This window comes from Phyllobates terribilis, unplaced genomic scaffold (assembly GCF_046119375.1).
Source record: "Phyllobates terribilis strain yellow unplaced genomic scaffold, ASM4611937v1 Scaffold_207__1_contigs__length_3498100, whole genome shotgun sequence".
NCBI lineage: Eukaryota > Metazoa > Chordata > Amphibia > Anura > Dendrobatidae > Phyllobates > Phyllobates terribilis.
Genome location: NW_027362967.1, coordinates 787,489 through 931,667, shown reverse-complemented (window position 1 = coordinate 931,667; position 144,179 = coordinate 787,489).

Genomic DNA, 144,179 nt, shown 5'->3' with positions numbered 1-144,179 from the left:
TCCCCATTCTTACAATTCTAGGACAAGGGAGCCCCTGCTGCACCAGTATCTGCACCCAAAAGGGCTGTCTAGGTCTCAGGGAAATCTAGAAGAAGTGCTCTCTGCAGTATAAAATTGCCTGGGAAACAGCTATGTGAGAGGTGGACCTCTAAAATCATCAGAGATGAACAGTCTACTTTTCTATCTGACATGAGGTCCATGATTAGAGAGGAGGTGCAAACTTCAATCTCTAATTTCGTTCCCCCACAGACATCTCAGCCAGGTCCCCGTGCTAAGATGGGAGATGGAGCTAAGCTCAGAAGAGGACATACAATCCCTTGATTCTGATCAGGATGAGGAAGGCAAGATCTGCTCAGAATCCCCAGAAGAAGGGAAAAAATATATTGTTTCTCCTCTGACAACACAGACACGATCCTACTGGACTGGGGTGTCTGGGGCCCACCAGGGAAATTAACTCCAGGGGCCCACCCACCCGGGCCCACCCTTCAACTATTTGCAAATACCTGTTAGCCGTTATACCCATTATATTGGCGGCTCCTGCCCATCACTGTGCGCTCACCAGAACTGCGATGTACAATTACTGTAGTTTGCATTAAAGGGTTTTTATTGGTGAAAACAAGTTCTCAGCGATGCACAGGTTGGGAAGGTGATCTCTTATTTATTGGTGGAATCCGCACTGTCAGAAGATTGTGGCACTTTGAGTATTTGGTGAGATTTTTACCTCAGTATTTGTAAGACAAAACCAGGAGTGGAGCAATCCGAGGTCATGTTTTATGCATTTCTCACCCACTCCAGAAGTGGGCTGGAAGCAAGTGTAACTAGAAGGAAGCCCCACATGACCGGGATGTGCCAGGAGGGTGTAATTTTAATCCCAATATCCGGATTGGTTATAAGCCTGGAGGGGCGGGCATTGGAAGGGGCTGGGGAGATATAATAAGGAAAAGTGCGGGAAAACGGTCAGTCCAGGAAGGAAGTCAGCGGGGAAAGTTGCAGAACTCAAAAAAAAAAAAAAAAAAAACTACAACTTTCCCATTGTTTGAGTACACTTACCAATCTTATGGAAACCGTTGATTCCCTGATCACCAAGCTGAGGGAGGCTGCCAGATCCAGGCGTGGAGGGTGGCTTGAGTCCCAGCTGTCTGGATTGCTGGGGAATGCCGGAGCAGAAGATTCTCCGTTGGGATCCGGAAGAAGCGGCAGGAGGACGCAGCCCCCCCCCCCGAGAGGCTTTCCCCGGAGATGGTTAGTACGGGCAGCAGGCGCAGGCTGCGGAGCCCCTCATGGGACCCTGCGTCCGGTGAGCATGCTGGCGGAACCCCCTGCCAGCGCGCCCGCCGCGGCAGGAATCCGCCCAGCCGGCCTGCGGGCTCCTCCAGCATCGGGTCGCGGTCCGCGACTGAAGTGCCCCGCTCAGCTGTAGTGCGGCCTGCTCCAGCGGCGCTCTTCAATACCAGAGCCCGGGCCGCGCTGCAGCCGCGTCATCATCCGGGGGGCGGGGCTTCACCGGCGTCATGTGACAGGGGCGTTCAGGAAGTGAACAGTGGGCGCATGGACACACCCCCCGCAGCAGGAGTCGGCGATTCACGACGCCGCTTGCCCATAAGAAAACGGAGTGCCAGAGCGGATGAGGGGACCAGAGGGACCACCAGCACGGCAGGCGCACCTGGCGATGTACCAGTCGGGGTGCCTGCCAGAAACATCAGCCGAGGGATACAGCAGCGCAGGTGCACGGGCAGGCAGCAGTAATTCGAGGACCTGCTGCCAGGCTCGAGTCGGCACATCCAGGGCGGTGGAGCGGCGGGAAGCAGCATGGGGCTGCCTGGAAGTCACCCACGGACCACCACGGATCGGGCTAGGGAGTCCGGGTCTGGAAGTCGCGGAGTGCCACGGATGGCGGGGAGGACCGGAGCCGGGACTGACGGGGGACGATCGGCGGGGACATCGGCACGCGCTCAGGTCCCCCCTGGTGACGAGGAGGCCAGGGGCGCGGGCCTTGAGCAGCAGCAGGAGTCTGGCGAATCGGAGTGTGGCGAGGATCAAAGCGAATCCAAGATTCATCAGGACTCGGGACGTTCGGCTGGCAGGGACACAGCACCTGCGCAGCTTGGTGAGCATGCGTCCATGTATTGTTTGTCGCCCGCTGGGTCATTAGTGGATGGGGGAGGTGATAGGCAGTTGGCTGGGCCCAGCGGGGAAAATACTAGGGGAGGTCGTGGGTCAGATGTAGTGGGTCTTAGGGACATTTTGTTTAGCATGTCGCAAATTTTGGCTAGAATAGACGGTGGTGGAGTTAATCAAGGAGGTTTGTTACCTGCGGCGGCGTGGGTACCTAGTCAACCGGTGTTGTTGCAGGTGGGGAGCGAGTCGGCCAGGTCGGCGGTGAATGCAGCCGGGACACCTTCTGGGGCATCGGTTTGCGTACAGACAGAGAAGGACAAAGCGGATACCGTAAAGCTGGATGATAGGGCAAAAGGGGAGGTATATGTGTGCTTTGAGGGGCCGTTGGGGGCACACTTAAAAAAAAAAAAAAAAAAAAAAAAGAGAGGTAAAGGAAAAGTTTGGCGGGATGACTAAGTTGAAATTTTTTCCCTTCCGCTGGAAAAGTTTAATCTGGATAAGGGTAAAAAGGACGATAGTAAAAAAGAGGAAGAAGAGAAACGTAGGTGGAGGTTGATTCCTCAGACGTTTGTTAATTGGTTACAGGCTTTTGCAATATTGGCTAGCGTTATTGGGGAAAAAGCTCCGGATAATTGCTCAGGTTTATTTTGCTACCTTGATTCTATTGGGGAGGCTCATCGTACTTATGGGGGTCAGGTGTGGTTACGATATGACGAGCAATTTAGGCAGAGGAAAGCTGTCCGCCCGGAGATCAGATGGGATCAAAAGGACATTGGGTTGTGGTTGAAGGTTATGGCCCCACTGAGGTATGGGCAGTCCTTTCACGGGAGCAACAGTAGCGGGAATCAGTCAGCAGGACACGGGGGAAGTAGTCAAGGGGCACACAGCACAAAAAAAGGAAGCGGGAACTTGCTGGCAATTTAATGACGGCCAATGCAAGTTCGGGACCTCCTGTAAATTTAAACATGTGTGCTCCCATTGTAACGGAAGTTCGCACGGAGCATCAAAATGCTTTAAGAAGGGTAAGGGATAGCCGACAGTGGGTACCGGTCAAAGGGGTGACTCCGGTGAGGGTTCACGCGATGGCCCCCTTTGTAAGTAGGTATCCGGATCAGTTGAAGGCTAAGGTCATTGCGGATGTTTTTTTTTTTTTTTGGAAGGGTTTAGAATCCCTCCTCCTGATCATGAGGTCCCCTTTTTCAGTTAAAAATTTGACGTCGGCTTCCCTTCATCCGGAAGTGGTTAGTGTGAAGTTGGCTAAGGAGGTGGAATTGGGCAGGATGGCTGGACCGTTTCAGGAATTGCCTATTAGCAAGGTGATTATCTTGCCGTTGGGGGTTGTGCCCAAGAAAGAGCTGAATAAGTTTCGTTTAATTCAGCATTTGTCGTACCCGAAGGGGCTTTCGGTTAATGATGGTATTGTGCAGGAGTTGTATTCGGTTGAATATACATCATTCGACGCGGCGGTGCATTGGGTACGGAGATACGGGCCAGGCTCGTTGCTAGCTAAGACTGATATCGAGTCAGCCTTTAGGTTGTTGCCAGTTCACCCGGATAGCATCTCGTTGTTAGGTTCTTTTTGGGAAGGGGAGTACTATGTGGATAGGTGTTTGCCAATGGGTTGTGCGATTTTGTGTTCTTTGTTTGAAACGTTTAGCTCCTTTTTGGAATGGGTAGTGAAGGGCCTGGCTTCTGTTAAGTCAGTCATTCATTATTTGGATGACTTCTTGTTTATAGGCCCCCCGCAATCGTTGTTGTGTAGGAATTTGTTAGGTACTATGGTGTGGGTAGCGGAGCATTTTGGCGTGCCGTTAGCAGAAGAAAAAACGGAAGGACCTGGCACCATTTTAAGTTTTTTGGGCATTGTAATTGATACCGAAAGAATGGAGTGTCGGTTACCGGATAATAAATTGAGTTTGCTTAAGCAGGAGGTTGATAGGATCAGGAAGTTGCGCAAGGTTACCCTGAGGGAGCTACAGTCGCTGGTAGGGCGTTTGAATTTTGCTTGCAGGATTATGCCAATGGGCAGATTATTTTGTCGCAGATTGTCAGGAGCGACAGCAGGAGTGCGCGCGCCGCATCATTTCATTCGCCTTAATAAGGACCACAAGGAGGATCTAAAAGTTTAGAAATTGTTTTGGAAAGTTATAAAGGCAGGTCAGTAATCCAGCAGGAGTTCTTGAACAGTTTTGATTGTGAGATATTTACGGATGCGGCAGGAGGTGCTGGTTACGGGGCCTACTGGAAAGGGCGGTGGAGCGTTGGCGAGTGGCCGAAGGTGTGGAAAGAGAGGGGTCTTACGAGGAACTTGGCATTTTTGGAATTGTTTCCTATTGTTGTTGCGGTTACTATTTGGGGAGAGTGTTTCGCCAACAGGAGAATTCGGTTTCACTGCGATAACATGGGAGTGGTGTCTGTCATCAACAGTTTGTCGGCCTCGTCTCCGCCTGTGATTAGGCTGCTGAGGGAACTAGTACTTTGTTGTCTTAAGCTGAACGCTTGGATTACAGCGGTACATGTTCCAGGTGTACAAAATTCCATAGCAGATGCCTTGTCTCGTTTTCAGTGGGATCGTTTTCGGACGCTAGCTCCAGAGGCAGAGGACGTGGGACAGGAATGCCCTTCGCGTTTGTGGCAGCTGGTTATGGAAGAGCGGGACGGTTAATACGGGAGTCCATCACAAGGCAGACCTGGGCATCATACGAGGCATCGTGGCGAGTATGGCAAAGTTGGATTATGCAGTGGGGTGTGATGGAGAGTGATGGAGATAGAGAGATTGTGGTGTTGTTTCTCGTGGGAAGGGCAGCGGAGAGCGGTTGGTCGGTTTCAAAAGTTGGGAAGTTTGTTGCAGGTTTAGCGTTTGGTTTTAAATTGCAGGGGATGAAGGATGTTATGAAGTCCTTTTTAGTGAAGCAAGCTCTCAAGGGCTTTAGGACAAGAGGTAAAGAGTTGGATAAACGGAGACCGGTAACCTTTAGTATTTTGGAACGTTTGGGTTTTGTATTGGATAAGATTTGTTGTTCAGTTTTTGAAGCCACACTATTTAGGTTGGCTTTTTCATTGGCGTTTTTTGGCGCGCTGAGAGTAGGTGAATTGGTGGCACCAAGCAGGAATAAGGTTGGGGGTTTGTTTGGATATGAGTGGTCGAGATGGGGGTATTGAATTTTGGATTAGGGGGGGAAAAGACGGATCAATTGGGCAAAGGTAAACGAGTAATATTGGGTGAGGTTATGGGATCTTTTCTTTGTCCTAGGAGATGTTTATTGGCTTATTGGCAGGTTTGGTCAGGGTGGAAGGGCCCATTATTGTGTCATGAAAATGGAGACTTTTTGTCACGTTTTCAATTCATAGCGGTGTTTAAAAAGGGGATTGCTGAGCTGGGCCTTAGCCCTGAGGTATACGGGTCACATTCATTCATAATTGGTGCGGCATCAGAAGCGGATGGCTTGGGGTTAGGCAAGGATGTGATAAAACGTATTGGGAGGTGGAGTTCTGATCGTTACCTGTCTTATGTAAGGCATTAGGTATGCGGTCTTAGGTAATTTGCCTTTTGAGATTCAAATACCTTTTGGTTGTCTTGTTGCTGGTGGCATCCCGTTGTTAGTTTGGATGCTAGGACACTCTTTCGTCCATTGGGAGCGGTGAGGGCGGACTTGAGGCCGGACGGTAGGCAATTGTTTTTTTAGCAGGGAGCAAGCGGTGGTTCGGTGGTTGGGTTTTCGAGGGATGGTTTGGAGAAGGGTGCTGACAGAATTCCATAAAGCAGCTCGTTTGGATCGGGCGCCGGATATTTTGGTGGTGCATATGGGGGGAAATGATTTGGAGGGCTCGGCCGGTCAGGGAATTGATGAGGGACATTCGAATCGATCTGTTAAGGTTATGGACATCTTTTCCTGAGGTGTTGACAGTGTGGTCTGACATTGTGCCCAGAGGAAAATGGAGGGAGGCCAGATCATTGAAGGGAATTAATAGGGCACGTATAAAGTTGAACAGAGCTATATCAGCATTTGTTACCAGGAACGGGGGAGTAAGCGTGCGGCATCTTGATCTGGAAGCGGGAGTTGGAGATTTTTGGGAAAAAGACGGCATACATTTGAATGATATTGGCATTGATTTATGGGCATTGGCCATAGAGGAGGGGATCGAAAGGGCTTTTGCGGTGTTGGGGCGCTCACGAGCCTGAAGTGGTCAGGGCTGTTCGTTGGTGGCGGGGGGTGGGGTTCTTGGAGTTGGCACAGAAGTGTCGGTGGAAAGAATATTGGATAATCACAGGCAGTGCCTTGATTAACTGGGGTGATCTGGCATTTGGTTTTGGGCTCTGGACGGGGTTTTACCCTGGGAGCTTTTGGTGCCCTTGAGCTGGTGATGGACGGCTGAGGGTAATATGGTGGTTCGAGTTCGGTTTAATTTATGCCAGATCTAATTTTAACTCCAAGAACCCTCCCTTCTTATTTATTTTATAACACTGTTAATATGTTAATGTTGTTTGTTAATAAAATGGCCGCTGTGGCCAAATTTATCCAAAGAAATACAGGTGCAGTGTTTTTATTTGGTGGGGGAAGGTGAGTGCTGGAAGGTGGGGGCATGTTGATCCATGGAACCCGTGTTGGCAGTACACGGTCATGGTTTTGTCTTATAAATACAGAGGTGAAAATCACACCAAATGCCAACTTGCTTTCTCTGGTGAACCTCTATAACTGCATCTCTGCTGCTGTGTAATAGTCACAGGGCAGGGAGGGGTTAAACATCCAAGTATTTAATATCTATTGGAAATAAAGAGGTTTCCCCTTATTGATATCAGATAAAACAAATGACCAACCACAATCCACTCTACCAAGACCAATATTACCAGATAGAAGGCAGAAATACCACCACACCGTGACCAGATCACATATTACCACCACATAGTGCCCAAATAATGCCACATGCAAGGCACAAATACCGCCGCACCATGACCAAAGCACATAATACCACCACATAGTGATCAAATGCTACCAGATACAAGGTATAAATACTGACACACCATGAGACCACATATTACCACCACATAGTGACTGAATAATACCACATACAAGGGACAAATATCGTCATGTCATGACCAAAGCACATAATGGCACCACATAGTGACAAATAATACTAAAATAATAAAAATGTAAAAAAAGCTCTGTATATAGTGTCAGTGTACAGGTTATACAGTGATCACCAGTGACATTATACACAGGAGCTCTGTATATAGTGTCAGTGTATAGGTAATACAATGATCACCATTGATATTATACACAGGAGCTCTGTATATAGTGTCAGTGTATAGGTAATACAATGATCACCAGTGACATTATACACAGGAGCTCTGTATATAGTGTCAGTGTACAGGTAATACAATGATCACCATTGATATTATACACAGGAGCTCTGTATATAGTGTCAGTGTGAATGTATAGGTAACACATACTCACAAGTTCTTTATCTGCAGACCGATATATCACATCTTCTATGCAGGACTTATCTCTGCAGAAAATAACATAGTTAGCTATAACTGATCACTTCCAGAGCACAATCCACACTTTTCCCAAGATTTCTACACTGCATGAAATGACAAAAAAAGAAACATAGCACTGCACTACACAGTAACAGTGCTCCAGTGTCATTCTGTGCCTGCTCATCTGTCAGCAGACATATTTGTCTGATGGCAAAGATCTAGCAGAGCTGAAGACAGAAGACCCATGGATGATGTCGGAGCGAGGATTTTTTTTTAAATTAAAGATGGAGTCTCTTAGGCTTAGTTTCCCACGCAGGATAATAGCCGCATATTCCTGCTTTTATGCGGCGCTCCTGTCATCAGGATTTTGATAATTTTGAGTATTTGTTCAACAGAGGTTGATTTTGAAAGGAGAGCGGAGGAATTGAAGCACAGGTTCTTAGATCGCGGATATAGTCGAAGAAGTATTAAGCATGCCTATAATCGAGCCAAAACCAGTAATCGTCAACAATTAATGTATTCTAATCGAGCTCACAAACAAGAGAAGTGTGTCAGGATGGTGACACGGTACCATTCACAATGGCGCAAAATGTGTGATGTGCTTAGGAAACACTGGCCCATTTTACTTGCGGATCAGACGTTGCACCAGTATTTGCCAATGTATCCGTCAGTCACAGCCCGTCGATCTCCGAGCCTCCGAGATCACTTGGTAAGGAGCTACCTTACACCTAATACTCAGAAGAAAATTGGCGAAATAGGACTGGCTGAAATAAGACAAACGTGGGGTTGTACCCCATGTGGTTCATGTATTTCGTGTCCAAACATCGAACATACTAAAAAGTTTCTTTCATCTAGTGGGAAAGAATTGACTATCCTACACTCCATTACGTGTACAGCACGTAATGTCATTTATCACGCTACATGGCCTTGATCTTTGGTATACATAGGTCTGACCACTAGGATGTTAAAGACCAGAGCGAGGGAACATGGACGTGATATTATGGCAGCAGCCACTGAGGATAATTTGGAGTTGTTGAAAACAATCCCTAGACACTTTAAAAACTATCATGCCTGTGATCCATCAGGTCTTCAAGTTAAAGGCATCGATGATGTTTATAGTACGTTGCGTGGAGGTAGTGCTAGTCGCCTACTTGCACAGAAAGAATCCAGATGGATTTGGCTATTGCAAACCTTACATCCTCAGGGCCTCAACGAGTCCTTAAGCTTTTCACCATTCCTCTGATTGCCTCTATCTCTCCCCCACCCCTGCACCTGCTAGATTTATCGGTATTTTAATGATGTTTATAATCCCCCCCCCTTGTTTTATCCTCTGTTGTCTAATTAATGTTCATTTTTTCCTTAGTACATACTCTTTTGTCCTTGATTGCGGCTGCCTTCCGTGTCTCTTTCTGCTGGTTACTCCTATTGATGGATGGCTGTGGACGATTTATACATCTTGATTAATCAATGATTCTCCTGGACTACTGACTAGTGTTGAGCCACCCCCGTAGTGTTCGAGTTCGGTTCGGTTCGTCGAACACCCGTGTGTTCGCCGAACTGTTCGTCGAACACCTTCGAACACCGTTAAAACCAATGGCAGGCAAACAAAAACACATAGAAACACATAGAAAACACCTTCAAAGGTGTCCAAAAGCTGACAAACTGCTCAGAAGACATAACTAACACATGGAAAAGTGACAAGTACATATAGTCATGCGAAAATAAAAGAGGTGGAGGAGTAAAAGGAGGGGGAGACACAGATATAGGCATGTCATGCCCTTCTAAAATCCAAAAAGTGAGAAGTCTACACGGCCAGTCCGCTCCTGCCCGTGCCACCTCCGTGTCGCCGGGTTTGTGCCAGAGCCGCGGTGAACCCTGACGGCCAGCCCCCCTCTCCCAATACTGGTGCCTGTCCGCTGGTGGGTCGAGCGAGCCCCCCTGTGGTGGAGGCAGCTCTAAGCTTTTTAATTTAAATTGTCTCTCTAATTTGAATGAATACACTTTAAATCCATTTACAAGGATCTATTGGAGGGCAAGTCTCATGCCAGCAGCCGCGGTAATTCCAGCTCCAGTAGCGTCCACTAAAGCTGCTGCAGTTAAAAAGCTTTTATAAGGATCGAGCTCGGCTGTCCACCGCAAGGCATCCTACTGCCAGTCCCAGCCCCTATGCCTTGGGGTGCCTCCTGATGCTCTTCACTAAGTATCCCATGGTCCCGAAGCATTTCCTTTGAAAAAATTAAGTGTCTAAACTACAGGTGGTGTAGCTTGCTTAACAGCCGGGATAATCCGCTGACTAGCAGACACTGCTACTAGGCACAAAGTATTTCCTGGGCTAGATGCAGTTAAAAATTTGTAATTAGATACTCTCGTTGGATGCTGAGAAAGCATTCCATAGAGTCTCCTGGCACGCCATATATGATTCTCTTAAAGAGCTTGGGGTAGGGGTCTAGGGGACCCTTTTATAGCCAAAATCACGGCCCTGTATCGCAATACGTCACCTAGGCTGAAGATAAATGGAACTGTAGCACCCTGAGGGCTCGGTTGCTACAGACGTATTGCACCTCACCCAGAGGTGTGATATCTCACTCTCAGGTAAGGATGGAGTGTGGATCAGGACCCGACACCTGCATGCATTACACCACATTGCCGTGGGGCAGGGCGACCAATATGCCCCTGAGATGGGCACGACAGTCCCTGTCCCTGGCTGGAGTGGGGGGAGGGAACACTGAGGAAGGGGAACCCTGTAGTGCAGGAGCAGGGAGGAAGCAGTTCCTGGGTGCATTGAGAAGGGAGTATAAAAGGTGGGCACCATCTTAGTTCAGTGCAGAGAAGTCTGAGCAGAAGTGGCAGGGAGCAGGGGCTCTGCATGAGCTCTGCTCCGGAGGCGGGCCTAGTAACAGAGGCCCAGGCCTGCAAGAGGGAGAAGGAAGGAAGAGGAGCGGAGAAGGCTCCAGGAACGAGGAATGAAGGGATCCCAGGGGTGCGGACGGGCGAGTCGCCACCGCACGCCCGAATCCACCTGCGTGGAGGGGTCAGGCCAAAGGGGGAGACCGGTCCCCGAACTAGTGGAGGCAGGAAACGACCCTCAGCTAGAAACCGGAGGCTCTGACATTTTATGTGGCGCAGCCCCTTGCTCCACCCGCTAGGAAGGCACCACATAGGGTCAGGGAAACTGGCGCCAAGTTTACCAAGAGGAGGCCCGAGGCAGCCGGACAGAAGTGTTGGTAAGAAAGGCCAGACAAAGGACACACAAAGGGGGTCCTGTGAAGCGCTCCAAAGTTATCTGGGAGTTGTCTGAGCCCCTCACCTGGTGAGCACAGTACGACGTGGGCAGCCGTTACCTGCAGACGTGGTCTGGATAATAAGAACTGTGAGTAAAGGCCCTGAACTGCATCACTGACTCCGTGTCGTTACTGCTGCTGCCCTGCACCATCACCCCCATCCTCCGCATACACTGCCCTGAGGCTATACTCCTCCCGTGGGGAGTTATGCTACGCTCTGCTGCACCCACAACACCAGCCTTAGCGGTCTGCCCTGTAGCGGCGGTTCACTCTGACCGCAATCCACGGGTGGCGTAGTCGGACATTTAAACATCAAAACCACATAAATAGTTCCGCCACTGGTTTGACCGCCCTGAGCCACGGAACCGGATCGCCGCCACGAAGACTACAACCACCAGCATCCACCAAAAAGGGTCCGGCTCCGGGTGTCCCAAGGCCCAGGGGGTGCGTCAGAACATTTTCATCACCTTTCACAATCACCAATGGGACAAGGCAGGGATGTCCTCTGTCCCCTCTCTTATACATCCTAGTGACGGAGCACCTGCTCTCATCAATTCGCCATAACCCCAATATTAGGTGGATTGAGGTGGGAGGCACCGAGTACAAGTGCTCTCTATTTGCTGATGATGTCCTAGTATATATCACTCAATCACATATATCCATCCCTGCTGTTATGGCTGAAATAGATCACTTTGTTACATGGTCAAATTTTAAAATCAATGCAGCGAAGTCTGAGGCCCTCGATGTCTCCCTCCCTAAATCCATATAGGATTCCATCCAGTCCAACTTTCCCTTTGCCTGGCCCTCACAGGGTATCAAATACTTAGGAATTCCTATTCATAGAGACCTCTCCCATATATGTTATCTTAATTTTGGGCCCTTTATTGAACAACTCCATACAGACCACGGATGGCAAGTTAGAACTGTAAGATTCACTACGTGAACCACTGGTGTTTTGTGGAAAAGCACATGTACACCGCGTTCCAAATTATTATGCAAAAAGTGTTTAGGAGTGATAAGGGAAGAATTTGTTTGTTTGTCAGTTAAACTCATTGATGGTGATGTGTGTCAGGGCTCTTTATATCACTGTAAGCAATTGCAGACACCTGTGCTAATTAGTTTGGCAGGTGTGTCCAATGAAAGGCAAGACTACTTAAGAAGGCTCTCTCACATTATTAAGCAGCCTACATTTTCTGCCAAAATGGGAAAGAAAAAGGATGTGTCGGCTGCTGAGAAGCAACAAATTGTGGAGTGTTTAGGTCAAGGCATGACTACAATCAACATTGTGCGATGATCAGGATGAAGTGTCTTGGCAATCAAGAAGTATGTAGCTGATTCACAGTACACACGTGTGCGTGCTGATAAGGGCAAATTGAGGACTCTTTCCTACAGGCAATTACGTCAGGTTGAAAGAGCAGCGGCAAAAAAGCCTTGTCATAGCAGCAGACAAGTTTTTGAAGCTGCTTGTGCCTCCAACGTCCCCCGAACAACAAGATGCAGGGTCCTTCAGAGGTTTGCAGCTGTGCATACGCCATCCTGTCGACCTCCTCTATCCACTTCACACAAGCAGAAACGGCTCCAGTGGGCCAAACATTACATGAAGACTGATTTCAAAACTGTTTTGTTCACGGATGAGTGCCGTGCAGCGCTCGATGGTCCAGATGAATGGAGTGGAGGATGGCTGGTTGATGGACACCCCACGCAAACACGGCTACAGCGCCAACAAGGAGGAGGTGGAGTAATGTTTTGGGCTGGAATCATGGGGAGAGAGATTGTCGGCCCCTTTAGGATCCCTGAAGGCGCTAAAGATGAACTCCATAATGTATGTGGATTTTCTCAAACAGCACTTCCTGCCATGGTTCAAGAAGAAGAACCGTGTATTTCACAGCAAGATCATTTTTCTGCATGATAATGCACCATCTCATGCTGCACATAAAACATCTGCATCTCTGGCTGATATGGGCATAAAAGGGGACAAACTTATGGTGTGACCCCCATGCTCCCCTGACCTCTACCCCATTCAGAACCTTTGGAGCATCATTAAAAGGAGTGTCTATGATGGCGGGAGGCAGTTCACATCTAAGCAACAGCTCTGGGAGGGTATTCTGTCCTCATGCAAAACAATTGAAGCAGAAACCATCCAAAACCTGACAAATTCAATGGACGAGAGAGTTCAGAAGCTCCTTTCGAACAAGGGGTCCTATGTGAAAATGTAACATCACCTAGAATAAAGTTTTGAGTTGAAAACTGTTTGATTTCAGTTTCTAACAACCTGCTAATGCTTATAATTTCAAAAATGACCATTTTTTTGGTCTTTATTAAAATGAAAAGGTTGATTGAAAAGTTTGGGGGATCTAAGAGTGTGGCAACCCAGTAGTCATGATTACTTCGAATTCTGACAATATGAGGGTCATGCTGCAGGTAGTGCAGCAAGAAGGCACTTATGTGTCTTGCGCATCTCGGAGCCCCAAAATTATTTTCCAGGCTAGATGCAGCTAAAAATTATTTTTAATTTTAAATCTGGTGAAGCTTATTATAGATGGCCTAATAGGATCAGTGCTGCACACTGCTACAAAGCCCAAATTATTTTCCAGTCAAGATACAGATAAACATGATTAGTAATTTGAAAGCTTAAAACGGTTGGTAGGGTGATTTTAACCAATCATCAAGCTTTTACTCTCCCCAGGATGACACAGGGGTAGAAAAGTCGTTTCGGATCCATGATTTGTTCATCTTTATGAACGTAAGTCTGTCTACATTATCAGTGGAGAGCCGCGTGCGCTTATCTGTCAGCACACCACCAGCAGCGCTGAAGACACGTTCAGACAGAACGCTGGCTGCGGGGCATGACAAGATCTCCAAGGCGTAAGTGGCTAGCTCCGGCCATTTATCCAGATTGGAAGCCCAAAAAGAGCAAGGGTCCAGTGACACAGTCGTGGCTTCAATGTTTACTTGGAGATACTCCTGTACCATCGTCTCTAGGCGTTGACTATGTGTCAGACTTCTTGTCTCCTGTGGCCTTGCAAAGGATGGGCTAAAAAAGTGGTGAAATGATTCCGCAAAATTGATGTTACCAGCAGATACTGTGGTTCTGTTACGGTTTGAGTGCTGAACACTTGACGGTCCCACGGTTGGCAAGTTGGAACTGTGAGATTCACTACGTGCACCACTGGTATTTTGTGGAAAAGCACATGTAAGATTCTGCAACAGTCTCTGCTGATACTCCTGCATGCGTGCATCCCTTTCTATGGCAGGAATAATTTCTGCAAATTTACTTTTGTACCGGGGATCTAACAGTGTGGCAACCCAGTAGTCAGGATTATTTCTAATTCTCACAATTCGAGGGTCATGTTGCAGGTAGTGCAGCAAGAAGGCACTCATGTGTGTTGCGCATCCAGGAGCACCAAGTCCCTGTTGTGTTGGTGGCGAGGTAACAATCATGCTTCCTTCCTCTGTCCTCTCCCCCCAACCTCGCACAACAGAAATGTGATCAAGGTCTCCCTCATCTGATGAGTCTTCCATCAGTTCGTCCTCCACTTCTTCCTGGGCTCCTGCACCTTCCTCACTAGTTTGGCTGCTACCATGCGCCCTGGTAAAATCATCTCCCCCACCCTCACATGCCTGCCGCCTTGGTGCTGCCGACCGTCTGGACCTTGCAGATGTTAGCCCTTCCGCATACAACTCCTCCTCCTCTACTTCCTCCACCTCCTCTTGTGCCACCACCTGACTCCGAATTCTGTTTAACATGTGCTCCAGCATGTAAATCACCGGAATAGTCATGCTGATAATGGCATCGTCAGCACTAAACATCTTCGTCGCCATTTCAAAACTGTGCAGAAGGGTGCATAGGTCCCTGATCTGAGACCACTCCTCCAGCGTGATTTGCCCCACCTCTGAATCTCGTTGGCCCAGGCTATACGTCAGAACGTATTGCACCAGGGCTTGTCGGTGCTGCCACAGTCGCTGCAACATGTGCAGAGTTGAATTCCACCGGGTAGGCACATCGCATTTTAGCCGGTGAAGTGGCAGGCCCAACGACTTCTGTAGAGATGTAAGTCGCTGAGCTGCGGGATGCGAACGGCGGAAGTGAGCACACAGCGACCGTGCCCTCTGCAGAAGGCCATCTAGTCTGGGATAGTGGGCTAAAAATTGCTGGACAACCAGGTTCAACACGTGAGCCATACAAGGCACGTGTGTGACATTGCCCCGGCGAAGGGCCGCACCCAGGTTTGCAGCATTGTCGCACACGGCCTTCCCTGGTTTCAGGTCCAGTGGAGACAACCATTCATGAAATTGGTTCTCCAGAGCTGACCACAACTCCTCAGCTGTGTGACTCACATTTCCCAGACATTTCAATGTAAAAACCGCCTGATGACGTTGAGCCCTACTGCCAGCATAGTAAGGAGGTGTGCAGGATCCCTTCTGCGCAGTTAGAAAGCTTGTGGCATGACCAGACAGGCTTTGGGTGCAGGTGGAAGACCGAGAGGAGGTTGAGGAGGCAGAAGCAGTGGAGGAACTTTGACATAAAGAGGATTGACGCACAACTCGTGGGGACGGCAAGACTTGGACAGCAGCCCCTTGTCCTGCTGTCACCATAGTTACCCAGTGCCCAGTCAGCGACATGTAACGCCCCTGTCCATGCCTACTCGTCCAAGTGTCTGTGGTGAAATGCACCCTGTCACACACAGAGTTTCTCAAAGAAGCGGTGATGTTGTGTGCGACATGCTGGTGGAGCGCAGGCACACCTTTCTTTGAGAAGTAGTGCCGACTGGGCATCTGGTACTGGGGCACTGCGACGGACATAAGGTCTCGAAAATCCTCTGTGTCCACCAGGCGGAAAGGCAGCATTTCTGTAGCCAAGAGCTTGCAGATGGTGAAATTCAACCTCTTAGCTTTCTCATGGCTAGGAGGAAATGGTCTTTTACTTGTCCACATCTGAGGGACCGAGGGCTGGCTATTGTGCTTAGACGGGGTTGATAAGGGTGTCCCCGGCAAACTGCCGGTCTGTGAGGAAGATGCAGGCGGACATGTTAGGTTGCCTTGATCCAAAGGTGGTGCTATCGATGTCGGACAGCGCTCAAGACCAGCTGGTGTTACCACCTCCAAAGAAAATGATGACCTGCCAATCACGCTGGCTGTTGCGGGTAAAGAGGTGGCAGGTCTGCGCCCCAAAACAGGTGTGACTGCTGTCCCCCCAGTCACAGAGGATGAAGAGGCCGCGGATGCACAAGATATGGCAGACGGTGGTTGGCCCGGCCGACTAGGCCGCATTGTAGCACACTGAGCTTCCCACTGCAACTTATGCTTCATGTCCATGTGCCGGTTCATGCATGAAGTACTCAAACTATGTATTTTTTGGCCTCTACTTAGCTTTTGCTGACAAATGTTACAGATAACACGAGTTGGGTCATCTTTATCGATCTGAAAAAATGCCCAGGCTATGCAAGGCTTAGCACCCATGCGACCTGAAGAGCCACCACGACTTGTGGTGAGAGGCAGAGTTGTGTTTGAGGATGCAGTTGTTGACGTGCTTCCAGTACTACGTCTCTGTCCAGGAAGGCGCAACCTGACCTCGTCGTCACTAGCATCTTCCTCCACCTCCTCTGCTGACCTCATCTCTTGGCTGACTGTGGGTTGACAGTAAGTGGGATCTCCGACCTCATCATCATCACCCTGTGCGTTATCACACCCGTCGTCCTCAGAGCCAACCTGTTCCTGCCCTGACAAAAAACTAAAGTTGTCGCTCCAATCAGGTATTTGAGTCTTATCATCGTCTTCCTCATTGTCTCCACCAACAGGAGTTACAGTTTGGGAATGAGGGTCTACATTATGGTCAGAACCTTCTGCGTCTGGTCCTGGATCCGACTCATAAAGATTCTGGGCATCAGTGCAGATCATTTCCTCGTCTGGATTCACAGAAGCGCTGGAGTCGACCTCTGATTCCCAGGCTATAGTATGAGTAAACAGCTCTGCAGACTCAACCATCTGTTCTACCTCATACTCAGACGGGCAGCTGGAGATTTGGGAGCTGTGAGGAAGCAAGTGCGATTTGGGTGACACCTTTGAGGACTGGAGTATTTGTGATGTTGAAGTTGATGTGGAGGAGAGCCCACTTAAAGGAGCACTTGATATCCGTTGAAGCACCTGCTGTTTTTGTGCCTCATCTGGAATTTGTAGCGATTGGCGTGGCCGTAAGAAAGGGATCTTATCACATTGTCCGCTAAAAGAAGTAGACATTTTAGTTTGGCTGGAAGATGGTCTTTCTTCTGCACCTACCCCACGGACACAACCTTTTTTCCCCTTCCCAACACGCCTATTCCCCTTTCCACCAGCAGCAGGCCTTTTTCCACTCATTTTGGTGGTTAACTAATTCACAACTCTGGAGTTGTTTGCACAAAAAAACAATGGATGGTAACCGAGCAGAGCTGAGTGGCCAAACTGTGGTATTAGGCCAAAACTATTGGCTGGGTTAGATGCAGAAAAAAAATATTTTAAATTTGCAACCTGATGGAGGTCAGTATAGATGGACTAATAGACCAAGTCCCACACACCGCTAGAAGCCCAAATATTTTTTCAGAGCTAGATGCAGAAAATTTTTTTATTCAATTTGCAACCTGATGGAGGTCAGTATAGATGGACTAATAGACCAAGTCCCACACACTGCTAGAAGCCCAAATATTTTTTCAGAGCTAGATGCAGAAAAAAATTATTTTTAATTTGCAACCTGATGGAGGTCAGTATAGATGGACTAATAGACCAAGTCCCACACACCGCTAGAAGCCCAAATATTTTTTCAGAGCTAGATGCAGAAAATTTTTTTATTCAATTTGCAACCTGATGGAGGTCAGTATAGATGGACTAATAGACCAAGTCCCACACACTGCTAGAAGCCCAAATATTTTTTCAGAGCTAGATGCAGAAAAAAATTATTTTTAATTTGCAACCTGATGGAGGTCAGTATAGATGGACTAATAGACCAAGTCCCACACACTGCTAGAAGCCCAAATATTTTTTCAGAGCTAGATGCAGAAAAAAATTATTTTTAATTTGCAACCTGATGGAGGTCAGTATAGATGGACTAATAGAACAAGTCCCACACGCTGCTAGAAGCCCAAATATTTTTTCAGAGATAAATGAAGAAAAAAATTATTTTTAATTTGCAGCCTGATGGAGGTCAGTATAGATGGACTAATAGACCAAGTCCCACACACTGCTAGAAGCCCAAATATTTTTTCAGAGCTAGATGCAGAAAAAAATTATTTTTAATTTGCAACCTGATGGAGGTCAGTATAGATGGACTAATAGACCAAGTCCCACACACTGCTAGAAGCCCAAATATTTTTTCAGAGCTAGATGCAGAAAAAAATTATTTTTAATTTGCAACCTGATGGAGGTCAGTATAGATGGACTAATAGAACAAGTCCCACACGCTGCTAGAAGCCCAAATATTTTTTCAGAGATAAATGAAGAAAAAAATTATTTTTAATTTGCAACCTGATGGAGGTCAGTATAGATGGACTAATAGACCAAGTCCCACACACTGCTAGAAGCCCAAATATTTTTTCAGAGCTAGATGCAGAAAAAAATTATATTCAGTTTGCAACCTGATGGAGGTCAGTATAGATGGACTAATAGAATGATGCTATGCCCAAAAGATTTTACTTCACTAGGTGTAGTAAAAAAATTGGTATTCTATACACAGGTGGTATATCTTGCAACACAGATAGGCTACTCCACTGACTAACACACTCTGCAATAGGCCAAAAAGGATTAGCTTTGCTAGATTCAGCCAAATGCTGTGAAAAAAACTTGCACAGCACTGGCACAGACCTGCCTGGCAAAAACTGATAGGAACTGATGTAACCTAGTCCTGAAAAGTACTCCAATTACAATTAGTCTTTACTCCCACAACCTATCTATTTAAGAGCACAGACCTCCCTGATAAAAGTCGTAGGAAATGCTGTAACCTAGTCCTTAAAAGGACTGCAATCACAACTATTCCCTACTCCCAAGCTATCTGTATATTTGTGCGAAAATTGGCTTGAAATTAACAAGGTATAGCGCACACAGCAACAGCGGTGCCGTCTAACACGCAGCTGCAGCAGTGAGAAAATGGTGGCGATGGGGAAAATGGCTTGGTCTTATAGGGCAAGGACATGTGACATACACTGCCAATCACACATGCCCTTGCTTGTGTGAAAAAAAGCACTTCGCTCCGTGTGTGCGCTGCTGATAGGCTGACAGATTGCACCTCCCCACTGCAAATGCGGGAAAGAGAAAAAAAAATGGAGATCTTCATTGTTCCTGCAGAGATCCATCCCCTGCCCCTCCCCCCGCCCCGCTGTACACTCAAACTGCGTATTAACATTAATTTTCATCATTACTGAGAAAAAATCCAGTTATGATTTTGGTGCACGAACAGTTATCGAACATAACCTCGAACAGCCGAATTTTTCTCAAATTGTTCGTGTTCGCCGACCGGCTCGAACACCGCCCAAAACAGCTCGAATTTGAGATTGGCGAACAGTTCGAGTAGAACAACGCTCATCTCTACTACTGACAATAGGTCACAGAGATATTATCATCTACTGGGACAAAGAAAAGCTACGCAACGAATGAATTCATCTAATTGCTGGATATACTTGATATTGAGCTGTATTATGCGGTGTATTGTGTTTTTTGTATGTTTATGCTTACAACCTATAGTGTAGGATTTAATTGTTGAATGTTTCTATCATGTTTCTCCATTACACAGTGTACTGTATCTTTTATATGTACATATTACACCGCATTTTTTGTGGTTTTTGACTGGTGCTCTCCGTTGGGGCAATGGCGCCATGCCCCCATGGACAGTATTTTTCGGTAATATTTAGTTACAATATTGGATTAACATTAGCCATACAATTGATATGAAGAATGTCTTTGTCTTTTGATTATAATTGGCTACTGATGGCAATTATATGGGGGAAGGGTCCCACAGCTATGCATCTACTGAGATATATCCTGCTTCTTTTGATCTGCGATTTGTTTCCGTTGTGATATGTTATCTGTTCACACTTATTATTCTGTGATTGGTTCATTATTGCGTTAGTTGGGCACTATTGGGTTAAATAGCTGTGGTTTAGCCACGACTCTTCTCATTAGATCCGATTGTCCACTTCCTATATTCATTTATCTACACTTTTGTTGGGCGTTTTATAATGTATACTTACCACATTATAGCGCTATGTCCCCTGTTATGGGCTTTCCCCGTTGGTCAGATTGTGATGTCACAGCGATTTTCGTCCATGTGACCTGGGGGGTGTGGCTTGTATTTATGTGTGGCGAGGGGCGGATGACTGTGTCCCGACGCGTCATAGCAAGTCCCGCTCATGTGGCCTGGGAGGTGTGGTTTGTTATCACGGGGGGCGAGGGGCAGATGATTGCGTCCTGAAGCGAAGGGGTCCTACTATATACTTCCGGATGTGAGTGGTAATACAGGGGCACACGTGACTCTATATGTATGTATTATGGTGAGCGGTTGGCTATTCTAATAGCTGTGTCCCGTCTTACTTTCACCCATTGGACAATAAGTAATACTTAAGGGATACCAGATCCAGACATACTATAAACCCCAGAAGAAGGCACAGCGCCGAAACGCGCGTAGGGGTGACGATACCTGGACTGACAAACAATACATATGTGGGTAATACTACATTCCCACTTATTTTCAAGTGCTAAATGGATTTACTTTTATATCAACTATTTATGCACTGTGCACCTTAGCATTTGCATTGAAGCTTTGATATTATGCTTACAGCTGGGATAGGGCATGTGGTTTACTTACCCATACCCGTATTTTCTTCAACTATGTAGGTTTAATCTATTTATAATATGATTGTATTGGTTTTGGCATCTCTATTATAGCTCACTACTTATGTATTTATGCCACTTTTTCAATATGGATGTTTTTTTAATTAATGTGTATTAATAAATGTATGAATTTTTTGCAAAATTATGTTCTTATACGTCATTTTTTCTATATGATTTGCTATTATAGACGTTGAACAGAGTCTCATTGTCCTACTATAGAGAACTAATTGTGTATGTGACCTTGGTGGTCAATTAATCTATCTCAGGATTTTGATAAGTAAACTACAGGCAGTGAAAGGTTGGCACTGTTACACTGATTAAACAAGAACCATAAGACAGATTTCTTCAACCCAGGTATCATTTGAATCTGTGTTTGCAGTTAATGAGATGCTTGTGCTCTGGGCTTAAATAACCTTCCATGACCTTCCTCCTATTTTAAATACTGCACATTTAATATTGTGGTCTTAAAAAAAAATTTTGGCTCCAACAAAATGGCGCCGGTGCATGCACAGTAGCATCTATCTGTGCAAGCGCAGTATTTAAAGGTTCAGTGACCTGTCATTTAAGCCCAGAATGATGACAATGAGGCCAGAGAACCAAAAAAAGACCTGCCCACAGGCCGGTCTCGAAGCACAAGCATCTCATTAACTCTAAACTGCAAACAGATTAAACAAGAACCACTAGACAGATTTCTTCAAACCAGATATCATTTTAATCAGTGTAACAGCACCAACCTGACAACGCCTATAGTTTACTTAGCAAAATCCTGATGACAGGTTTCCTTTAACAGTAGGGATAAACCTTCTAACAATCTCCCAATAGCTCCCAAACGCAAACATTAAGCGTTTATGCTACACAGTGTTGAAGCATGGATGTACCTACTTTCAATCGAAGGTGACAGGAGAAGCTTTTCTGTTTTACCAACATCTAACCTGTGGTATCATGTCATTTACTGTTTACCTGTTGGAATGTGGGTGCTGTCTCCAATATGTGAGACGCAACACTCAACAGGTTCACATCAGGTGATGGAGGGGATGTTACACAGATCAGCATTGATAGTGAAGTATACAGACACCGTGTTCCCACCGCCATCACCCTTGTTATAAGATACCACACAGTGGTTTATATAGAAGCTGGACACTGCACCTCTCATTCATGTCTACTACCAACATTTCTGTACACTGAGGAAGGTCTTACACGACCGAAACGTTTGTTTTGTACTACTTTTTCTACTATTAAATTCTCAAAATTCATTGAGTCATCTTGAGTGCCAAGTTTTTCATCTTATTGCAGTCACACAGAGTGACTGCAGACTTATCAATTTGGACCAGACAATTGCTGCAAAGAGTAAAAAGTAGTCTCTGTGCTGCTTGGTATCATGGTGTGTGAACATGGACCAAAGAAAGGTAAGGAGAGAGCTGTCTCAGGAAATTAGAAAGAAAATTATAGACAAACATGTTAAAGGTAGATGCTATAAGACCATCTCCAAACAAATGTTCCTGTTACCACATTTGCACATATTATTCAGAGCTTTAAGGTCTATGAGGCGGCAGCCAATGTCCCTGGATGTGGCCGCAAGAGTAAATTAATGACAAATTGAAGAGATGGATAATTTGAATGGTTACAAAAGAGCCCAGAACAACTTTCAAAGAGATTAAAGGTGAACTCCAAGGTCAGGGTACATTAGTGTCAGATCGCACCATTTGTCGCTGTCTTGACCAAAGTGAAATTCATGGAAGAAGAGGAGGAGGAAACCATTGTTCAAAGCAAATCAGAAAAAAAGCAAGACAGGAATTTTCCAAAGTTTCTGGGAGAATGTCCTTTGGACAGATGAAACAAACCTGTACTTTTTGGCAAGTCACATCAGCTCTATGCTCACAGACAGAAAAATGAGAAAATAAACCAAAAAGAGAAGGCGCGCCATGTGAAGAATGTCACAGCATATAGATGGAGGGGTGAGAGGTATTCCACTCACCTCTGGTAGTTGTGCATGCCAGACACAAAGCTGATACTAAGCGGTAATGACTGCGGTCCTGGAGCACTGCAGCACCTTCTGCCCTCCCCGGCATCATGCTCAGGAGCCATGATACAGCGAAAGATAATGAATAGTGGGTGGTGGAGATCCACAGGTCGCCACGCTCTGAGTTAGGAACCACCAGGTTAGGCAAGAGAAGTCGATTTATTCAACACATAACGCGTTTCAGAGACGATCTGTCCCCTTCATCAGGTGATTCCAGAATGTATACCACGCTGAGTGCTTTAAATAGATAGGCACTGATGTGATTGATAATTGCATACAGGCTTTAGAAATAAATAAATCTACATATAATTTTCATGATTACAAATCATTAAAACCAATAATACACTAAAAATTAACCCCTTTCTGATGTGTGACCTAATAGTACGTCATGGTGACCTGGGCCGATTGGACCAATGACGTACTATTAGGTCATATGGCCATCGCGCCCGCACACAAGCGGTGCGGGGCGATCGCCGCCGGGTGTCAGCTGATAGCACCAGGTATTAGCTGTGACTATGTTCAGGGAGCGGTCCCGCACTGCTCCCGGCACATTAACCCCCTCAATGCTGCGATCGAAGTCGATCGCAACATTGCGGGGGCAAGGGGAGGTGATCGCAATACTCACCTCCTCTCCCGGCCTCCAGCGCTGTTTGCCGCAGCTTCCCGGATGTCATCATGACAACATCCAGGTCATCAGACAGCAGGAAGATATTTTGGTCATGCGCAGTGCATGACCAAAGTATCTTCTGCATCTGCAGCGTTGACAGCCTGTATAGCACAGGGATGGTGCTCCATCCCTGTGCTATACAGGCGATCAGAATAAAAAAAGTGAAAGTCCCATAGTGGGAAACAGAATAAAAGTCCAAAAAGTGTTAAAAAATGGAAAAAAAAAATTGTAAATATATTAAAAAAAATAATCCACCAAAAAAAAAATATATATAATGTACCCATCAATAAATATTATTAGGAAAAAAACAAAAAAAACAATAAAAGAACACATATTTGGTATCGCCGCGTCCGGAATGACCTGACCTATAAAACTGTCCCACTAGTAAACCCCTTTAGTGAACATGGTAAAAAATAAATAAAAAGCGAAGCAAAAAGCAATGCTTTATCATCATACTGCCAAAAAAAAAATGGAATAACACGCGATCAAAAAGACGAATGTAAATAAAAATGGTACCACTGAAAACTGTCATCTTGTCCCTCAAAAAACAAGCCGCCATACAGCTCCATCAGCCAAGAAATAAAAAAGTTATAGCCCTCAGAATAAAGCGATGCAAAAAATTTTTTTTTATATAAAATAACTTTTATTGTGTAAAAACGCCAAAACATAGAAATACGATATAAATGTGGTACCGCTGTAAACGTACTGACCCGAAGAATAAAACTGCCTTATCAATTTCACCACACGCGGAACAGCATAAAAAAAAAACATAATAACAATTCTGGAATTGCTGTTTTTTGTTTATTCTGCCTCCCAAAAATCGGAATAGAAAGCGATCAAAAAATGTCAAGTGCCTGAAAATGGCAACAATAAAAACGTCAACTCGTCCCGCAAAAAACAAGCTGTCACATGGCTCTGCTGGCCAAAATATGGAAAATTATAGCTCTCAAAATATGGCGATGCAAAAACTAGATATTACAAAAAAATGCGTCTTTTAGATTGACAGCTGTCAATCATAAAAACCTGATATGATTCTGGTATCGCTGTAATCGCACCGACCCGAATAATAAAGCCGTCTAAATACTTATACCGCACGAGGAACGGCGTGAAAAATAAACTCTAGGGTTAGGGTTGTGTTAGGGTTGGGCTAGGGTTAGGGTTGGGGTTAGGGTTGGGCTAGGGTTAGAATTGTGTTAGGGTTGGGGTTAGGGCTGGGCTAGGGTTAGGGTTGTATTAGGGCTGGGGTTAGGGTTGGGCTAGGGTTAGGGTTGGGGTTGGGGTTGTATTAGGGTTGGGGTTAGGGTTGTATTAGGTTTGGGATTTTTTTCAAAAGTAAAAAAAAAAAAGATGATGATATGGTGACTAGTGTTCGCTACTTGAGTTTGCATCGGGTGCTCGGGTATGCACCGAGTATCGCGGGTGCTCAAGTGACATGCTCGAGTCTCTGCCCCATATGCTTCGTGGCCAAAAAAAAACTCGCAGGGATTGACTGCCATGTACGAGCGATCCCTGGATGTTTTTTTTGGGGTGTCTAATAACCGTGAAGCATGCGAGCGGGGACTTGAGCATGTCAGTACATGGTGCATACCTGAGTACCCAATGCAAACTCAAGTAGCGAACACTTGCACTCAAGACTAATGACAACTTATTCAATTTGATGAACTAATGTTATCAAATTCTGTGTCGTACCTCTGGGTTCAAAATGTTCAGTATACCCCTTGATAAAATCCTTGAGGGGTCTAGTTTCCAAAATGGGGTCACTTGTGGGGGGTTTCCACTATTTAGGCACATCAGGGGCTCTCCAAACGCGACATGGCGTCCGCTCTCAATTCCAGCCAATTTTGCGTTCAAAAAGTCACACAGTGCTCCTTCCCTTCTGAACTCTGCCGTGCGCCCAAACACTGTATTTTCCCCACATATGGGGTATTGGCGTATTTTTTCCTGTTACCCCTGTGAAAATAAAAAAAATTGTGTCTAAAATAACATTTTTGTGAAAAAAGTTAAATGTTCATTTTTTTCTTCCACATTCCAAAAATTCCTGTGAAGCACCTGAAGGGTTAATAAAGTTCTTGAATGTGGTTTTGAGCACCTTGAGGGGTGCAGTTTTTAGAATGGTGTCACTTTTGGGTATTTTCTGTCATAAAGGCCCCTCAAAGTAACTTCAAATATGATGTGGTCCCTAAAAAAATGGTTTTGTAAATTTTGTTGGAAAAATGAGAAATCGCTGGTCAACTTTTACCCCTTATAAAAAAAAATTTTGGTTCCAAAATTGTGCTGATGTAAAGTAGACATGTGGGAAATGTTATTTATTAACTATTTATTAACCATAGATATTCACTACAACCCATGGGAGTGGGTTGTAGCGAATATTCATGAGCTTTAATACCGGGCACACTGACCACAGAGCGCAGCAGGAGCCGCGCTGTGGCTACAATGTGCCGGCTATTAAGAGAAATGAATATTCATTGCTCTCCACGCCCATGGGTATGGGGAGCAGGGAATATTCATTTTCTTTAGTAGCGGGCACAGCTAGGCTGCAGCAGGCGGCTGCTGCCTCCTGTGCCCCGCTGCGGCTCCCCCACACCCACCACCATGCGGCCATACAATAATATAGTATTCGGACTATAAGACGCACCCCCCACTTTCCTCCAAAATTTTGGAGGAAAAAAGTGCATCTTATAGTCCGAAAAATACGGTAATTATTAAGAATAGGAGATTTTTTTTTTTTTTTTTAAATGTAGGAATGATTCAATTATTCCCAAGATCTCACCCCATGGATGGATCCTTTGTATTTGCAATTGGTGGAGGAAGGGCATTGCTAACAATAGGAATTCCAGAGAATGGAGGACTTAACTACAACTCCCAGTATGTCCTTAGCAATGGTAAGGAGATACTGGGAGTTGTTACCAGTCATCATCAGACTGTGGACCGTATAGGAACCAATGTACTGATTAGATGCAAGCAGTGGAACTATTAAACGTTTAAAAAGTAACTTACATTTTGGGATATATATTACATGATTTAGGTCCTATAATCATGAGACCCTGATCACTCAGAAGATCTCTTAGAAGTGAAGAGGTGAGGAGACATGACTGTGACTTTCTGCTGCATTTGCTCCGCTCAGTGTACTCTCCTATCTACTGAGCTGCGCTCTTCTAGGAGGTCTTTTAAGCAAACACCACACCACACACTCACACTGTATACGCCGTACACACCACACACACACACTGTATATGCTGTACACACCACACACACACTGTATACGCCGTACACACCACACACACTGTATACGCCGTACGCACCACCACACACACGCACTCTGCATACATCGTACGCACCACACACACGCACTCTGTATACACCGTACGCACCACACACACTGTATATGCCGTACACACCACACACACACTGTATACGCCGTACGCACCACACACACTGTATATGCCGTACACACCACACACACACTGTATACGCCGTACGCACCACCACACACACACTCTGCATACACCGTACTCACCACACACACACTGTATATGCCGTACACACCACACACACTGTATGCGCCGTACGCACCACCACACACACACACACACTCTGTATACATCGTACGCACCACACACACGCACTCTGTATACACTGTACGCACCACACACCCACTGTATATTCCGTACACAGTGGCGTACTGCCAATGGCGGCAGACCACGCGACTGCTATGGGGCCCGTGAGCCGGGTGGGCCCCATAGCAGTCCAGGGGTGGACATACCACCGCCGGTGCAGCTGTGCCGGGTCCCCACCATGCAGCTGCACCAAGGGGCCCGCAAGGTGCAGCTGCTCCTTGCACGCGGAGGTCAAGGAGCGATCCCTGCAGCTCCACTGCTGTCAGGAGGAGAATAGCAGGGGAGCTGGAGGGTTCGTCCTCTGCTTCCTCCCTGACCCAGGCGCGCGCAGCTTGATGACGTCATCATGCAGCGCGCGCCTGGGTCAGGAAGAAAGCTGGCGGCAACCAGGAGGATGCTGCTGCAGGGGAGCGAGCTGAGGTAAGTTGTTTTTTTTTTTTACTGAAATGCTGGGGAGGGGATGGGGCTGTGGAGAGGAATGATGGGGCTGGGAAGAGCAATAATGGGGCTGATGGGGCTGGAGAGAGCAATGATGGGGCTGGGGAGAGAAATATTGGGGTTGGAGAGGGGGCTGATGGGGTTGGGGAGAGGGATAATGGGGTTGATGGGGCTGGGGAGAGCAATAATAGGGCTGATGGGGCTGGGGAGAGGAATAATGGGGTTGATGGGGCTGGGGAGAGCAATAATGAGGCTGATGGGGCTGGGGAGAGGAATAATGGGGTTGATGGGGCTGGGGAGAGCAATAATGGGGCTGATGGGGCTGGGGAGAGGAATGATGGGGCTTGGGATAGGAATAATGGGACTAATGGGGCTGGGAAGAGAAATAATGGGGCTGGGGAGAGGAATGATGGGACTGGGGAGAGGAATAATGGGGTTGATGGGGCTGGGGAGAGGAATAATGGGATGGTAGGGCTAGGGAGAGAAATGATGGGGCTGGGGAGAGCAATGATGGGAATGGTGGGGCTGGGGAGAGCAATGATGGGATAGTGGGGCTGGGGTGAGCAATAATGGTGCTGATGGGGCTGGGGAGAGGAATAATGGAGTTGATGGGGCTGGGGAGAGGAATGATGGGATGATGGGGCTGGAGAGAGCAATAATGGGGCTGGGGAGAGGAATGATGGGGCTGGGAAGAGTAATAATGGGGCTGGAAAGAGCAATAATGGGGTTGATGGGGCTGGGGAGAGGAATGATAGGGCTGGGAAGAGCAATAATGGGGCTGATAGAGCTGCGGAGAGCAATAATGGGGATGGTGGGGAAGGGGAGAGCAATGACGTGTTGCTGGGAGAGAGCAATGATGGGGGTGCTGGGACAGAGCAATGGTGGGGGGCTGGGAGAGAGCAATGATGTGGGGCTGGGAGAGAGCAATGATGGAGGTGCTGGGACAGAGTAATGATGGGGGTGCTGGGAGAGCGCAATGATGGAGGGGGCTAGGAGAGAGCAATGATGGGAGTGCTGAGAGAAGTGACGCGCCCAAGGGATGGGGACTTGGCGCCCGGGCCTTGCTGTTTGGTTTTGTGGAGACGCCGTGGTGGCCGGCTCCCGGGCCCGTACCCTGGGGTCACTCTTTAAAAGAAAGAAGGAATGGTGGGGAAAAGGTGTATGAGATAGGAAAGAGTTTGTGACGCCACCCGTGGTGTCTGGTGAGGATCACCAGCGCTGCTACAGTCATCTGAGGCCGGTAATCAGGCAGCTTAGATGGTGCGGCTCCCCACAGGTGGAGCGGGGCCTCAGTGCAGCGTAGGAGAAGGGATGCAGGACAGAGGGGACCCAGCCGGGTCGGAGGAAGAATAGGCACACACACGACAGTTCACTTCAGTACCTTTACTGGTGGTGTTTCAGGCACGATCAAGGGCACTGTCGGGTGAAGGGTGCATTTCAGGACTCTCCCCAGTGAGCGGGTGTGGGGCCTTCTGTTTCTTGCCTTTTCCTGTTAAGTTTATGACCTGCCTGGAGCTAGGCCTAACTTGGTCTCTGTCTTGCACCTGCTGACCTGGTGGTAGGGCCTTCTGTTGGAGATCACACTCCCTGGTCTCTTAGGCCTCAGTGATTCCTGACCCTGGTATTACAGGCAGCTCTTGGTGTTCCTGGGACATGTAGTTTGCCAGGGATCCCGGTTGTTTCTGCAGGTCCTAGAGATCCTTGCAGACGCGGACAAGGTGTCTGGTAAATGCTCGTGGGGTGAGCTGGTTAAGCTCCTCTGCCCTCTACGTAGCTCGCTTACTCCACTTGCCTTCGGCCGCGCTCGGGGCCCTCACTAGACTTCACACTGGCAATAAGCCTCGGTACTCTTCACCGCTCTTATGGCATCGGCACGCCTTAAGCTCACTGACTGAGCTTTATGAGGCTGAACTCTCTCTAGAGGGACTGGAACTACCTCTGTCCCCTGAGGAAACTGTTCTCTAGACTGAGCTCCACTGCAGGCTGACCTCTCTCAGGCTCATCTTCTGCAGGAACTGACTGCCTAGCTCCACCTTCCCTTTTTATATCCCTAACGGGCTCCCTCTGCTGGTCTGAGGTGGAAGGTGGAGGTGTGTGTGTGTGTATGCTACGAGGGCCTCTTGTGGAGGAATCCGTCCATGCACCCCTCTAGGATCTGTGGCACCAATGCGCAGCAGGGGCGCCACATTACCCCCCCTAGCAAACCTCAGTACTCCCGGACTGAAGTACTTTTTATAACAACAATACAATAACTCTTCCCTTTATGGGAGGCACTTTGCTTAAACGTTACATAATAAAACATTATAAATAACAAACATATACATATGTACAATAAGCAACCTCAGAATTCAAGTCTCTTCTGGTGAGGTTCCCTACAGGATGTCCATCTCACAGGGTAGAGTACTTGGTAGCTTGAGGGACCTGTCCCAAATCCTCAACATAGGCCCTGGGGTGGCTGCAGGGCTTGGAGATCCTGAGTCGGACCTCCGTTAGTCCCACACCAGACAGGTTTTTCTTCCGAGGTCACCTAAAGGGGCCCTCCAGGGAGTGCAATTATTTACAAGAAGCAGTTTTTGGGCTGCACATAGTCCTCAGCCACAAAGTTCTTTATGTACCCTGATGGGTAACTAAAGGCAACAAGGAAAAGTGTCCATTTCACTTAAATTGTCCATTATAAGGCAAAAGTACAAGTTAATAAATACATACATGAAAATACACAATATAATACCCCAGGGGCAACTATTTACACTGTCAGAGTTTCCTTCTCTATTCTCTGTATCTGACAGGGGTCTGACCTCGTGTGCTATGAGTCGACCTACGTGGTACTGGGATGTGTGAGGCACTAGTATTTGCACTACCTCCCATTCTGTCAGTTCTAAGTGTTGGGGAACTGCAGGGTTGCCTTAACCTCTCTACAGGACTGGCAAGTATACCATTGGCTGGGCCTTCTTGCTCTGTTCAAACCGGGGATCCTTCTTCCGGGAATTTTTCTTGAGCAGGCTCTTCTGAAGCACTTACAGGCTCTACTTGCTGTGGAGGGTTTTCTGACTGTTGAAAGAAGTGGATCACAGGTATTATTACTGCTCCTCCTAGTTGACGCCAATCTGCCGGGAAATCTCCTAAGTCAGTATGGAGTACTGCTTCTTTAGGCTCCTCCGGTACGGTGAGAGGCACTTCTTGGGGCTTTAGCAGGTCTGGACACAACTTCAGATGGTCTCTAGATACCGTTGCAGTCGTTATACCTCCGTCTCTACTAATTAGGCAGGTCTTCCTATTATCGAATCTTGAATTTAACACAGTGTAGGGTTCTCTCTCCCACTGGTCATCAAGTTTGTGGTTTCTCCTTTTTCTTTTTAACACCACTTCTCCTGGTGTGAAGGGTTCTGCGGGCGCACTTTTATTGTAGTGGGCTTCCTGCTTGTCCCTTACCCGAGTGAGACTGTCTTCGACACAGGCCTGTACTCTTCTGTACTGTTCCTGTCTGGTCGTGTCCCAGTCCTCAGTGGACATATTTGCTTCTGGTTCTACTACACCAAGCTCCAGGTCCATGGGCAGCTTCCTGGGTCTGGCTCGCATGAGATATGCAGGAGTATAATTGGTGGAACTCACAGGTATGTGGTTGTACAGATCTATCACGTCAGGTAGTAGGTCTGGCCACTGATTTCTCTCTAGTGGTAAGGTCTTCAGCAGGTCGATGACGATGTTATTCATCTTTCACAGAGACCGTTGGTTTGGGGGTGGTACGGTGTAGTCCTGCTCTTTTTACACCTGTACAGATGGCAGAACTCCTTGAACAGTTCGGCTTCAAAGGCTGGGCCTTGATCTGTCAGCATCTGCTCCGGGTATCCATGGGGCCTGCAGAAGTACGCCTGAAATATCTTCGCCGCAGTTTCTGCTGTCAGGTCCTTGACGAGGGCGACCACCAGGAACCGGGAGTAGTGATCCACCATGGTCAGGGCATAAGAATATCCTGACCTGCTGGGTGACAGCTTGACATGATCCAGGGCCACGATCTCCAGGGGACGAGTCGTCTTGATGGGTTGCAGGGGTGCCTTCTGGCTGCTGCAGTCTTTTCTTCTGAGGCTACAGGGTCCACAATTCCGGCAGCACCTCTCAATAGAACTGCGCATTCCTACCCAATAAAACCGACACTTCAGCAGGGTCTCTAGCTTCTTCCAGCCGAAGTGCCCCGCCTGATCGTGGTAGGCTTCCAACACCATCTGGATGTCTGTCTTGGGCACCACTGTCTGCCATACCATCTCATGGGTTTTGGGGTTGACGTACCTCCGGCACAGCTTCTCACTATAGATGAACAGCCGGCTCTTCTCATTCCACAGCTGCTTGGCTTGGAGAGACGCTTCCTTCTCCAGGGAGGAACCTTCCTGGGTTATCAGTTCTTTGATACGGCTGACAACTGGGTCGCTGTCCTGAGTCTCCTTCCAGCTGTGGTGAGGCAGGGGGTTTAACGTGTTACCGCGAGGCCTCCTGGAGGCTCATTGCTCGTGGACCATCCCATTCTGATGAAAGGCAGGTAGTTCAATCTCCTCCAGGTCGTCCACTTCTTCTTCAGTGTCTGACTGGTGAGGCATCCTGGACAGGGCATCGGCGTTCTTGCGGCCCGCCCGGTACTTAATAGTGAATTGGTAATTTGACAGCCGAGCCATCCATCGTTGCTCCAAGGCTCCTAGCTTGGCTGTTTCTAGATGAGTCAAGGAGTTGTTATCAGTGAAGGCAGTGAACTTACTGGAGGCTAGATAGTGCTTGAACGGCTCGGTGATGGCCCAGACCAGGGCCAGGAACTCCAACTTGAAGCTGCTATAGTTCTCTGGGTTCCTCTCGGTCGGGCGGAGCTTCCTGCTTGCATAGGCGATCACCTTCTCTTTGCCATTCTGCTTCTGACTCAGTACAGCTCCTAATCCTTCGTTGCTGGCATCAGTGTACAGCAGGAACGGTTGGCTGTAGTCAGGGTAGGCTAGGATCTCTTCGCCGGTCAGGATCTCCTTCATCACCTTAAAGGATTCAGCTTGCTCCTTACCCCACTGGAATGGGGGATTTCTGCCTCTGGGGGACTGTCCTACCAGGAGGTCTTGCAGAGGTGCCGCTTTCTTAGTATAGTCCTTCACAAACCTCCGGTAATACCCGACTAGTCCCAGGAACTGACGTACCTCCTTGAGGCAATTCGGCTCCGGCCTTTTCTGGATGGCAGTGACCTTCTCCGGGTCTGGTGCTACTCCCTCTGAACTGACGATGTGCCCCAGGTACTGTACTTTTCTCTTGAGCAGGTGGCACTTAGAGGGCTTCAACTTCATCCCACACCGGGACAGCGACTCGCATACCTCCGCCAGGTGCTTCAAGTGGTCCTTATACGTTTTGGAGTATACTATCACATCATCCAGGTATAGTAGTACAGTCTCGAAGTTGCAGTGTCCCAGGCAGCACTCCATCAATCTTTGGATCGTTCCGGGGGCGTTGCAGAGTCAAAACAGCATACTATTGAACTCGCAGTGTCCCATCGGGGTGGTGAAGGCCGTCTTCTCCCGATCCTCCTCAGCAACAGCTACTTGCCAGTACCCACTAGTGAGGTCAAGGGTGGAGAAGTAATTTGCAGACTTTAAGGCAGCGTGGTAAAGGGTATGCATCTTTATGTGTAATGCGATTTACTTGTCCGTAATCTACACACATTCTCAAGCTTCCGTCCTTTTTCCTGACTAGAACTAGGGGAGCTGCCCAGGGACTACAACTATCCCTTACTACCCCTGCCTTCTTCATGTCGTGCAACATCTCCTTCACCTTCTGGTAGTGTGCTGGTGGTATAGGCCTGTAACGTTCTTTGATGGGTGGATGGTCACCTGTGGGGATATGGTGTTGAACCCCCTTAATCCTCCCAAAGTCAAGTGGGTGCTTACTGAATACTTGCTCGTATTCCTGAACCACCCGGTGTACACCCTGCTTCTGATGAGCAGTAGTGTTGTCTGTCCCAACATGGAGCTGTTGACACCAATCCTCCACCTGGGTTGCCGGATCATTATCCTCCACTTCGTCTGGTGAGGTTAAGGACTCCACCGTGTGTATGGAGTTGTTATTTACTGTGTACAGTTTGGCAACAGTGGCGTAGCAAGGTAATCTAATCTCGTCCTCCCCATAGTTTAGGAGGCGTACAGCACCCTCCCATTGCGTACATCCACTACCCCTCTGGCAGTCAAGAGTGTAGGCCTAGGCTCGGAGCTAAGGGGCTCTACTACCACCTGGTAGCTCCGTCCTTTGAGACCTATTGCTGCTCTACACCATATCAGCATTTCACTCACCGGGGGAATCACAATGGGTACCGGGTCTGTCACCAGTACATTACCAATTTCACCACCTGTTAGCTTTACCTGTTGCTGGTACATAAGGGCTCGGATCTCTTTCTGGAGAGCCCTTCTCTTCCCTGGTCTGGCAGTGTCAGCTATCTGTTGGAGCAAGAACACCACTTCTCCCAGAAAGTTACTAACAATATTAGTGCCAAGTACCATATACAAATTTGTATCATCAGGATTAGTCTCTACTACAATCAGTCCCTGGTCCTTCAGTTCCACTCTTCCCACCTTTACTGCCACATCCTTAACCCCGACTAGGTTAAGGGGGAGGCCGTTTGAGGCATAAACGGAAAGGTTTGGAGCTGGTGGGCGTAGGTCATCCATGGACCAGAACCTTTTGTAGAGGACGTCAGGCATGATGGTTACCTGAGATCCTGTGTCCAGCAGAGCGGATGTCGCAATGCCGTCCAGCACAACGGACAGGAAAGGTCTTCCTCCCACAAACCTGCTGTACCAGTCTGTTGGGCCTGGGGAGTCTACTCCTGGGTGTCGGCCCTCGGCCCCAGGGTTTTCTCGTTTAAAGGACAGCTCTGGATGGTGTGACCTGACTTGTGGCAGCGGTGGCAGACAGGGTCCTTCGGTGGACGGCGTTGGTCGCTGATCCTCCCAGGGGGTGGCGTTGTCCTCTTCCTCCTTCTCATCCAGGGGACATCCTCAGGGCTGTCGGCTAGCAGGATCCTTCCTTCCTCCTCAGGCTCCGTCCGCAGCTGCAGGGTTCTCAGTACAGTGGTCAGGGTTTTGCTCAACTGACGCACTTCAGAGCGCAGGCTGTCCAGCTCACTAGGGGACGTTGCTTGCACCTTGGCTTCAGCAGCCACTGGGGAAAAGGTGGACGCAGCAGGCACTGGGGTGGCCCCACCCTGGTAACATTGGATAGTAGTTGTTTCCAGGGGCTGCAGTCCTTTTGTAGCCATGTCCTTAAGGATGTCAAAGGTGGCATCTGGATGATCCAGGGACCACCAACGCACAGTCCTGCTCTCCTCTGGAGATAAACTGTTCCTTCAGCATTTTATTTTCATTATTGATGCTGGTTGGACTAACCTGTTTCAGAGCTCGCAGGGCCCCTTGTAAACGCCAGGCATAGTCCCGAACACTGTCCTCTGGTTGCTGAGAGCAGTTGTAGAACCTCATCCGGAGGTCTGTCTCAATGCGATTCTCAAAGACAGTCTGTAACTTTTTAAAGATTGCAGACACTGACTCTTGGTCTGCGGCCGACCAGGTTTCTACTTCTTGCTCCGCAGCACCGGTTAATTGTCCTAATACCACAGCGGCTCTTTGCTTGCCTGTCATAGAGTACGTATCCAGTATACCGCATATTTTCCGCTTAAATCCAGACAGGGTATCTGGTTTGTCGCTGTACTGGGGGAGCCACTTCGCTCCGGGGATGTACAGTAGGGCCATGGGTATGACAGGGGTTACAGGCCCTGCTGGTGGAGCGGCTGCTTCGGCCTGCTCGGCGTCGGGCACAAGTTGAGCATCAGGGCGGTTAACCGGTATTCCGGTGTTGTGCTGTTCTTCGGACATTCTGTCGCCCCCCTAGCTAACTGTGGCCTACCTTCTCTTCTTTTCTTCCGGTAGGCCGCAGCTCGGCAGGTGACATTCTTCTTCAGGACCTTGCGTCGCTTGCGTCCTAAGTCAGAGTGTTCACCGACGCTCCTTCCAGGACCTGGCGCTTCCTGGTTTGACATCGAGGCGTGGGGCGTGTCCGGGGCTTCACGCGCTTTAGCAGGTACGCCTCTCAGTTTCCCGTGGTTACGCCCTTCTTCCCGCTCGGCGGCCCAACAATGGCGGCAATCTTCGCCATAGTTAAATATACAGTTTTTAACTGTATATTTAACAGTTAAAAACTGTATATTACCCGGTGGACATTACCCGGTGGCAACGGACACAACACTCCGTCGTTGCAGCGGGCACAGGATCCTGTTCGTGACGCCAGGAAGAGATGACAAGCCCAAGGGATGGGGACTCGGCGCCCGGGCCTTGCTGTTAGTTTTGGGGGATGCCGCGGTGGCCGGCTCCCGGGGCCGTACCCTGGGGTCACTCTTAAAAAAAAGCAAGGAATTGGGGGAAAGGTGTATGGGAAAAGGGGAAAGTTCGTGACGCCACCTGTGGTGTCTGGTGAGACTCACCAGAGCTGCTACAGTCCTCTGAGGCCGGTGGTCGGGCAGCTTAGTTGGTTCTGCTCCCCACAGGTGGAGCGGGGCCTCAGGGCAGCGTAGGAGAAGGGATGCAGGACAGAGGGGACCCAGCCGGGTCAAAGGAAGAATAGGCACACACACGACAGTTCACTTCAGTACCTTTACTGGTGGTGTTTTCAGGCACGATCCGGGGTACTGTAGTGTGAAGGGTGCATTTCAGGACTCTCCCCAGTGAGCGGGTGTGGGGCCTCCTGTTTCTTGCCTTTTCCTAGTAGTTTATGACCTGCCTGAAGCTAGGCCTAACTTGGTCTCTGTCTTGCACCTGCTGACCTGGTGGTAGGGCCTTCTGTTGGAGTTCACACTCCCTGGTTTCTTGGGCCTCAGTGACTCCTGACCCTGGTATTACGGTCAGCTTTTGGTATTCCTGGAACATGTAGTTTGCCAGGGATCCCAGTTGTTTCTGCTGGTCCTAGAGATCCTTGCAGACGCGGACCCGGTGTCCGGTAAATGCTTGTGGGGTGAGCTGGTTAAGCTCCTCTGCCCCCTACGTAGCTCGCTTACTCCACTTGCCTTCAGCCTGCTCGGGGCCCTCACTAGGCTTCACACTGGCAGTAGGCCTCGCTACTCTTCACCGCTCTTATGGCGTCGGCACGCCTTGGGCTCACTACCTGAGCTCAATGAGTCTGGACTGTGCTCCACAGCAGGATGGCTACTGCAGGAGCTCCTCTCAACAGGCTTCCTTCTACAGACTGGATCCATACAGACTGGAACTAGCTCTGTCCCAGAGGAAACTGTTCTCCAGACTGACTGCCTAGCTCCACCTTCCCTTTTTATATCCCTAACGGGCTCCCTCTGGTGGTCTGAGGTGGAAGGTGGAGGTGTGTGTATGCTATGAGGGCCTCTTGTGGAGGAATCCGTTCATGCACCCCTCTAGGATCTGTGGCACCAATGCATAGCAGGGCGCCACATTTGTATTCAGCCCCCTGTAGTCTACTACCCCTAAATAAAATCCTGAGTGACCAATGAAGTCACATAATGAGTAAACTGGGTCCACCTGCGTACAATTTATTGTCAGTATAACTACAGCTGTTCTGTGAAGATCTCAGAGGTTTATTTGAGAACATTAGGAATCAAACAGCATCATGAAAACCAAGGAATACACCGGGCAGGTCAGAGATAAAGCTATGGAGAAGAGTAAAGCAGGGTTAGGTTATAAAAAAAATAGCCCAAGCTCTGAACAACTCACGGAGCACAGTTCAATCGATAATAAAAAAAACGTAAGTAGTATGGTACAACTGCAAACCTACCAAGACATGGCCGTCCACCTAAACTGACAGTCCTTGTATGGAGAGCACTAATTAGAGAAGCAGCCAAGAGGCTCATGGTCACTCTGGAGGAGCTGCAAATCCACAGCTCAGGTGGGAGAATCTGTCCACAGGACAACTACTAGTCCAGAAATCTGGTCTTTATGGAAGAGTGGCAAAAATAAAGCGTTTTTTGAAAGCAAGCCATAAAAATTCTGTATGGAGGACTATGTGGGGCCCATTTTTCTGTATGGAGGACTATGTGGGGTCCATTATTCTGTATGGAGGACTATGTGGGGCCCATTATACTGTATACCGGTTGACCCGTAATTTTGTTCAAGTTTTTCATTTTGGCCCTCTGAGTTTGAGTTTGGCATCCCTGGTTTAAGTCAAAGGATATCAGAAGAACAATAAGGGTTCACACTGTTTAAAAAAAAATTTTTGTGCTCAGGAGGAAAATAGTCCATTAATATCTTAACTAAACCTCCGGCACTAATAAATGAAAAAACAACTGTATATCATTTCAAGAAATTTTTTTTTAATTCCAAAGAGTGACTGTAACAAGATAATAACCACCGGAACGTTTTGTTTCGGCTAATTGCCTTTATCAAGGTTATCTGTGGCAATGAAAAATATGAATACTACATTTAATATGGTCACACAAATAATAGAGCCATACATATTACATACATATATTTTTTTCCAAACATACATAAAGCTCATATGCAAGGTTGCCAAGTAGTGGGTCACTTATTTTAAGCATAGGCGGTCATATTCAAGCGCAAATTGTACCTATAATATAAAAATAATCAGTAAGAAATCATCCAATGCCATATAATGAAAAAAAGGGGAACTGGCAAACTTAGAATTCCAAAGGTATTCATTTCAGAACAAAGCAGGAGGTAGAATACTTGGAGAAATAGTGAAATATATGAAAAGTCATAAATATGCCCCAAAGGTAAAAAGAAACTGGAGTCCTCAGAGTGCGTATCAGAGAGCATCAAACTGAGTATACAGCTGTGCAACTTACTTATTTGAATCCAGGAGTATCACCAGGGTGCGTCCATGTGGCATAACTAACAGTCAGTGTGCCGGTGTATGCACATGGGAAATGTGTCCCATTTTATATGCGCCAGAACAGGAAGAGGTAAGTATGAATGGTGATGGCTGATAGATGTTACCTGGACCACCGCGGCCGAAAGATGCAGTGCAGTCTGCGTTCCACCGTCGGCCGGATGTGACGCGCCGGTATCATACTGAAAGAGAGGGGTGAGTTGCGTTCCACCGTGCGCATGCGCAGTGAACCCAAGGCGCGCTATGTGAAAATAAGACTTGGAACAGGGGAGACTGAATAAATAGATATATGAGAGAGGTGAGAAAGGTGAAAAGTCAAAGGATATTCATGTGTTTGAATGACCATGTCAACGTCCAGATCTAAATCCCATTGAGAATCTGTGGCAAGACTTGCTGTTCACAAACCATCCTCATCCAATCTCACTGAGCTGGAGCTAAGTTGCAAAGAAGAATTGGCAAACATTTTCAGCCTCCAGATGTGCGAACCTGGTAGAGACATACCCCAAAAGACTTGCAGCAGTAATTGCAGTGAAAGATGGTTCTACAGTGTATTGACTTAGGGGGGCAGGTGACAATTTCCAGATTCATATTTTTAAATTTTTTAGAAAACCATGTATCATTTCCTTTACACTTCACAAATACTTGCTACTTTGTGTTAGTATATCATAAAACATACCAATTATATATATTTAAGTTTGTGGGTATAACGTGAACAAAATATGGAAAAGTTCACGGGGAAAGAATACTTTTTCCAGGCACTGTACTTGTCTGTGTCTGGCAGTTCTCACATGAATTCACCATTTCAGAAAAAAGAATAGAGTAAATAAGTTGGCGCAAGAACGAGTAAGTACCAGCAGTGCACTGTGTTCCATCTCTGGGATCCCATATATTTGCACAATTGGTGGACTCCTTAACTCTAACTAGCACTCCAAAAATATAGATGAGGTGGAGAAGTGGTCATACATGCATATGGATATCTCCACAGAGTTTTGTAAGAAGTAGTGAAAAACTTGGCTGAAACTTTCCCCTCTCCAATCCGTCCTGAACGTAGCAGCCAGGATCATATTCCTCACCAACCGATACACTGATGCCTCTTCCCTGTGCCAGTCATTGCACTGGTTGCCCATTCAATATAAACCTATCACTCTTACCCACAAAGCTATCCACCATTCAGCACAGCCCTACATATCCTCCCTCGTCTCAGTCTACCTCCCTATACATGCCCTCCGTTCCGCTAGTGACTTAAAACTAAAATCCTCCATAATCCGAACCTCTCACTCCCGTCTCCAGGATTTCTCACGTGCTGCGCCAATTCTTTGGAATGCACTACCCAGGACAATTCGATTAATTCCCAATACCCACAGTTTTAAGCATGCCCTAAAAACCCATTTCTTTAGACTGGTTTATCGCCTCAACACACTTATCTACTGTAACTGTCCCAGTTGGCCCATATTAAAATTTTCTTCAAAATCATGCTCATACCATCCATGCACTGATTAGCCTCTGTCTGTACTGTACACATACTGGCTGGTGACCAGTTCATGTAGTGTTATGTACTTACCCTATTTAGCATATTATGGCTGTATTATGCAATATTTGTACATTTAACTTTTGTGTCTCCCCTATTTTCTTATAGACTGTAAGCTTGCGAACAGGACCCTCACTCCTTTTAATATCTGAGTTATGCTTATTCTGTAATGTCTGTATAAGTCCCCCCTAAAATTGTAAAGTGCTGCGGAATATGTTGGTGCTATAAAAATAAAAATTATTATTATTATTATTCAGCACCTCACATTAACTATTTGAACTACAGCAAATATGGGTCCCTATTCTCCCGATAGGTGCTAGGTTGCTCTTCCAGGACTTCTACATATCAAACATTTGTACCATATACGTTCTATGTGCCATTATCTCAGATGATAATACACCTTTAAGTTTTATTGTAGCCCTTGGGATTGGTTCTATCTCTATAGCTAAGCTGTGAACTGTGACATTCTATCACTATCCAGAATGACCCTAAAATAGCTGCTTCATTTCCTGCTTCTGCTTTTATGCAGGCTATGATAGTCCCTTTTTATTTGTTGTGTTATGTAATGTGATGTGATAACTGCAAACCTGCCCCACGTCATTTGATCCTTCGGTCGCTGATGTAATCTTCTACATTGTATAAACTCACAGCAGCCATTTTAGGCAACTTTTGCAAAGCTAATCGTAGATTGTTCGAATTTCCTGAGTTCAGCAACTTTAAGCTTGTGGGCTCCAATGCAAATTCTCCACTAGGGGACTCAACCATCACGAGTCTTTGATAGGATTTGTGTACTCATATGATACAAAGGTACCTTTTGGGTCCACCTGAACTCCAGGTTCGACTGAAGCCCTACACCCACTATAGTTACGCCCCTGCTTATAACTATCCCTTTTAGTGCAAATTACTCCCATCTCCTGCATCTACTTTTCTGCAGTACTTAAGTAATTGGCAGTAACTTTCTGAACCATTCAATTCTGGGACAGCTTTTCATGGACCTACTTTCCCAGAACTACTACTACTCCCTCAGGAAATCGACAGGAAAAAATAAAAGTCTCTCATATCTCTGGGAGTACTTGTAGATCACAGACAAAATATCAGCATGCAATGTCAGTAGGTGGCTTCTAAAGCCAGCAGGATATAGTCATGTATTAAAAGAATCATGAACTTGTAGGACAGAGACGTAATATTACCACTTTACAAAGCGTAAGTGCGGCCTCATCTGGAATATGCAGTTTAGTTATCGGTACCAGTTCATGGAAAGGATGTCCTGGACTGCGAAAAAGTAGAAGGAAGAGCAACAAAACTGGTAAGGGGCATGGAGGATCTTTGTTAAGAGGAAAGACTAAGGGAATCTGTCACAAGGTTTTTTTACACCTAATCTGATAGCAGCATAATGTAGAGCCAGAGACCTTGACTCCAGCGATGTGTTACTTACTGGGCTGCTTAGTGTAGTTTTAATAAAATCACTGTTTTATCAGGAGGAGATTATCATTAGAGGATTAGTAAACTTGCTGCTAGGTAGTCCAGCATATTCATGAGCTCTGTGTACACTGTACATGAGCAGAAAGCTGCCAATCAGTGATGGGGGTGGGGTTTTAGAGAGCTCAGCATTCAAAGAACTGCTAGATCTGCAGCAGATAAAACTGTGATTTTATCAAAATTATATTGTAAAGGACATATTGATATTCATGGTATAGCAACTCCATTTTGTCTGCTTGTTTCAAAATCAAGTTATTATCACTCCTTGCATAACATACTTCTTTCCTGCTTTTCTCATGCTTTACATGGAACTTTCTCACACTAACTTTTTATTTCAAGAACATTTTGTCAGACACCCGCTCCTGTTATCTAACTAGTCTAGGCCAGGATTGACCTTGTACATTTCCATCGTGCTTCGAACTAACGATGATAATATGACCATATATGTGTTTCCGTAATAATTGCACTAACATTGGCTCAAGCCTGTAGTACTGTAGTACGGCTGTAGGGGATTGGCTATTGATAAACTCAAAACAATATCAAATGCTAAGCAAAATAAATGCAATCAGAGATTCTTTGAATCCCCCCATACAGAGCATTGCCTCCGTTTGGTTTTCTGTGGATTGCGCAATCAACATAATAATTTGACACTCACTTGGTCAACCGTGAAGGGTTATTGCCCTCCCTCAACAATATCAAGCAGCTCTGTAAGTGATACATCGTTAGAATCAGGGTCCCTGCCTCTATATTATGCTGTTCTCAGATGGGGTAGCAAAAACCTAGTGACAGATTCCCTTTAACTCTTGACCCAGACTTTTTTTTTGTGCTTTCATTTTTCCATCCATTTGTTCCAAGAACCACAGGCTTTTTTTGGAGGACGAGTTGTAGTTTTATATGTCACTACTCATTTTATCATAAAATATATTGAAAAAGCGAAAAAAAAAAGTGGGGTAAAATGGTATTAAAACTGAAATTCCATAATTTGTGTGTATGTGTGGCATTCAGTGTGCAGTAAAAATTACCTGTCAATATGATTTTCCAGGTCAGTATGAATAAGGCAATACTAATCTAAAAGGGGATCTGTCATCATTTTTTTCACCTTGATTCAAGGGATGTGTCACTTACTAGGCCGCTTGCTGTAGTTTTAATATAATCACTATTTTACCAGCAGGAATATATCACTAGTACACCTGCTACCAGGTAGTCCTCCATATTCATGAGCTATGTATATCCCTGTCCCTCACTGATTAGTTGATTTTGCCTTTGCACAGTGTACACAGAAAGCAGCTAATCAGTGGTTTGGCAGGGTTATACAGAGCTCCACATTCAGAGAACTGGTAGATCTGCAGCAGATAAAATAGTATATTTATCAAAACGGCAGCACACAGCCCAGTAAGTGATACAGGTGCATCTCACAAAATTAGAATATTATCAAAAAGTTAATTTATTTCAGTTCTTCAATCCAAAAAGTGAAACTCATATATTATAAAGATTCATTACAAACAGAGTGATCTATTTCAAGTTAATGTTGATGATTATGGCTTACTGCCAATGAAAACACAAAAGTCATTATCTCAGTAAATTAAAATAATTAACAAAAAACACCTGCAAAGGCTACCTAAGCATTTAAAAAGGTCCCTTAGTCTGTTTCAGTAGGCTCCACAATCATGGAGAAGACTGTTGACTTGACAGATGTCCTGAAGGCAGTCATTGACACACTCCACAAGGTCCCAGATTTACAATTTTCATTTGGAAATCAAGGTCCCAGAGTCTGGAGGAAGAGTGGAGACAGGCCCAGCGTCAGCACCCGGGCAAATGCCGGGGACCTGAGCAGGCGGGGCGGGGGCCCACTCACTGTCGGAGGAGTGTGGTGCCAGCGCCCGCGAGTGGGTTCCCCCCGCTTGCTCAGGGCCCCGACACAATACTTACCTCTCCCAGTGCCTCCACAGCTCTGGTCTCTTCCGTCTCTTGACTGTGACATCTTAGGTCAGAGGACGCGATGACGTCTTTCCAGCGCGCCCTGTGCTGAGCAGTCACAGTGCAGACAGCGGGAAGACACCAGCGACGCTGAGGAGTCCGGAGCAGCGGCAGCAGGAGAGGTGAAGTGAGTATTTGATTTTTTTATTTTTTTTATATATGGAGGCATGGGGCATTATATGGGGCCCATACAGGATGGAGCCCATACTGGATGGAGCCCATACAGAATGCAGCAATCTATGGGACCCATACAGGATGGAGCCCATACAGAATGGAGCAATATATGGGGCCCATACAGGATGGAGCAATCTCTGGGGCCCATACAGGATGGAGCAATATATATGGCCCATACAGGATGGAGCATTATACTGTATGGGGCCCATACAGGATGGAGCATTATATGGAGCCCATACAGGATGGAGCATATATGGAGCCCATACAGGATGGAGAATTATATGGGGCCCATACAGAATGGAGCATTATGTGGGGCCCATACAGGATGGAGCATTATATGGGGCCCATACAGGATGGAGCTTTATATGGGGCCCATACAGGATGGAGCATTATATGAAGCCCATACAGGATAGGGCCCATACAGGATGGAGCAATATATGGGGCCCAGCCTGCATGAAGCATTTTATGGGGGCCAGTATACTGTATGGAGCATTATATGGGGGCCAGTATCCCGTATGAAGCATTATATGGGGCCCCTAATACTATATGGAGGACTATACTGTCCGCTCTGCACTGTGCGCTGCGAGGATTCACCATTTTCTGAGATATTGTAGAATTTACGATAGATATCACTCATATAAGAAGTGAGTGAAATCTTTGGCATTGTACTATACCTATATTTCTCTGCCGCATCTGTGCATCATGAATCATGAATTGTGGTATGTGCTAAAGGGGCCCACTGAGACTCTTTCGCCCGGGGCCCATGAAAACCTGGAGCTGGCCCTGAGTGGAGAGGCCACAATCCAAGCTGCTGGAGGTCTAGTGTGAAGTTTCCACAATCAGTGATGGTTTGGGGAGCCATGTCATCTGCTGGTGTAGGTCCACTGTGTTTTATCAAGACCAAACTCAGCGCACCCGTCTACCAGGACATTTTACAGCACTTCATGCTTCCCTCTGCTTTTGGGAGATGGAAATGTCATTCTCCAGCAGGACTTGGCCCCTGTCCACACGGCCAAAAGTACCAATACCTGGTTTACACACAACAGTATCACTGTGCTTGATTGGCAGCAAACTCGCCAGACCTTAACCCCATAGAGAATCTATTATAGAGAATCTATGGGGTATTGTCAAGAGGAAGATGAGAGACACCAGACCCAACAATGCAGACGAGCTGAAGGCTTCTATCAAAGCCACCTGGGCTTCCATAACACCTCAGCAGTGTCACAGGCTGATCGCCTCCATGACACATTGCCGCATTGATGCAGTAATTGATGCAAAAGGAGCCCCGACCAAGTATTGAGGGCATTTACTGAACATTTCGAATTTTAAAATCATTTTTCAAGCTGTTGTTATAAAGTATTCTAATTTACTGAGATAATGAGTTTTGTGTTTTCATTGGCTGTAAGCCATAATCATCAACATTAACAGAAATAAACACTTGAAATAGATCACTCTGTAATGACTCTGTATAATATATGAGTTTCACTTTTTGTATTGAAGAACTGAAATAAATTAACTTTTGATGATATTCTAATTTTGTGAGATGCACCTGTACATAACCAGAATTAGGGTCTCTGCCTCTACATCGTGCTGCTCTCAGATGAGGTAGCAAAATCTGGGTGACAGATTCCCCTTAAGAAAAAAAAATTAGAACAAATGTATCTATATTATATATATATGTATTTATATATATATATATATATATATATATATATATATATACAGTTGAAACCAGAAGTTTACATTCACTATATAAAAAGACACATATGCATGTTTTTCTTAATATCTGACATGAAATCAGAATAAACCTTTCCCATTTTAGGTCAATTAGTATTACCATAATGTTTAATATTTGCAAAATATCAGAATAATGAAAGAGAGAGAGAATGTTTTAAGGCATTTTTATTACTTACTGCAAAGTCAAAAGTTTACATACATTTCATTATTATTTGGTACCATTACCCTTAAACTCAATGACTTGTGTCAAACGTTCGGGATATCCTTCCACAAGCTTCTCACAATAGTTGGTCGGAATTTGGGCCCATTCCTCCTGACAAAACTGGTGTAACTGATCCAGGTTTGTAGGTCGCCTTGCTCACACCTGCATTTTCAATAGGATTGAGATCAGGGCTTTGTGATGGCCACTCCAAAACATTGACTTTATTATCCTTAAGCCACTTTGTTACCATTTTGGCAGTATGCTTTGGGTCATTGTCCATTTGGAAGACCCATTTCTGCCCAAGCTTTAACTTTCTGGCTGATGTCTTGAGATGTTGCTTCAGTATTGCCACATCATCTTCTTTTCTCATGATGCCATCTATTTTGTGACGTGCACCAGTCCCTCCTGCAGCAAAACAATCCCACAACATGATGCTGCTACCCCTGTGTTTCACAGTTGGGATGGTGTTCTTATGCTTCCAAGCTTCTCCCTTTTTCCTCCAAACGTAACGATGGTCATTATCCTCAAAAAGTTAAATTTTAGTTTTATCAGACCACGGGACATGTCTCCAAAAATTAAGGTCTTTGTTCTTGAGTGCATTTGCAAACATTAATCTGTTTTTTTATGTTTCTTTTGGAGTAATGGCTTCATCCTGGCAGAGTGGCCTTTTAGCCCATGTTGATACAGTACTCATTTCACTGTGCATATTGACACAATCTTACCAGCTTCCGCCATCATCTTCACAAGATCTTTTGCTTTTGTCCTTGGGTTGATATGCACATATCGGACCAAAGCACGTTTATCTCTGGGACACAGAACCTGTCTCCTTCCTGAGCGGTATGATGGCTGGACATTCCCATCTTGTTTGTACTTGCGTATAATTGTTTGTACAGATGAACGAGACACCTTCAGGTATCCTGAAAATGTACCCAAGGACGAGCCAGACATATGCAAGTCCAAAATTCTCTTTCTGATATATTGGCTGATTTCTTTAGACTTTCCCATGATGCTACACAATAAAGCAGTGTGTTTCAGTCGTGCATTAAAATACATCCACAGATGTGTCTCTAATTAACTCAGATGTTGCCAAAAAAAGCGTCCAAACACATGACATCATCATATGGGCAGTCCAGAATTGTTTAAAGGCATAGTAATCTTAGTGTATGTAAACTTTTGACTTTGCAGTAAGTAATAAAAATGCCTTAAAACATTCTCTCTCTCCCATTATTCTGGCATTTGGCAAATATTAAAAATTATGGTAATCCTAATTGACCTAAAACAGGAAGGTTTATTCTGATTTCATGTCAGATATTGAGAAAAACATGCATATGTGTCTTTTTATATAGTGTGTGTAAACTTCTGGTTTTAACTGTATATGTATATATATATACAGTACAGACCAAAAGTTTGGACACACCTTCTCATTTAAAGATTTTTCTGTATTTTCATGACTATGAAAATTGTACATTCACACTGAAGGCATCAAAACTATGAATTAACCCATGTGGAATTATATACTTAACAAAAAAGTGTGAAACAACTGAAAATATGTCTTATATTCTAGGTTCTTCAAAGTAGCCACCTTTTGCTTTGATGACTGCTTTGCACACTCTTGGCATTCTCTTGATGAGCTTCAAGAGGTAGTCACCGGAAATGGTTTTCACTTCACAGTTGTGCCCTGTCAGGTTTAATAAGTGGGATTTCTTGCCATATAATTGGGGTTGGGACCATCAGTTGTGCTGTGCAGAAGTCTGGTGGATACACAGCTGATAGTCCTACTGAATAGACTGCTAGAATTTGTATTATGGCAAGAAAAAAGCAGCTAAGTGAAGAAAAACGAGTGGCCATCATTACTTTAAGAAATGAAGGTCAGTAAGTGCGAAAAATTGGGAAAACTTTGAAAGTCCCCAAGTGCAGTTGCAAAAACCATCAAGCGCTACAAAAAACGGGCTCACATGAGGACCGCCCCAGGAAAGGAAGACCAAGAGTCACCTCTGCTTCTGAGGATAAGTTTATCCGAGTCACCAGCCTCAGAAATCGCAGGTTAACAGCAGCTCAGATTAGAGACCAGGTCAATGCCACACAGAGTTCTAGCAGCAGACACATCTCTTCAACAACTGTTAAGAGGAGACTTTGTGCAGCAGGCCTTCATGGTAAAATAGCTGCTAGGAAACCACTGCTAAGAACAGGCAACAAGCAGAAGAGACTTGTTTGGGCTAAATGTATATGTAAAGACGTGTCTAAAGCCTACAATACGGGAGGATGTATGGGAGGGAAATGAGGAGGTCGAGTCCTTATGGGTGGAGATACATGGGGCAAAAAACAATAATAAAATTATCATAGGAGTCTGTTATAAACCACCAAATATAGCAGAAGCCACGGAAAGTCTATTAATGAGACAAATAGACGAAGTAGCAAAAATAACGAGGTGATTATTATGGGGGACTTCAACTACCCCGATATAGACTGGGAAACCGAAAGCTGTAGATCTCAGAAAGGAAACAGGTTTCTGTCAATTATCAAAGACAATTATTTGTCACAACTTGTGCAGGAACCAACTAGAGGGACGGCCCTTTTAGACTTAATATTAACTAACAGGCCAGACAGAATAACTGAGGTGCAGGTCGGGGGGCACCTGGGAAATAGTGACCACAACATTATACAATTCCACATGTGCTTCAGTAGGTGCCCAGCAAGGGAGTCACAAAAACACTGAACTTCAGGAGGGCAAAGTTTGATCAGCTAAGAGATGCCCTTCACCTTATAGACTGGGATAGTATCTTCAGTAATAGGAGCACGAATAGAAAATGGGCAATTTTCAAAACAGTCCTACATAGTCACTGTAGAAGGTACATACCTTATGGGAATAAAAGGGCTAGGAATAGGAGGAAGCCAATGTGGCTAAATAAGGAAGTCAAGAGGGCAATGAAAAACAAAAAAAGGGCTTTCGGTAAACTTAAACAAGAAGGCAGCGAGGAAGCGCTAATATCTTATAGGGAAAAAAACAAAATCTGTAAGAAACAAATAAGAATAGCAAAAGAGGAGACAGAGAGACTAATTGCCAAGGAAAGTAAAATGAGTCCCAAACTGTTCTTTAACTATATAAACAGTAAAAGGATTAAAACTGATGGAGTTGGGCCATTGAAAAATAACCTGGGTAAAATCATAGAGGGCGATGAGGGTAAAGCAAACCTACTCAACAGCTTCTTCTCCACTGTTTTCACAAAAGAAAACAATTTATCGGAGGAAATGCAGAGTGATAAAGTAAACCCTCCGCTAAATATCACCCACCTAACCCAGGAGGAAGTTCAGAAACGCCTAAATAATATCAAAATAGACAAGTCACCAGGCCCAGATGGCATACACCCCCGGGTACTAAAAGAATTAAGTAATGTGATAGACAGGCCGCTGTATCTTATATTCAAGCATTCTTTATGGACAGAGACTGTCCCACTAGACTGGTGCCAAGCAAATGTGGTACCAATATTCAAAAAGGGGTCTAAAAGTGACCCTGGGAACTATAGACCAGTCAGCTTAATGTCTGTTGTGGGTAAATTGTTTGAAGGATTTCTTAGAGATGCTATTGTAGAATATCTTAATGATAATAACTGTCTAACTCCATATCAACATGGATTCATGAGGGATCGCTCCTGCCAAACAAACCTGATGGCCTTCTACGAGGAGATGAGCTCACAGCTGGACCGGGGAGAGTCAGTGGATGTTGTATACCTTGACTTCTCCAAAGCGTTTGATACCGTGCCACACAAAAGGTTGGTATATAAAATGAGAATGCTTGGTCTGGGGGATAATGTGTGCAAGTGGGTAAATAGCTGGCTGAGTGATAGAAAGCAGAGGGTGGTTATCAATGGAGTAAGCTCAGGGTGGGTCAGGGTTACTAGCGGGGGGCCTCAAGGGTCTGTCTTGGGCCCTATATTATTTAATATATTTATTAATGATCTAGTGGAAGGGTTGCATAGTAAAATAGCAATATTTGCAGATGATACTAAACTTTGTAAAGTAGTTAATACAGATGAGGATAGGGCACAGCTACAGGAGGATTTAGATAAATTGGGGAGTTGGGCCAAAAAATGGCAAATGGGGTTCAATGCCGATAAATGTAAGGTCATGCACATGGGAAAGAAAAACAGCAGTCACCCATACATATTAAATGGGAAACCGTTGGGGAAATCTGACATGGAGAAGGACCTGGGCGTCTTGGTTAACAGCAAATTAAATTGGAGTGCCCAGTGTCAGGCAGCAGCTGCGAAGGCAAATAGAGTCATGGCATGCATCAGAAGAGGAATAGGGGCATATGATGAGAATATTGTTCTTCCTCTGTATAAAGCGCTGGTAAGGCCGCACTTAGAATATTGTGCACAGTTCTGTGCTCAGGAAAGACATATTGGAGCTAGAGAGGGTACAAAGGAGGGCGACTAAGGTAATAAAGGGAATGGAGGGACTAGAATACCCAGAGAGGTTGTCAAAATTAGGCCTATTTACGTTGGAAAAGAGAAGGCTTAGGGGAGACCTCATAAACATGTATAAATACATCAGGGGGCAGTACAGAGATCTCTCCCATGACCTGTTTATACCAAGGATGGTGACAAAGACGAGGGGGCACACTATGCGTCTGGAGGAAAGGAGGTTCCTGCACCAGCATAGAAGGGGATTCTTTACGGTCAGAGCCGTGAGACTCTGGAACTCTCTGGGAGAGGAAGTGGTGATGTCCAACTCACTTACTCACTTATATCTTATGCTTAGTTAATTAATCCAGGGATTTAATCTGACTGCCAGATTGGTGTCGGGAAGTGAATTTTTCCTCAATGATGTAAATTGGCCTATACTGCATGGTTTTTTGTTGCCTTCCCCTGGATCAACGCTGCGGAATAGCTGCAGTGCACAAGAAATAGGCTGAACTGGATGGACGCTTGTCTTTTTTCGGCCTTATAAACTATGTAACTATGGAACTATAAGGAATGGACATTAGACCAGTGGAAATCTGTGCTTTGGTCTGATGAGTCCAAATTTGAGATCTTTGGTTCCAACCACCGTGTCTTTGTGCGACGCAGAAAAGGTGAACGGATGGACTCTACATGCCTGGTTCCCACCGTGAAGCATGGAGGAGGAGGTGTGATGGCGTGGGGGTGCTTTGCTGGTGATACTGTTGGGGATTTCACAGTCACCAGACCTGAACCCAATAGAGATGGTTTGGGGTGAGCTGGACCGCAGAGAGAAGGCAAAAGGGCCAACAAGTGCTAAGCATCTCTGGGAACTCTTTCAAGATTGTTGGAAGACCATTTCCGGTGACTACCTCTTGAAGCTCATCAAGAGAATGCCAAGAGTGTGCAAAGCAGTCATCAAAGCAAAAGGTGGCTACTTTGAAGAACTTAGAATATAAGACATATTTTCAGTTGTTTCACACTTTTTTGTTAAGTATATAATTCCACATGTGTTAATTCATAGTTTTGATGCCTTCAGTGTGAATGTACAATTTTCATAGTCATGAAAATACAGAAAAATCTTTAAATGTGAAGGTGTGTCCAAACTTTTGGTCTGTACTGTATATATATATATATACTGTATGTATATATAGTTTGTATCACCCCCTGACGAAGGACTTTGCGTCCGAAACGCGTGTCGGGGAGCGCTCCGCATTCAGTTCCTGGACTGCTTATCAGGTATATTATGCCGCTTTTCTTCCTTTTTCTCCCATTATGAGACCTTTATAACTACTTCCTTTTACATCTGAGGTGGCCCCATATTAGGTGCTTTTACATTCAGCAACATAGCAACATTATTTTTGTGTCCGTTTGGTGTGCATGTTCACTAACATTAGCACATGCTTTATATTATATGTTACTGTTATATTATCTTTTGCATAAACTGGTGGGCACATTGCACTATGGATTGCGCATCTAAATTGGCGCCTCTTTTCATCTACACATAATAATTTTTTTATATTTTTCTTTATGATGTTGTAATATGACAGGTCATCATGTTTTATATGGGCTGGCGGTCCTCGTTTTTATTTTTCTTATCTGTTGTATAGACATTGTTTCTATGCAGATTTGATATTTGATGTATTAGTTCTTGATTCACTATTCTGAATGTGGGCATTCTTGTGCTTGTTGTGCCATTGTAACCATTTCTTTAATAAAGGTTTTTTATTCATGGATTCAAATATGTCATGCTTATAATTGGACCCTACATTCGGTGATTCTCTTGGTTGCTGTGTGTTTTAACCGAATGGTCTGCCATTCATATTTTATGTCCATATAGCACACAATTCGTGATACTATGGGTATTTTACACTGACCAACTGGTCCTTGCTGAAAAACCCCTATATATATGTGGCTATACCCTTGGTGTCTTTTGCCTCCAGTCACCAGACCTGAACCCAATCGAGATGGTTTGGGGTGAGCTGGACCGCAGAGCGAAGGCAAAAGGGCCAACAAGTGCTAAGCATCTCTGGGAACTCCTTCAAGATTGTTGGAAGACCATTTCCGGTGACTACCTCTTGAAACTCATCAAGAGAATGCCAAGAGTGTGCAAAGCAGTCATCAAAGCAAAAAGTGGCTACTTTGAAGAACCTAGAATATAAGACATACTTTCTGTTGTTTCACACTTTTTAGTTAAGTATATAATTCCACATGTGTTAATTCATAGTTTTGATGCCTTCAGTGTGAATGTACAATTTTCATAGTCATGAAAATACAGAAAAATCTTAAAATAAGAAGGTGTGTCCAAACTTTTGGTCTGTACTGTATATATACTGTATGTATATATAGTTTGTATGTGTATATATATATATATATATATATATGTATATATATCTCATATCTATATTAACGAACATCAGTCAAATTGGGCACTTGGTGCAGATTTACTAATATTAGTAACAGTTGCACCTTGTATTCCACAGATCACCTGGCATAATTTTAAATACCCATGTATTAAATCTCAGTGAAAGGCTATGCATCTTATAAATGTCACTGGTCAGTTGCTGATCACATGACCAATGGATTGCTGTGCGCTAGCTGAGATGCTTATGACGCGCCCCTGGGCCTGTGTCGCGCTGCGTTGCGCACGCGGGAGCTTACCCGGAGCCGGATCTGTTGAGGGTTGTAGTCTGGTGGCGGTGATCCGGTCCGTGCCCAGGGAGTCAGACTAAGTGGCGATGTTTTAGCAGTAGATGTTGGATGACTACGCCACCCGTTGAGTGCAGCCAGGGAGCTGCTGCTGCAGGGCAGACCGCTGAGGCCGGTGGTAGGATTGTGCAGCGTGATAGTATAACCCCCAACGGGAGGGGTATGGCCTCAGGGCAGCCGACGTGGATGATGGGGGTAGCAGGAACCACTCGGAGACGGTACTGTGTAGTTCAGGGTCTTTACTGGTGACAAAGATAGACCCTCCCGGAGTACTGGCTAGCGATTGGGGCCTGGTCAGTCCTTGAGCAGATGGGATCTCCCCTGGCCAGGCGGAGTTGTAGGCCTCCCAAACTAACTGTACTCTTCTGGCTACCTTGCTAGAGGCGGGTAAAAGTAGCCCACGTCCCTGAGTGTGCCGTGTGGTGCTCACCCGTATGGCCGGTGACTCGGGGCCTTCTAGTAGCTTCCGCTCCACGATGGCGGTGCTGGTCCCATGCGTGTGACCGTGCCTTCGGGTTTCTTGGCCAGAGGACCTGGAATCCCCTGCCTGACGGATTCTGCTGCTGGGTAGGAGTTAGTCCCCACAGCCTCGGACTCCGGGTCCGGTAAGAAATCTTCTCAGTCAGGGCGAGCTCTGCAGCTGCCAGCCCCTGACTCCTTGTAACACTGCTCCCACAGAGCTCCTGTTGTTTCTTCCCATAGCTGCTTCTCTTCTCTGTCTCTACTTCTGGCATGGCCCAGGAGCTGGGCCCAGCCGGAGCCACAGCTCCCTGTCAGCCCTCCTGGCTGAACTCTCCCTCTGAACTCCCTAACCCTGCCTCAGCCCCAGGTTTATATAGGGGAAGTTCTTCCCCTCCCAGGACTGGGCAGGAGGTGTGGCATGCATAGGATTCCTGACCAAGAGACCTCCCACCTGCTCTTCAGACATAACATTGCTGTTACTGTGGAAACCAGACCCCTGGGGTGCCACACTTACATTTGATCGGCAGTGAGTGACAGTTGGAGGTGACTGGCGACAGTTGAGGAGATGTCTGCTGAGCAGAGCGACAAAATGGAAGCGAAATTTAGGAGAGAAGGAGTGAGCAGACGAAGACCTACCTATGACACATCTGATGATGAGAGGAAGTCTTCAGTCAAGATGACAAAACAACCTGTCCAGAAGAAAGATGGAGAGGAAGAGATGAAGGCACATCTGAAGATGGGAGCCAAGAAGCGAGGAGCCATCTTCAGCTCATTGGGAGATGAAAAGACATCTTCAAAGGAGATCCAAGGTATAAAACGACGAAGGATTTCATCAGGACAGAAAGCCATGGATCTGAAGAAAGAAGAGGATAGCAGTGAAGCCACAGTGTCTGATAACTTCAAAAGGAGATTACTGTAACATCATGTGCTCGGCCGGGGAAGTTTTGGCATGGTCGTGCTGGCTGAGGATACATCTACCCGCAAATATTTTGCTACTAAGATCATCAGCAAAAGAGCCCTGCTTGCTTCCGGTGATGCTTCTGGGATGGTGGAGCGACGCGTTTTACAGCTGGCATCTGGGAGCCCCTTCCTTGTCCGCGCAGACTTCGCATTCCAGACCAAGGTAAGATATCCATTACTTAAGCCCCTTCCCAACACTGACAATTCTCATCTTTACACTTTACTTTTTTCCCTCCCCTTCTTCCAAGAGCCATATCTTTTTTGCTTTCCCATCACCATAGCGTATGAGGGATTGCGTTTTGCAGGATGAGTTGTAATTTCAAATTCCAAATTCATTGAAATGGTGAAAAAAAGAAAGAAGAAAAAAAGCAACTCCACCATTGATTTTTTCCTTTTGTTCATGTGGTATTCATCGTGCAATAAAAATGACTGGGTAAAATGAATCTCCAGGTGTGAACATTTACTAAGACCCCAAACTTGTCTATTTTCTTTTTAAATTTAAGTGATGAAAAAAATGTGAACATTTGTAAATAAAAACCATTGGGTTTGTGCGTCCATTTTCTAAGACCTGCAAATGTTTTATTCTTTTTTTGTGAGGTGGGGAGATGTTTTGATCACATTTTATTGCCTTTTGTTAGGAAAGTGTGTCGGCCAAAAACACACTTAATTGAATATTTTGATAATAATATAATTATTTATTTTTATACTTAATAAAGGAAAAGGGTTGATTCAAATTATTATAAGTTTTTATTTGGTTTATATTTTTGACACGTTTTTATGTATGTTTACTTTATTTTTTCAGTCCTCTTATGGAATTTAAAGGGTTTTTCCCACAAACAAAGTACATTTTAACTAATAGATCTTGGAGTAAAAATAAGTTCTACAATTGGATGTGTTAAAAAAATGTTCCTGTGCTGAGATAATCTTATAAATGTGCCCCTGGTTTGTACTGTGTAATGGATGTGTCTGACCTTACAGGGCCATGGTCTGATCATACCACAGCTCCTGGGCAGGGGAGGACACAAAAGAGTATACAGACATTACAACACGGGATCACAGCTGATTCATTTTGTGAGGTAAAACATTTTGCTGTCTGTTTTTAAGCAATATTTTTCCTGAAAGGAATAATCATTTGTGATCCTGTCTGTATCCTCTTTTGCTTCCTCCTGCCCAGGAGCTGCGGTATGATCAGACCATTGTCCAGCACGGTCAGACACGGCCATTACACAGTACACAGCAGGGGCACATTTATAAGATTATCTCAGCACAGGAACATTTATTTTAAACTCATCCTAGTAGTTCTCATAGTCGGCTGCCATGATAACCCATCCGCAGCCAGTGATCAGTGTAACAGCAGCGATCAGAACAATCTCTGATGGCTGCGGTTACAGATGCCGGCTGTGTACAGGCATCTCCCTGTAGAACCGCGAGCAAAACGCCTGTGGGTGGAGGTCACACAGCCCTACCCCGCTCATGCCATACTGCCTCTGGATTTGGCTAATCCCATCTTTATTTCTTCATTATATCCTGATATTTATTCTTATGTTGGCCAATGACTTTTGCACTATGTACATTATTACGGCCATATATTCAAGTTATGTGTCACAAGAATTATATGAGATTTTTCCTATTTATTATATTAGATGTACTGTTTATCTCTTTGATGTTATTCTGGTATATACATATATATATCTGCACATGCACTTTATGTATTTAATATATCGATGGTGTTAGTTTACTTGTATTCATGTATTTACTGGATGAAATCCAATATATGTGCTGTTAGAACCTTGCTCTTAGTTTTTTTTTCCTTTGCTGGTCACATGACCTTGTTGGCCTATTTAAGCCTGCTCCGCCCTTCTGGCTTTGCTGGACTTCATTGTATATCTACTTTCTAGCTAGCCTGTGCTCTGTGTCTTGCTCTGTTAGTTTGCTTGGTCTACTGACCTCTATGTTCTATATATTTTGTTTGTTCGTCTGTCTGCTACTATTTCTGTTAGGAGGTGTCCCATATTCCTCCCAGTCCTTAGTACTTGTAGGGATTCCTTCCCCACATCTATAGGTCTCCGTACAGACTAGCTTAGGACTTTAGCAGGTCTGATCGCAGGATCAGGTTCCCTGTTACATCGTAGGGATTAAGCTGAGTTCTATCGTAGGGACAGATTTCCTCTCTTTCCTTAGCTCTGGTAGCAGAACATAACAGTAAGTCCAGCCAGCAAATTCTCTAAGGAAAGATTTTTCTGTTCCATCATGGTGTCGGTTCAGGATTTGCTCCGTCAGCATGTGAGTAACTGTCCTGGAGCACATTTCTTGGAGCCTAAGGTATGTTTGCCGGATTTATTTTTTGGTGAACACCGAGAATTTTTTTCATTTAAAAATGCTTGCTTATTGTATTTTCGTTTGAGACCTAAGTCCTCTGGGGATGAATCCCAGCGCGTAGGGTTCATAATGTCACTTTTGCGCAAAGAGCCTCAGGAGTGGGCCTTTTCTTTGCAACCTAGTGATACATGCTTCAGATCAGTGGATAGTTTTTTTTCTGCTTTGGGACTATTATATGATGATCCTGACCGTGTCGCATCAGCTGAGACTGAGTTGAGACGTTTAAAACAGGGATCAGGTAATGTGGAAAAATATTGTACTCATTTCCGTCGTTGGTCTACTCAAACAGGGTGGAACGATTCTGCTCTGAAAAGTCTATTTCTTGCTGGGCTCAGTGAAAGGGTTAAAGACCTGCTAATTGCTTATCCTACACCTGAAGATTTGCAACAGGCTATGCAATTAGCTATACGGGTGGATAGAAGACTGCGTGCAAGGGTTAATGAGAGCAAATCCTCTGCTATGTCAGTTTCTGGTTATGAGAATGTGTGTACTAACAGTGGTGAACCGATGGAGATTGGATCGGTGGCACCTCGCTCTCAAGAAAAAGACCGTCGATTTTCTGAAGGCTTGTGTTTCTATTGTGGAAAATCTGGTCATTTGATTAAAGGCTGTGAGCTTCGTATGAAGAAAGAAAAAAAAATGGTCAGTCACGCCCGTATTGCCTGTTTAAATTCCAAGGGTATATTTTTAGCTGCTTCCACGATTGCTCAGAAAAAATTAATGGAATTTCGGGTGTTTGTTGATTGCGGGTCTACTCTGAATGTAATTGATGGGGGATTCGTGGAAAGACTCAATTTAAAACCTGAACCTTTATCATCCCCCATTGCTGTGGTTTCTGTGGATGGTTCCCCTTTGAAGAATATTACTCTCAAGGTCTGTGAATTTCCTCTCACTATTAATGGTGTTCACCATGAGAAATTGGATTTGGTAGTGTTGAATAACTTGCCTTCTCCAGTAATATTGGGATTGCCCTGGTTAAAATTTCACAATCCTGTACTGGATTGGTCTACCAGTGAAATTAAGTCCTGGAGCCATAAATGTTATGACAAGTGTTGTAACGGGCGTATTGCAGCTTTGGATAGGGGAGAATTGCCTGTTCCTATTCAGGATTTTTGGAGAGTTTTTTCTGAGAAGGAATCGCAGGTTTTGCCTCCCCATAGAGACTATGATTGTTCTATTGAATTTGTCCCTGGAGCGACTCTTCCTAAAAGTCGTTTATTTAACCTTACTATTCCTGAGAGGAAGGCTTTGGAGGAATACATACAGACAAGTTTGGCCGCCGGTCACATTAGGCCCTCTAAGTCTCCTGTGGCGGTTGGATTTTTTTTTGTAAAAAAAAAGGACGGCGGTTTACGTCCTTGTCTGGATTTTCGTGAGATTAACAAAATTACTGTACGCAATCCTTACCCACTGCCATTGATTCCTGATCTGTTTAACCAGTTAATGGGGACCAAGTGGTTCTCTAAAATTGACCTTAAGGGGGCATACAATCTGTTGCGCATGAAGGAGGGTGACGAATGGAAGACTGCTTTTAACACTCCTGTGGGTCATTTTGAGAATCTGGTTATGCCTTTTGGTCTTACTAATGCTCCTGCATTTTTTCAGAATCTGATTAATGACATCCTTAGACCTTTGATCGGTAAAAATGTGGTTGTGTACTTGGATGACATTTTGATTTATTCGCCGGATCTGGAGTCTCATTGGCGGAGCGTGCGTGAGGTATTACAGTTATTAATGGACAATTCGCTTTTTGCTAAGCTGGAGAAATGTGTGTTCGCTGTTGGTGACATGGTTTGGTTGTCCTCTAGGAATCTGCGGTTGAGGATTCCTTCAAAGAAATTGGGTCCCAAGTTTGTAGGGCCCTTTAAGGTGCTTCAGGTTGTCAACCAATCTGCTGTTAGGTTGGAGGTTCCTACCTCCTGGAGAATTAATCCGGTATTTCATGTCTCTCTGTTGAAAAAAGCTGTTGTATCGGATTGTGACGCCTCTGCCTCTGTTCCTCCGGTGGTGGAGGACGGGGAATATGAAATTTCTCGCATCCTTAACTCTAGACGGTATAGAGGTAGTTTGCAGTATCTTGTGGCCTGGAAAGGTTTCGGTCCCGAGGATAACTCTTGGGTGAGGTCGGATGATGTTTCCGCGTCCAGACTTATCAGAGCGTTTCACAGGAGATTTCCTGATAAGCCTGGTCCTAGGGGATCCGGAGGATCCTCTTAGAAGGGGGGGTACTGTTAGAACCTTGCTCTTAGGTTTTTTTTCCTTTGCTGGTCACATGACCTTGTTGGCCTATTTAATCCTGCTCCGCCCTTCTGGCTTTGCTGGACTTCATTGTATATCTACTTTCTAGCTAGCCTGTGCTCTGTGTCTTGCTCTGTTAGTTTGCTTGGTCTACTGACCTCTATGTTCTATATATTTTGTTTGTTCGTCTGTCTGCTACTATTTCTGTTAGGAGGTATCCCATATTCCTCCCAGTCCTTAGTACTTGTAGGGATTCCTTCCCCACATCTATAGGTCTCCGTACAGACTAGCTTAGGACTTTAGCAGGTCTGATCGCAGGATCAGGTTCCCTGTTACATCGTAGGGATTTAGCTGAGTTCTATCGTAGGGACAGATCTCCTCTCTTTCCTTAGCTCTAGTAGCAGAACATAACATGTGCATCCTAGGGAGAACCACTATTCAATACATAGGCTGTGTCTCTACACCCCACGTGTGTTTTAATGTATAGTTGTCAATTACATGTTTTTTAACGTATTTTTCATGTCTGATCACTGATTTATCCAAATAAAGGATTTACTCCATTATGTCTGCTGTATTATTTAATCCTTACTGGATTGTTGTAGGTCATTTCATACTTGAATTGTGGTCCAGTGGACCTTAATGATTATACACATGTATTTTTTTTCCTGAATGTGTAGCTATACCCCATTCATTGTCGGTGTTATGTGTACAGGCATCTGCCAAGTATGATGCGGGCTCAGCTCCTGAACCTGCTCCATACATAGAGACCTGACATTGGAGGAGCTATTACATCATATGTCGGCAAACGCTTTTCTGCCTCCTTTATAAGTTAGCAGTGGGAGAGCATGATAGAAAGGCTTACCTACCCCTGAGACCGACTTTAGCTCTTAGGCCACGGCCCCACTATCAGTATTTGGTCAGTATTCAGTCAGTATTTTTTCTCAGGAGTGGGAGCCAAGACCAGGAGTGGGTGATAAATGCAGAGTTGGTGACTTGTTTCTATTATACCTTTTTCTGATTGTTCCTCCCCTGGTTTTGGCTTTGGGGTGACAGCTAATATTTTAACAATAGTAGGGGTAACATTAGGCCTTATTCAGAAATACTGTCTGATATTAAAATTGGCTTTGTTATCAATAGTAATAAAACCTCAATTTTTTTATTTTTTTTATTTTATTTTTAAAAAGCAGATTTATCGGCCATCACCCCAAGATTCCCATGATTCTTTAGGTCATGGTGCTCTTTGGATGACAGCTAATATGTCTAGAGTTTACAGTAGGATGCACTGGTCCATGTTTATAGACGTCACAATGATTTAGTAACGTGCGGCATTGTACTCATTACACTGAGCTCTGACTTCTTGGGATGGGTAACAAGGACATTTTTGGGGTAAATGAGGCCCAATATACCCCTTACTATAGATTATTACATTTTTCGCAGTGTTCCCTCATCTGTATAATAACATCTTAGGTCCTGATGCTCCTAGGGAAACCACTAATATTAGTATCATTTGGAAAAAAACAGAGAAACTAGGAGTTTCTTATGCAAAGATATGACAAAATCTTTATTAAATACAGATGTATACATAATAGCAAATAGACAATAAAGACAAAAACAGTGTGCATAGGGGTAAGTGTAAGGAAACCCCCCAGGGGAAAACCAATCAGAGATTATATATAGCTCTATGCAAGGTATAGGCTGGGAAAAGCGGGGTGTTTTAGGCTAGTGGTAACAGGTTGACCCAGGTAATCTATATAGGGCAAGTGGTGAGAGTATAAGCACTAAGTGTGCCACTAAAATACCAACTCCCAGGGCCACCATCAGCAAATGTATAAGTATCAGAATAATGGACCAAAGGGCCTGTGACTGCTTACCCTAAATTGTAGTATCCCAAGGACCCTCAGACCGGTGGCTAGGGTGGTTTAGCTTCTTCCCAGGGAAACCACTAATATTAGTATGATTTACAGTATGGGGTAAATTATCACATGAATGTAAGCATCAAATCCATTTAGTAGCCCTTGGACATTGAAGACCATCTCTGAGACCAGCACAGTTGTAATATGTGATATGTCTGTTTACATGTATTTTTCTGTATGTCTTCAAATATGTTTATGTCTGTATGTGTCTTTGTATATGTCTGTATATGTTTCTGCGACCCGTATATGTGCAAGTCTGCATGTGTATACGTGACTCCGTGTGCGTATATGCGTGACTGCATGTGCATGACCGTGTGTGTATGACCATGTGTGCGCATGCCTGCTGGTGTCTGACTGTGTGCATGACCGCGTGAGTGTATGTGACTGCTTGTGTAAAAGACTGCATGTGTGTACAAGACTACGTGTGTGAGTGACTGAGTGTTGACTGCATGTTTGTGTATTTGCAAGACTGCATGCATATGTGCGTGACTGCGTATGTGTGTGTATGTGCGTGACTGCATGTGTGTGTATGTGCATGACTGCGTGTGTGTGTATGTGTGTGACTGCATGTGTGTATGTGCGTGACTGCGTATGTGTGTATGTGCGTGACTGCATGTGTGTGTATGTGCGTGACTGCGTGTGTGTATGTGCGTGACTGCATGTGTGTGTATGTGCGTGACTGCATGTGTGTGTATGTGCGTGACTGCATGTGTGTGTATGTGCGTGACTGCATGTGTGTGTATGTGCGTGACTGCATGTGTGTGTATGTGCGTGACTGCATGTGTGTGTATGTGCGTGACTGCATGTGTGTGTATGTGTGTGACTGCGTGTGTGTGTATGTGTGTGACTGCGTGTGTGTGTATGTGCGTGACTGCGTGTGTGTGTATGTGCGTGACTGCATGTGTGTGTATGTGCGTGACTGCATGTGTGTGTATGTGCGTGACTGCACGTGTGTGTATGTGTGTGACTGCATGTGTGTGTATGTGCGTGACTGCACGTGTGTGTATGTGTGTGACTGCACGTGTGTGTATGTGTGTGACTGCATGTGTGTGTATGTGTGTGACTGCATGTGTGTGTATGTGTGTGACTGCATGTGTGTGTATGTGAGTGACTGCATGTGTGTGTATGTGCGTGACTGCATGTGTGTGTATGTGCGTGACTGCGTGTGTGTATGTGTGTGACTGCATGTGTGTGTATGTGTGTGACTGCATGTGTGTGTATGTGCGTGACTGCATGTGTGTGTATGTGCGTGACTGCATGTGTGTGTATGTGCGTGACTGCATGTGTGTGTATGTGTGTGACTGCATGTGTGTGTATGTGTGTGACTGCATGTGTGTGTATGTGCGTGACTGCATGTGTGTGTATGTGCGTGACTGCATTTGTGTGTATGTGCGTGACTGCATGTGTGTATGTGCGTGACTGCATGTGTGTGTATGTGCGTGACTGCATGTGTGTGTATGTGCGTGACTGCATGTGTGTGTATGTGCGTGACTGCATGTGTGTGTATGTGCGTGACTGCATGTGTGTGTATGTGTGTGACTGCGTGTGTGTGTATGTGCGTGACTGCGTGTGTGTGTATGTGCGTGACTGCATGCGTGTGTATGTGTGTGACTGCATGTGTGTGTATGTGCGTGACTGCACGTGTGTGTATGTGTGTGACTGCATGTGTGTGTATGTGCGTGACTGCACGTGTGTGTATGTGTGTGACTGCACGTGTGTGTATGTGTGTGACTGCATGTGTGTGTATGTGTGTGACTGCATGTGTGTGTATGTGAGTGACTGCATGTGTGTGTATGTGCGTGACTGCATGTGTGTGTATGTGCGTGACTGCGTGTGTGTATGTGTGTGACTGCATGTGTGTGTATGTGTGTGACTGCATGTGTGTGTATGTGCGTGACTGCATGTGTGTGTATGTGCGTGACTGCATGTGTGTGTATGTGCGTGACTGCATGTGTGTGTATGTGTGTGACTGCATGTGTGTGTATGTGTGTGACTGCATGTGTGTGTATGTGCGTGACTGCATGTGTGTGTATGTGCGTGACTGCATTTGTGTGTATGTGCGTGACTGCATGTGTGTATGTGCGTGACTGCATGTGTGTGTATGTGCGTGACTGCATGTGTGTGTATGTGCGTGACTGCATGTGTGTGTATGTGCGTGACTGCATGTGTGTGTATGTGCGTGACTGCACGTGTGTGTATGTGCGTGACTGCACGTGTGTGTATGTGCGTGACTGCATGTGTGTGTATGTGTGTGACTGCATGTGTGTGTATGTGCGTGACTGCATGTGTGTGTATGTGCGTGACTGTGTGTGTGTGTATGTGCGTGACTGCATGTGTGTGTATGTGCGTGACTGCATGTGTGTGTATGTGCGTGACTGCATGTGTGTGTATGTGTGTGACTGCATGTGTGTGTATGTGTGTGACTGCTTGTGTGTGTATGTGTAGCGCCCCGAGGGTTCGGCCGCTACAGGGGTATTGCACCTCTGCCAGAGGTGTGGTATTCCACTCCCGGGTAAGGATGGAGTATGGACCAGGGCTCAGTTAGCTGCATACAGCACACTCACCCCATTTCCGAGGGACAGCTCAACGGTGCTCCCGCTAGACAGAAGTGCAGGCACGACCGACCATGTCCCTGCTGGAGTGGGGAGGGAGGGGTGGAACACCCAGTGCTGTAGGGGCAGATAGGGGGCAGTTCCTGAGCGTAGGTAGGAGCCCATTGGCTGCTGGTCACCTGGGCTCATGGTCAGAGGGAGGTATAAAAGGTGGGCACCATCTTAGATCTAGGTTCGTTCAGCCAGAGGAGAAGAAGACAGGGAGTAGAGGCTCTGTAGGAGCTCTACTCCAGGAGGGCCTAGTGAGAGGCCGAGGAGGAGGTGAAGGGGAGCTGAGATTCTAGCTCATCTCAGCTCCAAGAGAAAGGAACAGAAAGGAACAGAACAGGAAAGAAAGAGAAGAAGAGACAGAGAAACAGAAGGGCTCAGGAACAAGAAGGTGGAAGGGACCCTAAGAACCCACGAGAATCCAGGGTGCAGGGTCAGGCAGATTAAGGGTACCGGATCCCAAGTTGGTGGAGGAGAAACAACCCTCAGCCAAAGACCGGTCGTCGTGATCATCTATTGGTGCGACACCTCATCAAACCTGCTAGGAAGGCACCATATAGGACAGCGGAGGACGGGGCCCACGTTTAACCGCACAAGTCCGCGGCAGCCGGACAAAAGTGGGTCACTGGTGAGGCAGGCCAGAGAAAGGATTAAGGGGGGTCCTGTGCCATGCTCCTGAACTGCCTGGGAGTTGACCGAGCCCCTCACCTGGTGGACGCAGCACGGCTTGGGCGGTCACGGCCGACGGAAGTGACCCGGAACAAACGAACTGTGAGTAAAGACCCTGGACTGTAACTTGTTGTCCGTGTGCTCCTTCGCTCCTCCGGCACTACCGGTACTGGGACATTCACCACCATCACTCCCACCATCCACTACACTGCCCTGGGGCCGCACTCTTCCCGTGGGGAGTCACACCATCCCAGCTGCATTCATCATCAGCCCCAGCGGACTGCCTTGCAGCGGCGGTTCCTAATAACCGCAATCCACGGGTGGCGTAGTCGGACATTATTTGAAGCACGTAGCAGACTACCATTGGCATGACCACCCTGAGCCGCGGGACCGGGCCGCCACTACTACTACCCCCATCGTTCCCCTATCGCCCGGATCCGCGTGCCCCACGGCCCAGGGGGCGAGTCAGCTTTGGCGTAGTCGGCAGGATCGTGACCAACCCGCCACAAACGGGTATTGCGTGCCTGAAGAAAATTGCACATGTACCTTAAAAAGAAGTTTCCCGCCGTCCGGAGTCGTTTCCCGCCATCCGGAGCCGATTCCCGCCATCAGACGCCATGGACCGTTTCCCGCCATCTTCATCCGTCTTTCCCGCCCTGGCAGAGCGGACGCCATTATGTGTGCACCAAAAGACAGCAGGAAGCCACCTCCTATCGTGGGCCAGATCCCAGAATGGCGCCAAAGAAGGAGCCCGCCCCCACCAGCCATGAATGCAGCAGTGGAGATGTCTATCAACATGGGGGGGCTGCCCCTGAAAGTGATTGTCACCAAGTTGCCCCGGGGCCGCCCCCAATGGGGGTGGGAAGAGAAGAAAACTGCGGGGCAGGGGGTGGTCTGGATCAGTCCAGACAGACCGCACCCGGGAATGGACGCCCTGAGCAGCACCAGTCTCCTGGCCCGAAGCCTGCTGCAGGCCGAACCGCTCTGCAGCCTAGCAGAAGTCCTGGCGCAGCTCCCCAGAGATCCGGAGCGTGCGCAAGCTGCACTGGAGGACCTGGAGCGGAGGATGGTCCGGGCGCAGCGAGATGCACTCACAGAGTGGAGAAAAGAACTGGCCCGGCAGGCCGAGACCCACCAGCAACAGACTTCAGCCGCACCCCGCGGTTTGCCTGCCTCGGAGGACGGCGCAAGAGGAGAGAGGACCGCAGGCGACGCCGCGGAGGGAGCCGCGAGGACTGAGGCAAGTGAAGGGGACGTCACCACCCCAAGCCCAGCAACCGCAAGCCTGCCCCAGCCCCCAGTCGCGGCACCCGAAGCCCCACTCACCGCGCCTGTTGCCGTGCCGCCACTACTTCCAGCTAGGCCTCAAGCGGTGAGCGCCGCGGCCACGCCCCGCCCGTCGCCACGCCCCCTGACCCCGGGCGCCGTAAAACGAGAAGCGTCATCGGCCTGGTCGCAAGGCCTGGATGACCCGGGCGCCATCGCTGAGCCTGCGCCCCTGTCCCGGACGGGACTACCACCTAGCGCGACCGAGAGACCCCTGGCCTGGTCGCAAGGCCGAGTGCCCCCGGGCGCTGCTCCCAGATCAAGTCCCTCTACCATACCACGACTGGGTGTGGACTTGATTGCCCATCATACCGGTCCGGATGGACTGCCCCTGGAGTGGCCGGCCGAAGTCATCAGCAATCAGCCATGGAAGACCCAGCCCCCGCGCGAGCCTCTGTTACCGGCTCCAGAACCCGTGGAGGTCCCCCTACCCCCACTGGAGGACATCCAATTTGCGTGGGACCCCACCGGCGAGAACTTGATGGGGTTCTCCCAAGAGACTCGGGCAGACGCGGTCCGACGTCTGGAGGCCTGTCATCAGCAACTGGCGACCTTTGAGCGGGAGCGACGAGAGAGACGCGTCAGGGAGGAACGGCTCCAAGCCCAGAGTGCTGAACAAAAGCGCAAGGCCCGCCAAGACCCCCAAGCAGCCCGTGGTCCCCGAATCACCGGGACCATAGTCAAGTTCCACATGGAGAACGGCTGGGGCTTCATCAGGGGCCCAGAAACAGCAGGCGACGTCTTTGTGACCCGCAGGGACGTCGAAAGTCATCTACCTGAGGGGCATCGTGGCCGTGACTTGTACCCTGGTGATGTGGTCACCTTCACCCGCCACGTAGGTGCAAAAGGACCATATGCCCTACATGTCCACCGGCTCACCGAGGAGGAGCTACAATACCGCGGCTATGAGGAGAGCCAAGAGGACCCGGATGGGTCTGAAGAGCCATATGAGGAGGAAGACGGAGCCTATGGAGGACACCGCTACTAGTAAGTAGCAAAGTACCTGTGTACATAGTTACCCGTCAGGACATCCGAATCGTTTTTGGGACTGTTCCCGTCTTGAAAGTGTGGTCCCCATTGGGACAAGTATCGAACTGTTACCTGTGTGCCCCTATCCCCTACCAGGCTGAGGACTGTGAGCAGCCATTCCCCTATCCCCACCGGCCGCGGACTGGAAACGGCCAATTCCATGTATATAGTTGCGCTTCTTAAAGCGCCCCCTACTGGTTTTATACAAGAACCGCAACGTCTACCTCAAAGTTAAAATGGACTGTTGCACCTTAAAAAAGGAAGAGCACCTGGTTGCAAGTTGCACCGCAGCCAAGAACCCAAGAATGTGCTTTAATTAAAAATGTTTTATATATGAAAAGTTTTTATATGCTGCTAGATATTGATGTGAATGTTTTCTATAGTGTGAAATGTCAAAAGAGTTCCGGAAGTATTGAAAAAGTTTTTCTATAATGCCTAGTGAAAAGAAAAGTGTGTCCCATAAAGGGAGTTGAACCGTAATGTCTGTTTCTAAATGTAAAAAGTTATTGAAAAAGTTTTGCATGTCCTGTAATCAACTGTTTTTGCTCTTTTCCAGCCCGAGGACGTGCTGTGCTTTACCAGGGGGGAATGTAGCGCCCCGAGGGTTCGGCCGCTACAGGGGTATTGCACCTCTGCCAGAGGTGTGATATTCCACTCCCGGGTAAGGATGGAGTATGGACCAGGGCTCAGTTAGCTGCATGCAGCACACACACCCCATTTCCGAGGGACAGCTCAACGGTGCTCCCACTAGACAGAAGTGCAGGCACGACCGACCATGTCCCTGCTGGAGTGGGGAGGGAGGGGTGGAACACCCAGTGCTGTAGGGGCAGATAGGGGGCGGTTCCTGAGCGTAGGTAGGAGCCCATTGGTTGCTGGTCACCTGGGCTCATGGTCAGAGGGAGGTATAAAAGGTGGGCACCATCTTAGATCTAGGTTCGTTCAGCCAGAGGAGAAGAAGACAGGGAGTAGAGGCTCTGTAGGAGCTCTACTCCAGGAGGGCCTAGTGAGAGGCCGAGGAGGAGGTGAAGGGGAGCTGAGATTCTAGCTCATCTCAGCTCCAAGAGAAAGGAACAGAAAGGAACAGAACAGGAAAGAAAGAGAAGAAGAGACAGAGAAACAGAAGGGCTCAGGAACAAGAAGGTGGAAGGGACCCTAAGAACCCACGAGAATCCAGGGTGCAGGGTCAGGCAGATTAAGGGTACCGGATCCCAAGTTGGTGGAGGAGAAACAACCCTCAGCCAAAGACCGGTCGTCGTGATCATCTATTGGTGCGACACCTCATCAAACCTGCTAGGAAGGCACCATATAGGACAGCGGAGGACGGGGCCCACGTTTAACCGCACAAGTCCGCGGCAGCCGGACAAAAGTGGGTCACTGGTGAGGCAGGCCAGAGAAAGGATTAAGGGGGGTCCTGTGCCATGCTCCTGAACTGCCTGGGAGTTGACCGAGCCCCTCACCTGGTGGACGCAGCACGGCTTGGGCGGTCACGGCCGACGGAAGTGACCCGGAACAAACGAACTGTGAGTAAAGACCCTGGACTGTAACTTGTTGTCCGTGTGCTCCTTCGCTCCTCCGGCACTACCGGTACTGGGACATTCACCACCATCACTCCCACCATCCACTACACTGCCCTGGGGCCGCACTCTTCCCGTGGGGAGTCACACCATCCCAGCTGCATTCATCATCAGCCCCAGCGGACTGCCTTGCAGCGGCGGTTCCTAATAACCGCAATCCACGGGTGGCGTAGTCGGACATTATTTGAAGCACGTAGCAGACTACCATTGGCCTGACCACCCTGAGCCGCGGGACCGGGCCGCCACTACATCGTTCCCCTATCGCCCGGATCCGCGTGCCCCACGGCCCAGGGGGCGAGTCATATGTGTGTGACTGCATGTGTGTGTATGTGCGTGACTGCATGAGTGTGTATGTGTGTGACTGCATGTGTGTTTGTGCATGACTGCCTGTGTTTGTGAGTGAGTGTGTGTGTCTACATGTGTGTGTGGACCAGTGTACAAAAAACAGATGTATATCTGAGGATTAGTAATAACTAGCTAACAAATTTATCCATTTAAAAATTAAAAATGTATTCAATTTAGATTAATAGCAAAGAGCTATGCAGGGGCTCATACTGTATCTAGGCGGCTATGCAGGGGCTCATACTGTATCTAGGAGGCTATGTGGGGTCTCATACTGTATCTAGGAGGCTATGCAGGGGCTCATACTGTATCTAGGAGGCTATGCAGGGGCTCATACTGTATCTAGGAGGCTATGCAGGGGCTCATACTGTATCTAGGAGGCTATGTGGGGTCTCATACTGTATCTAGGAGGCTATGTGGGGTCTGATACTCTATCTTGGGAGCTATGCACGGGGCTCATACTGTATCTAGGCGGCTATGCAGGGGCTCATAATGTATCTAGGAGGCTATGTGGGGTCTCATACTGTATCTAGGCGGCTATGCAGGGGCTCATACTGTATCTAGGAGGCTATGTGGGGTCTCATACTGTATCTAGGAGGCTATGCGGGGTGTCATACTGTATCTAGGAGGCTATGTGGAGTCTCATACTGTATCTTGGGAGCTATGCACGGGGCTCATACTGTATCTAGGAGGCTATGTGGAGTCTCATACTGTATCTTGGGAGCTATGCACGGGGCTCATACTGTATCTAGGAGGCTATGCAGGGGCTCATAATGTATCTAGGAGGCTATGTGGGGTCTCATACTGTATCTAGGAGGCTATGCGGGGTGTCATACTGTATCTAGGAGTCTATGCGGGGGCTCATACTGTATCTTGGGAGCTATGCACGGGGCTCATACTGTATCTAGGAGGCTATGTGGGGTCTCATACTGTATCTAGGAGGCTATGCGGGGTGTCATACTGTATCTTGGGAGCTATGCACGGGGCTCATACTGTATCTAGGAGGCTATGTGGGGTCTCATACTGTATCTAGGAGGCTATGCGGGGGCTCATACTGTATCTTGGGAGCTATGCACGGGGCTCATACTGTATCTAGGAGGCTATGCGGGGTCTCATACTGTATCTAGGAGTCTATGCTGGGTCTCATACTGTATCTAGGGAGCTATGCACGGGGCTCATACTGTATCTATGGAGCTATGCGGGGGCTCATACTGTATCTACTGTATCTAGGGAGCTATGCGAGGGTTCATACTGTATCTACTGTGTCTAGGGAGCTATGCGAGGGTTCATACTGTATCTACTGTATCTAGGGAGCTATGCGAGGGTTCATACTGTATCTAGAGAGCTATATGGGGGCTCATACTGTATCTAGGGAGCTAAGCGCAGGCTCATACTGTATATGGGAGGCTATATGGAGGCTCATACTGTATATAGGAGGCTATATGGAGGCTCATACTGTATCTAAGGTGCTATCTGGGGGCTCACACTGTATATAAGGAGCTATGTGGGGCTCTTACTGTATGTAGGGGGCTATGTGGTGGCTCATACTGTATGTAGGGGGTGATGTGGGAGGGCTCATACTGTATATAGGGGGATGTCAGCATACTTAATTGTGCTCAATATTAAGTTATTATTATTTATTATTATTAAATATTATATTATAAAAAATAATTATAATTAATATGTTAATATTAACATTGAGCAGAATTAATTTCAGCCTATTGGTTTGGTCTCCACAACAATCATGGTCTCTCATGTGGCCCCTTGGGAAAATTAATCTCCCACCCCTGCTCTATTTTATATAGCGCCATTTTCTGTATGGTGCTGTACATAAGGGTAAACTTTGCGCTGCGCGCTGTGTGCACCGCTGTCTTTGTCCATCTACAGATGTGTACAAGCGCACCTATGTGTTACTTTTCTTGGTCATGCCCCTCAGCACTCTCTTAAAGGAGTTATTTGAAGAGCCCCACGTGAATGGCGCAGCAGTGCGCATCATCAACCACAGCTCCATTTATCTTTTCACAGTTCCGTTTCTCTGGATCATGGTGGTCCCAGTGGTTAGGTCCGCAGTGATCAGAAAGTCATCCCCTATCCATAAGAAGGGGGATAACTTCCAAACTTGGGATAACCCAATTAAACAGGATTTCAAAATGTATTTTTATTTGTCCATAGGAATGTAGAAAATGATAAACCAATAATGACTCTACCTAACTGTAATACAGTCTCTCCAACAATAGGACAGAGGAAATGGCACTGTGCAGTCTATATGTATACAGAATAATCCAAATACTGAAAATTACACTCCGTATACAGGACAGGAGAAGTGGTACTGTGCAGTCTATATACAGTCTATATACAGTATATACACAGAATAATACAGATACTGAGAATTAAAACCAGTATACAAGACGGGAGAAGTAGTACTGTGCAGTGTATATATACAGATTAATACAGATACTGAGAATATTGCAGTCAATTTATATACACAGAATAATACAGATACTGAGATTTACATCAGTATACAGGGCAGGAGAAGTGGTACTCTGCAGTGTATATATACAGAATAATAAAGATACTGAGAATTACACCCAGTATACAGGGCAGGAGAAGTGGTACTGTGCAGTGTATATACTGTATATACAGAATAATACATACACAGGGAATTACACCCATTATACAGGACAGGAGAATTGGTTCTATCCAGTGTATATACAGTATATACAGAATAATACATACACAGAGAATTACACCCAGTATACAGGACAGGAGAAGTGGTACTGTGCAGTGTATATATACAGAATAATAAAGATACTGAGAATTACACCCAGTATACAGGGCAGGAGAAGTGGCACTGTGCAGTGTATATATACAGAATAATACAGATACTGAGACTTAGGCCACAGCCTCACTATCAGTATTTGGTCAGTATTCGGTCAGTATTATTTCCGCAGTATCTGTATTATTCTGTATATACAGTATACACTGCACAGTACCACTTCTGTCTGTATGCTGGTTGCAATTGTCAGTATCTGTATTATTCTGTATATATACAGTACACTGCAAAGTACCACTTCTCATGTCCTATATATACTGTGTGTAAGGCCACGGCCCCATTATCAGTATTCAGTCAGTATTTTTACTTAGGAGTGGGAGCCAAAACCAGGTGAGGAACAATCAGAGAAAAGGTATAATAGAAACAAGTCACCAATTCTGGATTTATCACCCACTCCTGGTTTTGTCTCCAACTCCTGAGAAAAAATACTGACCGAATACTGACCAAATACTGATAGTGGGGCCGTGGCCATAGGGAGAATTATACACAGCATACATAGCTCCAAAATATATGCTACAAACATCTAAATATATATATATATATATATATATACCCACACAAACACTGGGACCATTGTATATACATGTAGTAAATATTATAGTATATATATTATAGTATGAACCATGAAGCTGTGTATATAGTTATTTAGTGTGGTGCTGTGCCTGAGTACATAACTTTTAGTGGGAAGTCCACACCATATACAGAGCTCCACACTATATACTGGGTTATAAAACATGGTATGGAGCTGTGTGTATACTATATAGTGTAGAGATGTGCCTTTTATATAAAATGTGCAGCCCACACTATATGCTATACGCACATATTATATTCACATCACATCTACACTATATATTACACACAGCACCTCACTACATGCTATATACACAGGTCCACACTAAATACAGTACTTAATTATGCTGTTTACATCAGATAGTATAATCTGGGGCCGATGCATATACATTACATAGGATACACTGGGGATGATATGTATACATTACATAGGATACAATGGGGCCGATGTATATACTTCTGAGGGGATGTGCTGTGGGCGATCTATATACATCACATAGGATACACTGGGGCCGATGTATATACATCAGATGGGATACGCTGGGAACGATGTATATACATCACATGGGATACACTGGGGCTGATGTATATACGGATTATAATGAGGGCAATTTGGGCTACCGCCCGGGGCCCGAGGCTTCAGGGGGACCCATGGCCAGATTGCCCTCATTATAATGTTTTGTGCAGAGGCAGGGGCAGGTTTGGCAGGGGGACCGCACTGTACCTTTTAGACGCCGGCCACATCACAGGGAGGCAGACACGCACCCTGCGCGCTGTGTGCTGCGTCTCCAGGACTGACATCACACAGCAGCGCCTGGAGCTTCTTTATCCTGCGGGAGAGGAGCTGGTGGATCAGGTCAGTGAATGGCGGTAAATATGAGGTCTGGAGAGGATGTCTGGAGTGAGGAGGGGGCTGCAGGATGCTGCTCCCCTCCTGATGAGTTTGCATAAGATTCCATAGTGTCAGTTCAGCGGCCGCTCTGATAGGGCTCTGTATAAGTTATTGCAGGACTTTCATCGTTGCTGCAGATCAGGTCACTCTGGGTCATCGGCTCCAGCATCACCAGATCTGCAGGAAAATTCAGAGTCCTGTAATAAATCCCACTGAGCCCCAGCAGAGCGACCACAGACATTGCATAGAGGATCCTGCACTGACTGATCAACCCTGAACCTGCAGGACATCACATACTGTACTGATCCATATATGATATGTGAGGTCCTGTAGGCAGGTGTGATCAGTACAGTCTATATCCCTGTACAAAATGTCACATCCAGTAAACAGATTAGTGTATATTATACTGTGGTACAGACATCAGATGGGATATAACAATGTGTATAGTATAACATCTAATGTCTGTATCACAGTATATTATACTAGCTATTGAACCCGTTTTACACCCGGGTCACAAGCATTTTTAGTGGTACATTTCTGGCGCCATTTTTTTTTAAGACACTGTGTCTGCGAATTCTCATAAACACTTCAATAAAATGGCGCTGGATAGCGTGGTAAGCGCATGCACTGACTCCGGCACCATTTCATTGAAGTAATGTGCTACAAAATTAAAGGGTTCCTTTCATCGGAAATAACGCTATTAACCTGCGTTCAGGTAAACAGGGTTTTTATACTGCCCAGTAGCTGAATGCAGTGGGGAGAAAATGATCTTTATTCTACTCGCCAGCATTCGGTTTCAGTCATGAGGGCAGTGCCGGTTCGGTCACCACTCTGAGTATACAGAGCTTCCTCTGCAACCGAGCCCCCGGCCCTGACTGACACTGACTCTACATTGAGACCGGCTGTCAGTCAGGGCCAGGATTACAGGGGTTGCTCTGTATACTCAAAGTAATGACTGAACCGGCGCCGGGCCAGACCCCATTACTAAAACCAAATGCTCCCCCATCCTGGTATATGCTCCCTCCCCATCCTGGTATGTGCTCCCTCCCCATCCTTATCCCCCATCCTGGTATATGTTCCCCCATCTTGCCTGCTCTGATGTTCTTCCATCCATACAAAAAAAAACAACACTCCTACTCACCTTTTCCCCTCTCGCTTGCAGCGCATCCTCGAACACCGGCAAGGCTGGAGGAGTGTGGCGCCAGAGTTCGCACCTGCGCATGCATGAACCACAACGCCACACTCCTCCAACCTCGCCGGACATCAAGGTATGTGTCCTAATGGCGCCGAAGATGGCAGTATGACGTGATCTCCGTCATTACAATCCTTTATCCTCGTCCTCCTCCCTGTCACCTGTAACATCTGATGTGTTCTTCTGTCTCCGGCCAGACTGTGCAGGCGCATTGCGTGCACAGTCTATAGAGGCTTCGGACAGACGGACACATCCCTGATTATATTATAGATAGTCATGTATTCTCATATAGACTCTACAGGGCCGTACCTAGGGGAAGAGGAGGGGCATGTGACCTGGGTACAGCCGTCAGGGGGGTGCCTTCGGGCCACCTCATGTGGTGGTCAGAGGTGTCTCCCAGGCAGCTGCAATTTGCCGCCCCCAGAGTGGGAGTCGACCATTCTCTGAGCTTGCTGCGGAACCGACAGTCGATGAGAGAAGGGAGCTATGTGCGGGCTCATACTGTATATAGGGAGCTATGTGCGGGCTCATACTGTATATAGGGAGCTATGTGCGGGCTCATACTGTATATAGGGGCTATGTGCAGACTCATATTGTATCTAAGTAACTATGTAGGGGCTCATACTGTATGTAGGTGGCAGTGTGTGGGCTCATACTATATGTACAAGGCTATGCGGGGGCTCATACTGTATGTAGGGGGGTGTGTGGGGGCTCATACTATATGTACAGGGCTCTGCGGGGGCTCATACTGTATCTAGACCGCTATATGCGAGCTCATACTGTATATAGGGAGCTATGTGCGGGCTCATACTGTATATAGGGAGCTATGTGCGGGCTCATACTGTATATAGGGAGCTATGTGCGGGCTCATATTGTATATAAGGAGCTATGTGCGGGCTCATACTGTATATAGGGGCTATGTGCAGACTCATTTTGTATCTAAATAACTATGTAGGGGCTCATACTGTATGTAGGTGGCAGTGTGTGGGCTCATACTGTATGTACAGGGCTATGTGGGGGCTCATACTGTATGTAGGGGGCTGTGTGGGGGCTCATACTATATGTACAGGGCTCTGCAGGGGCTCATACTGTATCTAGGGAGCTATGCGGGGCTCATACTGTATATAGGAGGCTATGCGGGGGCTCATACTGTATATAGGGAGCTATGTGGGGGCTCATACTGTATGTAGGTGGCAGTGTGAGGGCTCATACTGTATATACAGGGCTATGTGGGGGCTCATACTGTTTGTAGGGGGCTGTGTGGGGGCTCATACTATATGTACAGGGCTCTGCGGGGGCTCATACTGTATCTAGGGAGCTATGCGGGGCTCATACTGTATATAGGAGGCTATGCGGGGGCTCATACTGTATATAGGGAGCTATGTGGGGGCTCATACTGTATGTAGGTGGCAGTGTGAGGGCTCATACTGTATATACAGGGCTATGTGGGGGCTCATACTGTATGTAGGGGGCTGTGTGGGGGCTCATACTATATGTACAGGGCTCTGCGGGGGCTCATACTGTATCTAGGGAGCTATGCGGGGCTCATACTGTATATAGGAGGCTATGTGGGGGCTCATACTGTATATAGAGGGGCTATGCGGGGGCTCATACTGTGTCTAGGGAGCTATGCGGGCGCTCATACTGTATCTAGGGAGCTATGCGGGGGCTCATACTGTATATAGAGGGATGTCAGCATACTTAATTCTGCTCAATATTAAGTCATACAATTAATATAATTTTTTTAAATTATTTTGTTAATATTAATATGGAGCAGAATTAATTTCAGTCTATTGGATCGGCCTCCAAAACAGTCACGATCTCTCATGTGGCCCCTCGGGAAAATTAATCTGCCACCCTGATCTACTATATATAGTGCTATGTTATGGAAATTTTTTTTCCTCATTCTCTGTCTATAGATGTGATCAGAACATCTGTGTGTTGATCACATGACCAATCACATGATCTATCAAAGGGGATCATGTGACATGTCACATGATACATCCGGTACCTGGGTGGGGGGCCACACCTTTTAAACTGCCCGGGGCCCTGGCTACTCTTAATCCACCCCTGTTTATATACATCACATAGGATACGTTGAGGACGATGTATATACATCACATGGGATACACTGGGGCCGATGTATATATAGGTGCATCTCACTAAATTATAATATCATCAAGAAGTTAATTTATTTCAGTTCTTCAATACAAAAAGTGAAACTCATATATTATATAGAGTCATTAATATAATTGTCTTATCCCGTCTGTCAATCTGTCTGTCCTTCTGTCCAGGAAATCCCGCGTCGCTGATTGGTCTGGCGTGGCCAATCAGCGACGCGGCATTTCAGAAAAAGATGGCGGCCGTTAGCGGCTCATCTGCCGCACGGAGGTCAGCGGCGATGCTGACGCGCCCCTGGGCCTGAGTCGTGCGGCATCGCGCGCACGGGGGCTTACCCGGAGCCGGATCCGATGGGGGTTGTAGTCTCCGAGTGGCGGGGACCCGGTCCGTGCCCAGGGTGGTCAAACCAAGTGGCAGTTATTGGTATGATGGTATTAGTGTCCGACTACGCCACCCGTTGAATGCGGCTATGGAGCCGCCGCTGCAGGGCAGACCGCTGAGGCCGGTGATATGGTTGTGCAGCGTAGATGGTATAACCCCCAACGGGAGGGGTATGGCCCCAGGGCAGCAGAAGTGAATGATAGTGGTAGTGATGGTGCAGCAAGGAAGCTCAGAGACGTGTGGTGCAGTTTCAAGGCTTTTACTCACAGGTGTTGCTCCGGTCACTTCGGCCAAGGGTGACCACCCGAGCCGTGCTGCGTCCACCAGGTGCGGGACTCGGCCAACTCCCAGGCAGTTCCAGAGCGTGGTCCTGAGCTCCCCTCTCGTCCTTCCTACAGGCCGTCCTCACCAGGGACCCACCTATGTCCGGCTTCCTCGGGCCTTATGGGGCAAAACCTCTCTCCGGTTTTCCTGACCCTATGTGGCGTGCCTTCCTGGTGGATTTGGCGAGGGGTCGTGCCAAAGCTTGACCACGACCTCCGGTTTCTGGCTAAGGATGATTTGCCTCCACCAGCTTGGGATCCGGTACCCTTCTCTGCCAACCCCTCACCCGTTCTGGTTCACTCGTGGGATCTCAGGGTTCCCTCTGCTTGCGTCCCTGGGCCTTTCCTTGTGTTCCCTTTTCTTCCTCTCTCTGCTTCAGGCCTGGCTCTGGAGCTGGGCCCAGACGGAGCCACAGCTCCCCCTCAGCCCTCTCTGGCTGAGCTCCTCTCTGAACAGACTCTCCTCTGAACAGGACCCTGTCTCAAGATGGTGCCCACCTCTTATACTCCCTCTGACACCCGAGCCCAGGTGACTAGCACCCAATGGGCTCCTTCCTATGCCCAGAGTCCCTCCCCTGACTGCTCCTACACTACTGGGATGTTCCTCCCCCCCTCCCACTCCAGCCAGGGACAGACGCTGTCGTACCTGCACATCTATCTGGTGGGAGTACTGTTGTTCTGTCCCCCGGAAATGGGATGAGTGTAGTGCATGCAACTAGCTGAGCTCAGTTCCACACTCCATCCTTACCCGGGAGTGGAATACCACACCTCTGGATCGAGGTGCAATACCCCTGTAGCAGCCGAGCCCTCGGGGTGCTACAATGCAGCCGGGAGATGCAGCCGGCTGCTCGCAGCATAAGTCCCCTGACCGGAGGCGCCGCTGACCTCCATGCAGCTACCGTCAGGAGATCAGCGACTACGGCCGCTTATCTCCCGACGGCAAGTGTGACGCCCCCCCCTCCCCTCTCCTCTCCTCCCCTCTCCCCTCTCCTCTCCTCCCCTCTCCCCTCCTCTCCCCTCTCCCCCCCCTCCCCTCCCCCGCTTGCTCAGGGCCCCAGCACCTGGCGCCATACTTACCCCTCCCTGTGCCTCTGCAGCAGCTCCTGTGTCTTCCACTGCCGCTCTGTGACGTCTCAGGTCAGAGGGCTCGGTGACGTCTTTACACTGCACTCTCTCCTGAGCGGTCACAGAGCGCAGCGGGAAGATGCCGGCTACGCTGGAGTCAGGAGCAGCAGCTGAGAATTGAGGTGAGTATTGGATTTTTTTTTATTGTATGGGGGCATAGGGCATTAAATGGTGGGGTGGGGGTGTGTGACATCGTGGAGGGGCCATTATAAGCGAGGGGGGGTGTTACATCCTGCATGGGCCACTATGTGGGGGATGTGACATCCTGCATGGGGTATTATATAGGGGGGATGTGACTTCCTGCATGGGGCATTATAAGGGAGGGGGGGATGTGACATCCTGCATGGGGCACTATGGGGGGGATGTGACTTCCTCCATGGGGCATTATATAGGGGGGATGTCACTTCCTGCATGGTGCATTATAAGGTAGGGGGGATGAGATTTCCTCCATGGGGCATTATAAGGGGGGTGGTGACATCCTGCATGGGGCATTTATATGGTGGGGGGGGAGTGACATCCTGCATGGGGCATTATAAGGGTGGGGGGAATGTGACATCCTGCATGGGGCACTATGGAGGGGATGTGACTTCCTCCATGGGGCATTATATAGGGGGGATGTGACATTCTGCATGGGGTATTATATAGGGTGGATGTGACTTCCTGCATGGGGCATTCTATAGGAGGGATGTGACTTCCTGCATGGGGCATTATAAAGAAGGGGGGGATGTGACATCCTGCATGGGGCATTATACAGGGGGGATGTGACATCCTGCAAGGGGCATTATAAGGGATGGGGGATGTGACATCCTGCATGGGGCATTATCCTGCATGGGCCATTATATGGGGGGGATGTGACATCCTTCTTGGGGCATTATAAGGGAGGGGGGATGTGACATCCTGCATGGGGCATTATAAAGGAGGGGGGATGTGACATCCTGCATGGGGCATTATATGGGGGGGAGTGACATCCTGCATGGGGCATTATAAGGGAGGGGGGGTGACATCCTGCATGGGGCATTATAAGGGAGGGGGCGATGTGACATCCTGCATGGGGCATTATATGGGGGAGGGGGAAGTGACAACCTGCATGGGGCATTATAAGGCAGGTGGATTCTCCCCGGTCCTCACTAACACGGTTCGCTGATTGGTCGCAGCCACCGGCCGCGACCAATCAGCTATTTCAGCGCCAAATTTAAACACCGCTCTGCTGATTGCTCGCGGCCGCCCGCGGCGACCAATCTGCGATTGTGGCGCCAAATTTAAACACGGTCTCCGGCCAATTGGCGGCAGATTTAAAATAAGTACGCCACCGTCGGGAGACATATTCTAGAATACCCGATGCGTTAGAATCGGGCCACCATCTAGTATATTATATAGAGTCATTACAAACAGAGTGATCTATTTCACATGTTTATTTCTGTTAATGTTGATGATTATGGCTTACAGCCAATGAAAACACAAAAGCCATTATCTCAGTGAATTAAAATAATTAACAAAAAAACACATGCAAAGGCTTCCTAAGCATTTAAAAGGTCCCTTAGTCTGTTTCAGAAGGCTCCACAATCATAGGGAAGACTGCTGACATGACAGATGTCCAGAAGGCAGTCATTGACACACTCTACAAGGTCCCAGAGTTCCAATTTTCATTTGGAAATCAAGGTCCCAGAGTCTCGAGGAAGAGTGGAGAGGCCACAATCCAAGCCGCTTGAGGTCTAGTGTGAAGTCTCCACAATCGGTGATGGTTTGGGGAGCCATGTCATCTGCTGGTGTAGGTCCACTGTGTTTTATCAAGACCAAGGTCAGCGCAGCCATCTACCAGGACATTTTAGAGCACTTCATGCTTCCCTCTGCCGACAAGCTTTTTGGAGATGGAAATTTCATTCTCCAGCAGGACTTGACACTAGTGTTGAGCGAGTATGTTCTATTAACCCTTTCGCCGACTATGCTCGGGCCGAGCTCCGAGTATTTACAGCTGCTCGGTGATGAGGTTAAATCGCTCCTGTGTGCATGATTTGCAACTGTTTGACGGCTTTATTACATGTGAGGAATGTCTATTTCTTACACATTCCTCACAAGTAATAAAGCAGTCAAACAGTTGCAAATCATGCACACGGGAGCGATTTAACCTCATCACCGAGCAGCTGTAAATACTCGGAGCTCGGCCCGAGCATACTCGGTCAGAACATACTCGCTCAACCCTACTTGGCACCTGTCCACACTGCCAAAAATACCAATACCTGGTTTAAAAACAACAGTATCACTGAGCTTGATTGGCCAGAGAATCTATCGGGTATTGTCAAGAGGAAGATGAGAGACACCAGACCCAACAATGCAGACAAGCTGATGGCTGCTATCAAAGCAACCTGGGCTTCCATAACACCTCAGCAGGGCCACAGGCTGATCGCCTCCATGCCACATTGCCGCACTGATGCAGTAATTGATGCAAAAGGAGCCCCGACCAAGTATTGAGTGCATTTAATGAACATACATTTCAGTAGGCCAACATTTCGGATTTTAAAAACATTTTTCAAGCTGTTGTTGCTGTAAAGTATTCTAATTTACTGAGATAATGACTTTTGTTCATTGGCTGTAAGCTATAATCATCAACATTAACAGAAATAAACACTTGAAATAGATCACTCTGTGTGTAATGACTCTATATAATATATGAATTTCACTTTTTGCATTGAAGAACTGAAATAAATTAACTTTTTGATGACATTCTAATTTAGTGAGATGCACCTGTACATCATATAGGATGCTGGGGCTGATCAGTATACATAATATAAGATACACTGGGGCTGATGTATATACGTCATGTAGGATACACTGGTGATGATGTACATACATTACATAGGAGACTATGTATATACATCATATAGGATACGCTTGTGCCAGTGTATATGCATCATATAGGATACCTTGGGAGCGATGTACATAGATCATATAGGATATGCTGGGGCCGATATATATACATCATATAGAATACACTGGGGCTGTGTCATGGTGTGACTGTGGGATAGCAAGTGTGCTCCTATTCTGACCCTCAGGCTCGGGGGACCCTAGCTATTTCTGTTCCCAGGATTACTCCTGAATGTGGAGATGCCCGAGCCTCGTTCCTTACTATGCTCCTAAGCAGCACTAGTTTGTACAGTGTATGGGGGGAATACAAAACAAGATAGGACAGAACTGAAGCACAGTCGCACAACACGCTCTCAGGGAAATACACAAAGGAATATAAAGTCTAAAACCCGAGAGGCAACAAAGTAATATAAAGACACCTAGGGAAAAAGGAAAGGGTTACCAAACAAGGCTTACAACAACTTTAGCAATAACCACTAAACCAGTATGGGTTCACCTTTCCAGAACAGGATAGAGAAAAACGATACTGGCATTGCCAGCAAAGCACAGCCAGCTTAAATGGAGAAACAGCAGACACGACTGGTTCTCCTCTAGCATGTGATCAAAGGCAGTCAACAACCTCAGCCCAGCAAAGACTAACTTTTGCTCACCTGCCAAGGAGCTGCAGCTCTAAGAGTCGATGCCCTAGTCACCCTGCACTGACCATAGCTATCAATGGAGTTACAAGGAGCAGTATATGAATCTGTGGAATCCACAGACTTGGACGCCGCCATCACAGTTTGTGATGTTAGAGAAAACCTCCTTGTGACATGCTGATGTACAAACATCATATAGGATGCACTAGGGCTGATGTATATATAGTACATCTTAAAGGATATACAGGTGCTAATGTAGAGTATATACACCATATAGGATACACTGGGGCTGATGTATATACATCGTATAGGATACACTAGGGCTGATGTATATATATCATATAAGAGATACTGGAGCTAATGTACAGTATATACATCGTATAGGATACACTGGGGCTGATGTATATACATCATATAGGATATACAGGTGCTGATGTACAGTATGTATGTAAGGTGCCCCAGCGAGGTAGTCGTGGGCGAGCTGTAGCCCCCTCTCGCTATGGCACCCTACAGACAATAAGTCCTCCCTCTGAAGTGTGGCTGTGTATGTAGTGCTCTTCACTTACTTCAAGCCATCCGATCGCGGCTGTCTCCAGGCAATTTTCTTCTGGGACCAGGGCAGCAATAATTTCAGAGGACACGAGGTTCTTAACCAGAACTTGGACTTTACTTGGGGAAGGGGAATATATACAATATTTACAGTCAGATATAATGGATAAGGCCCGACAGGCAATCATCTCTCTTACAGGCGCTGTTAACTGCTTCAGCCCTGGTTCCCTCTTTAAGCGGAGCATCTCTGTGGCTATAATCCCTGGCCCAAGAGACTCCTCTGTATTGACAGTGACCGGATCCGATATCTCTCCCCCATGTCTTAGCTTGAAGTCCTATTTAGCTTCCTTTGCTTCCTGCAAACTAGAAGTGCCCCGTGTCCTCACTACGCTTTGATGAGTTTCTCCGGCGAGCGAACAGGACTCGTGCTCTTGTGTGGGGAGAATTGCGCACTGGGATCTCACTGTCTGAGGGTTCGGAGCTCCCGTCTACCCTAGCAGCCACTATAGTCAGGCTGTCTGATCAACTTGCAATCTCAACTCATACTACTGAATCACTTCCTGATTCTGGAAATTAAGAGAGACTTTCCTAATATGCCCACCCTCAGTGAGCTGTCATCACAGAACTTTAACCCATCACTGTCTATGACTCTGCTGGGAGACTCAACCTGACGTCTGCAACCAGAACAGTGGCATCTTGTGGCTGTTTTCAGGTACTACAGCCCAGAAGGAACTATACCAGGAACAAGCTCTATATCCCTCTAGGCTTGATAAGGGCACTAAGTTACCCCTTTACTCTATTAACTGGACCACCAAAGCCAACCCCCTTAGCTTGGTCTACCACAGTTGGAGGAGGTCTGACTTAGGAACACTTCCTTTCACTACCTCAGTACCAAGGGAAGGCTACGCCCTTCCCCACTATTACATGTACATCACATAGGATACACTGGGGCTGATGTATACACATCATATACAGTAGGATACACTAGGGCTGATGTACATACATTACATGGCCTCAGCTTGTTAACTCACCCATAGCCTGGAGATGAATCAGTGTAGCATGCAGCCCTCCCAGAGCTTGAAGATGAGCCTGCAGGAAAGTAAGGAGCCGGCGCGCAGAGAGCGGTAGCCCCTCCTACCAAGAACATCCTGATAACACTATCTGGCACTAGGCCTGGCAAAGAGTACGCCACTGCGGTGTACTGAACGCTGTGCGTGTGCGTCGTGCATGGGCGCGCATGGGCGGGTACACACGACATGGACATGAAAAAATATTAAAAGGCCAGCAGCTGCAAAACCACGGCCGATGGCCCACAATGTAGGTGAGGGCTGCAGCCCAGTGAGCATGTGCCTGTTGGGCTTGTAGTAGTGGCATGGTTCTAGAGGTCAATATATCTTTGAACATAAGTATGAGATATACAACCAATACCATTTTAATGGCAACTCTCGTATATATATATATATATATATATATATATATATATATATATATATATATATATATATATATATAGACAGTGTCGGACTGGGGTGTCTGGGGCCCACAGGAGGAATTGATCCTCAGGACCCACCCTACAGCTATATGTAAATACCTGATAGCCGATATCCCCGTTATAGTGGAGCGTCTGCTGTAAATCACAGGCGGCTCCTGCACATCTACTGTGCACATGCTATAACTAGGATGTACAATTACGGTAGTTTGCAGTAAAGGGGTTCTTTGGTTAAAACAAGTTATCACCGATCCAAGGGCTCCACGGGATAGGTGATAACTGACTGATCGTTTGGGTCCGAACATTGGAAACCGCACCGATCAGAAGAATGGGGAAGTTTTATCCCTGTCAGGACACTTATCCCCATTTTAAAATGCAGCGGCAGGTGGGACGTCTGACTGCAGCTCCCTTCATTCTCTTTGGGGTTTCCAGAAAAAAAACAAGAACAGCCACTGAGGGAATGAATGGATCAGTGGTCAAGTCGCACATGAGCTCCAGTCTAATGGGGATAAAAGCTCCACATTCTACCAATCGGTGCAGGTCCCAGCATTCAGACCCCCACTAATCAATAACTTATCACTTATCCTGTGGAGAGGTGATTACTTGTTTTCATCGGAGAACCCCTGTAAGTGCATCTTGTTCCAAGTATTTAATTAATCACTAATGGAAACAAAGAATCTTCTCCTAATTAATATCAGAGAGAACAGATGACTGCCATACACAACACAATCCACTGTACCAACACAAACAGTACCACATACAAGGGAGAAATACTGCCACATCATGACTGGACTACATATTACCACCACATAGTGACCGAATAATACTACATACAAGGGAGAAATACCACCACACCATGACCAGACCACATATTATCACCACATAGTGACCGAATAATACCACATACAAGGGAGAAATACCACTAAACCATGACCAGACCACATATTACCACCACATAGTGACCGAATAATACTACATACAAGGTAGAAATATCACCACACCTTGACCAGACCAGATATTACCACCCCATAGTGACCGAATATTACTACATACAAGGGAGAAATACCACCATGCCATGATCAGACCAGATATTAACAGCAAATAGAGTCCAAATAATTCCCCATCATATCTCTCTCCTACCTCCATAATTGCTCTTTCCCATCCCAATCATTGCTCTCCCCCACCTTCTCCAACATTGTCATATCTCCCCCACCTTCTCCATCATTGCCATATCTCCCCCCACCACCTCCATCATCATTGCCATATCTCCCCCCACCACCTCCATCATTGCCATATCTCCCCCCACCTGCTCCGTCATCATTGCCATATCTCCCCCACCTGCTCTGTCATCATTGCCATATCTCCCCCAACCTGCTCCGTCATCATTGCCATATCTCCCCCCACCTACTCCATCATCATTGCCATTTCTCCCCCCACCTGCTCCACCATCATTGCCATATCTCCCCCACCTCCTCTATCACTAATGCCACATCATATCTCCCCCTACCTCCTCCATCACCATGCCATGCATATCTCCCCCCACCTCCCCCATTGCCATGCCATATATCCCCCACCATGTCATATCTCCCCCCACCTCCTCAATCACCATTGCTCTCCCTCAAAAAAAAAAAAAACTTATCTCTCATCGCGCTCCCCCGCAGCACTGTCCTCTGCTTCCTGCCGGCATCTTTCTCCCTGACACAGGCCCATGCTGCATGATGACATCATCAAGCAGCGTGAGCCTGTGTGAGGGAGGAAACGCCGGGCAGAAAGCAGAGGTGAGGACGGATCCCTGCAGCTACGCTGCCATTTTCCTCCTGTCGGCAGTGGAGCTGGAGGGATCGCTCCTTGCCTGCCGCACAGGATGAGGGCAATCTGCCCATGGGACCGAGAAGCAGGCCAGATTGCCTTCATCAGCCGCACTGCAAGGGCCCCCCTGACCCTCCAGGCCCTTGCAGTGCGGAGCACCGGCGGCCATGTTAACCAGGGGCACCCGTGTGTCCTGCTCGGGGGCCCGCTGAGGACCCGGGCCCACCGGAGAATTCTCCGGTGTCCCGGTACCCCAGTCCGACCCTGTATATAGACACACTTACTCATTGGTGTGTACATACAGTACATGTGCATGTGTGTGAGTATATACTGTATGTGTATATGTGTATAGTGGCGTTGTTTGAAGTTTATAGGCCCTGTAAGGCAGCGCTAGTCATCATGCTGGGGGACACTCGCTGCATCAGGTCAATTAAAGCACACCAGCCACGTTTTCCAGTATTTCACAATCCAGCAGTTTATTACACTTCACTACTGCTTATCACCGAGTCCAACTCAGTGGCTCGCCGACATACACATATAATGTCCAGGAGCCTTTCAAATGGCAGACAGGCCCACTTGGCTCCAGTTACAGCCATCAGCAAAGTCACTTATATCAACGTCCATATAATGCAGTGCTTTACCTTTGCCCGGTTTTAGCTGCTTCAGTCAGATTTGTTCTGCCACCACTGTGGCTTTACGGCTTCCCAGATGGGGGTCTCCAGCCCTCGTTCCTTCAAAGGCTACTGGTATGTTTTCTCACCTAACATCCAGCCTCTGCCTTCCAGGACTCTTGCCTTCCAAGCCTCTGGCCCTCCAAGGCTACTGGTATCGCTTACACGTAAGGATCCAACCTCTGCCTTTCAGGCTTCACTAGGCCTCACTAAGCCTCTCCAGGCTAACGGTGTCCCACACACGGGAACAGGCCTCACGCCTTTCACACCTGTCTCAAATCTACCAGGGTTTATATATCCTCTAGTGCACACACAAGACCTGTGCTGATGTCACAGTCATGTGATCAGACCTTCTGTATGCACAGGATCTGTGCGATGTCACAGTCATGTGATCAGTCACCTCGGGAGGTACATGGTCGGTCAAAACACACCCTGGACCATTACAGTAATGCCACAAGCCGCTGCATTACAGCCCCAATGAAAAATTTCCAACATGGCCCCCAACCATTACAGATCTTTAATAGTACTGGTGTTCTCTTATGGGCCAAAAGGATATTTTGGCCCCATAGGCTCCAGGGCTAAGTGCGACTGCAACACATGTACCTACTATAGTTATGTCTCTATGTTTGTATCTGGACAATCAGACAGGCATTTACCATGTAGCCTATAGTTATTCTGTCCTATTGTGTAGTAGATGTGTAGGTACTGTAATAATCTGCCAATTCACCTATATCTCTGCTCTGTACAACAGCTGCATTTGCTCCTTGGTCTGGAATACGTGAGCTGCGGGGACTTTTACAGCTACTTACTGATGAAGGGGCAGCTTGACATCCCCAGTGCAAGGTAAAGTTTTATTTTTATGTAATTATACACGAATAGAAATATACAGTATATATAAACAGCAGTTCTGTCATCAGTATTGATTGCTCTTTGATGGCAATATGGATTAGACTAAAGCAATATATTAGTCATCAGAACCTGGACAGAATCCTGACCGGCCACTTTATTACACTATGGATAGGGCAGGATTTCTTGTATTTCTGTAGACAGTCACTAATTTCTTGTCTCTCTGTCAGATTCTATGCCGCTGAACTCGTCTGTGGAATCCAACATCTCCACTCAAAGGGCGTCATCCACAGAGACCTCAAGCCCGAGAACATCTTGGTGGCTGAAACGGGCCATATTAAGATCACAGATTTCGGTCTCGCAATTGACAACATGCATGGAGACCGAACAGCCACTGGATACGCTGGAACTGCAGGCTACATGGCTCCTGAGGTGAGAAGAACAAGGATTTTCTCTTTTTTTCATACTATAATTGTATGTCTGCCTGGATCACACACATAATCCAACAAATGTCCATTACAGTAAATGGGACATTCTGACATTGACATCTGGCATGCCATACACATTAGATAGGCAGCTTGGCTCAGCTGAGTGTACATGCGTTCTGAATGGCAGGGGGGAGTATGACCATGCCAGACACAAAGGATCGGGCACTGAAATTCAGCATCCAGTGTTTGAGCTGAATTGGGATGTCTCCATACACATTAGATGATCTCTCCGGAATCTGTGAGTCCGGCCACAATACATGATCATGCTATATGATTTGCCAGCATTAGAGACCCAAAGAGTTACAAGTCAGCCAACAAAGGTTCTGGAGCTCAGAAGAGCAGCATGGCTCCTTTCAGTCATTAGTGTAGTAATCATAATATTCAAGTGATGCCACAACCAGAGGAATCATCCACTCTCACTATATTACATAGTCTTACAATTATTATACTGAGAACTTTGTTACACTGAAGATATGGAACTTTTTGACCAACTCTTTATCTATTTTCTTCTTCTTTATGTAGATTTTGGCTGGGAAGGAGTATAACGCCGGAGTAGACTGGTATTCTTTTGGTGTCATCTTAAAAGAAATGGTTACCGATGAGTGCGCCTACCATCAGACACTCAACGATAAATCCTCCGGCATCAGGAACATCATTAAACAGGTCAGTTGTCTTAACAGTCATTAGTACTATGATGTATACAATGTTATAGTTGTAGAGATGAGCAAACCTTTTGAAATTCAAATTAACCAGCTTGTTCCAATTTTTTCCCAAAAATGTTAAAATCGCAAGTACTCAACATAAATGGGTAAACTTGTGGTAACCGTTCTTTACTGCTGTGCTGTCACATACTATCTGTGCAGTCTTTTACTGTTTTATGTCTTTCTCTCTCAATCTCTACTGCTAAGCTGTGATGTGCTCTCCCTATCCAGATTCACCACAAAATGACTCCTACATTCATTGCTTTGGCTTTCATACAGGCTATGATAGTCCCTCCTGATTGTGCTATAACATGTGATGTGACACCTTAAAGCATTATGGTGAAGCCTGGATGGCTTACATCAGAGGTCCTATAAGTCTTCTCTGGCTGATGTAATTTTTAGTAATACTGTATGAAAATTGGCTGCAATTATTTTAGGTGATTCCCAAGAAGTAAATCACAAATAGAGATGAGCGGTGTTCGACTAGAACTGTTCGCCAATCTCAAATTCGAGCTGTTTTGGGCGGTGTTCGAGTTGTTCGACGAACCCGAACGATTTGCAAAAAATTCGGCTGTTCGAGGTTATGTTCGATAAATGTTCGTGCACCAAAAGCGTGTCCTGCATGTCTGGCGCTATTTAGAGCACCAATCATGAAGGGATTGTCTGCCACTCACTGTAATGCCACAGCCATGGTGGTTGTGGCATTACAGTGATTGCCCAAATCGATGGGAACAGTGCCAACAGTGAAACATGAAAAGCCGGCAATTCAGCAGCGGCATACACCTGTACCCGACAATTTAGAACCGAAAGAATAGAGCTTCACACATAGATTAGATAGATATAAACATGTCAGCCACATATATACGAAGTACAGTGAAAGTGCTGCTTACTGTACTTGTCATTTAGCGTAAAGGATTTATAAAAAAATAATAATAGTGTTTTCATGCACCGTCTCTTTAAAAAAGCCGGCCGGCAATTCAGCATCTGTACCCGACAATTTAGAATAGAAGGAATAGAGAATCACACATAGATTAGATAGATAGAAACATGTCAGTCACATATATAAGAAGTGCAGTGACAGTGTTGATTACTGTACTTGTCATTTAGTGTAAAGGATTTATTTAAAAAAATAATAGTGTTTTCATGCACTGTCTCTTTAAAAAAGCCGGCCGGCAATTCAGCAGCGGTACCCGACAATTTATAACAGACAGAATAGAGCATCATACATAGATTAGATAGATAGAAACATGTCAGCCACATATATACGAAGTACAGTGACAGTGTTGCTTACTGTACTTGTCATTTAGCGTAAAGGATTTATCAAAAAAAATAATAGTGTTTTCATGCACCGTCTCTTTAAAAAAGCCGGCCGGCAATTCAGCAGCGGTACCCGACAATTTATAACAGACAGAATAGAGCTTCACACATAGATTAGATAGATAGAAACATGTCAGTCACATATATATTAAGTACAGTGATAGTGTTGGTTACTGTACTTGTCATTTAGTATTAAAATAAAGGATTTATTATTAAAAAAATTGGCGTGGGGTTCCCCTTAATTTTAGGCTCTAGCGGAGGTTAAGCAGACGGCTGGGGCAGATGTTTGAAGCCTGGGAAGGGGGTAATACCCACGGAGCTTCCCAGGCTACTAATATCAGCCCCCAGCTGAATACATAGCCTTTACTAGCTATTAAAATGGGGGACCCCCCCAAAAAAATGACGTGGGGTCCCCCCTAATTTAATAGCTAGCAAAGGCTAGGCAGACAGCTGGGGGCTGATATTAATAGCCCAGGAAGGGAGCCATGAATATTGGCCCCCTCCCAGGCTAGAAACACCAGCCGTCAGCCGCCCCAGAAATGGCGCATTCATAGGATGCGCCAATTCTGGCACTTAGCCTCGCTCTTCCACGCTGCCCTGGTGCGGTGGCAGGGGGTAATAGGGTTGGGGTTGATGTCAGCTTATAATGCCAGCTGACATCAAGCCCAGGTTAGTAATGGAGAGGCGTCTATAAGACACCCCCATTACTAACCCCATAGTCAAAGTTAAAAAAAACACAAACACCCAGAATAAAGTCCTTTAATTGAAATAAAGACACAATCCTTTATTGTTCTAAATTAAACCATACTTACCGTCACGCCCATTCCAGCTGAAGCCAACGATCTCCTGCAATAAAAGAAAAATAATAAAGCAACCTCATCCTTACCTTTACATGGTTCCCACGACAGCTTCAGCTCTGCTACATCGAGATGACAGGCTGGACCGCAGCAGAACGCTGCCATCCAGCCTCTCATCCCGCAGACACTGAGAAGCGCAGGCTTGCTTGCGCTGCTCAGCGTCTCTCTGTGACGACATCCAGATGAGCCGAGTTCATGTCCAATGAACTCGGCTCACCTCATGCACGTCACTGACAGCGTGGGAAAATTCTCAAGCTGAAGCGGTGAGTGCAGGAGAATTCTCCCACGCTGTCAGTGACGTGCATAAGGTGAGCTCATGTCCAATGAACTCAGCTCACCTCCTGCACGTCACTGACAGCGTGGGAGAATTCTCCTGCACTCAGCGCTTCAGCGTGAGAATTCTCCCGCTGAAGCGCTGAGTGCAGGAGAATTTTCCCACGCTGTCAGTGACGTGCATAAGGTGAGCTCATGTCCAATGAACTCAGCTCACCTCCTGCACGTCACTGACAGCGTGGGAGAATTCTCCTGCACTCAGCGCTTCAGTGTGAGAATTCTCCCACGCTGAAGCGCTGAGTGCAGGAGAATTTTCCCACTCTGTCAGTGACGTGCATGAGGTGAGCCGAGTTCATTGGACATTAACTCGGCTCATCTGGATGCCCTCACAGAGAGACACTGTGGAGCGCAAGCAAGCCTGCGCTTCTCAGTGTCTGCGGGATGACAGGCTGGATGGCAGCGTTCTGCTGCGGTCCAGCCTGTCATCTCGATGTAGCAGAGCTGAAGCTGTCATGGGAACCATGGAAAGGTAAGGATGATGTTGCTTTATTATTTTTCTTTTATTTCAGGAGATCGTTGGCTTCAGCTGGAATGGGCGTGATGGTAAGTATGGTTTAATTTAGAACAATAAAGAATTGTGTCTTTATTTCAATTAAAGGACTTTTTTCTGGGTGTTGTGTTTTTTTTAAATACTTTACTAGAAATTCATGGTGGTCATGTCTAATATTGGCGTGACCCCATGAATTTCGGGCTTAGGGCCAGCTGATAATGCCAAGCTGGCCCTAACCCCTTTATTACCCAGTGAGCCACCGCATCAGGGCCCTGGATGAGTTGGGTACAGCGCCAGAAGATGGCGCTTCTATGAACGCGCCATTTTCCGGGGTGGCTGCGGACTGCAATTTGCAGCGGGGGTGGCCCAGAAAGCTTGGGCCTCCCTGCGCTGCGGATTCCAGCCCCCAGCTGCCTAGTTGTACCTGGCTGGACACAAAAACAGGGCGAAGCCCCACGTCAATTTTCTTTAAATTATTTCATGAAATAATTAAGAAAAAAAGGGCTTCCCTATATTGTTGTATCCGGCCAGGTACAAATAGGCAGCTGGTGGTTGGGGGCAGCCCGTTCCTGCCTGCTGCACCTGACTGGACACAAATATAGTGCGAAGCCCCACGTCAATTTTTTTTTTAATTATTTCATGAATTTCCTGAAATAATTTAAAAAAATTGAAGTGGGGCTTCGCACTATATTTGTGTCCAGCCAGGTACAGCAGGCAGGAACGGGCTGCCCCCAACCACCAGCTGACTATTTGTACCTGGCCGGACACAACAATATAGGGAAGGCCTTTTTTTCTTAATTATTTCATGAATTTCATGAAATAATTAAAAAAAAAGTACGTGGGGCTTCGCCCTATTTTTGTGTCCAGCCAGGTACAACTAGGCAGCTGGGGGCTGGAATCTGCAGCGCAGGGAGGCCCAAGCTTTCTGGGCCCCCCCCCGCTACAAATTGCAGTCCGCAGCCACCCCGGAAAATGGCGCGTTCATAGAAGCGCCATCTTCTGGCGCTGTACCCAACTCATCCAGGGCCCTGGTGCGGTGGCTCACTGGGTAATAAAGGGGTTAGGGCCAGCTTGGTATTATCAGCTGGCCCCAAGCCCAAAATTCATGGGGTCACGCCAGTATTAGACATGACCGCCATGAATTTCTAGTAAAGTATTTAAAAAAAACACAACACCCAGAATAAAGTCCTTTAATTGAAATAAAGACACAATTCTTTATTGTTCTAAATTAAACCATACTTACCATCACACCCATTCCAGCTGAAGCCAACGATCTCCTGCAATAAAAGAAAAATAATAAACCAACCTCATCCTTACCTTTCCATGGTTCCCACGACAGCTTCAGCTCTGCTACATCGAGATGACTGGCTGGACCGCAGCAGAACGCTGCCATCCAGCCTCTCATCCCGCAGACACTGAGAAGAGCAGGCATGCTTGCGCTCCTCACTGTCTCGCTGTGACGGCATCCAGATGAGCCGAGGTCATGTCCAATGAACTCGGCTCACCTCATGCACGTCACTGACAGCGTGGGAAAATTCTCACGCTGAAGTGCTGAGTGCAGGAGAATTCTCCCACGCTGTCAGTGATGTGCATGAGGTGAGCTCATGTCCAATGAACTCAGCTCACCTCCTGCACGTCACTGACAGCGTGGGAAAATTCTCCTGCAATCAGCGCTTCAGCGTGAGAATTTTCCCACGCTGTCAGTGACGTGCATGAGGTGAGCCGAGTTCATTGGACATGAACTCGGCTCATCTGGATGTCGTCACAGAGAGACGCTGAGCAGCGCAAGCAAGCCTGCGCTTCTCAGTGTCTGCGGGATGACAGGCTGGATGGCAGCGTTCTGCTGCGGTCCAGCCTGTCATCTCGATGTAGCAGAGCTGAAGCTGTCGTGGGAACCATGGAAAGGTAAGGATGAGGTTGCTTTATTATTTTTCTTTTATTGCAGGAGATCGTTGGCTTCAGCTGGAATGGGCGTGATGGTAAGTATGGTTTAATTTAGAACAATAAAGGATTGTGTCTTTATTTCAATTAAAGGACTTTATTCTGGGTGTTTGTGTTTTTTTTAACTTTGACTATGGGGTTAGTAATGGGGGTGTCTTATAGACGCCTCTCCATTACTAACCTGGGCTTGATGTCAGCTGGCATTATAAGCTGACATCAACCCCAACCCTATTACCCCCTGCCACCGCACCAGGGCAGCGTGGAAGAGCGAGGCTAAGTGCCAGAATTGGCGCATCCTATGAATGCGCCATTTCTGGGGCGGCTAACGGCTGGTGTTTCTAGCCTGGGAGGGGGCCAATATTCATGGCTCCCTTCCTGGGCTATTAATATCAGCCCCCAGCTGTCTGCCTAGCCTTTGCTAGCTATTAAATTAGGGGGACCCCACGTCATTTTTTTTGGGGGGTCCCCCATTTTAATAGCTAGTAAAGGCTATGTATTCAGCTGGGGGCTGATATTAGTAGCCTGGGAAGCTCCGTGGGTATTACCCCCTTCCCAGGCTTCAAACATCTGCCCCAGCCGTCTGCTTAACCTCCGCTAGAGCCTAAAATTAAGGGGAATCCCACGCCAATTTTTTTAATAATAAATCCTTTATTTTAATACTAAATGACAAGTACAGTAACCAACACTATCACTGTACTTCATATATATGTGACTGACATGTTTCTATCTATCTAATCTATGTGTGATGCTCTATCTTTCTGTTCTAAATTGTCGGGTACCGCTGCTGAATTGCCGGCCGGCTTTTTTAAAGAGACAGTGCATGAAAACACTATTATTTTTTTAAATAAATCCTTTACACTAAATGACAAGTACAGTAAGCAACACTATCACTGTACTTATTATATATGTGACTGACATGTTTCTATCTATCTAATCTATGTGTGAAGCTCTATTCTTTCTGTTCTAAATTGTCGGGTACAGATGCTGAATTGCCGGCCGGCTTTTTTAAAGAGACGGTGCATGAAAACACTAATATTTTTTTTAATAATTCCTTTACACTAAATGACAAGTGCAGTAACCAACACTGTCACTGTGCTTCTTATATGTGTGACTGACATGTTTCTATCTATCTAATCTATGTGTGATGCTCTATTCCTTCTTGTCTAAATTGTCGGGTACCGGTGTATGCCGCTGCTGAATTTGCCGGCCGGCTTTTTTAAAGAGAGTGTCTTCTGAGCAGTTTGTCAGTTTTTGGACACCTTTGCAGGTGTTTTCTATGTGTTTCTATGTGTTTTTGTTTGCCTGCCATTGGTTTTAACGGTGTTCGACGGTGTTCTAAGGTGTTCGACGAACAGTTCGACGAACAGTTCCTCGAACATCCCGGTGTTCGACGAACCGAACCGAACCCGAACACTACAGGGGTGGCTCAACACTAATCACAAATTGTTGAAATTCACCGGGTTCAGCAGATTCACAAAAATTCAACACAAATTCAGTTCGCATCAAGTGGATTTGCTCATCTCTGCATAGTAGTCATCATTTTCTCTCCAGTTTACATTCATGGATTTTGGTTTTATCTTTATTAGCTCCTTCAGAAAGATCCTGCCAGTCGCTTAGGAGCCAACGGTAACATCAGAAAGCACAGGTTTTTTCAGCGTATCGACTGGGTCTCTGTGGAAGCCCTGAAACTGCCTCCACCATACGTCCCTGTAGTAAGTATATGAGCAGATATGGTTTCTTAGTATTAAAATCTTTGTGTCTATTCTTTTACTAGTTTTCAATCAACACAACTTGTTTTTAACGGAGACTCTGATATAAAGTCATAATTTTAATGTTATAATTCCTTTTTTCCTTTATAGCCATCTGAGCCTCCCCGTCGTCATAAACCATTCCATCTGGAGAAACTAGAAGCAGCAGAGGCCACAGCACTTATATCAACAAAGGACCAGGCATTGTTTGAGGGATTTTCATTTGTCAACTTGGAAACCCTTGAGCAGACCCCAGCTCTATAGTCATCAGAGCGAGCGGCCCACCTGAGCCTCCGGAAGACTGAAAATCAGAAGACTGGACATCACTGGAACAAACGCTGCAAGAATGAAGGTGACCATGGAGACGTCGAGGGACCCCGAATGAAGACACAGAGAATGACGGAGCCAGCAGATCCACCTATGGGCTGGCGGTAAGAATAAGCGCCATAATATCTGCGCTTTATTCCAATCATAGGCATGTGCCAAACATTTTTCACTGACCGGTAATAGGATTTCCTCCTGCTCATTTTAGCTCCAATTTTTGGTGCTGTCTTGGGCAATGATGAAGTACTGAGGTGCGTGATGGCCGGCTATTAAGGGGTGGCAGGAGGCCGGATTTTTTTTTTTTAACAACATCTTGCACTTGCCTATGATAAATCTACCATTACCGGCAGTTGGATTTCCTCATACTTATGACAGTGTTGTCATAGGAGTGGGGAAAAAGGTGAGAGATGGCCGGCTATTAAGGGGTGGCAGGAGGCCGGATTTTTTTTTTTTTTTTCTAAATAGGGAAAATTTGGCCTATGGAGAACACAAGAGCTTACAGCTAGTGGACTTGCACATCCTCCAGATGTAAGTGTAAAATGAGAGCCGCAGTCCTAAAAAGTACATTTTGTTAAAACCCTGAGGATGGCAGAGCCGGCAGATCCACCTATGAGCTGGGGGTAAGAATGGAGGACTATTTCATCAAAGTCCTGTGAAGACACCCATGCCTATTTCATTCCAGTCCATGCCAGGGGTACCCATTCCAGAAGCCATTGAGCCTTCTCATGGAACATCTATATAGTTAAACAAAACAAAAAAACCTGCAAAGCTTTTTAATGCAACTAAAACCTCTTACATTTTTCTTACATCTCTAAATAACAACAGAATGAAGTGGGTTAAAAGTGTATTTTGAATATTCCCATTTTTTAAGGCACCTAAACAGGAAAGGGTTCTTTACAGTCAGAGCAGTGGGACTGTGGAATTCCCTACCACAAGAAGTAGTGATGGCAGACACTATAACAGCTTTCAAAAAAGGGCTGGATGATTTCCTCGATACACATAACATTGAGGGTTACCGTTAAATTAGACAAAATGTTACACCTATAGAAGTACATTTAATACCATAATAGTAATTACATAATTAGTATCATAATTAGGTTTGATCCAGGGTTCCAGGACTGATCGCCTATTTTCGGGGTCAAGAAGGAATTTTTCCCCTGTGACACAAATTGGCTGAAGGTGTCCTGGGGTTTTTTGCCTTCTTCTGGATCAACAATGTAGGCATAGGGTAGTATTATTAGTGATAGGAAAGTTAGAATAATACTGTAATAAGATAGCAGGATGTTAATAATAGTAACGATATCAAATAGTCACATTTATAAAAATAAAAACAAATTAAATAATAACTGCAGTAGTACAATAAGTAGTGTAATATTAAATATATAACTAGTAATAACATAATTAGGTTTGATCCAGGGTTCTAGGACTGATCGCCTTTTCTTGGGGTCAAGAAGGAATTTTTCCCCGTGATGCAAATTGGCGTTAGGTGTCCTGGGGTTTTTGCCTTCTTCAGGATCAACAGATTTAGGCATAGGGATTCTAGTAATACCATTATTAGAATCACAAGAGTAATACAAAACATAAAATTAATTAAAAAAATTAAATTATAAACGGGTACATTCTTAATTGTTATAGTGCAGCAATAATAAAAAAGGTAATAATAATAATAATAATAATAATACATTTGTGCTGTCTAGTGCCAGTTAGTTAGTAAGTTAGTGTAGTGTTAGTGTACGGAGTACAATTGGGGGAGGAAAGTTGAACTTGATAGACCGAGGTCTTTCTTCAACCTACGTTACAATGTTACTAATATCTGCTCTTTATTCCAATCGTAGGCATGTGCCAAATATTTTTCACTGACCTGTAATAGGATTTCCTCCTGCTCATTTTAGCTGCATTTTTTGGTGCTGTCTTGGGCAATGATGAAATACTGAGGTGCGTGATGGCCGGCTATTAAGGGGTGGCAGGAGGCCGGATTTTTTTTTTTAACAACATCTTGCACTTGCCTATGATAAATCTACCATTACCGGCAGTTGGATTTCCTCATACTTATGACAGTGTTGTCATAGGAGTGGGGAAAAAGGTGAGAGATGGCCGGCTATTAAGGGGTGGCAGGAGGCCGGATTTTTTTTTTTGTTTTTTTTTTTTAAATAGGGAAAATTTGGCCTATGGAAAACACAAGAGCTTACAGCTAGTGGACTTGCACATCCTCCAGATGTAAGTGTAAAATGAGAGCCGCAGTCTTAAAAAGTACATTTTGTTAAGACCCTGAGGATGGCAGAGCCGGCAGATCCACCTATGAGCTGGATGTAAGTATAGGCGCCATAATATGTAAACCCAGATCGCCAAATGGAGGACTATTTCATCAAAGTCCCGTGAAGACACCCATGCCAATGTCATTCCAGTCCATGCCAGGGGTACCCATTCCAGAAGCCATTGAGCCTTCTCATGGAACATCTATATAGTTAAACAAAACAAAAAAACCTGCAAAGCTTTTTAATGCAACTAAAACCTCTTACATGTTTCTTATATCTGTAAATAATGAATAAAGTGGGTTAAAAGTTGATTTTGAATATTCCCATTTTTTAAGGCACCTAAACAGGAAAGGGTTCTTTACAGTCAGAGCAGTCAGACTGTGGAATTCCCTACCACAAGACGTAGTGATGGCAGACACTATAACAGCTTTCAAAAAAGGGCTGGACGATTTCCTCGATACACATAACATTGAGGGTTACCGTTAAATTAGACAAAATGTTACAACTATAGTAGCACATGTAGTACGGTAATAGTATTATTATTATTTATTATTATAGCGCCATTTATTCCATGGCACTTTACATGTCAAGAAGGGGTATACATACAAGAACTATTACAACAATCTTGAACACAATGTGACGGCGACTGGTACGGGAGGAGCGAGGACCCTGCCCGCGAGGGCTCACAATCTACGAGAGAGTAGGTGAGGGTAGAGCTGGTCGTGCAGCGGTATGGTGGAGCGGTGGTTACTGCAGGTTGTAGGCTTGTCGGAAGAGGTGGGTCTTCAGGCTCTTTTTGAAGGTTTCCACGGTCGACGAGAATCTGATGTGTTGGGGTAGAGAGTTCCAGAGTAGGGGGGAAGCACGGGAGAAATCTTGTATGCGATTGTGGGAGGAGGAGATTAGAGGGGAGTAGAAAAGGAGATCTTGTGAGGATCGGAGGTTGCGTGCAGGTATGTAGCGGGAGACTAGGTCAGAGATATTTGGAGGAGACAGGTTGTGAATGGCTTTGTATGTCATGGTTAGGGTTTTGAACTGGAGTCTCTGCGCAATGGGGAGCCAGTGAAGAGATTGACAGAGAGGAGAGGCCGGGGAATAGCGGGGGGACAGGTCGATTAGTCGGGCAGCAGAGTTTAGGATGGATTGGAGGGGTACGAGAGTGTTGGAAGGGAGGCCACAGAGCAGGAGGTTGCAGTAGTCAAGGCGGGAGATGATTCGGGCGTGCACTAGTGTTTTTGCAGATTCATGGTTGAGGAATGTGCGGATCCGGGAGATATTTTTGAGTTGGAGTCGGCAGGAAGTGGAAAGGGCTTGGATATGTGGTTTGAAGAAGAGTTCAGAGTCCAGGGTTACTCCAAGGCAGTGAGCCTGAGGGACTGGGGAGAGTGGGCAGCCATTGACTATGATGGATAGGTCAGTTGGGGGGGTTGAATGAATTGGCAGAAAGATGATGAATTCTGTTTTGTCCATGTTAAGTTTTAGAAATCTAGCAGAGAAGAAGGATGAAATAGCAGACAGACATTGTGGGATTTTGTTTAGTAAGGAGGTGATATCGGGTCCAGAGAGGTAGATCTGTGTGTCATCAGCATAGAGGTGATAATGAAAGCTATGAGACTCTATGAGCTGTCCCAGGCCTAAGGTGTAGATGGAGAAGAGCAGGGGTCCTAGAACTGAACCTTGGGGGACACCGACAGATAGGGGGCGAGATGAGGAGGTGGTGTGTGAGTGGGAGACACTGAATGTCCTGTCTGTTAGGTATGAAGAGACCCAAGATAGGGCCAAGTCTGTGATGCCGAGAGATGGGAGAGTTTGTAGTAAGAGGGAATGGTCCACTGTGTCGAAGGCAGATGACTGGTCTAGGAGGAGGAGGACAGAGTAGTGTCGCATAGATTTTGCGGTTAGTAGGTCATTGGTGACTTTAGTCAGTGCAGTTTCAGTAGAATGGTGCGGTCGGAAACCAGATTGTAGGCTGTCGAAGAGGGAGCAGGAGGAGAGGTGGGAGGACAGCTCAGAGTGGACGTGTTGTTCCAGTAGTTTTGAGGCATAGGGGAGAAGTGATATAGGGCGATAGCTAGACAGAGAGGATGGGTCAAGGGAGGGCTTTTTGAGGATGGGTGTGATTGAGGCATGTTTGAAGCATGAGGGGAAGACACCAGTTGTTAGTGACAGGTTGAAGAGGTGGGCTAGGGGTGGGATGAAGATAGTGGTAAGGTTTGGGATGAGGTGGGACGGGATTGGGTCAAGTTTACAGGCGGTGAGGTGTGATTTGGAGAGTAAAGAGAAAAGTTGATCTTCTGTAATGGTGGAGAATGTGGTTTTGGAGGAGGAGGGTTGAGTAGGTGTGGGGAGGGACTGTGGGGGCTTTAGGCAAAAGCTTTGTCTGATGGTGTCAATCTTCTGCTTGAAGAATGAGGCAAAGTCTTCGGCTGAAATAAGAGGAGAGGGAGGAGGCACTGGGGGACGGAGGAGAGAATTGAAGGTGTTGAATAGTTGTTTGGGGTTGTGAGACAGGGAGGATATGAGAGATGAGAAGTATGTTTGTTTTGCTGCAGTGAGTGTGGACTTGAACGTAGTGAGGGACTGTTTAAATGCGATGAAGTGCTCATTGGAGTGGGACCTTTTCCTTCTACGCTCAGCAACCCTGGATGGCCATCGCAGTTCTTTAGTTAGGCTGGTGTGCCAGGGTTGTCTGTTGGTTGTGCGAGCTTTGGTATGTGTGAGGGGGGCGACTGAATCGAGAGCTGCAGCTATTGTGGTGTTGTATAAAGTGGCAGCAACATCTGCATCATGTAAGGAACTAATGTCTGTAAGAGGGAGAAGGGATTCAGAGAGTGACTGTAGGTCAAGGTGTTTGAGATTTCTGCGAGGGTATGCAAGTTTGTGGAGTGGGGATTGTTGCCCTGGAGAGGAGAGGGTAGAGAATGTAAGTAGGTTGTGGTCAGAGAGAGGGAGAGGTGAGTTACAGAGGTTAGATAGGGAACAGAGGCGGGTGAAGATGAGGTCCAGCGTGTGGCCGTCTTTGTGGGTGGGTGTGGAAGACCACTGGGAAAGACCGAAGGAGGAAGTGAGGGATAGGAGCTTAGAGACAGCTGAGAGGGAAGTGTCAATGGGGATGTTGAAGTCGCTCATGAGAATAGTGGGGATGTCAACAGAGAGGAAATGAAGTAGCCAAGTGGTGAAGTGGTCAAAGAAAGTGGTGGCTGATCCTGGGGGTGGTAAATGACAGCCAGTTGGAGGCTGGAGGGGGAGTAGATGCGCACGCAGTGCACTTCAAAAGAGGGGACAGTAATTGAGGGCAACAGAGGGATATGGGTGAAGGAGCAGTTATCTGAGAGGAGGAAACCTATTCCTCCACCGTGCTTGCCGGTGGGGCGGGGGTTATGGGAAAGGTGGAATCCACAGTACGAAAGTGCAGCAGGAGAGGCCGTGTCGGAGGGGGTGAGCCATGTTTCAGTGATGCCGAGGAAGGAAAGCTTGTTAGTGATGAAGAGATCGTGAATGTAGGAAAGTTTGTTGCAGAGAGAGTGAGCGTTTCATAGAGCTCCTGTTAGGGGGACTGGGGAAGCGGGGGCTGGGCGGATGGGTATAAGGTTAGAAGGGTTACGAGAGTTTGGGATAGATCGTGGGTAGGAGGTGGAAGTGACTGTGGGGATGTGGTGAGGAGGGCGGTACTGTGGTGAGGAGTACGGTAATTACATAACTAGTATGATAATTAGGTTTGATGCAGGGTTCCAGGACTGATCACCTTTTCTCGGGCTAAGAAGGAATTTTTCCCCTGTGACACAAATTGGCTGAAGGTGTCCTGGGGTTTTTGCCTTCTTCTGGATCAACAATGGAGGCATATGGTAGAATTAGTAGTGATAGGAAAGTTAGAATAATACTGTAATAAGATAGCAGGATGTTAATAATAGTAACGATGTCAAATAGTCACATTTATAAAAATAAAAACAAATTAATTAATAACTGCAGTAGTACAATAAGTAGTGTAATATTAAATATATAACTAGTAATAACATAATTAGGTTTGATCCAGGGTTCTAGGACTGATCGCCTTTTCTCGGGGTCAAGAAGGAATTTTTTCCCTGTGACACAAATTGGCTGAAGGTGTCCTGGGGTTTTTGCCTTCTTCTGGATCAACACTGTAAGTATAGGGCAGTATTAGTAGTGATAGGAAAGAAGAATAATACTGTAATAAGATAGCACAATGTTAAGTATAACCATATCAAATAGTTAGATTTATAAAAACAAATTAAAATAACTCCAGTAGTACAATAATTAGTGTAATATATAACTTGTAATAACATAATTAGGTTTGATCCAGGGTTCTAGGACTGATCGCCTTTTCTCGGGGTCAAGAAGGAATTTTTCCCTGTGATGCAAATTGGCTGAATGTGTCCTGGGGTTTTTGCCTTCTTCTGGATCAACAGATTTAGGCATAGGGATTCTGGTAATACCATTATTAGAATCACAAGAGTAATACAAAATGTAAAACTAATTAAAAAATTAAATTATAAACGGGTACATTCTTAATTGTTTTAGTGCAGCAATAATAAAAATGGTAATAATAATAATAATAATAATAATACATTTGTGAGGTCTAGTGCCAGTTAGTTAGTAAGTTAGTGTAGTGTTAGTGTACGGAGTACCAGTGGGGGAAAAAGGTTGAACTTGATGGACCGAGGTCTTTCTTCAACCTACGTTACAATGTTACTAATATCTGCGCTTTATTCCAATCATAGGCATGTGCCAAATATTTTTCACTGACTGGTAATAGGATTTCCTCCTGCTCATTTTAGCTCCAATTTTTGGTGCTGTCTTGGGCAATGATGAAATACCGAGGTGCGTGATGGCCGGCTATGAAGGGGTGGAGGAGGTTGGATTTTTTTTTTTAACAACATCTTGCACTTGCCTATGACAAATCTACCATTACCGGCAGTTGGATTTCCTCATACTTATGACAGTGTTGTCATAGGAGTGGGGAAAAAGGTGAGAGATGGCCGGCTATTAAGGGGTGGCAGGAGGCCGGATTTTTTTTTTTTTTTTTTAAATAGGGAAAATTTGGCCTATGGAGAACACAAGAGCTTACAGCTAGTGGACCTGCACATCCTCCAGATGTAAGTGTAAAATGAGAGCCGCAGTCTTAAAAACTACATTTGTTAAGACCCTGAGGATGGCAGAGCCGGCAGATCCACCTATGAGCTGGATGTAAGTATAGGCGCCATAATATGTAAACCCAGATCGCCAAATGAAGGACTATTTCATCAAAGTCCCGTGAAGACACCCATGCCAATGTCATTCCAGTCCATGCCAGGGGTACCCATTCCAGAAGCCATTGAGTCTTCTCATGGAACATCTATATAGTTAAACAAAACAAAAAAACCTGCAAAGCTTTTTAATGCAACTAAAACCTCTTACATGTTTCTTATATCTGTAAATAATGAATAAAGTGGGTTAAAAGTTGATTTTGAATATTCCCATTTTTTAAGGCACCTAAACAGGAAAGGGTTCTTTACAGTCAGAGCAGTCAGACTGTAGAATTCCCTACCACAAGAGGTAGTGATGGCAGACACTATAACAGCTTTCAAAAAAGGGCTGGACGATTTCCTCGATACACATAACATTGAGGGTTACCGTTAAATTAGACAAAATGTTACAACTATAGTAGTACATGTAGTACGGTAATAGTATTATTATTATTTATTTATTATTATAGCGCCATTTATTCCATGGCACTTTACATGTCAAGAAGGGGTATACATACAAGAACTATTACAATAATCTTGAACACAATGTGACGGCGACTGGTACAGGAGGAGCGAGGACCCTGCCCGTGAGGGCTCACGGTCTACAAGGGATGTGTGAGGATACAGTAGGTGAGGGTAGAGCTGGTCGTGCAGCGGTATTGGTGGAGTGGTGGTTACTGCAGGTTGTAGGCTTGTCGGAAGAGGTGGGTCTTCAGGCTCTTTTTGAAGGTTTCCACGGTCGACGAGAATCTGATGTGTTGGGGTAGAGAGTTCCAGAGTAGGGGGGAAGCACGGGAGAAATCTTGTATGCGATTGTGGGAGGAGGAGATTAGAGGGGAGTAGAGAAGGAGATCTTGTGAGGATCGGCGGTTGCGTGCAGGTATGTAGCGGGAGACTAGGTCAGAGATATATGGAGGAGATAGGTTGTGAATGGCTTTGTATGTCATGGTTAGGGTTTTGAACTGGAGTCTCTGGGCAATGGGGAGCCAGTGAAGAGATTGACAGAGAGGAGAGGCCGGGGAATAGCGGGGGGACAGGTGGATTAGTCGGGCAGCAGAGTTTAGGATGGATTGGAGGGGTGCGAGAGTGTTGGAAGGGAGGCCACAGAGCAGGAGGTTGCAGTAGTCAAGGCGGGAGATGAAGAGGACGTGCACTAGTGTTTTTGCAGATTCATGGTTGAGGAATGTGCGGATCCGGGAGATATTTTTGAGTTGGAGTCGGCAGGAAGTGGAAAGGGCTTGGATATGTGGTTTGAAGAAGAGTTCAGAGTCCAGGGTTACCCCAAGGCAGCGAGCCTGAGGGACAGGAGAGAGTGGGCAGCCATTGACTATGATTGATAGGTCAGTTGGGGGGGTTGAATGAATTGGCGGAAAGATGATGAATTCTGTTTTGTCCATGTTAAGTTTTAGAAATGTAGCAGAGAAGAAGGATGAAATAGCAGACAGACATTGTGGGATTTTGTTTAGTAAGGAGGTGATATCGGGTCCAGAGAGGTAGATCTGTGTGTCATCAGTATAGAGGTGATAATGAAAGCTATGAGACTCTATGAGCTGTCCCAGGCCTAAGGTGTAGATGGAGAAGAGCAGGGGTCCTAGAACTGAACCTTGGGGGACACCGACAGATAGGGGGCGAGATGAGGAGGTGGTCTGTGAGTGAGAGATACTGAATGTCCTGTCTGTTAGGTATGAGGAGATCCAGGATAGGGCCAAGTCTGTGATGCCGAGAGATGGGAGAGTTTGTAGTAAGAGGGAATGGTCCACTGTGTCGAAGGCAGATGACAGGTCTAGGAGGAGGAGGACAGAGTAGTGTCTCATAGATTTGGCGGTTAGTAGGTCATTGGTGACTTTAGTCAGTGCAGTTTCAGTAGAATGGTGGGGTCGGAAACCAGATTGTAGGCTGTCGAAGAGGGAGCAGGAGGAGAGGTGGGAGGTCAGCTCAGAATGGACGCGTTGTTCCAGTAGTTTTGAGGCATAGGGGAGAAGTGATATAGGGCGATAGCTAGACAGAGAGGATGGGTCAAGGGAGGGCTTTTTGAGGATTGGTGTGATTGAGGCATGTTTGAAGCATGAGGGGAAGACACCAGTTGTTAGTGACAGGTTGAAGAGGTGGGCTAGGGGTGGGATGAAGATAGTGGTAAGGTTTGGGATGAGGTGGGACCGGATTGGGTCAAGTTTACAGGCGGTGAGGTGTGATTTTGAGAGTAAATAGAAAAGTTGATCTTCTGTAATGGTGGAGAATGTGGTTTTGGAGGAGGAGGGTTGAGTAGGTGTGGGGAGGGGCTGTGGGGGCTTTAGGCAAAAGCTTTGTCTGATGGTGTCAATCTTCTGCTTGAAGAATGAGGCAAAGTCTTCGGCTGAAATAAGAGGAGAGGGAGGAGGCACTGGGGGACGGAGGAGAGAATTGAAGGTGTTGAATAGTTGTTTGGGGTTGTGAGACAGGGAGGATATGAGAGATGAGAAGTATGTTTGTTTTGCTGCAGTGAGTGTGGACTTGAAGGTAGTGAGGGACTGTTTAAATGCGATGAAGTGCTCATTGGAGTGGGACCTTTTCCTTCTACGCTCAGCAACCCTGGATGGCCATCGCAGTTCTTTAGTTAGGCTGGTGTGCCAGGGTTGTCTGTTGGTTGTGCGAGCTTTGGTATGTGTGAGGGGGGCGACTGAATCGAGAGCTGCAGCTATTGTGGTGTTGTATAAAGTGGCAGCAACATCTGCATCATGTAAGGAACTAATGTCTGTAAGAGGGAGAAGGGATTCAGAGAGTGACTGTAGGTCAAGGTGTTTGAGATTTCTGCGAGGGTATGCAAGTTTGTGGAGTGGGGATTGTTGCCCTGGAGAGGAGAGGGTAGAGAATGTAAGTAGGTTGTGGTCAGAGAGAGGGAGAGGTGAGTTACAGAGGTTAGATAGGGAACAGAGGCGGGTGAAGATGAGGTCCAGCGTGTGGCCGTCTTTGTGGGTGGGTGTGGAAGACCACTGGGAAAGACCGAAGGAGGAAGTGAGGGATAGGAGCTTAGAGACAGCTGAGAGGGAAGTGTCAATGGGGATGTTGAAGTCGCTCATGAGAATAGTGGGGATGTCAACAGAGAGGAAATGAAGTAGCCAAGTGGTGAAGTGGTCAAAGAAAGTGGTGGCTGATCCTGGGGGTGGTAAATGACAGCCAGTTGGAGGCTGGAGGGGGAGTAGATGCGCACGCAGTGCACTTCAAAAGAGGGGACAGTAATTGAGGGCAACAGAGGGATATGGGTGAAGGAGCAGTTATCTGAGAGGAGGAAACCTATTCCTCCACCGTGCTTGCCGGTGGGGCGGGGGTTATGGGAAAGGTGGAATCCACAGTACGAAAGTGCAGCAGGAGAGGCCGTGTCGGAGGGGGTGAGCCATGTTTCAGTGATGCCGAGGAAGGAAAGCTTGTTAGTGATGAAGAGATCGTGAATGTAGGAAAGTTTGTTGCAGAGAGAGTGAGCGTTTCATAGAGCTCCTGTTAGGGGGACTGGGGAAGCGGGGGCTGGGCGGATGGGTATAAGGTTAGAAGGGTTACGAGAGTTTGGGATAGATCGTGGGTAGGAGGTGGAAGTGACTGTGGGGATGTGGTGAGGAGGGCGGTACTGTGGTGAGGAGTACGGTAATTACATAACTAGTATGATAATTAGGTTTGATGCAGGGTTCCAGGACTGATCGCCTTTTCTCGGGCTAAGAAGGAATTTTTCCCCTGTGACACAAATTGGCTGAAGGTGTCCTGGGGTTTTTGCCTTCTTCTGGATCAACAATGGAGGCATAGGGTAGTATTAGTAGTGATAGGAAAGTTAGAATAATACTGTAATAAGATAGCAGGATGTTAATAATAGTAACGATGTCAAATAGTCAGATTTATAAAAATGAAAACAAATTAATTAATAACTGCAGTAGTACAATAAGTAGTGTAATATCTTCTGGATCAACAGATTTAGGCATAGGGATTCTGGTAATACCATTATTAGAATCACAAGAGTAATACAAAATATAAAATTAATTTAAAAAAAATAAATTATAAATGGGTACATTCTTAATTGTTATAGTGCAGCAATGATAAAAATGGTAATAATAATAATAATAATAATATTAATAATACATTTGTGAGGCCTAGTGCCAGTTAGCTAGTAAGTTAGTGTAGTGTTAGTGTACGGAGTACCAGTGGGGGAAAAAGGTTGAACTTGATAGACCGAGGTCTTTCTTCAACCTACGTTACAATGTTACTAATATCTGCGCTTTATTCCAATCATAGGCATGTGCCAAATATTTTTCACTGACCGGTAATAGGATTTCCTCCTGCTCATTTTAGCTGCATTTTTTGGTGCTGTCTTGGGCAATGATGAAATACCGAGGTGCGTGATGGCCGGCTATGAAGGGGTGGAGGAGGTTGGATTTTTTTTTTTAACAACATCTTGCACTTGCCTATGATAAATCTACCATTACCGGCAGTTGGATTTCCTCATACTTATGACAGTGTTGTCATAGGAGTGGGGAAAAAGGTGAGAGATGGCCGGCTATTAAGGGGTGGCAGGAGGCCGGATTTTTTTTTTTTTTTTTTAAATAGGGAAAATTTGGCCTATGGAGAACACAAGAGCTTACAGCTAGTGGACCTGCACATCCTCCAGATGTAAGTGTAAAATGAGAGCCGCAGTCCTAAAAAGTACATTTCATTAAGACCCTGAGGATGGCAGAGCCGGCAGATCCACCTATGAGCCGGATGTAAGTATAGGCGCCATAATATCTGCCCTTATGTTACAGGGTGGTGTTCCGTATATTAATTATTAATGTCAGGCTTGACTATTAATAATCGGTATCCGGCTAATACCTCACCTGTTACTACTCTGATTCCTTTGCTATATGCGATACTAACGGCGACTAACTGAGACGAAACCGTGTATCAATAAAATACATTTATTACACACAAGTCTACAGTTAATATACTACCAATTTCCACAGTACACAATAATATTAACAATAGCACATAATACGGATATACAATTAACCCCACCAATAACCTAATTATACTTCCCACCCACTTGCCTAAAAGCATACAAACATTAATTACAAACCACCCGCCTATCACCTACTATCCCTACAGCAATCAAGGGGTTTATAAGGCTATGTGCCCACGATGCAGAAATGCTGCAGATTTTTTACGCTTCTCCCTGCAGGAAAAATGCATGCGGTTTTTTCATGTGTTTTTCCAGCCAGGTAGAAGCGTTTGTCGAGCGTTTTTTGCAGCATTTCTGCATGCGGGTTATCAAGCGCTTTTCCAAGCGATTTTAGCATCACTTGGAAAAGTGCTTGACAGCTTGGTCACACTATATAAATCCATGCAACCGGCATGGATTTTATATAGTGTGACCAAGTTAGTTAAAAAAAAAAGAATAAGAATGGTAAAAAATAAAAAATTAATTTTATACTCACCTTCCGATGTCCTCCCGATGTTCTCTCCGATGGGTCTGGTGTCTTGGGCGGCTCGCGGTGGTGTGAAGGACCTGCGGTGACGTCATTGAGTCATGTGACTGGTCACATGACTCAATGACATCATGGCAGGTCCTTCACAACACCGCGACCCATAGAGAAGACCAGACGGAGGGGAGAAAACCCCGGGAGGACATCGGAAGGTAAGTATAATCTTTATTTTTTATTTTAAATTCTTTTTTAACAGGTTCTATGGTACCTGGGTCTGGATGAGTCTCCTCTCATCCACACCCGGGTACCATCTGCACATAGAAACGCATAATATCCGTGTATACAAATGTACTGACACGGATATTATGCGTTTCAATGCAAGTCAATGGCGGCAATTGATGCGTATTTTTCCGCAATGATAATCCGCAGCGGAAATTTCCGCAGCATGTGCACAGCACATGAGGATTGTCATTGGGGACCATGGAGCACGTATTACCAAGCGTTTTTTAAGCATTTTCGCTGCAGAAATTCCGCAGCAAAAACGCTTGAAAAACGCATAGTGGGCATGCAGCCTAATAGTGCGATACTTAGCCCAGTAGCTGTCGTCAGGCTGATTCTGGGCTGCTTGGCACTTGGTGTGGCTATGAGAAAAGTAGAGGAAAGTGACACAAGGAGAGACGGCACTTGAGGTGAGTACTTCTAGAGCACAAGGGGACTGAAGGGATGCTGCTGTCAGACAGCAGTCAGAGAGCAACTGAGGGAGGATGGGACAGGGGAGCTGCACAGAGAGGCTATAGGCTGAGAGGTAGAAAGCTGAGGGCCTGAGGAGGATAGCTGCTGTGAGCAGGGGTGTGGGTAAGGAGAAGAGGTAGGAAGCTGAGGGGCTGAGGAGGACAGTTGTGGTGAGCAGGGGTGTGGGCAAGGAGAAGAGGTAGGAAGCTGAGGGGCTGAGGAGGACAGCTCCGGTGAGCAGGGCTGTGGGCAAGGGGAAGGGGTAGGAAGCTGAGGGGCTGAAGAGGACAGCTGCGATGAGCAGGGCAGTGGGCAAAGAGAAGAGGTAGGAAGCTGAGGGGCTGAGGAGGACAGCTGCGGTGAGCAGGGCTGTGGGCAAGGGGAAGGAATAGGAAGCTGAGGGGCTGAGGAGGACAGATGCGGTGAGCAGGGGTGTGGGCAAGAAGAAGAGGTAGGCAGCTGAGGGGCTGAGGAGGACAGCTGCAGTGAGCAGGGGTGTGGGCAAGGAGAAGAGGTAGGAAGCTGAGGGGCTGAGGAGGACAGCTGCGGTGAGCAGGGGTGTGGGCAAGGAGAAGAGGTAGGAAGCTGAGGGGCTGAGGAGGACAGCTGCGGTGAGCAGGGCTGTGGGCAAGGAGAAGAGGTAGGAAGCTGAGGGGCTGAGGAGGACAGCTGCGGTGAGTAGGGCTGTGGGCAAGGACAAGAGGTAGGAAGCTGAGGGGCTGAGGAGGACAGCTGCGGTGAGCAGGGGTGTGGGCAAGGGGAAGGGGTAGGAAGCTGAAGGGCTGAGGAGGACAGCTGCGGTGAGAAGGGGTGTGGGCAAGGAGAAGAGGTAGGAAGCTGAGGGGCTGTGGAGGACAGCTGCGGTGAGCATGGGTGTGGGCAAGGATAAGAGGTAGGAAGCTGAGCGGCTGAGGAGGACAGCTGCGGTGAGCAGGGCTGTGGGCAAGGGGAATGAGTAGGAAGCTGAGGGGCTGAGGAGGACAGCTGCGGTGAGCAGGGGTGTGGGCAAGGAGAAGAGGTAGGTAGCTGAGGGGCTGAGGAGGACAGCTGCAGTGAGCAGGGCTGTGGGCAAGGGGAAGGGTAGGAAGCTGAAGGGCTGAGGAGGACAGCTGCGGTGAGCAGGGGTGTGGGCAAGGAGAAGAGGTAGGAAGCTGAGGGGCTGAGGAGGACAGCTGCGGTGAGCAGGGGTGTGGGCAAGGAGAAGAGGTAGGAATCTGAGGGGCTGAGGAGGACAGCTGCGGTGAGCAGGGGTGTGGGCAAGGAGAAGAGGTAGGAATCTGAGGGGTTGAGGAGGACAGCTGCAGTGAGCAGGGGTGTGGGCAAGAAGAAGAGGTAGGAAGCTGAGGAGTACATCTGCAGTGAGCAGGGCTGTGGGCAATGGACTTAGTCTAAGGCATGATTAAAGTAGTTTTTACAAAAAAATTTTTTTTGCTAAAATATGAAAACAGTAAGCTCCTTTTCAGCTCCTGTTTAAAAATGCCAGAGCATATCTCAAAAGTATTAATTAGATGCCATAGTACATGAGCTCTTGACTGGCAGTGAAACTATGAATTCAACATTTTATTATATGGAGGTAACCAATTCTGGTTTTCCAAAGTTAGAAAAAGTTGTTACAGGGGACGGTTCATGGAGTTTTTGCAACTTTTAAAAGGGCTCTCACAAACACTCTTGGCGCTAGCCACTTAGCTTAGCTTTGATGAACCGGGTCCACAGACTCTTCAGCTGGACATCACCACCAGCCCCAGCCTCACTAATATGCTTGGATGCATGCACCACACTTGCGTCAACAGTGCCATCCACAGTGTAAGAGTGGTGACGCCTGATGAAAGAGGTTGCACTTGGGGCAGTTTCAGACCAGAATGTAACATTTTTATATCTGTGACCTTTGCAGCATTTTGGTTCTCCACTAGTGGAATTACCGGTGCCATACAAATGACACCTTTAAAAACACAATCCAGGGCAATATACAGAACGGACTGACCCAGGCGTTTTGTTATGAAATGGTTACTGCTGTTCTCCTTCATCAGATTCAAGAGGCAGCAGACCTAGGTGATCACAATTATTTGACATGTTGAAAGTGTAAACTGTTATACACACCTTCTAAATAAGAACACCATCCCAGCTGTAAAACATCAGGGTGGCAGCATCATGTTGTAGGGTTGTTTTGCTGCAGGAGGGACTGGTGCACTTCACAAAATAAATGGCATCATGAGAAAAGAAGACACAGGCGTGTCTCTGATTAACTCAGATGTTGCCAAAAAAATCAGAATCTTCCAAACACATGACATCACCATATGGGCAATCCAGAATTGTTTAAAGGCATTGTAATCTTAGTGTATGTAAACTTTTGACTTAGAAGTAAGTAATAAAAATGCCTTAAAACATTCTCTCTCTCTCATTATTCTGACATTTGGCAAATATTAAAAATTTTGGTAATCCTAATTGATCAGCTGATAGAAAACCTTCAACTTATTGACTGGGACAAAGTTCTTAATCAATGGAATACGAATAGTAAATGGGAAACCTTCAAAAGAATTCTGAATACTCAGTGCGAGAGGTATATACCGTATGGGAATAAAAGGGCCAGAAATAAGAGGAAACCAATATGGTTGAACAAGAACGCAAAAGGGGTGTTAAATAGCAAAAAAGAGGCATTCAAGAGATTAAAACAGGAAAACAGTAAGGAAGCACTAATGTGTTACAAGGAAAAAACGAGAACCTGCAAAAAACAAATAAAAATAGCGAAGGAGGAAACAGAGAAACGTATTGCTAGGGAAAGTAGATCAAATCCCAAACTGTTCTTTACGTATATAAATAGTAAAAGGATTAAATCGAATAATATTGGACCGATAAAAAGTGAGGAAGGCAAAATCATAGAGAAAGATGAGGATAAAGCGAATCTATTAAATAATTTTTTTTCGACAACTTTCACAAAGGAAATAGAACTAACAGGAGAAATGAGAAGTGACAAACTTAATCCTCCACTAAGTATGACAAATCTAACCCAAGCTGGGGTACAGAAACGCCTCAGTAACATTAAAATAAACAAATCACCAGAACCTGATGGCATACACCCACGGGTACTAAGGGAACTAAGTAATGTGATAGACAGACCGTTATATCTTATATTTAAGGACTCTGTTGAGACTGGGTCTGTGCCACTTGATTGGCGACAGGCGAATGTAGTGCCAATATTCAAAAAGGGAGCGAAAAGTGACGCCGGAAACTATCGGCCGGTGAGTCTGACGTCCGTTGTGGGCAAAATTTTTGAAAGCTTCATTAAAGAGGCAATTACGGAGCATCTTGATGCTAATAATCTTTTAATCCCGAACCAACATGGATTCATGAGGAATCGCTCCTGCCAAACAAACCTAATTGACTTCTACGAGGAGGTTAGCTCTCGAGTAGATCAGGGGGAACCAGTGGATGTCGTGTATCTCGACTTCTCAAAAGCTTTCGATAGCGTGCCACATAATAGGTTGGTATACAAAATGAGAATGATGGGGCTGGGGGAAAATGTCTGCAAGTGGGTAGCTAACTGGCTAAAGGATAGAAGGCAGAGGGTGGTTATAAATGAAATATACTCAGATTGGGTAAGCGTCACTAGTGGGGTACCACAGGGGTCTGTACTAGGCCCAATGTTAACGGGATAAATAGTAAAATATCAATATTTGCACATGACACAAAGTTATGTAAAACAATTAATACAAAAGAGGACAGTGCAGACCTACAGAGGGATTTGGATAAGCTGGGTAGGTGGAGCATTAAATGGCAAATGAGGTTTAACGAGGAGAAATGTAAGGTCATACATATGGGAAGGAAAAATGGAAGTCACCAGTACTCACTGAATGGGAAATCATTGGGGAATTCAGAGATGGAGAAGGACTTGGGCATCTTGATTGATAGCAAACTAAATTGGAGTGCCCAAAGTCAGGCCGCTGCTGTAAGGGCAAACAGGGTAATGGGATGTATCAGAAGAGGTATAGCTGCAAAGGATGAGAACATTGTTCTTCCACTGTACAAAGCACTGGTCAGACCACACTTGGAATACTGTGCTCAGTTATGGGCCCCAATATATAGAAAGGATATAAATGAGCTTGAAAAGGTACAAAGGAGGGCAACAAAATTAATAAAGGGAATGGAGGGACTGCAATACCCAGAGAGGTTGGCAAAACTAGGACTATTCAGCCTGGAAAAGAGAAGGTTGAGGGGGGACATAATAAATGTGTACAAATATGTTAGGGGACAGTATAGAGATCTTGCCAGGGATTTGTTCAAAAGGAGGGATATTACGGTAACAAGAGGGCACTCACTAAGACTGGAAGAGAAAAGGTTTCAGCACCAGCATAGGAAGGGGTTCTTTACGGTAAGAGCAGTGAGAATATAGAATTCACTAAGTGAGGAGACGGTAATGTCGGATTCACTACACCAGTTCAAGCGGGGACTGGATGCATTTCTAGATACCAGGCAGATTTCAGCATATACTTAAAACTAAAATAAAATAGTAGGTTGATACAGGGATTTATTCTGACTGCTGGTTTCAGAGTCGGGAGGGAATTTTTCCTCAGGTGAAGATTGGCCAAATCATTTGGGGTTTTTGCCCTCCTCTGGATCAACTTTAGCAATTACAGAACTAACAGGTCGAACTTGATGGACGCAAGTCTTTATTCGGCTTTACAAACTATGTGTAGTGCCGGCGTCCCTGCCCTCTGCTAGGCAGGGACGCTGTTCCCCTCACCGCTCTGCTCCGTGCCCGGCGTCCCTCTCCCGCTCTGCTGGCAGCGCGCGCTCCTTCCCGGCCACTGTGCTTAGGGCGCGCGCGCGCGCCCTCCCTCCCTCTTAAAGGGGCCGCGCGCGCCGTCCTAAGGAGTCCCCGGCCAATGGCCGGAGGACTTTACCATATATAAGGCACCTCCTCCAAAATGGAGGTGCCCGAGCAATGTTGTTGCACCGTTCTACTCTGCTTCAGCCCTCAGGTCCCGTTGCCAGTTACCTGCCAGTTACCTGCCAGATTCCTGCCAGCTTGCTGTCCTAATCCTGCCTGATTTCCTGTTACCTGCCTGCCTGCCTGAGGTCCGACGGTCTGCCTTACAACTCCGGTCAGTCTGTCTAAGGACCAACTTGCCCGCTCACCTGGGAGCGCACATCAGCTACCTGCCTGCTTGCCTGAGGTCCGACGGTCTGCCTTACAACTCCGGTCAGTCTGTCTATGGACCAGCTTGCCCGCTCACCTGGGAGCGCTTCTCCGCTACCTGCCTGCTTGCCTGCCCGGAGGCTCCGCTGTCACGTGCTGTGACCACCAGCTATTCCAGACTCTTGCCCGCTCACCTGGGAGCGCTTCTCCGCTACCTGCCTGCTTGCCTACCTGGAGGCTCCGCCGTCACGTGCTGTGACCACCTGCTATTCCAGAGACTCTCGCTTGCTCACCTGGGAGCACACATCCTCCATCTGCCTTGCTAGCCTACCTGGAGGTTCAGCCATCACAGGTCGTACCTACCCCTTACCTAGAGACTGCCCCGGTCACTTGCCGTGACCTCCAGCCCGTTCTTCCAGAGACTGCCCCGGTCACTTGCCGTGACCTCCAGCCCGTTCTTCCAGAGACTGCCCTGATCACTTGCCGTGACCTCCTGCCCGTACACCCAGAGACTGTCCCGGTCACCTGCTGTGACTGCCTGCCTGGTCGCCACCCGCTCCCTTACAAGGACCGCTCCCTTGTATAGTAGCCCAGAGGTTCCGCCTCCCAGACCCGTTACAGTTTGCTCGGGCCGTGTAACCCGGTGGCACCCAAGCTCCCTCGCTCTCGGACCTGTGTCATGAACTGTCCCGTCAAAGGTCCCAACAGGAGTCCATCCTGGGTCACCTGCGGAATGTCAATACTCGCCTGGACACTCTGACTGTTCCACCAACAACCTCCGCCAGTGCCATGTCTCGCAATCCGGCAGCTCCGCTGTCCACTAACACCATGATATCCTACCCCGGACCTCGGCTTTCTGCACCTCCTCGCTTCGGAGGCGACTCAGCCCAGGCTCGGGGCTTCATAAATCAGTGCACCCTGCACTTTGAACTATTGTCCCACCAGTTTAACTCCGACCGAGCCAAAATTGCATTCATCATGTCCCATCTCACCGGGGAGGCCCTGGCCTGGCTAAATCCTCTATGGGAGAGAGGAGACCCCCTGGTGTCCAACTTGCCTGCTTTTCTCACGGCTTTCCGGAAAGTCTTCGACGAACCCGGACGGAAGACCTCATCCGCATCATCGTTGCTACGCCTCCGTCAGGAAAGTCTCACCGTGGGCCAATATGCCATACGGTTCCGTACCCTTGCCTCGGAGCTGGCCTGGGATAACGACGCTCTGGTTTCCGTCTTCTGGGAGGGTCTGTCCGGCCGTATTAAAGATGAACTTGCCGGTCGGGACATTCCTACCACTCTCGATGACTTAATAACTCTTGCCACCCGGATTGACCTACGGTTCCAGGAGCGTGCCAGAGAGGTCACCCGTGAGAGGAGGTTACCACGTCTAGCTCCTACTTTTCAGAAACCCGTCACTCCTTCTGTCTCTAACCAGGTACACCCTCCTGAGCCTATGCAGGTCGACCAGACCAAGATGGTCAAGACCCGTCAGGACTTACGCCGTGCCGAGGGGACCTGCTTCTACTGTGGCAGTAAGGAACACCGGATCCGTGCCTGCCCGGAGAGGTCGGGAAACGCCTGTGTCTAGGTTCGCTCAGAGAGGTCCACCTAGACAAGAATAAATCCTCTCCATCCCTGCTGTTTTCAGTTTCAATCGTCTACGGGGAGAACCGTTATTTCGAACTAGCCCAACTGGACTCTGGAGCAGCCGGGAATCTTATTTCACAGTCCCTGGTAGAGAAATACCGCATCCCCACCAAACCTCTGGCTGTACCCTTGTCTGTTGCTGCCGTGGATGGGGGGCTCTTACCACGCCCCATCCAACTCATCACCGAATCCATTACTCTGCAGGTGGGAATGCTGCATTCTGAAAGTATCTCCTTCCATGTTCTGCCTGGACTCTCTCACGCCCTCTTGCTAGGCCTACCTTGGCTCCAGAAACATGCACCCGTTCTTGACTGGCAGACCGGAGAAGTCCTTCGCTGGGGACAGGGCTGCCATAAGACCTGTCTGGTTCCCGTTCATCCCGTCCGTCCTTCTCCTACCCCAGCTAATCTACCTGGACTTCCGATTCCTTATTGGTCTTATGCTGATGTCTTTAATAAAAAGGAGGCAGAGACACTACCCCCTCATAGACCATACGACTGCCCTATCGACCTGTTACCTGGTACTTCTCCTCCCCGTGGGCGTATTTATCCATTATCCGCTGCTGAGACCCGGTCGATGTCCGAATATATTGAGGAGAATCTGGCCAGGGGATTCATCTGGAAATCTACCTCCCCGGCGGGAGCAGGCTTCTTTTTCGTCAAAAAGAAGGACGGCTCTCTCCGTCCCTGTATAGACTATAGAGGCCTTAACCAGATCACGGTGAAGAATAAGTACCCCCTTCCGCTCATTCCGGAGTTATTTGATCGTCTGAGGGGGGCTAGAATCTTCACCAAACTGGACCTCCGTGGGGCGTACAACCTGGTTCGTATCCGTCAGGGGGATGAATGGAAGACGGCATTCAACACCCGGGACGGCCACTATGAATATCTGGTAATGCCCTTTGGCCTCTGTAACGCTCCTGCCGTCTTTCAAGAGTTGGTCAATGACATCTTCCGGGACCTTCTCTACTCCTGCGTAGTGGTGTACCTGGACGACATCTTGGTCTTCTCTCCGGATCTCCAGACTCACCGGAGGGATGTTCGTCAGGTCCTGCTCAGGCTCAGGCAGAACCATCTCTACGCTAAATATGAGAAGTGCCTCTTTGAGCAGACCTCGCTTCCGTTTCTGGGCTACATTATCTCTCAGACCGGCCTACAAATGGATCCTGAGAAACTGTCTGCCATCGAGAAATGGCCCCGACCAGAGGGGTTGAAGGCTATTCAACGGTTCCTGGGCTTCGCCAACTATTACCGCCTCTTCATCCCGCACTTCTCTTCCCGGACTGCCCCAATTTCCGCGCTCACCCGTAAGGGTACTAATCCCAAAGAGTGGCCGCCCGAAGCAGAGGAGGCCTTTCTTTCCCTAAAACAGGCCTTCTCTTCCGCCCCGGTGCTGCATCGCCCGGACGGCAACAAGCAGTTCTTCCTGGAAGTTGACGCCTCCTCCTCTGGAGCCGGAGCGGTACTTACTCAAAAATCATCTTCCGGGAGAATGGTAACTTGTGGCTTCTTCTCCAAACTCTTCTCCTCTTCTGAGCGCAACTATTCCATAGGAGACCGAGAGTTATTGGCCATCAAGCTGGCGTTGGAGGAGTGGCATTACCTACTCGAGGGGGCTCTTCATCCGGTAATAATTTACACTGACCACAAGAACTTGGCTTACCTCCAGCATGCCCAGAGACTTAACCCGCGCCAAGCCCGGTGGTCCTTGTTTTTTGCTCGCTTTGATTTTGTTCTTCATTTTCGCCCGGCTGACAAAAACGTCAAAGCAGACGCCTTGTCCCGATCCTTTCTGGTGTCCGATCTCGAGGAAGAACCTAAACATATCATCGATCCCGCCAGAGTAATGCAGGTGGCTCCCGTGAGTCTAAATCGTCTCCCTCCCGGTAAGACGTTTGTTTCAGTACCTGATCGGGAGAAGATCCTACACTGGGGCCATTCGTCTAAACTAGCTAGCCACGCCGGTCAGAAAAAGACCCTCCAGCTTATTGCCTGGCACTATTGGTGGCCTACCCTGCACAAGGAAATAATAGACTTTGTTTCTGCCTGTGTGTCCTGCGCCCGCAACAAAGTCCCGAGACATCTGCCAGCCGGACGCCTCCTTCCGCTTCCTGTACCTGCTGCCCCCTGGCAGCATATAGCAATGGACTTTATAACTGATCTCCCCGTCTCTGCCGGTTGTACGGTCATTTGGGTGGTCGCTGACCGCTTTTCCAAGATGGCTCACTTTATTCCCCTGCCAGGCCTTCCGTCTGCACCCGAGCTGGCTAAAGACTTTATCCGCCACATCTTCCGTCTTCATGGCCTGCCCCTCCACATCGTGTCGGATCGTGGGGTACAGTTCACCTCACGTTTCTGGAGAGCCACTTGTAAACTACTAGACGTCACCCTGGACTTCTCTTCCGCTTACCACCCACAGTCCAATGGTCAAGTGGAGCGGATCAATCAGAACCTGACCAGTTACCTCCGGCACTTAGTTAATGCCCACCATTCTGACTGGGTGGATCTCCTACCATGGGCCGAGTTCTCTTATAATAATCACGAGAGCGAATCCTCCTCCAAATCCCCGTTTTTTGTAGTCTTTGGTCAGCATCCTCGGATTCCTTTTCCTGTCTCCACCTCTGTGGACAACCCGGCTGCGGAATCTCTCGTTAGCAAATTTTCCTCCATATGGGAGAGTACCCGGTCCGCACTCCTTCTGTCATCCGAGCGTATGAAAAGACACGCTGACAAAAAACGCCTGGATCCTCCACAATTTCGTCCAGGAGATAAAGTCTGGCTCTCAACTAAATATGTTCGACTCAAGATACCTTCTTACAAGTTAGGGCCTCGGTTAATCGGTCCTCTGGAGGTCATCAGTCAGATCAACCCGGTGGCCTATAAATTGAAACTCCCGGCCAACTTACGGATCCCTAACTCCTTCCATGTATCTCTCCTCAAACCCGTGGTGCTTAACTCTTTTTCCAAGTCTACAGGTACGCCTCCTGCTCCGGTTTCTGCTGAGGACGAGTTTGAGGTAGAGAACATTCTTGCCACCAAAAGGGTAAGAGGAAAGACCTTTTTTCTGGTAGATTGGAAGGGGTTTGGTCCTGAGGAGAGAACGTGGGAGCCCCGGGAGAACATCCATGCCCCTCTCATCCTAGCTAAATTTCTATCTGGCCTAAAAAAGGGGGGGCCTAAAGGGGGGGGTACTGTAGTGCCGGCGTCCCTGCCCTCTGCTAGGCAGGGACGCTGTTCCCCTCACCGCTCTGCTCCGTGCCCGGCGTCCCTCTCCCGCTCTGCTGGCAGCGCGCGCTCCTTCCCGGCCACTGTGCTTAGGGCGCGCGCGCGCGCCCTCCCTCCCTCTTAAAGGGGCCGCGCGCGCCGTCCTAAGGAGTCCCCGGCCAATGGCCGGAGGACTTTACCATATATAAGGCACCTCCTCCAAAATGGAGGTGCCCGAGCAATGTTGTTGCACCGTTCTACTCTGCTTCAGCCCTCAGGTCCCGTTGCCAGTTACCTGCCAGTTACCTGCCAGATTCCTGCCAGCTTGCTGTCCTAATCCTGCCTGATTTCCTGTTACCTGCCTGCCTGCCTGAGGTCCGACGGTCTGCCTTACAACTCCGGTCAGTCTGTCTAAGGACCAACTTGCCCGCTCACCTGGGAGCGCACATCAGCTACCTGCCTGCTTGCCTGAGGTCCGACGGTCTGCCTTACAACTCCGGTCAGTCTGTCTATGGACCAGCTTGCCCGCTCACCTGGGAGCGCTTCTCCGCTACCTGCCTGCTTGCCTGCCCGGAGGCTCCGCTGTCACGTGCTGTGACCACCAGCTATTCCAGACTCTTGCCCGCTCACCTGGGAGCGCTTCTCCGCTACCTGCCTGCTTGCCTACCTGGAGGCTCCGCCGTCACGTGCTGTGACCACCTGCTATTCTAGAGACTCTCGCTTGCTCACCTGGGAGCACACATCCTCCATCTGCCTTGCTAGCCTACCTGGAGGTTCAGCCATCACAGGTCGTACCTACCCCTTACCTAGAGACTGCCCCGGTCATTTGCCGTGACCTCCAGCCCGTTCTTCCAGAGACTGCCCCGGTCACTTGCCGTGACCTCCAGCCCGTTCTTCCAGAGACTGCCCTGATCACTTGCCGTGACCTCCTGCCCGTACACCCAGAGACTGTCCCGGTCACCTGCTGTGACTGCCTGCCTGGTCGCCACCCGCTCCCTTACAAGGACCGCTCCCTTGTATAGTAGCCCAGAGGTTCCGCCTCCCAGACCCGTTACACTATGTTACTATGTTACTATGTGATGCGAGCATGGCAGTGACGTCATACACTCCTGTCGCCTGCCAAAGTCAGCTGCCGGCTTTACAAGAGGACGCTGCACGGCGGGAGAGCGAGGGGCAGGTGAGTATTTATTGATTTATTTTAATTCAGTGGTCATGCTAGTGACTCGCCCCCAGGGCCGTGGGGTACTCTGCAGCCGGGCCTTATGGCTGCTTTCGGGGGAGAGATCACGGTGGCTGGCCCGTTGCCGTGACCCAGGGCGGTCAGTGCAAAAAGGGGATATTTATAGGGGATTTGTCGTGACGCCACCTGTGGTGTCTGGTGAGGATCACCAGCGCTGCGACAGTCCTCTGAGGGAGATGATAGGGCAGCTTCAGATGGAATGGCTCCCCACAGGTGGAGCAGGCCTCAGGGCAGTGTAGAATAAATGGAGGTGCGCTGGGCGTTGTAGTGCAGGGAGGGAAATGGCACCGGCGAAAGAAAGGAGCGGAGGCAGCTCAGTGCAGTCATCCAAGATTTACTCACAGTTCTTAGACAGTCCACAGGTGCACTGTACTGGTGCAAGCCTCCTGCGTCGCGCCGCGTTCACCGGGCAGGGGTTCCATCTTTCCTCAGGCAGTTCGGGTGTACCTGGCAGAACCCCACTTTCTTATGTACCTCTCTAGACCGACTTCAAGCTGGGTCTTACTCCCTCCTGCCCTGCGCTTCCCACTGTGAATCCTGTTCGGGTGGCTGCGAGGTCCGCCCTGTCCGTCGGAGTTGCACAGACCTGCTTGACCTTACTTGAATTGAAGTGGGGGTTTGGCTCCTGGCTATAGAAGTCAGAAGCCTCGGGTTTTTCCAGCCGAGGCCTGAAGCTGCATGACTGGGCCAGGGGCCGGTCCCCTTCTTGCGGCCTAGATCCTCCTGACACTTGGCAGGTTCGGGGTGTACGGGTGGCGCCTGCACTCGCCGTACTCCCCTAGGATCCCTTCTACAGAACAGAGCTTACTCCCTGCTCCCCTCCTGGGCCTAAGTCCTGGGCCCTTGTAGTGGAGCAGAGCTCCTACAGAGACTCAGCTCCCAGACTGTTCCTCTGAACCACACTCCTCAACTTCCTGCTCTTGTTAAGATGTCTACCTTTTTATATATCTACTGTATGAGTGCTCCCATAAACTACTTCCTCCACCCACACCCACTACTGGTTCCCCTAACTTTGGGTTCCCCCCACCCCAGCCAGGGTCAGGGCTCAGCAGAAAACTACATTGCGTCTTGCCCCTCCTGCTGGCCTGGGGTAGTGTAGTGTTGGATGTAGGTGTTGGGGTTCCATGCAGCACTCCCTCCTTACCTGAGAGAAGGGAGACACCACACCTCTGGGTGAGGTGCAGTACCTCTGTGGCGACCGAACCCTCAGGGGCGCCACACTACTACATGGATGACTATGGAGATGCATTATACTTTATGGATGACTATGGGGCTGCATTATAGTACATGGATGATTATGGGCTGTGAATTATAATTTATGGATGACTATAGGGTGCATTATGTTTTATGGATGACTATGGGGTGCATTATATTTTATGGATGACTATAGGGGTGCGTTATAGTACATGGATGACTATGGGCTGTGCATTATACGTTATGAATGACTATGGATTGTGCATTATAATTTATGGATGACTATGGGGTGCACTATACTACATGGATGACTATGGGCTGTACATTATACTTTATGGAGGACTAATGGCTGTGTATTATATTATATGAAGAATATGGGCTGTGTATTATGCTAATATGGATGACTATGGGCTGTGCAGTGTATTATATGGAGGACTATGGGATGTATTATACAATATAAAGGACTATGAGATGTCCATTATACTTCTTCTATGGAGCCCCGTGACTTTTATGTACGCCCCTGATGAGCATAGTTTATTTTCTTCTATACATTAAAGAACAGTAGCAGAATGGGGAAAATGTACCAGGATGAGGGATATACTGTATATACCAGAATGGGCCCGGGATAAGGGACACATACCAGAATGGGCGATATAAATACCAGGATGGGGCCAGGATGAGGGACATATATACCAGGATGAGTGATATACGGTATATACCAGGATGGAGGACGCGCATATATTTATATATATATATATATATATATATATATATATATATATATATATATATATATATATATATATATATATAAAATATAATAATTTATTCAAGATGGAAGGGGGACCCGGTCCAGATCTTGCACTTGGGCCCATAAGACTCTAGTTACGCCACTGCATGCAGCTATAACCAGTCAGTCAAATGGGTACATACAGTACTGTGTAATATTTTTAAACAGGTATGGAAAACTGCTGCAAAACAACATCAAAGCATCAGGTACACTTGCATACAGTTTTGTGAAGGACCTCAACAAGGAGACTGTTCCCAATATCTTGGCTCACTAAAAAATAACCACAGATCTGTGGATGTAGGCTTGGACAAAAATACTTCTGTCTCTCTATGTAATCCAAGACAGACTTGATGATTTTGAGATCAGTGTTCTGTGGGGGCCATATCATCACTTCCAGGTTCGTTGTTCTTTTTTATACTGTAGATAGTACTTAGTCACATTGGCTTTATGTTTGGGGTCATTGTCCTACTTGTTAGGTATTGTGGTTCTGTGCTCCCACCTGGGAATGGATCAAGTCCAGTGCTACGCTACTCCGGTCGCAGGGGCCACCATTGTCCTGACTCTGCAGGCGAAGCTACTACACATGCAGGAATACCGTCTCAATCGTATGGAGCATCGCGCTCTGGAGTAGTAGGATTTGTGAGGACGCGGGATGCCGTATCTCCCACTGATATAATGCCCGGTTAACATGGGATGCTGTGTTCCCCCGATTGCCAGGCAACACACGATACTGCGGTGTCTGGTACTAGGCAGTGGTGGGATTGGGTCCAAGCTGCTGTGCAAGTTAGCAGGGAGTGGTTGTCTTGGGATGATTGAGAGGTATTCAACACCTGATCATTAGGCGGGCTATTTAAACCTGTTCCCTGCTCAGTCCTTTGCTGTTTATTACAGTTTCAATGTGCTGTGGTGGTGAGGGGTGCTATCATTATTAGTTGTTATCTTTCCAGCGTTTTGTCTTAGGAGTCTTCTCTTTCCCTTTTAATTTTTCCTAGGTGTTCTTATAGAGGTACCCACCCGGTTCTTGACTAGGCACCGGCCGTGTCACCAGACGCCAGCTGGCTGGCGACAGTGGGCCTGGGAAGGCTCTGCCAAAGTCCCCCTTCCATCACTGGGAGCTGAGTGAAAAGTGTTCCCGGTCCTAAAGAGCTCACCTAGCTGGGCAGCTTGCGCCAAGTGCGTGTGTCCCTGCGGATTTGCTGGTTTGGTGCCAGTCTTACTGGGTCTTTCTGCGTTAGCGCATAACACTGCTGAATAATAAATTTAGAGCCAGTCAGACGCTTAACTGATGGTATTGCATGATGGATAATTATTAGTGTTGAGCGAGTATGTTCTGTTAACCCTTTCGGCGAGTATGCTTGGGCCGAGCACCGAGTAGTTACAGCTGCTCGGTGTTATGTTTGAATCACTCCCGTGTTCATGATTTGCGACTGATTGACAGCTTTAGTACATGTAAGGAATGTCTATTTATTACACATTCCTCACATGTATTAAAGTTGTCATACTCGCCAAAAGTGTTAACAGGACATACTCGCTCAACACTAATAATTATCTGCTATATTTCTCTGCATTGAAGACACCATTAATGATGACCAAATCCCCAACTCCATTTGTTGAACTGGAGTTCCAAATATGCTAGGTCCCTCTGTAATGGTGTAGAAGATGTCTGAACACCCTCTCTGAAGACTCCTGACTGTATAGTTAGTGTGACCTGTGGTTTTATGTGTTTTATCCTTATGTAGGCTCCAGTTTTCCTCTGTACAGGGGTGGACATGGTTAACTGTAGGGCCAGCCCATAGTTTGGGGAGGAGTAAGTGGGCACCAGGAGTTAGTTCCTGTTTTAATAGAGAGTCTGAGTAGAGCTGCAGAGAAGAAAGGACAACTTCAATCGGATCTAGCCATAATTTTGCGTGCGCGAAGAGCAGACATACTAGGGAATACATTTCAGCATTCAAGTAACAGTGGTAGCAGTACTCCATACCAAAGGCAAGTTGGGGCACCCACTGAAAAATAAATCATTTTAAAGCTAGTCTCAGTGTTAGCCAGACCTGGAGGTCTTTGTGAAGAAATATGGGATCAGTCAGGCTGGTACAATGGTCACAGCGCAATACATCGACCCATGTAGCCCTGTACTGGGAATATGAAGGCCCTCGGTGGAGCTTGTTGTTCATTTGCAAAGTTCTACACAAGTATTGCGCCACCGTCCTCAACCATCAAGTGTGAACCTCTGTCATACTATACAGATGAAAGTTTAAAGCATTATTCCTGCTACCCATTGTACATTTTTTCCAGACCTAGTAAATGACTTTATTTTCGTAAACATGTCTGTCTTCTTCTTTGCGGAGTTAAAGAGTCCCAGTGTCTCACCAACTGTGGCAGAACATAGTCTGAATGTGCCATCAGCTGAATCAGTAATATGTGCACACAACGAGGAACCCCTTGTCTCGTCCCTTACACCTTCACCATACTTCATTGTTGCTTGCAGACCCTCTATATTGTTCCACTCTCCAGCCCTTTGACAAACTAACTGTCTTCTGTGAACGGCAAATATTTCACATTTTTGCTCATTAGTCCATAGCCAAGGCTGACATTTTTCTGCACCCTTGTTTCTATGACTAAGATATTGTTTTTGATTACAATTCTTCCTTGAAGACCACTTCTGGCCAGAACTTTGGATGGGATGGGAGCATTTTTGTGCCAGCTCTGTGCTCAGGCTTGGACTGGCCGACAGGAGAACAGGAGAATCCTCCAGTGGACCCCTGTGCAGAGTGGCCACCACCCTCTTATATGAGCAGTACTTGGCACAATAAACTTTACTCACTATGTGCAGACAAAGGCAGCATCTTATTCATTTACCAATCTACCCAGTTCATTGTTATATAAATTTGTGATTGAGGATAATGTCACATTTGCATGTAGTTGAGAAGTGGGGCCCTAAAGTTGGACAGTGGGGGTCTCTGGCACCAGTCAGACACTGCTTGTGTCTCTTGTATTCGGTGGCTCTGTGTCCCGGTCTTCAGTCTTCAGTCTTCAAGCAGGTAGTTTGTTGTGTAGGACATACACTATTTTAGTGCCCTTCCCCCATCACAGAGATTGGTCTCCATAAGGATGTGTGCCCACGATGCATTTTTAAACTTTTCCGCAGCGGCAAAAACGCTGCAGAAACGCTTAAAGAACGCATGGTAGAAGGCCTGCCATGTTCCCCAATGATAATCCGCATGTGCTGTGCACATGCTGCGGAAATTTCCGCTGCGGAATATCATTGCGGAAAAAAACGCAGCACTACCAATTATTTTGCGGAAGTGCTGCATTTTCGCCGCCATTGACTTGCATTAGATCGCATGGATTAGGCATCACTGTATATGTAGTTCTAATGTGTGGATCGTACCCAGGTCTAGAGAGGAGGAGACTCTCCTCCGGACCCTTGTACCATAGAAAACTGTAAAAAAAAAATGAATAAAATAAGTATATATTTATTTTTTACCTTCTGGTGGCCCCCGATGCGCTCCTCCTCTCATGCCGGCAGTTCGATGGACTGAAGGAATTGCGCTGACGTCATAGTCATGTGACGGGTCACGCGACACTGACGTCGGCAGGTCCTTCAGTGTTACATGATCTGCCGGCAGCCGGGACGGTGAAGCTAGACACCGGGGGCCATCGGAAGGTAAGTAAATATTTATTTTTTGACATTCTCTTGGGTCACACTATATAAATGCTGGTTGCATGGATTTATATAGTGTGACCAAGTTGTCAAGCACTTTCCAAGTGATGCTAAAATCGCTTGGAAAGGACTTGTCAACCCGCATGCGGAAATGCATGTGAAGAACGCTTCACATCCGCATGTCCCTGGCAGGAAAAACGCATGTACAATCCGCATGTACAATCCACATGTACAATCCGCATGCGTTTTTTCTGCCGGGGGAGATGCAGAAATGCTCAGGAAAAATCCGGAGCATTTCTGCATCGTGGGCACATTGTTAGAACCCTCCTGTTAGTTTTGCTATCTTGTGTTTTGCGGTCACGTGACGATCTGCCTATATATTCCAGCTCCGCCCTTCTGGCTTTGCTGGACTTCAGTGTTGTTTGACTGTTTTGCTAGCCTGGTGCTTCGGTGCCTATCTCTGTCATTTTGCTTGGTACTCTTGGACCTTTAGTACTTTTTGTCAGTTTGTCTTTTGTGTTCTACAACAATTTCTGTTTAGGAGGTGTCCCATTTTTGTCCCAACCCTTAGTGCTTTAGGGACCCCTCCCTTAATTCTATAGGTCTTCGTTCAGACTAGCCGAGGACGAAGGTGGGTCTGTTCACTAGGAACAGGCAGCCCGCTACATCGTAGGGATTCAGCTTAGTCTTACTGTAGGGACAGCTTTCCCCTATCTTTCCTTAGTTCTTGTTGCAGATCACAACAGTAAGTCCAGCCCAAAAAAAAAACTAAAAGGAAAGAAATTCAGGGATCAGTATGGTTTCCGTCCAGGAGTTGGCTCAACGCCTGCAAGGATTGTCTCTGGAGGTGGCCGAGCTTCAGCAACACGTGAGTAGCTGTCCTGGAGCGCATTTTGTGGAACCGAAGGTAGGACTGCCTGATGTTTTTTATGGTAAACAGCAAGATTTTTTTCCTTTAAAAATGCTTATTTGTTATATTTTCGTTTGAGACCAAGATCCTCTGGGAATGAATCACAGCGCATTGGTTTTATTATGTCACTTTTGCGCAAAGAACCACAGGGTTGGGCCTTTTCTCTCCAGCCTAATGATCCGTGTTTAAGTTCTGTTGAAGAATTTTTTTCTGCTATGGGGCTATTATATGACGATCCTGATCGAATCTCATCTGCTGAATCAGAACTTAGACGTTTGAATCAGGGGTCTGATGATGTTGAAAATTATTGCACACACATCAGGAGATGGGCTTCAGAAGTTAAGTGGAATGATTCGGTGCTTAGATGTTTATTTCTTGCTGGTCTGAGTGAAAGGGTTAAGGATTTGCTAATTGCATTCCCTGCACCTGAGACTCTGCAGGAGGCTATGCAGTTAGCTGTTCGTATAGACAGGAGACTGAGGTGCAGGCTCAATGACGTAAAGACTCCTGTAATGTCAGGTCCTAGTCCCCAGAAAATCTGCACTGACGGCGGGGAACCGATGGAGGTTGGGGAGATGTCACTCCACTCTCAGGAAAAAGACCGGAGATTCGCCGAGGGATTGTGTCTTTATTGTGGTAAAGGTGACCATTTGATTAAGTATTGTGAGCGTCGTTTAAGTAAAGAAAAAAAAAAGGTCAGTTACGCCCGTATAGCTTGTTTATGCTCTGCAGGAGTATTTCTTTCTGGGAGTACTACTCTGCAGGGAGATTTGATTGAATTTCAGGTATTTGTGGATTGTGGTTCAGCACTTAATGTGATTGATAAAGGGTTTTTGGAAAACCTTAAATTGAAATCAAAACCTTTGTCATCACTTATTTCTGTGGTTGCAATTGATAACACTCCTTTGAAATGTATTACTCACAAGGTTGCTGCATTTTCTCTCACTATCAATGGAGTTCACCAAGAAATTTTGGACTTGGTTGTTTTGGATAATTTACCCTCTCCAGTTGTTCTAGGATTGCCTTGGTTAAAACTGCACAATCCTTTATTGGACTGGTCTACTAATGTGATTAAGTCTTGGAGTCCGAAGTGCTATGATAAATGTTGTAATGGTCGCTCTGCGGCTGTGGAAAAAGTGGAATTACCTGTACCTATTCAAGATTTTTGGAGGGTTTTTTTGGAGGAGTCGCAAGTTTTACCTCCTCATAGGGATTATGATTGCGCCATTGAGTTTGTTCTGGGTGCTACTCTTCCCAAAAGTCGCTTGTTTAATCTGACTATCCCTGAAAGAAAGGCCTTGGAGGAGTACAAAGAGACTAGCCTGGTTGCTGGTCACATTAGACCTTCTAAGTCGCCTGTGGCAGTCGGATTCTTCTTTGTTAAAAAAAAGGACGGCGGGTTATGTCCATGTCTGGATTTTCGTGAAATTAATAAGATTACCGTACGCAATTCCTACTCATTACCATTAATTCCTGACTTGTTTAACCAGTTAGTGGGAGACAAGTGGTTCTCCAAAATTGATCTCCGGGGGGCATACAATTTGTTACGTGTGAAGGAGGGTGATGAATGGAAAACTGCTTTTAATACTCCGGTAGGTCATTTTGAGAATCTGGTGATGCCTTTTGGTCTTACCAATGCACCTGCATTTTTTCAGAACCCTATTAATGACATCCTGAGACCTCTGATTGGTAAGAATGTGGTTGTGTATTTCGATGACATTTTGATTTATTCACCAGATCTGGAGTCCCATTCGCAGAGTGTACGTGAAGTTTTGCAGTTATTGGGTGATATTTCACTCTTTGCTAATCTGGAGAAATGTGAGTTCGCTGTGCAGAAAATTAGTTTTTTGGCCTACATTGTCTCCAGCGATGGCTTTGAGATGGACCCTGTGAAGGTTCAGGCTGTGCAGGAATGGCCTAGGCCTGCCTATTGGTTTGAAATCTATACAGAGATTTTTGGGTTTTGCCAATTATTACAGGAAATTCATTAAGAATTTTTCTGTAATTGTTAAACCTCTAACCGATCTCACCAGGAAAGGTGCGAATACGGCCCAGTGGACTACTGAGGCCATTGAAGTTTTTGAGTATCTCAAAGAGAGGTTCAGTTCTGCCCCTATCCTTATGCAGCCTGATGAGACCAAGCCTTTTTTGGTCGAGGTCGATGCTTCATCGGTGGGGGTCGGAGCAGTTTTGTCTCAGGAGAACAAGGGTGGAGTACATCCTTGTGCCTTCTTTTCGAAAAAAATTTCGGAAACCGAACTGAATTATGATGTTGGAAATCGGGAGCTGCTGGCTATTAAACTCGCGTTTGAACATTGGCGTCATTTTTTGGAAGGCGCTAGATTTCCTATTCAGGTTTTCACAGATCATAAGAATTTGATGCTGCCAACCGCTTGAATGCCCGTCAAGCTAGGTGGGCACTTTTTTTTTCTCGGTTTCATTTTTCTGTTACCTATTTCCCTGGTACTAAGAATGTTAAAGCCAATGCTTTATCTCGCAGCTTCTCTCCTACGGTCGGTGCCGAGGAGGAGGAGAGCATTTTACAGAAAGGAGTTGTGGTGGCGGCTTTGGACTCCGTTTTGGAGAATGGGATTCTGAAAGCTCAAGAAGATGCTCCATCTAACACTCCCCATGGGAGGTTGTTCGTGCCTGGAGCCTTTAGGAGAGATTTGTTTGTGGAGTGTCATGAGTCTCTGTTGGCAGGTCATCCAGGAATTTCGGAGACTAAGAGACTGATCAGTCGCAGTTTTTGGTGGCCTGGATGGCAGAAGGAAGTCATCAAGTGGGTGCGTCAGTGTACTGTGTGCGCTAGGTCAAAGGCTTCACATACTCCTGCTGCGGGGTTGCTTTGCCTTCTGGAGGTTCCTAGTGTGCCTTGGACGCATCTCACTATGGATTTTATTACTGATCTTCCTGTGTCCGAGGGTTTTACTGTCATCTGGGTGGTCGTGGACGGTTTTAGTAAGATGTGTCATTTGGTTCCACTCATTAAGTTGCCCTGCACCAAGACACTCGCTAAGGCATTTGTTAAGGAGATTGTCAAGCTCCATGGCGTTCCCACGGATATTGTTTCTGATAGAGGACCTCAGTTTGTGGCTCGCTTTTGGCGTGCTTTTTGTGACAGGTTGGGAGTCCATTTGTCATTTTCGTCTGGTTATCATCCTGAGTCTAATGGACAGACTGAAAGAAAGAACCAGGATGTTGAGCAGTTTTTGCGTTGCTTTGTGGCGGACAATCAAGAGGTGTGGTCGGAGTTTCTGCCTCTCGCAGAATTTGCTCTTAACAGTCATACATCCTCCTCTGCTGGGTGTTCTCCTTTTTTTTTGTTGTACTGGGAGACATCCGTCTTTTGGTTCTTTCTCCAAATTGGGGTCGGCGGTGCCGGAGGAGGAGAATTTTTCCGGTGATTTAGAGAGAGTTTGGACTAATGTACGTTGTAACCTTTAAGAGGCTAACAAGAAGTCCAAGAAGTATTTTGACAGGAAACGTAAAGAGGTTTTGTTTACTGTGGGTGAAATGGTTTGGTTGTCCTTGAAGAACCTGCGTTTGAGGATTCCCTCTAAAAAACTGGGTCCTAAGTTTGTGGGTCCATTTAAAGTGCTTCAGGTTGTTAACCTGTCTGCTGTTAGGTTGGATGTCCCTACTTCCTGGAAGATTAATCCTGTGTTTCATGTTTCCTTCTTGAAAAAGTCTGACGTATCTAATAGGGACGCCACTGTCACAGTTCCTCCTGTGGTGGAAGACGGCGAATATGAAATTTCTCGTATTTTGAATTCTAGATGGCATAGAGGGAAATTACAGTATCTTGTCTCCTGGAAGGGTTTCGGTCCCGAAGACAACTCCTGGGTAAGGACGGATGATGTCTCTGCTCCTAGGCTTGTTAAAGCTTTCCACAGGAGCTTTCCTGATAGGCCTGGGCCTGGAGGATCCGGAGGATCCTCATAGAAGAGGGGGTACTGTTAGAACCCTCCTGTTAGTTTTTGCTATCTTGTGTTTTGCGGTCACGTGACCATCTGCATATACATTCCAGCTCTGCCCTTCTAGCTTTGCTGGACTTCAGTGTTGTTTGACTGTTTTGCTAGCCTGGTGCTTCGGTGCCTAGCTCTGTCAGTTTGCTTGGTCCTCTTGGACCTCTAGTACTTTTTGTCAATTTGTCTTTTGTGTTCTACAACAATTTCTGTTTAGGAAGTGTCCCATTTTTGTCCCAATCCTTAGTTCTTTAGGAACCCTTCCTTAATCCTATAGGTCTTCGTTCAGACTAGCCGAAGAAAAAGGTGGGTCTGTTCACTAGGAACAGGCACCCCGCTACATCATAGGGATTCAGCTTAGTCTTACTGTAGGGACAGCTTTCCCCTATCTTTCCTTATTTCTTCTTGCAGATCACAACACACATAGCCTTACTTTGCTATTTAGATAGACAGATAGATAGATAGAGGGCTGCCACCAGGAATTTCAGGGCCCAATATTGGCAACATTTTCAAGCTCCCTTGAGACTCCGCCCAGGCTCCACCCCAGCTCCACCTCCACCCCTCGAAACTTCCACAGTCCCACCACCCAATCTTGGAAAAACTCCACTTCTGCACCACGCCCTCACCAATCACAGATTTACAGTTTCCACTCAACCATATATCATATACATAGCCAGCAACTTTTGTTTTGGCCAAAAGATTTTTTTAATCAACCACCACGACAAGTTAGACTCTTTTGGCTGGGCCCTACTTTACTCTAACCTATTAAACCTTTCTTAAAATATCCAATACTCTTTTTAGGTATATTTTTATTTCTTTTTCTTTAAAGGAATGTGTCACATCAATTTTTTAAAATGACTAATAATATCACATTCAAGGAACAAAAACCATCACACCATAGCCGGACCACAATTTACCATCACATAGTCACCAAATAATACCACATACAAGGTATACTGCCACACCATGACCAGACCACATATTACCACCACATAGTGACCGAATAATACCGCAAGCAAGGAACAAATACCACCACACCATGGCCAGACCACATATTACCACCAAATGGTCACCAAATAATACCACATATACACTGTGTGCAGAATTATTAGGCAAATAAGTATTTTGATCACATGATACTTTTTATACATGTTGTCCTATTTCAAGCTGCATAAGTTTGAGAGCCAACTACCAATTAAGTAAATCTGGTGATGTGCATCTCTGTAATGAGGAGAGGTGTTGACTAATGACATCAACACCCTATATAAGGTGTGCTTAATTATTAGGCAACTTCCTTTCCTTTGGCAAAATGGGTCAGAAGAGAGATTTGACGGGCTCTGAAAAGTCCAAAATTGTGAGATGTTTTGCAGAGGGATGCAGCAATCTTGAAATTTCCAAACTTTTGAAGCGTGCTCACCGAACAATCAAGCATTTCATGGCAAATAGCCAACAGGGTCGCAAGAAGCGTGTTGGCCAAAAAAGGCGCAAAATAACTGCCCATGAATTGAGGAAAATCAAGCGTGAAGCTGCCAAGATGCCATTCGCCACCAGCTTTGCCATATTTCAGAGCTGCAACGTTACTGGAGTATCAAAAAGCACAAGGTGTGCGATACTCAGGGACATGGCCAAGGTAAGGAAGGCTGAAAAACGACCACCTTTGAACAAGAAACATAAGATAAAATGTCAAGAATGGGCCAAGAAATATCTTAAGACTGATTTTTCAAAGGTTTTATGGACTGATGAAATGAGAGTGACTCCTGATGGGCCAGATGGATGGGCCAGAGGCTGGATCAGTAAAGGGCAGAGAGCTCCACTTCGACTCAGACGCCAGCAAGGTGGAGGTGGGGTACTGGTATGGGCTGGTATAATCAAAGATGAACTTATGGGACCTTTTCGGGTTGAGGATGGAGTGAAGCTCAACTCCCAGACCTACTGCCACTTTCTGGAAGACAACTTCTTCAAGCAGTGGTACAGGAAGAAGTCGGTATCGTTCAAGAAAACATGATTTAAATGCAGGACAATGCTCCATCACATGCATCCAACTACTCCACAGCGTGGCTGGCCAGTAAAGGTCTAAAAGAAGAAAAAATAATGACATGGCCCCCTTGTTCATCTGATCTGAACCCCATAGAGAACCTGTGGTCCATCATAAAATGTGAGATCTACAGGGAGTGAAAACAGTACACCTCTCGGAACAGTGTCTGGGAGGCTGTGGTGGCTGCTGCACGCAATGTTGATCGAAAACAGATCAAGCAACTGACAGAATCTATGGATGGAAGGCTGTTGAGTGTCATCATAAAGAAAGGTGGCTATAATGATCACAAATTTTTGGGGTTTTTGTTTTTGCATGTCAGAAATGTTTATTTCTAAATATTGTGCACTGATATTGGTTTACCTGGTGAAAATAAACAAGTGAGATAGGATTATATTTGTTTTTTATTAAGTTGCCTAATAATTCTGCACAGTAATAGTTACCTGCACACACAGATATCCTCCTAAGATAGCCAAATCTAAAAAAAAAAACACTCCAACTTCCAAAAATATTAAGCTTGGATATTTATGAGTCTTTTGGGTTGAATGAGAACATAGTTGTTGATCAATAATAAAAATAATCCTCTAAAATACAACTTGCCTAATAATTCTGCACACAGTGTAAGGGACAAATACCGCCACACCATGACCGGACCACATATTACCACCACATAGTGACCAAATAATACAATACTGATCATTAATAAAAAAAAAAAAATACTAATATTACCATAAGTGCCATTATACACAGGAGCTCTCTACATAGTAGACGGTGTACAGTGATCACCAGTGACATTATACACAGGAGCTCTGTATATAGTGTCAGTGTACAGGTAATACAGTGATCACCAGTGACATTATACATAGGAGCTGTGTATATAGTGTACAGGTAATACAGTGATCACCAGTGACATTATACACAGGAGCTCTGCATATAGTGTATAGTGTACAGGTAATATAGTGATCACCAGTGACATACACAGGAGCTCTGTACATTAGTATATAGTGTCATTGTACAGAGAACACACTGACTCACAAGTGACGTCTCTAGTTGAAGTCCTTCATCTTCGCTTTTTTTCACTTTCATCCAGCGCAGACCGACCTCACTTCTTCCAGCCAGGACTCGTCTCTGCATAAAATAGCACACAGTTATCTAGAGCACATTCCCCAATTTCAACATTACACAGTTGAATACAGATGTGCACCCACCATTAATATATAATTAGTTATTATGCAACCCACCATTCCAAATACAAATTGTAATCCACCACGGCCCCCCCACTAACTGTAAATAGCCACTTTCTCCACCCAATAAATATATAAATTAAATAGCACCTGTACTCTTTCCCAATTCATTACCAGTCACACTCCTGCATCCTCAACACCCCCCACTCTGTACCTCCCGCTCCCCCAATTCATTATATTTACATGAACCCCTCCACTCCAATTCATTATGTCATGTTCGTGCTCTCTCCCAACCTGTATTCATAATCATTTATTCTCCCCCACTCCCAATTCATCATTTGCTCTACCCCACTCCCAATTCATTATTTGCTCTCCCCCACTCCCAATTCACCATTAGCTCTCCCCACCCCCCATTCAACATTTGCTCTCCCCACTCCAAATTCACCATTAGCTCTCCCCACTCCCAATTCACCACTAGCTCTCCCCACCCCACACTCCCAATTCACCATTTGCTCCCCCCATCCCCACTCCCCATTTGCTCTCCCCACTCCCAACTCATCATTTGCTCTCCCCACTCCCAATTCACCATTTGTTCTCCCCACCCTCCACTCCCAATTCACCATTTGCTCTCCCCACCCTCCACTCCCAATTCACCATTTGCTCTCCCCACCCTCCACTCCCAATACACCATTTGCTCTCCCCACCCGCACTCCTAATTCACCATCTGCTCTCTACCCCCCACTTCCAATTCAACATTTGCTCTCCCCACCCCCCACTCACTATTTGCTCCATTCACTATTAGTTCTCCCCACCCCTATTCCCAATTCACCATTTGCTCTTCCCACCCCCAATTCATCATGTGCTCTCCACACTCCCAATTCACTATTAGCTCTCACTACCGCTCCCTCCCAATTGACCATTTGCTCTCCCCACTCCCAATTTACCATTAGCTCTCCCCACCCCCACTCCCAATGCACCATTTGCTCTAGTGAGGCGAGAGATGAACTAGTCGAGCAGCAGAGTTGAGGATGGACTGGAGGGGTGCGAGAGTGTTAGCAGGTAGGCCACAGAGGAGGGTGTTGCAGTAGTCGAGGCGGGAGATGATGAGGGCATGAACAAGCAGTTTAGTAGATTGAGGGTTGAGGAAAGGATGGATTCTGGGAATACTTTTGAGCTGGAGGCCACAGGAGGTGGCAAGAGCTTGGATGTGGGGCTTGAAGGACAGGGCAGAGTCAAGGGTTACTCCGGGGACAAGGGAAAGTGTGATGTCATTTATTGTGATAGAAAGATCAGGTGGGGAAGATATGCAAGATGAAGGAAAGATGATGAGTTCAGTGTGCTGAAAAAGTTGGCTTATACTCGAGTATATACGGTATATACTTTAAACTGTAAAGTGTTAGTAACAAGGCAAATCAACAGTAGAACTAATAACAGTAAGCTTGGGATAGCAGAGAAAGTCTTTCACTATTTAACGTTAATGTTCTCTTCACAAAGGTGGTGTGCCCAGTCGTGTGAGTATCCATGTAAGTTCTCTATGATGTTCTGGCCCTAGCGGGGATCACTGGGTTTTCCGGCTAGGCCGCAAGTCTCTCTCTGATGTTCACTACTAGGACCAACCCTTCTCAATCACTATGTTTCCACAAAGTAAAATAATAGGAGCTATACTCACCTCCGGTGCTGGCACCATTCCAGCTGGATCACTGAGGGGCTCCCGCAGGAACTGAGCAGTCAATGTCTTTGATCCTAGCTGTTATCTTTAATTAACGCCTTTGATGCCGCAACCTATAGTATCAGTGGCATCTAGGTTGTCAAATAAAGGTAGGGGGCTCTTTTAGTCAACCAACTCTACACAATGGCCCCCACAGCTGCAATTGTAAATCATGCCTCGCAGCATCGTGCAATAAAGCTCAACCAGGTTCACGTTCTGTAAAGGGACTAAAGTAAAAAAAGTAAAAAACAAAATGGTTTATAGAAAAAAATAACACAAATCCCAGGTCCCATTCTTTGATGTGGACTTGGGAACTGAGCCGACAAATGATGGCTGCATTATTCAGCCATCATCTGCCTCTAACAGTTCTGAGTGGAGGGAAGCGGCCGTTAACCTGTTATATGCCGCTAACAATCTGTGATGGCAGAATTTACAGTGACTGGTCCAGGTGGGGCACACTGTTCTAACTGTCCCTGCATCATGATTGTGGGGTGCCAAAGGGTTGTCATGACAGCTTGAGGTTTTCTGAACACCCCAGTGCTTGTCATGACAATACTCTGTAGTATCGGTGTCTCTGCACCTTGACAGGCAGAGACGCCGTCCCTCTTACCGCCGCGCTCCCCGCCCGGCGTCCTCCGGCGCTCCTGCTTCTGCCGGCGCGCAGCTTCCTGGGCATTGTGCTTAGGGCGCCCTCTTAAAGGGGCCGCGCACGCCGTCCTAAGGAGTCCCCGGCCAATGACCGGAGGACCTCTCATATAAAAGGCACCTCCTCCAAGATGGAGGTGCCCATGCAAGGTTGTAGCTTTGTGTGTTAAACTCTGCTTCAGCCCTCAGGTCCCGCTGCCAGCCTGACTACCAGTCCAGCCCGCCAGCCTGACTACAAGTCCATCCCGCCAGCCTGACTACAAGTCCAGCCCGCCAGCCTGACTACAAGTCCAGCCCGCCAGCCTGACTACAAGTCCAGCCCGCCAGCCTGACTACTGGTCCAGTCCGCCAGCTTGTCTACTCTCCAGCCCGCCAGTCTGTCTATGGGCCTTGCCCACCTGCTTACCTGGAAGCACCTGCCTGTTACCTGCCGTGCCTACCAGCCAGCCTATCTGGAGGCTCCTGCTTGTTACCTGCTGTGTCTGCCAGTGCTCATCTGCTGTACCGGTCAGTCCCTGCCTTCTGACCCGTGGGAGTCACCTGCTCTCATACAAGGTCGGTCCCAGAGTAGCACCTGGTCCCCTCTGCTCGGTCCTTCCCTGGTCACGGAGTCGATTTGAGCCGCCGTATGACCTTGGTCAGTCCGAGTTGACAGCTACTTACGCCCCTCTGGTCCCTCCTTGCACCGCAGCACAGAGGTTCCACCACCCGGATCCGTAACATACTCCTTTGAACACATGCCTGTGGAGAGTAGGAGACTGTGATTTTTGCTACATACTGAAGCAGGGCTGCCACCAGGAATTTCAGCACCCCATACTGGCAACATTTCCGGGCACCCTTGAGACTCCACCCCTCAAACTTTCCACCGTCCCACCTCCCACTCTTGGAAAAACTTTGCTTCTGCACCTCGGTTTCACCAATCACACATAAACAGTTCCCATCGAACACCATTTCACATACACAGCCATCAGCTTTTGTTTTGGCCAAAAGATTTTTTAAGCCTGCCACCACGACAAGGTAGACTCTTTTGGCAGGGCCCTACTCTACTCTAACCTATTAAACATTTCTTAAACTATCCAATATTCTTTTTAGGTATATTTTGCTTCTTTTTCTTTAAGGGAATGAGTCACGTACATTTTTTAAACTAATTGAAACCAGATTGTGATAATTTTTTTATAATCTGTATTTCTGACTTCAGATTATTGTATCCTGTTTTCTGTACATTTATGGAAATCTGCTTTCTTGCCTGTTTGGAGATATGAACAATAGACATATGGATGTATAAATATCACAAGACAAAATAGGGGACTCTAATTCCTAGGGAGAGTTTTCTATACATGTTCTCATGTTTAGTGACATGCAGATGTCATTGTGCAGGAAAGGGGAAGAGGTGAGCTGTGACACGACCTAATGTGAATGGTGGATTCTGTTATCTCTCATTGTAATCCTGCTGGCTATGATAATGAGGTGACTGCTGAAAAGGAATCTCTTCTGGACGTGTTATTCTATTAGAAAAGCAATTTCTGTTTATTTATTATTTATGATATAAGGGGTGACAAACTTTAAAGTAAATTCTTCCAAAACGTTAAACTATGATTAAAAGGATTGGCCATTTTCTGGTTATTCTTGACCAATGTGTTTGAGATGATGATAAGGCACTTAGTATTATGGTCTTTCTTGAACTTCGGCACTAAATATGAAATATGGGAAATAGACTATATTTCTATGTTGAATTTCTGCATTAAGGGCCTTTTATTCATCTCACACACACATTGGTTAAGAATAACCAGAGCATGGTCAATGCCCTTAACATGAAAGTTTTGTAAAACATTCCCACTAAACATTTCACTAATTAAATCTATTTTTCATAAGAGTCATTTAGTTAAATCCTTTGGTCAATTATGTAAAGTGCAAATTATAGTGTAACAAAACAAAGACAAAACGTAGAACCAATTAATACAATGAAAATAAGGTCATTTTGTGAGGTCAGAAAACATATTAAAACAACAAACAGTTTTGCACACGATCTAAGGAATGAACCATAATAATAAAGACGTATTTCCATAAATTCAAGAACAACAAACAATAGTGCGCTCTATCCTAAAAACTGAGCCCTAATATTAAATGGGTATTCCCATCTGGGGTGCGGATAGTGCATCGCAGGGTCAGTCAGGTGCAGGTCTCAGAACTGAAACATTACTAACTGATCTGTTACATCTGTCTAATGCTAGGACTTTGGGTCAGTAATCCCGCAGTCAGGCTAGGACACTCATCCATAATACAGGGGAACATACATGGCAATAACACACTAATGTAAAACTGGCTACATGTAGAAGATGTGAAGATGCAAATTTACATGTATGGAACAGGCAGTCGTTTTACCTGCTGGTTAGAAAAATCCTTAATCAGGTCTTTAAAATTCAGGAGTCTGGCGAGCTCATGCTCAATTGACAGAAGGGCTCGGCTGTTTAACCGTTGGTTCTTTCCTAGAATGGGTGGTTAAGTATGAAACAGGTTCCTCCGCTATAATCCATTATCTTGACGATTTTCTTTTTGTGGGACCACCAGATTCCAGGTCCTGTCAATTTTTGCTGGACAATTTTAGTTTTTTCGCGTCGCATTTTGGCGTTCCCTTATCCAGTGAAAAAACTTTTGCTACTACTTCGCTATCCTTTTTAGGAATTGAGATTGATTCCGTTGCCATGGTTTTTCGCCTTCCCTCAGAAAAAAGGTCAAAATTGCTGTCCCAGATTGAAGGATTCTGTTCTGTCCTCAAAGTAACACTATGTCAAATGCAGTCCATGCTAGGCCTCCTTAACTTTGCTTGCACAGTAATGCCTATGGGGAGAATTTTTTCCAGACGTTTAACCCTCTCGACCAAAAGCATCAAGCTTCCCCATCATAGAATTCGGATAAAACCTCCTTTGAAAGCAGACTTGCTGGTTGGGAAGGAGTTCCTCTTATCCTATAATGGATATACATGCTTTTAGTCATCGGAATTGACTAATGAGGATCTCTCCCTTTTTTCCGATGGTCATTTTTGGAGACCAATGGTGTGCCGAACCTTGGCCGGAATCTTGGCGCACTGAGGGCTGGGTTAAAAATCTTACTTGGTTAGAGTTATTTCCTATCATCACAGCCATTTCTTTATGGGGCCCATCCCTCAGGGATAAACGGATCGGTTTTTGGACTGACAATATGAGTGTTGTACACGCCATAAATCACTTGTCATCCTCATCTCCTCTGGTTATCAAATTACTCAGATTCCTGGTATTAAAATGCTTAAGTTTAAACATCTGGTTTTAAGCCCGCCATGTTCTGGGTACAAATAATGTCATTGCTGATTCTCTTTCTCGTTTCGATTGGCAGAAATTCCGGGAATGTTTCTCCGCGGCCAAAGAGGAGGGACATCCAAGCCCATCCCTAATGTGGGAGGTGGTAGAGAAGGATTGATGGAGTTGGTGAGATCTTCAGTGGCCTTGTCTACATGGCATTCTTACGGTAAGGCATGGAATGAGTGGCATAACCTAGTTGGGGATAGATCAGCAGCAGCATCCGACGCTGCCCGTCTGGAGGTCACAATCGAATATTTACTTTACTTGCACAGCATGGGTGTTTCAGGAGCCGTTGCACAGAACCGCCTATCTGGTCTCGGCTTTTATTTTCGCCTCTTAGGTTGGAACAATGTTACTGAGGTTTTCATCATTCGGCAGGCTATTAGGGGTTGGAGGAGGGAGCACACTCGTCAGGAGAACAGACGGCCCATTTCTTTCAGTTTACTTACCCGCCTAATCAACTCCACTCCCGCTGTCTGCTCTTCTCCTTTCAAGTCTGCTCTACTCTCTGACGCTTTTTGACTCGCGTTTTTTGGTGCTTTGCGCATTAGTGAATTGGTGTCCCCATCCAAGCGCACTTCAGGAGGACTCCAGTATGATGGTGTCACTCCCTGTGACCGAGGTCTCCGTATCTGCTTTCGGAAATCGAAAATTGACCCGTCCAGTATTTGGTCATGGGTTCCCCTTCTTGCCATCCCCGGTCCTATTTGTCCTTTAACCCTTGTTAATAATTACTTATCGTTCTGGCGATCTGGTGACTACTTTTTCTCACACAAGGATGGTTCTCCTCTTACGGTTTTTCAATTTCAATCCCTTTTTCGGAAATGTTTAGCTTTCGTAGGCCTTCCTCTCAAGGTATTAGGATAGGAGCTGCTACCGAAGCAGCCCGTGCTGGTTTGTCTAACTCCGAGATCCAGCGCATTGGTAGATGGCGTTCCTCTTGTTTTGCAAGATACATCAGACCGAATTTATTGCTTCACTAACTTTATTATCTCTTCATAGGTGGTGTAAAACACAGTGTGGATACTGGGCCACTCTTACATCTTCTGGGCATCCCAAAGAGCAGAACGTCGACCAGGTGGCAGAGGTCTTGGGTTCCACAGCATCAACGTTTTTTGGAGAGGAATAAGAGGCTTGACCTGGCCTCAGGTTCTTCCCGAGGTGGTGCGGATAGCTCAGACTACTTCCTCTCCCTTAATTCTAGTCCTGCATGCGGGCGGGAATGATCTCTGCTCCTTTCACCTAGTGGAACTCCTCACAATCATGCGCTCAAGACGTGAATAAATTCCACAGACTTTTTCCAGAGCTTACTCTGATTTGGTCAGAGTTCATGCCACGTGTTGCATGGCAGGGCGCGAGAGATGCGGCGGCAGTTGAACGTTCTCGGCACACGCTTAATGCCCGCTTGTCCCGCTTTATCCGTTTTAAGGCCGGAGTGGTCATGAGGCATCACCAACTTGAGGGAGACAATTCCAGTCTTATGCTACCCGATGGAGTCCATCTGACGGAAATAGGGCTGGATATTTTTCTCTCCGGTCTCCAGGATAGCATAGAACAGGCTTTGTACCAAATGGGTGGGGGTCGGAGCGCAGTATAAATACTCCGCTCCTCCTTAGCGGTCATTTGCTCCATCTTGATGTTTTTTTCCGGTACGAAGTCTGACTTGCGCTGGGAGTCCAGCTGTGGCATATGGATTCGCACCCGTTTCAGCTGGCTAATAGTGCTTTAACCGAGTTTTATACCAGTTACGTACTGAGCACGTCCTTTTTGGCTGTGACCGACTTCTACCCATTAAAAGGAGTTTTGGTTAAGATCTGTGTGTTGTCGTTATTCCATGGGACTTTTTGGGGAAATATTGTTGTTGGGTCTCAGCAGTCTGCAGGGCACGTCAATCTTTAATTGAATGCCCCTTGACTGCTGTGCCCTGCTGAAGGGGTTAAATTGTGTGTCCCATGTTCTTTTTCTCCTCTCCTCCTGGCTTTCACCCAATAATCCTCTTCTTCCTCCCTCTTCCCCTCTTTATAAGTCCAGACCATGCCTCTTCCGGCCTCTCTCCTCACAAGCATGGGACCCGCAGTCTGCGTTTCCCACCACCCCTCCCCTTTTTTCCCATGTACAGTGTGTTTTGTTAGTATTATTTGGGTGTTCACAGCAGCAGTCATTTGCTCTATCTTGATGTTTTTCTCCAGTACGAAGTATGATATGCGCCGGGAGTCCGGCAGTGGAATATGGATTTGTACCCGTTTCAGATGGCCAATAGTGCCTTAACCGGGTTTTATACCAGTTACGCGCTGAGCACGTCCTTTTTGGCTGTGACCGACCTCTAACCATTAAAAGGAGTTTTGGTTAAATTCTGTATGTTGTCGTTATTACATGGGACTTTTTGGGGAAATTTTGTTGTTGGGTCTCAGAAGTCATCTTACTACTGTTAATAGTAAAAATGATAATAGACATGTGCAATGTTAGTTAAAAAAATCTGGCCTCCTCCTCCCCTTAATAGCCGGCCATCGCACACCATGTTATTTCTTCTTAGCCCAAGACAGCACCAAAGACTGGAGCTGTTATGAGCAAGAGGAAATCCAATTACCGGTTAATGTAAAATGTTCTGCACATGCCTATGAGTATCATGAAGCGCAGATGTTGTGGCGCTTATACTTACAGCCAGAGTATGAGTAGATCTGCTGGCATATCTGTCTTTGATGTAATATATTGGGATCCTCTGTCATTGCTATGCTTATCTTCATTATTAAATGCTAATTTAAAAAAAAAAAAAATCCGGCCTCCTTCCTCCCCTTAATAGCCGGCCATCGCACACCATGTTATTTCTTCTTAGCCCAAGACAGCAACGAAAGATGGAGCTGTCATGAGCAAGAGGAAATCCAATTACCGGTTAGTGTAAAATGTTCTGCACATGTCTATGAGTATAGTGAAGCGCAGATGTTGTGGCGCTTATACTTACTGCCAGCGCATGATTACATTGTCTGGCTTCTTCATCTTTGGGGTCTGTGTTTTGGGTCCCTCAGTGTCGTATCCATGGTCATCTTCATTCCAGCAGTGCTTTCAGATGATCATCAAAGTGATGTCCAATCTTCAGTTCTTCAAGGTCTACTGGAGGCTGAGGAAGACAGCTGGCTCTGATGACTATGGAGCTGGTGTCTTGTCAAGGGTTTCCAAGTTGACAAAAGAAAATCCCTTGAACATGGCCTGGTCCTTTGCTGATAGAGGTGACTTTTTGGCCTCTGCTGCTTCTAATTTCTCCAGATGGTGTGGTCGAGAACTGTGATGAGCTTTAGATGGCTATAAAACAAACAAAAAAATAATTATTACCAAAATCTCAAACGTTCTGGAGAAGGATGATATGAAATGATCTGGACCATCAGACCAGGACCAGCAGCTCTGGATGATGTTGATTTTCCAATGTTAGGCTGTGTGCCCACGATGCGTTTTTAATGCGTTTCTGCAGCGTTTTTGCAGCTGCGAAAACGCATTAAAAACGCATGGTAGAAGGGCAGCAATGATAATCCGCATGTGCTGTGCACATGCTGCGGAAATATCCGCTGTGGATTATCATTGCGGAAAAAAACGCAGCACTACCAATTATTTTGCGGAAATGCTGCGTTTATCGCCGCCATTGACTTGCATTAGAACGCGCCAATTCCGCAAGACTGCATCTGTACTTGCATAATTGGTGCGTTCTAATGTGCGGATGGTACCCAGGACTAGAGGAGAGGAAACTCTCCTCCACACCCAGGTACCATTAAAAAAATCTGTAAAAAAAAGAATAAAATAAAAAATAAATGTATATTTACCTTCCGGCGGCCCGCGCTGCGCTCCTACTTGATTCCCAGCACTTTGCAGTGGATTGAAGGACCTGCGCTAACGTCAGAGTCATGTGACGGGTCACGCGACGCTGACGTTGGCAGGCCTTTCAATCCACTGCAAAGTGCAGGCACCGAGCGAAGCAAGCCAGCGCGGGCCATCGGAGGGTAAGTATACATTTGTTTTTTTTATTTTTAACCACTCTCTCGGGTCACACTATATAAATCCATGCAGTTTGCATGGATTTATATAGTGTGACCTAGTTGTCACAAGCACTTTCCAAGTGATGCTAAAATCGCTTGGAAAGCGCTTGTCAATCCGCATGCGGAAATGCATGTGAAGAAAGCTTCACATCCGCATGTCCCTGGCAGGAAAAACGCATGTACAATCAGCATGTACAATCCGCATGTACAATCCACATGTACGATCCGCATGTACGATCCGCATGTACGATCCGCATGTACAATCCGCATGTACAATCCACATGTACGATCCGCATGTACGATCCGCATGTACGATCCGCATGTACAATCCGCATGTACAATCCGCATGTACAATCCGCATGTACGATCCGCATGTACAATCCGCATGCGGAAATGTCAGTGAATAACGCTCCATTTCCGCATGTCCCCAGCAGGAAAAACGCATGTACAATCCGCATGTACAATCCACATATACAATCCGCATGTACGATCCGCATGTACGATCCGCATGTACGATCCGCATGTACGATCCGCATGTACGATCCGCATGCACGATCCGCATGCACGATCCGCATGTACGATCCGCATGTACGATCCACATGTACGATCCGCAAGTACGATCCGCATGTACGATCCGCATGTACAATCCGCATGCGTTTTTTTCTGCCAGGGAGATGCAGAAACGCTCAGGAAAAAATCCTGGGCATTTCTGCATCGTGGGCACATAGCCTAAGTGTCAGCGCTAACTAATACTTAACAGAGGTGCAATGTGATCTGGTCATATACTTACTACAGGGATGTGAGGTGGAGGCAGTTTCAGGGCTTCCACAGAGACCCAGTCAATACACTGGAAAAACACCTGCTCTCTGATGTTACCATGGACTCCTAAGCGTCTGGCTGGATCTTTCTGTAGGAGCTAAAAACAATAAAGTAAAACCCATGAAGGTAAGCGGTAGAGGCAATAAAACATTCTCACAACTTCACCATTTAAATGAATATTGTACAACCCATAGTACTAATAACCTAGAATTATACTGACCTGTTTAATGATGTCATCAATGCCGGAGGATGCCTCATCGAGTGTCAGATGGAACGTACACTCACTGGTAACCATATCTTTTAAGATGACACCAAGAGAATACCAGTCTACTCCGGCGTTATACTCATCGCCAGCAAAAATCTATCATGGAAGAGAGAACAGAAAGGTCAAAATGTTAACACCCCATGGACTGTAATTTTAGTGAAAACTAAATAGAAAAGCACTATTATCCCACCTCAGGAGCCATGT